Source organism: Peromyscus maniculatus, chromosome 9, assembly GCF_049852395.1.
Source record: "Peromyscus maniculatus bairdii isolate BWxNUB_F1_BW_parent chromosome 9, HU_Pman_BW_mat_3.1, whole genome shotgun sequence".
Classification (NCBI taxonomy): domain Eukaryota; kingdom Metazoa; phylum Chordata; class Mammalia; order Rodentia; family Cricetidae; genus Peromyscus; species Peromyscus maniculatus.
In genome coordinates, this window is record NC_134860.1 from 43,115,298 (window position 1) to 43,259,476 (window position 144,179).

General features: G+C 45.4%; 1 protein-coding gene across 7 annotated transcripts; it reads right to left on the reverse strand.

The window, feature by feature from the left end:
• Nucleotides 1-41,616: 41,616 nt before the first annotated feature.
• On the reverse strand, nt 41,617-117,166 carry Fermt2 (FERM domain containing kindlin 2). Of its 7 annotated transcripts, none has more exons than XM_076544834.1 (18): nt 117,085-117,107; nt 116,359-116,524; nt 89,771-90,004; nt 68,039-68,173; nt 59,803-59,835; nt 59,292-59,517; nt 58,916-59,018; nt 56,378-56,485; nt 52,531-52,668; nt 51,787-51,836; nt 50,406-50,530; nt 48,375-48,481; nt 48,025-48,246; nt 46,441-46,464; nt 45,586-45,606; nt 44,784-44,908; nt 44,380-44,521; nt 41,617-42,865 (listed from the first exon to the last, which is right to left on the reverse strand). In XM_076544834.1, exons 2-18 carry the CDS (start codon nt 116,513-116,515, stop codon nt 42,692-42,694), a joined length of 2,124 nt encoding a protein of 707 aa, XP_076400949.1. In that variant the 5' UTR covers nt 116,516-116,524; nt 117,085-117,107; the 3' UTR covers nt 41,617-42,691. The 7 variants fall into 7 exon arrangements, with proteins under 7 accessions (XP_076400949.1, XP_076400948.1, XP_076400950.1 ...); XM_076544833.1 differs by lacking the exon at nt 117,085-117,107 and adding an exon at nt 116,896-117,018; XM_076544835.1 differs by lacking the exons at nt 59,803-59,835; nt 117,085-117,107 and adding an exon at nt 116,896-117,018.
• Nucleotides 117,167-144,179: the final 27,013 nt, after the last annotated feature.

Consider the following 144,179-nt stretch of genomic DNA (forward strand, 5'->3'; position numbering starts at 1 on the left):
TGCCAGTGCTGGGGAGCTGGGGGGGAGGATGGCTCCCAGCCTCAGGCCAGCCTGGCTGCACAGTGAGACCCTGGTTCAGATAAAACAAAGCAGAATGTACCAAGGTACCAAGGAGCCGGCTCAGCCAGCAAGAGCGCTGATCGTTGCAAACACGAGGCCCTCTTTCAGATCTCCAGAACTGACATAAAAGGCCAGGTGCGGTGGTGTTGGTTGTTTTTGCTCTTTGGCATTTGGTCTTTGGGGGCCCACCAACCAGCTCCCAAATAAATCACACGGAGGCTTATTCTTAATTATAAATGCCTGGCCTTAGCTTGGCTGGTTTCTAGCCAGCTTTGCTTTTCTCTTTTCTTTTCTTTTCTTTTCTTTTCTTTTCTTTTCTTTTCTTTTCTTTTCTTTTCTTTTCTTTTCTGTTCTCTCCTCTCCTCTCCTCTCCTCTCCTCTCCTCTCCTCTCCTTTCCTCTCCTTTCCTTTCCTTTTCTTTCTTTTTGAGACAGAACTTCTCTGTGTAGCTTTGGTGCCTGTCCTGGAACTCGCTCTGTGGACCAGGCTGGCCTCAAACTCACAGAGATCCTCCTGCTTCTGCCTCCCGAGTGCTGGGATTAAAGTCATGTGGCACCGCCACCGCCCGACATCAGTATTTTCTTTAGGGCTTAGTAAAATGCAGACCGAGGTACTCAATCCCAGAGTTCAGAAGGATGAAGTCTAGGAATCTGCATTCCTGATCAATTTCTACACAAAGCTGAGAGTGTTCCAGGACAGGTTTGAGAAACACTGTTCAGATCTCAGTAGCTTCTGACGTCTCACTGTAGGAGGGGCGGGGGTAGTACAGCAACATACAGGAGCAATTGGAAATGGAAATCCACTAGTTTTTTTGAGGAGAGGGGGTTGGGGGTGGAGACAGGGTCTCACACAGCCCAGGCTAGCTTCAAAGTTGCTATGGCTGAGGATGACCTAGGTGACCTCCTGATCTTCTTGACTCCTCCTCTCAAGTGCTGAGGTTAATGGCACAGATAAATATTAATAGAGGGTTTTATAATACAAGCTTAGAGAGAATGTTTCTCATCATTTGTTCACTGGGGTTTTGGTTTATCTTTTGAGACAGGGTTTCATGCAGATCAGACTGACTTCAAACTCAGTATGCAATTCAGGCCGGTCGTGAACGGGTCCCAGCCATCCTCCTGTCTCAAGCGCCCCAATTGAGATTGTAGGTACGTGCCACCACAAACAGCAGGATTTTTTTTTTTTTTTTTTTTTTTTTTTTTTTTGGTTTTTCGAGACAGGGTTTCTCTGTGTAGCTTTGCGCCTTTCCTGGAACTCACTTGGTAGCCCAGGCTGGCCTCGAACTCACAGAGATCCGCCTGGCTCTGCCTCCCGAGTGCTGGGATTAAAGGCGTGCGCCACCAACGCCCGGCTAGGATTTTTTTTTTTTAACATAATCACATCCAGAAGGTTTTTAAGCACTTGGATACTTTCTGGGGCTTTTGACCTAAAATCTATCCTTTAGTGGGAGATGTCTCATTTACATTTCTTAAGAGTATTTTTATTTATATGCTCACATATGTGTCTGTGTGAGTGTATGCCATGTATGTGTGGAGGCCTGCAGAGACTAGAAGAGGGTGTCAGGCCCCCTGGAGCTGGAGTTACTGGCAGTTGTGAGCTGCCTGATCTGGGGGTGCGAGGAACTGAACTGGGGTCCTCTGGAAGGGCAGCTCTGAGTCACCTCTATAGCTCATCATTTAAAACTTAAAACAAGGAGGATCACAACACATCTTCATGTCCCTTTCCCAATTCAAGCATAAAATACACTTTGGGTCCACTTACTTTTCTACATCATCAATGCCTCATATTGTCTTGAACCAGGTGTCATTTCTTATTTGATGGCATTAGTACTAATGGTGAGCCAACATGGAAAAGGAATATAACTATATAGTTGAGCATTATATCTTACATATTATTAAATATTAAGAACACATGACTTTAGCCAGATATGGGGGCTCACAGTTACACTCTCAATGCTCAGAAGGTGGAGGGGGAGACTTAGGAACTCAAGGTCATCCTCAGTTACATGTCAAGTTTGAGGACAGCCTGTGCTACGTGAGACCCTGTCTCAAATAAAGAAAAAGTATATGCTTACGTATACACACCCATAAACACATGTGTGTGTATACACACACACACACACACACACACACGTTTGCATATATATATAATTTTAAGGTCTTTTTATAGTTCTAGTAGTTTTGTGCTAGATAGTCGACCTTATAAGGGTTATACTGTTTGTTGAATATTTTTATTTTGTTTTCTCATGGAATTTTGAAGGCTTTTTTTTTTTTTAACATACAGGTTAGTAGTTAGGTTAGTTGTGGGTCATCTAGACAATTTTCAAGATTGTTTTTTATTTACTGTTTCTTAACTGAGCAGGATATTGCTGTGTAGCTCAGACTGCCCTAAAACGTGCGATCTCCCCACTTGAGCCTCTGTGTGTTGTGACTACAGGCATGTGCTACTATGTTTTGGCCACAAAGTTGCTGTTTAAGCTCTGTTGCGGACAGCTGGAATTGCCTTTCCTGAACAGAGCTGGATTGCTTCGATGAACTTTCTCCTGAAGGCTCTATGGCTCCATGCAGCCCCTCCTCCGGCTGGATGGAGTCTGAACCCCTCGTGGCCCTCCGTGTGCTCTCCTCCAATATCTGTCCGCTTTCCGTGCTCAAGCTCACAGAATTTCACTTGAGGACTGCAAAGATTGCTATTTAGTCAGAGACTAAGAAGTCTCCATATAGACTTGGGAGCTCTTTCTCTGCGTAGCTTTATCCTCTCCAGTCCTCTGCGTCAGCACGAGGGAAGACAAAAAGCTCTAGGTGTAGATGTGTGACAGCCGAACAACCATGTAATGACTGAATGCCACTGAACTTTACAACCACGTAATGACTGAATGCCACTGAACTTTACATTGTGGTGAATCAAACCTGGGTCCATTGCAAGGACAGCTTTGCTCTTAACCGTCTCTCCGGCTCTCTTCCTTATTTTTGGAGTGTGTCCCCTGTTTCCCAGGCTGGCTTCAAATTGGCCTTTCTTCAAACCTAGGTGGCTAGTCTCTGGCTTTTAACACCTGGAACAGGCCCATGGCCCTCGGACCCTAGTGCTCTCTTCCTTGGGGTTTGTAAGCCTAGCTCACAAGCTCCTGGCACCCAGTGTGAAGCCTGGAACACTAAGTAACATGTTCTTCACCTGTTTGTGATTTCTACCTGAATAGAGGAAAAGAATCCTTAGCCAGCTGCTTGTGACACCTCCACTCAGGAAGCTTGGGTTTTTGTTTTTTTTTTTCCTCCCTTACCTCAGCCTTTGGTCATAGACACGTCCCCTAGACCCATAGCTGAAGGTAGAATGGGGAGCAGCAGGGTGGCAGAGTATGCCAGTGAGAATGTGAACTCCTTGCTTTTCTCTTTCTTCCTCTCTCTCCCTCTTCCTCTCCTTCTCTCTCCCTCCCTCCCCCTCTCTCTGTTTCTCTCTCTTTCTTAAACCTTATTTATGCCTTCAAGTATTGCCGGGTTCATATTCTGACTGAGTCTCTGATTGCTAGCGCTATCTTAGGTCATAGCTGTGTGAATCCAACAGTACTTGTGTCGAGGCACTGTGTGGTCTGTTGGTGACCCCTTCTCTCTCCAGAGAGGAACAGCTGTCTGAAGAGTTAAATCATTCAGTAAACATATATGGAATGCTACTACACAGTCTCGCTGTGACTACAGTCGTGGCAGGAACAGACAAAGGGCTGATTGTCCTGACATTTGTAGTCTACTCTAGAAGTATTTAAAATATTTTGAAGACATGTGCATTAGTCAGTTTTCATGAGTTTCATAAAGCACACTAGGCAGGGTAACTGATGAGGAAAAAGAAGTTTATTTAACTCACAATTTGGGATGCTCAAAGTTTAGACAGTAGAGGTGTCCTGCATATAGAAAGAAGAAATAATGTTGCTAAATATAAGCCAGAGAAAGCTGGGGAGCCTGGCTCACTCCTCTCCTAACTCTCAGGAAGGACCACCAAAGAATCCCCTGAGAGCTAGTCTAGACTCCTCCGATCTACATTCCTTAGACCCGGGGACCTTGTGCTAGGAGGCCTTCCTTCTTCCTCCTCCTCATTTCTTCTGAAGCTTGAGGGGAATTTTGTTAGTGTTTAAAAGAAACAAAACAAAATAAAACCAAGCAAAAACAGCAACAACAAACAAACAAACAAAAAACCGGGGCAGGCAGGCTGTAAATCTCGGCAGCTGCTGGGGAAAGACTGGAGGTGAGGAAAAGAGCCATGTCATGGAGGTGATAGATGGTAGATGAGTAGTCATGTGGTGGGGAGCTTTAGAGAGACAGTGAGGCTGAAAATGTTGAGGAAGCCCAGAGTCTAGTTAGGAAAAGCGTGTGAGAACATAGATAGAGAAGTCAAGTGGGCACTCTTAGGCCAGCTGCACTCGGTGAAGCTGAGCTGGAGGTGGGAATCCAGGGAAGCACAGTGTCTTATTAAAGGGATAATTATTTCGCCCATCTCTTTAGCTTGACTTAAGGTGAACCTGCCTTCCTAAGGGTGGTCCTTTGCCCAGGTGATTGACCTGGCCCAAATGGAAATCTTAGGCCCCCACCCAGGCCTGGTACTTTATTATCTTGAACAAGAATTTTTTTTCATTTCTTTCTTGATTTTTTTGAGAGGGAGTTTCTCTGTGTAGCCCTGGCTGTCCCAGAACTAGATCTGTAGACCAGGCTGGCCTTGAACTCACAGAGATCCGCCTGGCTCTGCCTCCCAGTGCTGGCATTAAAGGCCTGTGCTACCACTGTCCGGCATGAGTCATGTTTTTAAAGGGACTTAAAAAGGCAAAGCCATGGGGTTACCATATTTCCCTTCAGGTCTGATCAGGGGCAAGCTGGCATAGTTCCTGCCTGTGTGCATCCCACTACATCAATCAGGGGCAAGCACACATCCTGACGCATTTCCTGCCCATGTACCTCCCACCCACATGATTGAGCACATCTGTGCAGATGAGTCAAACAAACACAAGACAAGCAGGAGCTCATTCTTGATTATCTTAATTGCAAACCCTTAACCTGCATGATATGTTTTCCCTGTTTTGGTCTCACACAAACTTTGAGCCAAGAAGAAAACTGGTTGCTTCTCTTTGGGGTCTTTTCTACCCAAAATGCCTAACCAGGTTCTACTTCCTGTTTTCACCATTCCCCTCTCTGATGAGGAGGACCGGCTTCTTAAAGCTTGTCACCATCAAGCTGGGGACTGAGCCTTCTGCGTATGGATCTGAGGAAGAACATGATTAAACTTCTGAGCCATAGTACATGCTAATCTGAAAACACGCTTCATTGTTTGGGTCAAAAACTTCAGCAAAAGTGAAATATTTTGTTGTTTGGTTTTGTTTTAGTGGACTGAACCCAGGGCCTTACGTTTGCTGGATAACCACTGTGCTATAATCCTAGACCAAGTTAGTGTTTTAGGTAGTGACCACATCATGGTCCAGAGGGAAAAGTACTTGGGTAACAGAGGCCAGATTCTGACAGGAACAAATGATGCTCTTACCGAAGCCTTATCCAACCTGCATCCCAGTCTACCTCACCCAAGAGAATTGACCTTTTTTTTTTCCCCACACAGGGTTTTTTTATGTAGTTCTAGCTGTCCTGGATCTCACTCTGTAGCCCAGGCTGGCCTCGAACTCACAGAGATCCACCTGCCTCTACCTCCCCAGTGCTGGGATCGAAGGTGTGCACCACCACCACTCACTGGCCTCTTTACTTCCTGTGTATGTGATTAAATAAAGAAAAGGAGAAAGATTTGGTGCTATCAAGTTTGGGGTTCATTTGTTCATTTGCCACAGGCAAGTGACAAGCCCAGGTATCTGTTATCATTTGCTTGTTTTTAAAAAGTTCTGGCCATTTTGTACAATCAGTAACACTCTCTTTTGGGCAGTGACTGCTCTTTCTGGTAGATGTGTACTAGCTTAGGAGAAGATGCTCGAAGTCACTTCTTTGAATTCAGGTTTACCTCCATAAAGAACAACAACAAAACCCCACGATGAATTATAAAAAAGTATGAATATGGTGAGTGACTTCATTGTTTACCTTAAAGCCTGACTGTGGTTATTTGAATGAGACTGGCCCCCACAGGCTCATATGTTAGAATACTAGGCCCCCAGTTGGTGGAACTGTTTGGAAAGGATTAGGAGGGGTGGCCTTGTTGGAGGAGGGGTGTTACTTTGTGGGGGGCTTTGAGGTTTCAAAAGCCTATGCCACTCCCAATTCTCTCTCTCTCTCTCTCTCTCTCTCTCTCTCTCTCTCTCTCTCTCTCTCTCTCTCTCTCTCTCTGCCTCATGGTTGTCTCAAAGCGTCAGCTCTGAGCTGCCGATCCAGTGCCAAGCCTGCCTGCCTGCTGCCAAGCTTCCCGTCATGGTGGTCATGGACTCACTCTCTGGAATCGTCAGCTCCAAATCAAATGCTTTCTTTAAGAAGTTGCCTTGGCCATGGTGTTTTGTCACAGCAGTAGAAAGGTAACTCAGACACTGGCAGATTACAGCAAGGCTGGGTGAATATTGGAGCATTTGAGCTAAGAGTTGGACGGCAGCCCTGTGAACGTAATCAGGGTTTAGCATGGAAACTGCTGTAATCAGGGTTTACCATGGAAACTCCGAGCTGAGATTCTCCTCTTATGTGTCATGGAAATCATATTTGTTATTTAAAAATCATTTTCCTTAATCATCTGTCTCTTCTAAAATACAAATGTGTTTCTTATAATCCACAGAAAACTGACCAAAAAAAAAAAAAAAAAAAAAAGTCGGAAACACTTCAGGCCAGTAAATGACATGAGAGACTACATTCCCACCAGAGTATAACCTAAGAATCAAATTTTGGTGAAAGTGTGGATCTGTTCACCCCCAAAGGAATATTCACTTGTGACATCTTGTTAGAGATTGATAAGGTTCAAATATAATTGCTGTTTATATTTATATCTTTATGTGGTTCTAGGCTCTTAAAATTCTGTGACCCAAGAAAAGACAAGAGAAATTGTCTAGATACTAAATCCAGGGTTTGGTGCTGGTACCACTAGTTTGGTGTCCAAAGTTAATATATCCCGTAGCCAAACAAGACAGTTAGGAGACGCTTTTTCCCTCGACGGTAAGAGCCATGTAAGATGCTGGAACAAAATGTTGGACCAGAGTGATGACTAGGGCAGTCACGTTCCTGAGTTCCCATCTGTAATAACCTCATAAAGCTGGGTGTAGCGGGGTGAGCCTGCAATCCCAGTACCAGGGAGGCACTAAGGTGGGTCCCAGGGCTTGCAGCTACCAATCTATCTCTAGGACCAATGGGAGACTCTTTCTCAAAACCTCAACAAATAATAAACAAATAAATAAAATGCCACCATAAGGTGGAGCGTGATGGAGGAAGATATCTGGCCCAACGTCAACTCATGGTCTACATACTTACAGTCAAGAGCATGCTTACTGTACACACATGCATACATACGTGCACTCACACACACATGTACAATGAACACAATACGTGTGTACGATCAACATAAACTGGGTTTGCTATCCTGCACCCTTAGCTTTAGAAAGCTAATGCTGGACTTTTTAAACTTACCCACTCGAATGTCTGGAGAAGTCAGTGAGGCTATTTTGGCACATTGTCCCATAACTCAGGGACCTTCCCATCACACTTCCTATAGCTTCTCCCCCAGGTGGGAAAAACATACCCTCTCAAGGCTTTGTGACCGTAATGGCAGATCATTAAGAAACATCAAAGTATTCAGAGGTGAACACTTCACTTTACCAGCGTTTTATATTACAACAAGACACGTCTCCAATCTTCTCATGACAAACAGGTTAGCCATTAGCCATGCGCTTTGGAACATTCTAGTGCCCAATACCTGAGAGCTTCAATGACAGCTTAATCAACTATAGTGTGTGAATATAAATATTGAATAGATCATGATTTTTAAAACATCTCTAATACACACCCTTGGGACAATTATAGACATTTGTGTTCGAGCTGGAAATTAAGGTGTTGTTCATTTTCTTAGGTATAACAATGAGGCTTTGAAGGAGAATACACCTGTTCTTTTTGTTTTGTTTTTTGTTTTTTGAGACAGGGTTTCTCTGTGTAGTTTTGGAGCCTGTCCTGGATCTTTCTCTGTAGACCAGGCTGGCCTCGAACTCACAAAGATCCGCCTGGCTCTGCCTCGGGAGTGCTGGGATTAAAAGTGTGTGCCACCATGGCCTGGCACACCTGTTCTTAAAGGAAGATGGAGGAAGTTTTTAGAGGCAAGATGTCATGACAACCTACAACTTATTTACAGTGGTTCAGAAACATGGTTAGAGTCAGGCATGGTAGCACATGCCTTTAGTCCCAACACTCAGGAGGCAGAGGCAGGCCGGTCTCTGTGGGTTTGAAAGCAGCCTGATCTACAGAGTGAGTTCCAGGACAGGCAGGGCTATGTAGAGACACCTTGTTTCAAGTGAACAAACAAAAAGAAATGTGGTTAGATGAAGGAGAATGTTAATAATAGCTAATAAGAGTTATAATGGGAATATCGTTAAATGTAGGTGGCCGCTGAGTGCTATTCACTGTAGTATGTCAATAATGGCTAGTAATAGTTATAAAGATTAGTAGCAGTTCAATGCATTGGTTTACAGTACTTGGGACTGAATCCAGGATCTCAGGCATGCTTGGCAGGCACTAGACCTACATCCCCAGTTTGCTCTCCTCCTTTAAAATTTTCTGGGAATAAAATTTCATTAGTTTTGTTTCTCTCTGTCAAAAACAAGTTATGATTATGTAATTCCCCAAAGGGAATCCCTTCCCAAAATATGAATTAGAAATTGGAGAGCATACAAATTTGAGGATTTTCAAAGCAGATTGTGTGTGTGTGTGTGTGTGTGTGTGTGTGTTTCTTTTAAATCATTGCTCAAGGGTAAACACAGATCTGAGGCAACAGTTTCTTGACCTTTGCCATAACAATCATCAAAAGTTACTTACCCAGACTCCACTGCACTTTGTACATTCGAGTTTGCCAGGGACACTGGGTCTCTGTGGTCAGTCACCAGCAAGCTCCACCATACGGTTCACACACATGCTCATAATATGACACTCTTGGGGGGTCTGTGACAACAGATCCGAGATGCAGTTTCCCTTGAAGAGTTCCCAGTTCCGTTGGAAAGCAAACGAAGATGAAATTGAGATCCAGAAAGACTTAGGCGTATAAACTAAAACAATGCAGTTCCAAAAGGGATCGTGGGGAGAAAACTATCGCCTGCACAAGTGAGACGAAGCTGTACGAATAAGCTGTGTGCTCACGGCGACATCCACAGGTCTCATGTGCGTACATAGAATAGATTCAGGACACCGCAACTGTGATTTTCTGTTGCTGTTCTCCACGTTCCTAATTCAAGCATTCTTTTCCCGATTCAAAGCCGGGAACAACACTGACTATCTAAGCAAAGGGAACGAATCGCGGCTGGAGGAGCTGGAGAGAGGTTCAGAGGTTACAAGTGCTTGTTGCTCTGTTGGAGGTCTTGAGCTTGGTTCCCAGCGTCCGAGTCTGGTTGCTCACAGCTGCCTGTAACTCCAGCGCCCGCAGATCCGCGGCCCTCTTTTGTCCTCCGTGGGTACCTGTACATATGTGATGTGAACGTGCGTGTGTGCAGACACACAAACCAGAGCCTACGGTTTCATCCTGCCTGCCCACAAACCTCTGGATAAAGAGTGTGTCCCAGTACTGGGTAATGGTGACACCTGTGGTCCTCGGTGCCTTAGGGATGCTTTTATTCTAGAGTTAAATAAGGCGGGGGGGGGGGGGGGAGAGAAAAGACTGAGAGTCACACGGGAGTCAAGAGTTTTTGTAGCTGTTATGACCGAGTCACTTTAAGTGTTTTAGCTACAGCCAGGCAATAATGGTGCACATCTTTAATCCCAGCAGTCGGGAAGCAGAGGCAGGCGTATCTCTGAGTTCGAGGCCAGGCTGGTCTCTAGAGGGAATTCCAGGACAGCCATAGTGAGACCCCGTCTGGAGGGGTGGGGGTGGGAAGCTTTATCCTTGGCTCTGTGTGTGTGTGTGTGTGTGTGTGTGTGTGTGTGTGTGTGTGTGTGTGTGTGTGTGTGTGTGTGTTGAGAGAAAGGGACAACACAAATTCTAGCCTAGTAGTCTACCAAGCAAGTTTCAGGCTAGCCACAGCTACATAGTGAGACCTTGTATCAAAAAACAAAACCAAGATACAGCCTGTATGAGCTGGGAACACAGCCTAGTGGGAGAGTGCTTGCCTAGCATGCAGAAAGCCCTAAATTCAATCCCAGTACCACACATATTCACACACATTTTATCTCACATGACAGCCCATTAAAACGCTGACGTTTTTCCCAGGTAGTTTTTTTTTTTTTTTTTGTGAATATAAAATATATTGACATGACAATTTGGTTTTAAAACTAAAAACATTATTTTTCAATATTTATTTATTTGTGTGTGTGTGTGTGTGTGTGTGTGTGTGTGTGTGTGCGTGTGTGTGTCACATAGAGTAATGTGGTTGTGAAGCACCTGATAAGGGAATTGAACTTGGGTCCTCTGGAAGAGCAGTGTATGCTCTAACCCCCAAGCCATTTCTCCAACCCCTAATAATAATAATAATAATAATAATAATAATAATAATAATAATAATAATAATAATAAATAATAACAATAGTAGTAGTAGTAAATTATTATTGTTATTATTAATTTCTGACAGAGTTTTGTGTATCCCATGCTATTACCACATTTGTATGTGGCTGAAGATAGTTTTGAACTTCTGATTCTCCATCCTCTGCCTCTCAGGTGCTGGGATTGCAGGTGTGTGCCAGGATGCTTGGTTCATGTGGTGCTGGGCATTGAGCCCAGGGTTTCATGCATATTAGCCAAGCCCTTTACCAACTGAGCAGTTCTAAAAAAAATTTTTTAATGAGTGAAAAATATGGCCAAGTGTTTCTTGTTACCTCTAGATGGCGCTATGTGCTGCTTTTTTTGTTTTGTTTTGTTTTGTTTTGTTTTTTAAATAAGCACAAACCACCTCCTTAAGAACAAGCTTTTGACAATTGTTAAAGTAAAAAGTTAGGGTTAGGAGCTGGGCATGATGGGCATGCCTGTCATACCACCGCTCAGCAGGCAAAGGCAGTGGGAAAGAGAATTGAGTCTATATTTATTTAGTCTCTGTCTCAAACAGCCAACAGAGGAAAAATTATGGTTTGGAGATAACATACTAGTATTAATATATTATTTATTTGGCAAAAGTTGGTCATTCTATAATTATTTAAAACACCATTTTTACTGTTTTTAAATGTGTGTGTGTGTGTGTGTGCGCGCGCGCGCGCGCGCACGCGAGCATGCATTCAGGTTCCCTCATATAGTACTGAGATCCTCTAGGAGCTGGAGTCGCAGGTGGTTGTGAGCTGCCAGAATAAGAAATGACCTTACGTTCCCTACGAGAACAGTGCACGAACTTAATCACTGAGCCATCTCTCAGCTCCAAACAGCATTGCTCTATTTGTGACAGGTTTAAGATTTTATCTTATAGATTCATAACATTTTCCTTAGGAAATTCTTTTTTTTTTTTTTTTTTTTTTTTTTTTGGTTTTTCGAGACAGGGTTTCTCTGTGTAGCTTTGCGCCTTTCCTGGAACTCACTTGGTAGCCCAGGCTGGCCTCGAACTCACAGAGATCCGCCTGGCTCTGCCTCCCGAGTGCTGGGATTAAAGGCGTGCGCCACCACCGCCCGGCTTTTTTTTTAATTTTTTTTTTTTTTTTTTTTTTTTTTGGTTTTTTCGAGACAGGGTTTCTCTGTGTAGCTTTGCGCCTTTCCTGGAGCTCACTTGGTAGACCAGGCTGGCCTCGAACTCACAGAGATCCGCCTGCCTCTGCCTCCCGAGTGCTGGGATTAAAGGCGTGCGCCACCACCGCCCGGCTTCCTTAGGAAATTCTAAAAGAAAATGCTTCTTTGGACTTAGGACATCACGTCCTGGATACCTAAACTACTTTACCAGAAACTCCTAATGAAGAAAGGACTCAAAGATGATTTACTAAAGGAGACACACACTTTCAGGTGACTGTATGGAAACACACACAAGCTCGCTAACAAATCAACACCAAAGCGAGGGAGAGGTCTTGTAAAGCAGTGAGGGGCACTTTGTGCTTGTAGTTACAGAATGGGGACTATAGGGCAGGACCCCATCGAGAGAGAGAGAGAGAGAGGGAGAGAGAGAGAGAGAGAGAGAGAGAGAGAGAGAGAAACGGAATAAACACTGCCCAGTTATTTTTATCACCTGGTTACCCTGGTAACTAACTCACATAAAGACCCAACAAAGAAAGAAAATTATAGATCAATTTCCCTTATGAACATAGATGGAAAAATTATCAGTACTTACAAACCAAATCCAAGCACACATCCAAAAGATCATCCATCATGATCAACTAGGCTTCTTCCCAGATATGCAGGGATCATGCAACATAGGTGTAAACCTACACATGTGATCTGCCACATAAGCAGACTGAGAGGGTCTCAGCATCGAGAGAGCAAGGAGACAGGAGGCCCCATCCCTAACCCAGGAGCTATCGCCAGCTGATGAGCACTTACAAAGAAAAAATTAGTTTTCTCCAATGGAGTCTCACTGTGTATACAAACCACACCTAAGGGCAGGCAGGCCTCATGCCCAGCAGTAGATGACAATACAAAATGAACAGCTGGGTATGATGGTGCCTGTCTTTAATGCCAGCACTGGGGAGGCAGAGCAGGTGGATTTCTGTGAGTCTGAGACCAGCCTGGTCTACAGAGTGAGTTCCAGGACAGTCAGAGCTACTTAGTGAGACCCAGTCTCCAAACAAACAAACAAACAAACAAACAAACAAACGTACAGCCAGGCGATATGGTGCACGCCTTTAATCCCAGCATTCGGGAGGCAGAGCCAGGCGGATCTCTGTGAGTTCGAGGCCAGCCTGGTCTGCAGAGTGAGATCCAGGATAGGCACCAAAACTACACAAGAGAAACCCTGTCTTAAAAAAACCAAACCAAACAAACTCAATGGTATTTTTGCGAGATTTTTTTGGTCACATAATGCTTTGTTTGGGCTTTTTTCTCTTCTTTTACTTATATATTATGGTTCCTTATTTTGTGTCTTATGGGCTTTGTGTGTGTGTCTGTGTCTGTATATGCTTTTGGTTGTTTTGTTTTATTCTGGTTTGTTTATTATTATTTTATTTTATTTTGCCTGTTTGTTTTCTAAAGTGAGCGAGCCAGAGATAGATAGATAGATAGATAGATAGATAGATAGATAGATAGATAGATAGATAGAAGACACAGAGTTGGATGGGTGGGGAGGATCCAGGAGATTAGGGAGGGGAACCATGATCAGAATACATTGTACAAAAAAAAAAAATTATTAAAAAAAGTCAAGCCAGGCAGTGGTGGTGCACGCCTTAAATCCCAGCTCTCAGGAGGCAGAGGCAGGTGAATCTCTGAGTTTTAGGCCAGCCAGGTCTACAGAGTGAGTTCCAGGACAGCCAGGGTGACACAGAGAAACCCTGTCTCAAAAAGCAAACAAACAAACAAAGGGTTGAGGGTGGGGTGAGAAGGTGCAGAGAGATGGCTTAGAGGTTAAGAGCACTGGCTGCTCTTCCAGAGGACCCAGGTTCAAGTCCCAGCACCCACAAGGCAACTCATAACTGCTTGAAACCCAGCTTCAGGGTATCCAACACCCTTACACAGACATACATGTAGGCAAAATATGAATGCACATGAAATAAAAACAAGTTATAAAGGAAAATCAAGAAACAGGCAAAAGGTGGACATGATGATGCTCTAATCCCAGCACTCAGGAGGTGGAGGCAGGAGGATTGCCACTTTGAGCCAACCTGGGATTCATTACTAATTGCTGTTTCACAATACAAACCAATAGCAATAACAACTAACCAAAAGGCTGATGCTTGTAGGCATGGTTTTACTTCCATTAGATAGACAACGTGAGCATCTAGAGAGAGAGAATGAAAACCACACCCATATATTAATGAAGGTTATTCCTTCATGAAGCATGTCGGTGCCTTACCCTTTACATTTTTGACAAAATATAAGTAGTTCTTTCATAAACAGAAACATAGAATTATTTTTTTTTAAATGAAATAAGTGGGGTCTGAAGTGACTTTGAAGCTGTCACTCTGCCTGTCTCCTGAAGCTGAGACTTTGGAGCCTTCCTCTTTTCCTGATGGTAAAAAGGACAGAATGCTACCAGGGTGACTTCCGAGGCAGGAGTCTTGCTTTGCCTGTCCACTCTTTCCTGTCCACCAACACTGAGAAATTGTGTGTGTGTGTGTGTGTGTGTGTGTGTGTTCATGTTCATGTGCACGGGTGTGCAGAGGCCAGAGGACAACCTCAGGATGCTGTCTTTCATGGTCCTGGAGCACACTGAGCAGGCAACACTGGATGACCAGCAAGCCCCGGGGTCCTTCTGTCTGCCTCCTTAGCTCAAGGATTTCAAGAGCAGGTCACCATGCCCAGCATTTTTGCGTGGGTTCTGGGGTCAAACTCAGATCCTTATATTTGAGGGCAAACACTTGGCTTGCTCAACCATCCTCACTTGCAGTCCTACACAGAGATGTTTAAAAACCTCAAGTTCAAAGTTTATGTTACTTTTGAGACAGTCTCATTATTCAGCCTTGGCCGGCCTGGGGCTTGCCGTGTAGTTGAGGCTGGCCTTGAACTCACAGAGATCTGCTTGCTTCTGACTCCCAAGTGCTGGAACTAGATGTAAGAGTGGTAACACATGGCCAAAGTTTATTTTAAATAGTAGGCAATTGAGGATAATCACATTTAAACATATGTTATCGAGTCTATGTTATCCATTTATCTTCTTCAAAATTTCTCTTCATTTTATTTGATGGCTTTTGTTGACTCTACTTTAAAATTTAGTTCACATTTTTGTTTTGTTTTGTTTTTTGAAACAGAGTAATTAACCCAGGCAACTCTCAAATTTATGATTCTCCTGCCTCAGTCTCTTTAGGGCTGGGGTTACAGACATGTGGCACATGCATCTTTGAACTTTAATTTTCTGTACTATAATTCACATCAAGTTTTCTCTTCTTTTCTTTTTTATTTTTTATTTGTTTTCTTTTCTTTTTTGTTTTTTGTTTTGTTTTTTTCAAGACAGGGTTTCTCTGTGTAGCAGTCCTGGCTATCCTGGAACTGGATCTGTAGACCAGACTGGCCTCAAACTCACTGAGATCCACCTGCCTCTACCTCCTGAGCACTGGGATTAAAGGTGTGAGCTACCATGTCTAGCATCATACCATGTTTTCTAATTACTACACATCCATGAACTCTGTTGCTCCTCAGTTCATTGCAAAAGTAGTTACTGAAAATGTCCTCGGTTTAAGCAAAGTCACTTCAAGAATTTTTGAGCAGAAATGTTAGCTCCTCTGAAGCTCCCTCTTTAATCCAGGTTGTCTGTTTAGTGGTTCGACTCATAAACACAGTCAGTGTCTGCGCTAAACATCTGGGATTGGGCTGCAGTAGACCTTGCCTCGTCCTGTTGACTGGTCAGAAGGACAGTTAGGAATTAACAGGGTGGCATTCCATCTGGCAATGATTCTTGCGTGGTGTTTGGTAAATGATTAATCCCGTTTCTTTGCCTATAAAATCAAGCTGGTAGCCCAGATGGCCTGTGACTCACGCACTGATGGAGCAGCAGAGTGTTGAAATGAGGCTGGCCTGTAAACATCCGGGTGACGGAACTCTTGCAATGCTGCAATGCTCAGGGTCTCTTCAGAGCAGTGTCTACAGGACGCTCTTCCTGGGTCTGTCACTCAACCTTTCTCCCAGCACTGTGGTTTAAAGGCCAGTGTTGACTTCTACTTCCTTAGTGCTATGGTCTGGATGCTTGTGTCCCTACCAAACGATGCTGAAATCCTACTCTGCAAGGTGATGGGTATTAAGAAGTAGACCTGTGAGCCGGGCGGTGGTGGCGCACGCCTTTAATCCCAGCACTCTGGAGGCAGAGCCAGGTGGATCTCTGTGATTTTGAGGCCAGCTTGGTCTCCAAAGTGAGTTCTAGGAAAGGCGCAAAGCTACACAGAGAAATCCTGTCTCAAAAAACCAAAAATTAAAAAAAAAAAAAAAAAAAGAAAAGAAAAGAAGAAGAAGTAGACCTGTGGATGATGAGTAAGAAATGGAATCAAAGCTCTCACAAATAGGGCCCAGAGAACTCACCTGCCTCTGGATAGATGTCAGGATGTAGCTAGAAGGTGCTGCCATTGAAGGAGAAAGGGGGCCTCCAATGGAGCCAGCACTTTGATCTGGGGTTCCCAGCCTCTGGAACTGTGAGGTCTAAATATTGATTTATAAGCTACCAGCTGGTGGGTTGGTTTGTTTTGTTTTGAGAGAGGTTGTTTTAGTCAGGGTTCTCTAGAAGAAACAGAACTGGTAGGACTAATCTATACACACATAGGAAGGGGGTTTACTAGCATGGCTTATAGGCTGTGGTCTAGTTAATCCAATCATGGCTCTCTTCTGATGGAAAGTCCAAGAATCCAGGAGTTGTTCAGTCCATGAGGTGGGACATCGCAGCTGGTCTTCAGCATACCCTGGATCCCAAAGAAGTGGGTTCAAATGCCAGTGAGGGAATGATCGTGCCAGCCAGAGTGAGGGCGAGCAGGCAAAGAGCAAGGGCTTTCTGCTTGCATGGCCTTTATTCAGACTGCCACCAGAATTCAAGGCGGATCTTCCCACCTCAAAAGATCTGGGGGGGCTGGAGAGATGGCTCAGAGGTTAAGAGCACTGACTGCTCTTCCAGAGATCCTGAGTTCAATTCCCAGCAACCACATGGTGGCTCACAACCATCTGTAATGAGATCTGGTGCCCTCTTCTGGCCTGCAGTCATACATGTTGTATACATAATAAATAAATCTTAAAAAAAAAAAAAAAATCCAGAATGAGGCTGGGTCATCCCATGTCAAATGATTCAGTCAAGAAAAACCCCTCACAGGTGTATGGCATTGGGTTTTAGTTAATTCCATATGTAGTCAAGTTGACAGCCAAGAATGGTCGTCACCGAGATTCTCACGCTGTTGTGCAGACTGGTCTCAAGTCCTGGTAGCCGTTCTGCTTCAGCCTCCCAAGTGCTGTATTACAGCTGTGCACATCAGGTCCTGCCTTGAAGTAGACAGAACACACTTTCAGGATGTGTTTGAAAGGACCCCAGACAGGGTACTTTATCCCAAACACCTACCCCACCCCCTGCCAATCCAACATTATTGCATTTAATTTTGGCTCCTGAAAATGTCACAAATTCTTTATAAAGACATTTTTCAAAACATCGAGAGAAATATAAACTGTAAAGAACAGAAATGTTTGCAGAGCATATCAAGCTCAAATAAAAACTGTGGTGAGATTTTAATAGACTTCGGGGGGGGGGGGGGGAGCTGGAGAAATGGCTCACAAGCCAAGAGTGATTGTTGCTTTTGCTGGGACCTGGGTTTGGTTCCTAGCATCCACATGGTAGCTCACAACTGCCTGTAACAGGAATCCAATGCCTTCTGCACGTTCTGTTTCTGGTGTGCCATGCTTAAATACCCAGCACAGTCACTATGCAGCCACAAGTAGGTCAAGATTTACTTTGTATTTGTTTTCAAAACAATTTCCTTCCATTTTTGGTCATCAAGAAAAATCTTTATGCCCAGAAGATTAATTTTAGTAATTGCATTTACATATATTAATAGTGAGACTAATTTTTTTACATAATATTTGTATTAATTACTTGGAAATTTCACATCATGAACCCTGATCACCAACTCACCTCCCAGTCCTCCCAGGTCTACACACACACCCTGGTGAGCCATTCCCACCCACCCCCAAAAAAATGAAAAGGAAGGGGGAAAAAAAAGTCCAATTTGTGTTGCCCATATACTTACTGGAGTCAAACTCCCAATGGGCAGCCCCTTAAAGAAAACAGTCCTTCTCCACCTGCATCCCAGCCAGAAGCCACCAATCATAGAGAGCTACACTTCAGCATCCTTATCACAATTTTTTTTTTTTTTTTTTTTTTTTTTTTTGGTTTTTCATGACAGAGTTTTCCTGTGTAGCTTTGTTCCTTTCCTGCAGCTCGCTTTGTAGACCAGGCTGGCCTCGAACTCACAGAGATCCGCCTGGCTCTGCCTCCTGAGTGCTGGGATTAAAGGCATGCGCCACCAAACTTCTAGAGTCTGATACTGGGCAGTTTGTTTTAGGCATATTTAAGCGCAGTGTAATTTGGGAAAAAAAGTTTTCTGATGATCAGTCCCATAACTCAGTCCCATGTGTACAACAAAGCTTAAGACATGGCTACATTGAACTCTTTTCAAAGTACATGTGACCTCTTCCGTAAAGATGGGTCCATTGACTGAGAAGAAACTGCTCAAGATAAGGGTCTAGGAAGGTTGACTGAGATGAACATGAGTCTAGGGTGGGCGACACACAGAGTGCGGTCACCAGGCTATTCACCACCTCTGCTCCCATGTGCAAAGTACACGTGACATCTCCCGTAAGGATGGGTTCTACTGGCTGAGAAACAGTGCTCAAAATAAGGGTCTAGGGAGGAAGGGAATGGGGTCAACATAAGAGTCTGCAGAGCCAGGTGTGGCCTGGGCCCTACAGATAGCACAGGTCACCAGGCTGTGAACTACATCCATTCCCAGCCTTCTGGTGGAAAACAGGTAATGTATCTCTTCCTTTAAAAAAGACAGCCCTGCCTGTTTAACACGTCTGTTTTCCCTAGTGCTTATCTGTGAACTCAAGGACCTTGTGCTCTCTACACAGAAGTCACAGCTGTGACTCCTAAGACTAGGTGGCAAAAGACATTGGGGCCTTCTTGTCTCCTCTCTAGTGTGGAAGCTGCAGGCCTTACCTGGAAACACCAACGCAACATCCTGGAGTGATTCCCACCGTAGGAAAGACACCTTTCTGCTAAGGCCATTTTGGAACTGCAGCCTCCATCTTAAGAGCAGCTACTTTGGAAAGGTCTTCTAACCTCAGTGTTGCCGTCAAATGACTGGACTCCCAGGTTCCTGACCCAAATGAACTTCAAAGACAGTGAATGTTAGCCATTTTAAGCACCAAGTTTTGTGGTAATTTATCATGAAGTGCTTGATAACCAACACATACGTCGTGTTCCCAAGCTCACATGACTCGTATGTTATGTTAGATTTCTGAGGTATCGTAAGAGTCTGAGGGGATTGTGTTTACTAATGCACACAGCAAGGGGCAGCCTCTCTCCCAAGGACAATTGAGTCTGCCAAGGAAAAAGCTGCCTGGGACCCTTTAGAGAAGCAGGTAAAGGGCTTGGGAATGAGGGAGTTGTTGCAGCTGCAGGGGGTACACGTCTCTCTTACAGTCTCTACTTGCTGAAATCGTTTGCCCAAGGTGAGACAGACCATCCCTTCTGAGGTGACTGTAATCTCAAGAATCCTGTTCCATAGCCAAGGCACTCTAGCAAGCTGTAAACTTGAAATGCGAATCCAGGCCTTCAAATTCCAGTGTTTGCACATCTGAACTTCATGTCATCTTACCTGGAAAGACACTCTGCTCCCTCCCACTGAGGAAGTCGTGAGTGTAGTGTGCATATATCTGCATGCACCCCACATGCATGTGTCTTGCACGCACATGTTAGAACCTAAACCTGACACTGACTGGGAACCTGTGAAAGCCATTACACTTCAGAAAAGGCCCAGCTGGAAGAGGCTACAGCGTAGCAATGTCAGATGATGGGAATAATCCAGACGGCACAGAGAGGTCTTGAACTAAGGGTTAGACAAGCTCAGGAAATGTTTAGAAAGAGGATTTAAAGGGTTTTGTGGCCACATAAGTGTCTGTGGTATTGGCTATGACAGTGAAGGAGGGTCACTGCCAGCACTTCCAGAACTGTGGGGACTGTACCCATCAGGGTGGGATGGTGGGTTGTGTTCACCGCTGTGGGGAGAGAGGGAGGGTCAAAACATTCCACTCTGCGGTGGTGCAGCTGAGGTGCCTTTTGAGTCAGGACACAGCTGGACATGGGATCCCAGCTTCGCTGAGCAGCTTGCAGAGGCGGAGCCGAGATGGGATTGGAGAGATAACTGTCGGTCTCTAATGGGTGGTGATGTCAGGACACTGACTCTTATTCTAGGAGAGATGTGTGCCAGGAGAGATGGGGATGTCTCTCAAAGGAGGCCCCGGAAATCCTGACCTTGAGGTGTGGTGGGCAGAGAGAAGCCAGAGAGGAGAAGGCCGGGTGAAATGGTACCCGAAAACCTGAATGTTCCCGAAGAATCAGAAGAGGTCTGAACCGCTGAACAATTCCATGAAGTCTGCCTGTTGTGATTCCTGACCCGACACTTGAAAGACACTCAGTGAAAACCGTTCTCTGCTGCCCACAGAGGCAGCCAGCCCCAAAGCCCCATCTCAGCAGACCTAATTGTTTGAATCCAAGACGCACTTAACAGTTAGCAACTGGCTGGCAAGATGGCTCAGCAGGTGAGGGTGCTTGCCACCAAGGCTGAGGACCCGGGTTCAATCCCTGGAACTCACATGGAGCAAAGAGAGAACCAACTCCTGAAAGGCATCCTCTGACCTCTTCACTTGCGCGCCTGCGCCCCATACACACAATCAACAGGAAGTTTAGCAATGACTGGGCAGGTACTCGGTGATTATTGAATGAGCAGATACTTTCAGTAAGTCCTGGGATAGCTCAGCCCTTGCTTTGGTTATGCATCGCACACACAAGTCACATGACTGCTCAGGGAGTGAGGCCCGGACTCAGTCAAGACTCGGTACACTGCCTCAGATTTTAAAGGAGATTTGATGTCTCCAATGGTGCCACACACGTTTGCCTCTCCGGTGGAAGAGGTGTGAGTGTTGGCAAAGTAGAATTCAAGGGCCTATGATTCCAGAATGTTTCCTATCACTCTAAGATTGAGTTTAAAAATTACAATGTGAGGTGCACCTCGTTGTTCTGGGCTCCAGCAGCCTCCTTCGATGGCACACGCTTCTTCCAGTCCAGCTCTTCCAGCGGCAGTTTCCTGTCCATCTGGGAGTCATTATTTTCAAAACTTGTATTTAGGGGAAATGGAGTCATGTCAGCACTTACCTTTCTTGCTAATTAGCTGTGGTGATTAGAACCCCTTCTTAAATTATGCTTAACTTGTCGATCAAGAAAGCCATGGCAAAACCATAAAAGAATAGGTCACCAATAAAGTTTCAAAGGTCTGAAAACTTTTACTCAGAAAAAAAATATTAACAAAATTGAATTAATGTGGCAATCCTCTTCAAGGCAAAATATTCCCCACATATTTAAATAATTAAGACAATTAGACAACTGTAAACCGGGCTTTCAATTCCGTGGTCTTTTATAGTAGGAAGGTTCTGTTGTAAACTGGATTTATTAGACAAGGATGATCACTTGAGAAGGGCGTAAAGCCAATGCTGCCTGCTGAGGCTTCCTTTAGGCCCTCTTTTTAAACTTTCAGAAAGGTTTTTTTTTTTTTTTAATTGAAAAAGAATTAATTAATTACATCTGGAAGAACCTTGCTCCCCCACTCTTCAGGGAAACCTTATCCTTAAATCCCACCTCCTCCTTGTCTCCCAGGCCGGCTCTTTGCTGACTCTTCTCACCTGTCGGGCCCCCGACTCTAGTCAGCCCCTTGGTGAGGAGGGTTCCATTCTGGCATTTTAGGAGGCTCTGTGGTAATTTCCTGGGTGCCTCACACAGGCTTTGTCTACGGAGTTTGCTTGAGGCAGAATGGAAGGTTAGCTCCCTTTCCCATACCACCTTCACTCCCACCCTGTGTCCAGGCCCCTGCTGGTTAACTTTCTCCATCCATTCAGCTCTGCTAAGGTGCCCAACTGGTTAAACACTAGTCATGGTGTTGCTTTGAAGATATTTTTAAGTTGTAACATTTAATTCAGGAGAAATTGAGGAAAGCCTTTGCGACAGGGGGGGCCTCATCCAGTGAAAGCCAGAACTGGAGAACTGAGGGTCTCCACGGCGGAAGGAATCCCACTTGAAACCACAGCAGACACCCTGGGCTGGGGACCATCAGCTCTTCCTTGAGTTTCCAGCCTGCTGGCGAGGCAGGTTCAGAGTTCAGACCAGTCAACTCTCACTATCACCTGAGTTAAGCTCCTAAATTAAGCAAGAGAGAGAGAGAGAGAGAGAGAGAGAGAGAGAGAGAGAGAGAGAGAGAGAGAGAGAGAGAGAGAGAGAGAGAGAGAGACTGAGAGACACACACAGAGACAGAGAGAGAGTTTGTGTGTGTTTGGCTTCTCTGAAGAACTGTGACTAATAAAACTATCGAAAACCTATCTAAGGAGAGAGCCGAGAGAGTCGGCTGAGCCACCTGGATTGGACCTTTGAGGAAGCCACCATGTCGTTACTCTGTTGCAAACATGACCAGATTGAGGGTGTGTGATGTCTCACAGCTGTTAGTCCCAGCCCGGCAGAGACTGAAGTAGGGCTGCGGGTGCGGGCTGGCAGGCTCCCTTGTTCTCTCCAGCCTCAGAAAGATCAACCTCCCGGGAAGCAGACAGGTACACTCTGCCTCCTCCAATAAGAACACGGCCAACGACCACCAGACTAAGTGTAGGCGTCGCTGATTTTAGCTTTGTATTTGGTTGCAACTTCAAGCTTACGTAAAATCTGCAGGAGTAAGAATAGTGCCCGTGGGTGTGCTTGTGCACGTGGGTGTGCTTGGGCACACACACACACATCTTGTAACCTTCACCCAGCTTTAACTAGTTTTCCCCTTCACTTTATTATCTCTTTCTTACTTGCAAACTCTCTTCTCCCCTCTTTCTCATTTCTCGCCGTTCCTTCTTTCTCCATTTATTTATTTATTTATTTATTATTTATTTATTTATTGGTTTGTTTCTCTGTGCTTTGGATTAACCCAGGGTTTCACAAATGCTACTTAAGTGCTCTACAATGGAGACACACTCCCCACACCTTTCTCTTTCCATGGGGCTGGAGTCTTAGCTCAATGGTAGAGGGTTGGCCTACCATATACAAGTCCCTGAGCTTGATTCCCAGCACCGCCACACACACACACACACACACACACACACACACACACACACACGCACGCACGCACGCACGCACGTGCTCACACATGCACACATACACATTTTCAGAACCATTTGAAAGTCAACAGCATACGCTATAATCATTCCTCTTCAGATGCTGCAGTCGGTATTTCTCAAGGATGGAAATAGTCTAGTCCTTCTTAGACAGAATTTAACATCCACTAAACACATCTATTCCAGAATCCATGCTCCAATGGCATCTATTAGTGTGATATTTTCTTTTAAAGCATTTTATTTTTCTTTAATAAAGCATTAAGTCGCCCTGCCTTCTTAGTCTGGAAATGTCATTTATGATATGTACTGTGAGCTATGATATAAATGCTAAGCTTAAAGCTTGCTTTCACAAAACTTAGATTTGTAGATAATCCAGTATGGGCTCTAGTTTTCCTCCTAGGAAGGCCCCCTTCAGGTCCATTCACAGTCCTGGGCAGGAAGCATGCTCTTGGGACGTTTCGCTTGGCCAGCTGTCAGGCCATCCTGGTCCTCATGTGCTCCTGACCCAAGCTGTCCTCTCTGCCCTGGGCACAGTCAGTAGGTACCTCAGCCTCTTGTCTGAAATTCCGTGACAAACAGCTTACTCCGAATTAGAGATGGTCTTGGAAATTAGGACCAGATCTGTTTTTCTCCTAATTAATTCATAACATAAAATCTAAGAGCATGAGTTAAAAAATAGTTAATAAGAAAACACTGAAGTCACTAGGCCCAGGCTTTCCCAACATATGTTCTCTTAGGATTTATTTAATATATTATATTAATAATATCATATTAATATTATATGTAATAATATTATATATTATTTAATATATTTTGCAGAAAAAAATAATAATGCAATCAGCCCGTATCAAGTTCTGGCTCTATTTTTCTAGAAGGGGGATCATTTGATTGTAGCTAGAGTTTTCCTGCCTGGCCCACAGTCAGGACAAATCTTTCTCACCCGCCAGTCCCACAGCCGCTCAGACCCACCGAGTAAACACACAGTGACTTATATTGCTTACAAACTGTATGGCCGCAGCAGGCTTCTGGTTATCTAGTTCTTCTATCTTAAATTAACCCATTTCTATAAATCTATACCTTGCCACATGGCTCGTGGCTTACCGGCATCTTAGCATCTGCTTCTCATCGTGGTGGCGGCTGGCAGCGTCTCACTGCCTCAGCCTTCCACTTCCCAGAATTCTCCTCTCTCCTTGTCTTGCCTATACTTCCTGCCTGGCTGCTGGCCAATCAGTGTTTTATTTATTAACCAATCAGAACAACACATTTAACATACAGAACATCCCACAGCAATTTGATTAAATTACTTTTCATCTGAAAATAACATTGGAGGAGGAAGTCCCATTAGGTGTACAAAGTTGGATATGCTGAGTAGTTAATTGGGACCAAAGACTCACATGGTGTCACAGACATAACCAAGGAGAAAATGTCTTCATTTTGAAATACTTTGTTATGCCTGTCAGACAGTTAAATGTTAAAAGTTAAAATGACTTATCAGAGAATTTTTTTCTTTTTGGTCCAAAAATGGAAGTCATAAACTGGGCGGTGGTGGCGCATTCCTTTAATCCCAGCACTCGGGAGGCAGAGCCAGGCAGATCTCTGTGAGTTCGAGGCCAACCTGGACTACTGGCCTCCCAAGTGAGTTCCAGGAAAGGTGCAAAGCTACACAGAGAAACCCTGTCTCGAAAAACAAAACAAACAAACAAACAAACAAAAATGGAAGTCATGTAGTGAGTGTACGTGGAGCATGGTCATTTTGGCTGACTCACATGGCATGGGTTTCCTGCAGATGAGATTGGAGAGTGTCCACCACACTGAGGAAATTACGGGGATTTCTACACTAAGATTTGCATGTGTCAGTGTGTATGAGTGTGTGTGTGTGTAAATGAGTATATGTGTATGGTGTGTGTCAGTTTATGTGAATGTGTGTGTGTCAGTATATGTGTGTGGTGTCTATCAGTATATGTGAGTGTGTGTTGTGTATGAATGTGTGTCAGTATATGTGAGTATGTGTTATGTATGAGTGTGTATGGTGTGTGTGTACGTGGTGTGTGTGCGTAAATGAGTATGTGTGTGTGGTATGTGTCAGTATATGTGAGTGTGTGGTGTGTATGAGTATGTGTGTCAGTATATGTGAGTGTGTGTGTTGTGTATGAGTGTGTCAGTGTATGTGAGTGTGTGTGTAGAGTATGTGTGTGTGATGTGTGTGTGAGTGTGAATGTTTGTGAGTGAGTATGTGTGTGTGGTATGTGTATGAGTGTGAGAGAGTATGTATGTATGTGTGAATATATGTGAGTGGATGTGGTATATGAGTGTTTGAGTGTGAGGGTGTATGAGAGAGAGAGGAAGAGAAAGAGAGAGGGGTGTGTGTATGTGTGTGTTGGGGATCAATGCAAGGCTTTGCTTAGTCTAAGCAAGTTCTCCCCCACTGAGTTACTGAGCCCACCCCCAGCCTGAGTCACTTAAATGCATTTTCTTGGGCACCATGAAAAGAACTTAGTTCTTTAAAAAAGAAAAGGAGTTTGTGTAAGTTCAGATCTGACAGGGAGGGTGTACATGTTCAGTGTTTAGTAATCGGAAATCTCCAGAAGCCAGTTCTCTCTTTGTGGGAAGAAGATTTGTTTATCAGAGTGGGTGTTCCTTAGAAAACTTGACCAATAAAATAATTGCCTCTTAGAACCTGGACGTGGTGTCACATGTCTAATTCAGCACTCAGGAAAGAGAGGCAGGAGGATGAGGGGGTCAAGGCTAGCCTCGACTACGTAAGACCCTGTCTTAGAAAACAAAACAAAATGAGGAAAAGGCCACTTGAGAAACTAAAGCCATTCTTACTTTAGAAACAAACTAACAGAGGCCTAATCAAAGCCAGGAAGTTCCTAATAAAGTTTATGAAGATAAATGGCAGAGTTACCCCCATCCAGTCAACACCGCCTTGTTCTGGAAACCCAGACGGCTTTGAGCCAACGGGAGGCCTGCTGGCTACGTGTGACACATCTCTGATGAACCAAGGGTCCCCAGGCACATCTCCAGGCACTTGCCGTGATCCACCACCCTGGAGGTCAGGTGAGATGCTCTGCTCCGCAGCTCATTTCCGCTGCTAGTGAGAGCCACTCAGCTTCCTTAGACACCCCCCCCCCCCTTCTCATGGCCTGAAGGGAATAAACTAGTTCCTTTTGACTGAGGCTATAGTCAAGTGCCCAGGGGGAGGTCCTGGCTTTTTGGTTTTCTACTCCTCGGTCTACCTGGAATGAGAAAGACTGTTCCTCACTTCCTTCCACGGAGGCAGCCTCTGCAGTGAGTCATGCAGACACATGCTCCAGCCGCCTGGGCGTTTTCTACGCTAAGCACAGAAGGGTTGCTTAGCATCCGCGTCCTGTGTCATCTACAACATCAGCAGCCTCCTCCAGTTTCCAGTCTAGACTACGCCCGGTGCTGTGGTCCCCCAGCTTCGGCACAGTGTCCCGCGGAGTGGGAGGAGTGAGGACAATTCTGTCTGATACGTTTATTTCCTAAGAGTAGCAGGGTTGTGAGTGTGCGTGGTGTCGTTCAAGACTGCATTGCCAACCCATCATCCCTAAGCTTTGGACCTGTGTTTCCTTCCCAAGAGTTTTAGAGTTAGCTCTCACACTGAAGCCTTCAATCTGTTTTGAGTTAATAATTTATATATGGTAAAAGGGCAGAGTCTGGGGTCATCCTACTGTATGTGAATATCCAGTTTTCCAGCACCGTTTGTGGAAAAGGTTGTCTTTCTCGGTGTTGGACTTCGGTGGGCATTGTTTTATTTTTACCTTGAGAAAAGGAAACGCTATCAGTTAGAATTTACATGTCACCTTCTAAATTACCATTCATGTTTCGGTAGATTTTTAAAATCTACGCATTCATCACCGTTTTTTTTTTTCTCAAAGGACAATGTGAACAGTAGGTTTATCCAGCGTAAAGGTTACCGGCCCTAGTCCTGTGAAGGGGTCTGCCAGACTTGGGTGTGCCTCCGCGTGTGTCTGTGCTGTGGGCCTGTCCTGAGTGTCGAGTGTCCAGGCAGTGGGACATTTAAGAGGTGGAGTCTGGCAGGGGGCTACTGTCTTTCGGGCCTGCCTGAGAAGGGATCAACAGAGTCCTCACGGAGAGGGGTTGTTTTCGGCATCTCCCACACCCACGTGATCTCTCTCACCTGGACTCCCCCATTGTGATGGCACCCACCGTTGAGGACCTCACCACGGCTCAGCTCAACCTCCAGAAGTGTGAGCTCAATAAACCTCTTTTTCAGTAAAGCTGCCCGGCCTCAGCTGTTTAGTTATGAGTAGAAAACTAACCCATTCTTTTTTCCTTCTTAGGTTATTATTCTACAATTGGAGGGTCTTCCCATGTGAGCCACACATCCCTCTAGAATGCCAATCCGAGAAATAAAAAAGCATTAGTTACTCACATGCCTGTGTGAGTTCATTCACAACACTGCTTTCCCTCAGTTAATCAGATAAAAGGGAAATTTTACCTTTAACTCTGTCCCCTGCCTCCACCTTCCTCCTTTTTATTTATCTATTTATTTATTTGTTTGTTTGTTTGTTTGTTTTTTTGAGGCAGGGTCTTATGTATCTCTAGCTGGGTTCAAACTTATTATGTAGCCAACAGTGGTCTTGAACTTCTGGATCCTCCTACCTTCACCTCCCAAGCCGTAAGCCACCAGACTGGTTTTATGTGCTGTTCAGGTTTGAATTCAGGACCCAGAGAGTGCTCAGGAAGTGCCCTGGAAATGCTCCACATCCCTACAATCTTATTTCTTAGAACGGCTCTCACAATTGTTACCCAGGCTGATTCATCTTCTCTCTGCCTTGGCCTCTGTCTCTGTCCTGCCTGTTTTTGTCTTTACCTTTATTGAGTCCTGGGGAGAAGTTCACAGATGGGAAGACATTCTGCTTTAGGAACAAGTTCATATTCCTTTGAGGGCAGGCCTGGGTGTGGGGCCACCCTGGTCACCATGCGGCAGTGAGGACCCCTGACAGGCCCAGGAGAGAGGACCAAGCCCCAGAAGGGGAAGTAGGGAGCCTAAAGATAGACTCTGCACACAGCTGTACCAGGGAGAGGCACCAGGAGTGGGTGTAATAATCCCGAGATGGGCTGGACCCGCCCTTCATGTTTATTTTTGAGCTGGTCAGGCATCAGCACTTGCTTTTCCAGGCCAAGAAACACTGCCGTTAGGTACCATCCGAGCAGCTGACTTTGAAGGGCAACATGAAAACTCCGTAATGCTAAAAACCTCTAGTTTTTTCCTCCTGTGCCCCTCACATCTACCTCTAACACGTGCGTGCACAAGACAACTCTGTTTTAGGGAAGGGTGAGTTGGCATGATTTTACGATCTAATTGAATTAATTCATCGTACTTAGAAAAAAATGAAAGAAAATAAAAGAAAGGAGGTGAGGAGGAGTTGATATGAGCTTTTGCTATGTGGCCTCTACTTTGGGACCCACTTTGCAGTTCAGGCTGGCTTACAATTTACAGATCTTCCTGTGAAAGCCTCCCACGTTCTGTGACTTCAGTTGTCTGGTAAATAGCATATGTTTGTTTGTTTGTTTGTTTACTTGAGACAGTGTTTCTCTACATAGCCCTGGCTGTTCTGGAATTCATTATGTAGACCAGGCTAGCCTAGAACTCACAGAGCTCCACCTGCCTCTGCCTCCTACGTGCTAGGATTAAAAGCATAGGCCACCATGCCCAGCTAAGTAACAGATATCTAAAATGTAGGCGAGTTGCCAATTGTCTGTCTATAGCTTTCAAGAATGGGATGTCCTGAGAGTGCCAGAGGCCCGAATTTTGTCTTGGAAGCATCTCTACAACATAGAAGAACAAAGAAGAACTAGGCAGTTCCAAATTTTGCTCTAGAGTCCATTGTGGTGGTACACACCAGCAGGCCCAGCCTTGAGAAGTAGAGACAGATGGATCAGGAGTTCAAGGGCATCCTTAGCTATGTAGTGAGTTCCAGGCCAGCCTTGGCTATGTAATTTGGCTGCCTAAATCAACAATAACAACAACAACAAACAAACAAACAAAAAAACCGAAGAGCTTTGTTTGTCTCTGAAGCTCCTTGCACTTGGGATTTTACATTCAGGATTTGCATGTCATTCATATCTCATTGGTCATTAATTTGGCCAGGAGGGGCTCAGCTATTATGACGTCAGTCTCAGACCACTGAGGCCAAAAGGACTCCCTTTGTTATGTTCCTGCTGAGAGCTGCCTCTATACTCACAGCTAGCCACGCCCCTTCTTGGTGTCCATGCTGTTAGAAAAGTTGACTTGAGGGCTGGAGAGATGGCTCAGAGGTTAAGAGCACTGACTGCTCTTCCAGAGGTTCTGAATTCAGTTCCCAGAAACCACATGGTGGCTCACAACCATCTGTAATGAGATCTGGCGCCCTCTTCTGGCCTGCATGCTGTATACATAATAAATAAATAAATCTTTAAAAAAAAAAAAGAAAGAAAGAAAAGAAAAGTTGACTTGAGACTCAGATGCAAGGCACCAGAAACTGCGATAGCTAATGCTTGGTCTCTAGCAAGTCACATGACTGTTTCTGTGACCATTAGGAAGCTGGGGTTTCCTCTTTCCAGTGTCGTCCATTCAGTATCTACCCTTTTGTTTGTTTGTTTTTTGAAACAGGGTTTCTCTGCATAGTTTTGGTGCCTGTCCTGGATCTCACTCTGTAGACCAGGCTGACCTTGAACTCACAGAGATCCGCCTGGCTCTGCCTCCTGAGTGCTGGGACTAAAGGCGTGCGCCACCACCGCCTGGCAGTATCTACCCTTTTTATGTTATCCAGTGCTCCATGAACTCAAATCTTGTGAAATGTCCTCCCTCTTGACAAGATGGTTTTGAAATATACTGGTCTGGGGCTGGAGAGATAGCTCAGAGGTTAAGAGCACTGGCTGCTCTTCCAGAAGTCCTGAGTTCGATTCTCAGCAACCACAAGGTGGCTCACAACCATCTGTAATGAGATCTGGTGCCCTTTTCTGGATGGAGGCAGAACACTGCATACATATAAATAAATAAATCTTTAAAAAGAAAAGAAAATATACTGGTCTGGGGAGATGGCTCTGTGGTTAAAAGCACTTGCCATATAAGTGTGAGGACTGGATTTTGGGTGCCCAGAACCTCATGTAAATGCTGGATGGGCACAGAGGTCTGCATGGAATTCCAGCCTTGGAAAGTGAAGATAGAATCATTGCAGTAAGCTGGCTGACCCAGATGCACTGGTGATCTCCGAGAGGGACAGAGAGACCCTGCCTCATAGACTAAGGTGGAATGGTGATTGAGGAGGATTCTTGATATCAGCCCCAAGCCTCCATATGCACAGTGTATAAATACACACACACACACACACACACACACACACACACACACACCTCAGTCCCATGTACAGAATCTGTGAAAAACCTGCAGTATTCTGGGTGGTGGTGACACACCTCTTTAATTCTGGCATTCAGGAGGCAGAGGTGGGTGGATCTCTGTGAGTTCGAGGCCAGCCTGGTCTACAAGTGAGTTCCAGGATAGGTGCCAAAGTTATACAGAGAAACCCTGTCTCGAAAAACCAAAAAAAAAAAAAAAAAGAAAGAAAGAAAGAAAGAAAGAAAGAAAGAAAGAAAGAAAGAAAGAAAAGATAACAACATCAACAAACCCATTTCAAAACAACAGCAACACATTTGACCAAGTCCTTCTATCAATGGACAAAGATTAACTTAAAATAGGCGAGGACTCAAATGAGAGAAAGAGAACTGTGATCTCTCTTCCTTCCTTCCTTCCTTCCTTCCTTCCTTCCTTCCTTCCTTCCTTCCTTCCTTCCTTCCTTCCTTCCTTCCCTCCTTCCTTCCTTCTTTTTCTTTCTTTTTTTTTTTTATCTGTGTAGCCCCTAGTGTGTGCCCAGCCCTGTCATACTGAGGGATCCTTAGAGAAATGAGGTGACGCCTCTGACTTGAGTGCAGCTGCATAGAAACCAAATCACGGGAGGCCTGATGAAAGCCCAGCTTCATCGTGCACTGGACAAAATAGTGTTGTGTTTATGTTGAAGCTCCCGGGGTTTTAACACGCTTGCTCAGGATTCACATTTGGGGCAAATCTGTTTCCCTTTTCCCGTTTCCTCTCCATTCTTTGTCTTCTGGTGTTGACTTTCCTTTCCCTTCTGAAAAATGAAGTTGAGCAGCGCAACGATTTTATTCAAGTGGCCAAGGAGTGGAGAAACAGCCGCAGGGCCCACAAATGCCTTCTGCAGCTCTTTCAGGAAAGGACGATATAGATACAAAGTAGAAGTGTGGAGGGTGGGCCGATGGGAGGGAGCCCAGGTCCTTCTTTCCTTAGGTGGTGGGGACACCTGGAACTCCTTTTATGGTCTGGTGCCTCCGGTCCTGGCAGCTGGTAGCTAGAATGATGTAATATGGAAATTAGATTATAATGAGGCTGGAAGTTATTTGGCGGCCACTCTGGTCTCATCTTACATCCAATTGGTTTTGGCTTAGGCTACCGGAAGAGGAACTTCTGCCCTGCAGACAGCTTCTGACTGGGATATTTTAAAAGAGCTGTCTTCCAGTTCAGTCTAATGCTTGATCTGACCGACTGTAGAGACCTTCACCTGTGTGTTTCTAATTTGAATATGGAAAGCCTCGCCTCCATGACTTCTGTTTGAGTCCCTTTCGAAACCACTGTCTCTTTGCTGAGTTTCCCAATCGTACCCAGCATCCTCACCATCTCATCAAACTGCTAGTCTGTGTTCTCTCGTACATTGTTGAGCTGTTCTGCCATCGTGGATAGTTATGCAGATGGTAGATGAGCGCTGTCTACAGCTTTTATGGGGAAGCCATCTTAGTAAGTAGCTTTCCGATGATGGCGTGTCTTGGAGCATCAGTTCATTAGGCAGTGTTGGCTTTCTCACAGCTTTCGGGGTTGTTGTATTAGTGATTTTGGACACAGCACAGATGTAATGTGTTGCCAGTGAGACTTCCTGAGCAGTCCAGGCAGGTCTGGTGTAGACAGCGGTGGGTGTTGGGTCATCACGGGGTGGATACTCGTGCAATGCCAATGGTGGCCTCTCGCGGGTGAGGAGGATGTCCTCGGGTACTGTTTAGGCTGCTCTGGTATTAAGGAGGCCCTCTGCTAGTGTGTCTCTGGCATTAGTGGGGAACCAGCAGCACTTGATCTCTGAAGGGTTGGTAGTGCAGGCCCAAATGCTGCCAGGGCAGGGCGTGGGGGAGCTGGAGGTGCTTCCTTTCGGAGCTCACGCTCTCCTGACAGCAGTGTTTAGTTAGACCCGATACCTGGATGGGGAAGTTGGAACCCCAGAGGCAGGGGGGCAACAGGAACTGGCGTCCCTCGCTCCCGACTATGACTAACGCCTGGTGAAGCTCCTGATGGGGGCCAGGCTTCTTCTTGGCTCTGCCTCATCCATCAGCGATTGTGCCTTCCGAGGGGGGAGTAGGCACCGAGTACAGGCTGGGCAAAGTTTTTTTCTGTGCCCTCTAGCTGTGTGCATGTTCCGGGGTAGCTGCTCAAGGCCTCCAAGTGTGCCCCCTGCAAGCAGGCTGTCCGTGGGAACAGTCATGTTCCCTCTGCTTCCTGCCGGTAATACATGGGTGGTGCATGCATGTGGTCCACTAGAACACCTGCTCTCAGTCCTGACACTGGTGCAGGGACACATGCCTTATTCTAAGAGGGCAAGTACCCAGACCTCTTGGTTCTCAAAGAAGGTGTCCTCCACAAGGTAGCGCACATAGTGGGCTTAGGTCTCAGTCTTTCTCCCGGGCCAAGTTAGGTTCATAAAGCCGAGGTCCCTCCCCCGAGCTGATGCCTGGGAAGCTGCGCTGACCCCACATGTGGAAATATCCAGGGGTTTCTGGCCAGGAGAGATGCCCAGGCTCAGATCGTAGCTCGGTTCTCCATATACTTTCTGGCTACAGCTCCTGCTGGGACGGTGGAGTTCCCTGGGAGATGATGGGTCCTTTCCAGTGACCAGGCTGGTGCACGGAGGTCAGGGTACTTACCCAGGTACACTGACTTCGAGTCCAGGAGGACTGGGCAGTTTTCCAGAAACTAGAGTTGCCAGTGGCTGAACTGAGATTCCTGGGACTCTCCCGGCCCCTGCCCCCTCCCCGGGCTGTGGAGCCTGGTGGCAGATGTCGGAGTGTTTTGTCTTTCTGTGCTCTTTCTCTGGCTCTAATCAGGCTCCGGTCTGTCTTGCTGAATTGTGTTCATCTCAGAATGGAGCCATATATGTGAGTTTGGTTCCTCCTTGTGAATTTGGAGATGAGTGTTAGACACCATCTGTAATTAAAAAAAAAAAAAAAAGTATTCCTAAATGCCTGCAGGAAATCCTTTGGCGTAGTTAAGGCGTGGTTTTCTGATGCTTGTGAAATGAGTGTGATACAGTCCCGTGGAAGCTTTAGCTGGGAGGAAATTAGAAAACAGTTTGTATTGGGCTCCTCTTTGGGACTTTAACTTAAGAATAAATGCCTCCATCCGATGAAAGTGTCTTTTTGTTTTCGTTCCTTCCTTCGTTCCTTCCTTCGTTCCTTCCTTCGTTCCTTCTTCCCTTCCTTCCTCCCTCCCTCCCTCCCTCCCTCCCTCCCTCCCTCCCTCCCTCCCTCCCTCCCTCCCTCCCTCCCTCCCTCTCTCTCTCTCTCTCTCTCTCTCTCTCTCTCTCTCTCTCTCTCTCTTTCTGAGACAGGGTTTCTTTGTTTAGCCTTAGCTGTCCTGGAACTCACTCTGTAGATCAGACTGGCCTCAAACTCATAGATCTACCCGCCTCTGCCTCCCGAGTGCTGGGATTCAAGGTGTGTGCCACCATGCCCGGCTGAGAATGCCTTTTTGCATAAAACACATAACAGCATAACCCAGATGGTCCCTGTTTTTTTTTCTTTTTTTTTTTTTCCTTGTTTGGTTTTGAAAACTTAACATTTTCTGTTGGAAGCACCTGCCTCCAAAGAGCTCTGATCGGCCCATTATTTAAATTGGCTCAGTTTCCTGACTTCAAAACATCTAGTAGCAGGGAGAGAAAGCTAAGATTTTTTTTTTTTTTAATCTAAAAATAACAGGAAAAAAAAATCCCTCTTTGGCTAACAAAAAAACGAAGTAGAAAGCTGTGTTCAAACTCAGGCCTGAATGCAGTTTCCTCTGAACCCTCCGACCGTGGCTAGTTCTGGGATCGAACCCAGGGCCTTGCACATGCTAGGTTCTCAGGATGCTTTCATAAAGCCAGTGCTCTCCTTTGAATCTGGATCCTGCCCTTCCTTCACTCCAGCAGTGTGTGCCCAGTCACTTCTGCATGCCAGGCTCTGTCAGGCGCTGGGCATGTGTGGCCCGGAGGTCTACTTTCTACCTCCCGGGTGGAGATACTCTGAGTCGATGGTAATGCCTTTGTGGGACACCTCATGGTGGTTATCAGTGCCGGTCTCCTAAGAAGTCATGAGCACAGCGCCTGTCTGGTGATCAAGAGCCCTTTTTTCCTAGGTTTGATTCTTTAGAGTCAACATGGAATGTGCCAGAAAGAGCTGGCTTTGAAGACTTGTTTATGGCAGTGGTCTTTCTCAGTCACTTCAGAAGTTGCCCTGAGCAAAAGAGGACACGACTTACTTTAGAAGGGCAATTAGGCACAGCTGCCCCGGGTCTAAGGTCCCTGCACGCTCCTCGGGTTGGGAGATTCTCACGAGGCACTGTCTCCCCGCGGGGCTGGGATCCCTTCCCCTCTGCCCTCTGCGCTCTGGGTGTGATGTCCTTCATCCTCAATGGACAGCATCTCTGAAAAATGCAAGCTGGCTTTCCCACGGGTCTCCTGCGGCATCTTGCTTAGGGAGCTTCCGTTCTAGGCTCCTGTATCTCAGTTGTAAAAACCTCCCTGACTGCTTTCTCTCCAATGTTCCTCTACAGCCTCATAAAACCACAGGCATTTATTTAAGTTGACTTGGGTTATAGCTGATGTTCACATGGACATATGATTGATTGGCCTTGTTTCTCCAGGATGATTTTATTAATGGCTCCACTCCCTGGAATTCTGGTCTTCCCATCTGCACTTCAGAAACAGCTAAATTTAGCTGCATTTCAATAACTCAGACATCCCTCCTTCGTCCCCGTAATTTTTCCTCTTTCTTTTCTCAGGCGTTCATTGAGGTTTTGAGGGCTAGTTCTTGAGTCTCCCTTTCCTGGGGGATGGGCTCTGGGTTTTCTTATTTCCTGCCAGCTGCTCTCCACACCCTCCCCGCACGGCTTCCCTGGGGCCCTTGGTCACCAGTGTCCCCTCGGTCCCACAGTTTTCCCAGGGCTGTGCCTCGTGAGCATTTATCGCCTCCATCACAGCTCTAGTTAGTCATTAATGGCTGTGAGCTGTGACCGGAGTCATACTGCGACCTTTCTTATACTCAGTCTTTTCGTCTCTGAGCCCTACAGGCTTTCAGAGTTTCTTCTTCTCCTGAGGACACACAAACATTTATCAGAAAAAACTCCTCGATTCTTACCCCACCTTCGGCGGCAGCGACATATTTGGGTCTGAATGCAAAGATCTTTGGGAGTATGAGCTGAGATCTCTGGGAACAAAATGAGCTAGCTGGCTTCTTTAGTGACCCGTGACCTTCCTTAGAGATGGCACCCAATTAACTAGGTTCCAAACAGTTATTTTGTCCCCCCTCATTCAGACAAGAGGTGGCCTAACCAACTGCCACAGACCGTGCCCTCAGGCTTTGCTGGGATGCAGCTTCTCAGCCCAGTTGCTCAAAATATCAAAGAGGGGGGTTCTAACCACACTTGCTAGGTTTAGAAAGCACTTTTGTTCAGAGATCAGCACGATTTGACCTGTAGCAGTTCTTAGAGTTGGAGGAATGGCTGCCGGATCCATGTTGTCTGCCTTGGTCGTCCGTCCGTCCGTCTGTTCCACCACGTTGTCTTAGTAGTGAAGATGAGAGGAGACATCTGTCCAGTTCCCTTTTTAAAGGTCTTCACGGGGAGAATTTGGGGCATGTGAAAGAGGTCAGGCTTCCAGGCTGGGCCCCATCCACCCACCATACAGCAAGCATGGCAGGAAATTCAGTTCCATTTTCCAGCTCAGGTCCCCCAGTTTGTGTTAAGAGGCTGCAAGAAGAGAAGATATCAGCAGTTTTAGTGATTTCTCAGCTATGGCTTAGGGGGGTTGGGCAGGTTTGTGTTGATTTCCCCAAGCGCTTGGGAAGAAGGCCACTGTTTGTAAGCCGAGGCAAGCTTTGAGCTTTGATTTCCCAATGAAGTCGGCGGCACTGTTCCGCCTCTCCTGCTGGTCTATGGCTTTCGTGGGCTCTTGGTATAGCCTGTGAGCATGAAGCGAGGTCAACTGGACCTTGGGAACTGAACCCACAGTCCCGGGCCTGTTAGCTTGCTCTCTTCTTGCCCTCAGCAGTTGGGTAGCCCATCGGTGAGAGATTCACTTGGCAACAGAAGCCAGAACTGGAAAAGGCATCCCGGAGGGAGCAGAGTGGCTGCTCCCTCCCCCCGCCCCCCCCTCCCCCCCCCCCTCCCCGCCCCCGGGCCTTTGGTGACTCATACCACTCTGTTTCATATGGGACATCAGAACTAAAATGTCTTTCAGTACAGTTTGGAGGCTGTCAAGACGGTGTAGTGGGGTGATGGGCTTGTCACCCGAGTCAAAGAACCTTAGATTCTGGAATCCACACAAGGGTAGAAGGGGAGGACCTTGTGTGCTTGTCCCCTTCTCAACAGTATTGGAAATTGAAAAGCACATTGTCCTCAATGACAAACATCTGCCACTTTCCATTTGTTTCAAACTTTGAAATCCTGCATGTTTAAAAGCTAACCATATTGTTTTCTGCAGGCTGGCACATGTAATTCCTCATTCTGCTGTTACGTATCTTTGTTTCCAAGTTGTTGCTGCTTTATATAGTGAGATCCAGGTTTTTTTGTTTTTTCTTCAGGGTTAGACACTGAACACAGGACTCTGCATGTTAAGCAAGCACTCTGCCACTGAGCTACATTGCCAGTTTGCTCTTTGTCCTTCCTTCCTTCCTTCCTTCCTTCCTTCCTTCCTTCCTTCCTTCCTTCCTTCCTTCCTTCCTTCCTTCCTTCCTTCCTTTTTTTTTGGGGGGGGGGGATGGGGAAGAGACTCCTAGGTAGCCCAGGCTGGTCGTGAACTCCTGATCCCTATGTCTTTGCATCCCAGGTGCTAGTTACACACTTACACACAGGTTCCCAGGCCTCCTTTGACTTCTCAACATGAGGTCTGACTAATTGTTCAGGCTGGCATTGTGATTCTCCTGCCTCAGCTTCAAGAGCAGATGGAATTACAGACTTGTGCCACCATACAGCTCTGCATGTCCTGGAGCGTGGTTCCTGGCGGGCGTGAGTATGCAGTTTGTTTCTCCAGATGCATACACTCCTAATAATGGAGTTTTGAGATCCTCGGATGCATGGGCGATTTTACTAGATGACGACATACGCCTCTGGTGATGCTGTGATTTATAATTGCACCAATAAATATCTTTGTTATCCCAGCAATGCTTGACACTGTTAGCTATAACTATGCTAATGATAGGCAGGAGGCTCCCACCGGTGGCACTGGGCATGGAGTTGGGTGGTAGAGCATGTGTCTGATACACAAGATCCTCTGGGTTGGCTCAGTCCTCCACACTTCACAAAGTGCCCATTTTCCAGGATACGATGAAGTTGGGCGGTTTTTCATTTTAGGCTTCTACTGTTGTGAAGTGACTATCTTAGGATTTTGTCCATTTCCTTTTGTATTGGTCTGTGTGAGCACAGACATGTGTACTTACATGTTTATAGCCTGGGTACTCGTCCTTTGTGTTATAATACCTTCCCCACATTTTATTTCATTTTGAGACAAGGTTTTCCTATGTAGCCCAAGCTGGCTTCAAACCCATCATTCCCCCCCCCCCACTTTTTTTTTTTTGTCTTTTACTCAATAGTTCAGTGCACCTCACAATGTAGTTATCTTGCACTGTGTACTGTCTCATGGCATCTTTATACCAATATTCTTTCAGTCAGACCATGAGATCATTTTGCTGGTTGAATTCAGTCCTCAATCCACCTGGAATTGATCGGTATAACTGAGTAACAAGATGAGGTCGTGGTCCAAACTGTTTGGGGACTTCTTTTGTGATGGTCTCAGAAAATAAGTAGTCCCTCTGCACGTTTCCAAGTCTTGACTCTTCAGTGTGTCAATCATCTCTGGGCCAACACCATGCTCTTGGCTGTTGTTTGAGTCAGGTTCTCACTGTGTAGCCCTGGAACTCACTATGGTAGATCAGGCTGGCCTCTGAGAGCTGGGGTGCTGGGGTCAAAAGTCGTGCAAGAAGCCAGGTGGCAGTGGCGCACGCCTTTAATCCCAGCACTGGGAGGCAGAGGCAGGCGGATCTCTGTGAGTTCGAGGCCAGTCTGGTCTACAGAACGAGATCCAGGACAGGCACCAAAACTACATGAAGAAACCCTGTCTCCGGGGGGTGGGGTGGGGGAAGTCATGTAAGATGTGCACCAGCTTTGTTTTTTAAACTTCTAATTTTTTAATTTAGATACAACTTATTGAATCTGGGGGTGTCATTATGGTGCGTTCGTACCCATGTTCTGTGCTTTGTTCTCATTTAGTCCTTTCCCCCACAGGGTTTCATGTGACTTGCTATTTGGCAAACCTGGTCCCCTCTGCCATGATTTCTCAGGAGCGTTTTGGCTCTTCCAAGTGTTCTGAGCGCTGTTTGTAACTAGGCAAGCAGCTGAGAGCCTGGCTGTGTAGCTGTGAGTAGGATTCAGCGTGGACGTGTTCCCCTAATTTGACTCGGAAGCTCAGGAACCCGAGGTCAGAATTCTCTGCTCCATGTTTTCTTTCCGTGGCATCTGCCACATTGATTGGGACATGGCTTTCAACTTGTTTGGTTCACTGTGCCGTCCGTAATCACAAATCTAATTAACATTGAACTTGGACAGGTTCCCGGCGCAGTAATATGAATAATGCCTGACCGGTGAAGCCACAGGAGACTATAATTAGATCTCATGAAATAACGGTCTCAAATTATTTTTAAGTGCTTGTAATTTTTAGTAATACTTAGGCCCAGGCACAAACAACAAAAGGCAAACTCAATGGGAGGGAATCTGCTATGAGAACAACGGGCACTTGACGTGCGCGAGCCCAGCCTGGGAAACTGCATTGTTTAATGAAGCAGAGCAGCGGCCTCTTCTTCACAGTGGGAAATAAGGCCACTAGATAAGCTCCTGGCGTCTGTTTCCTGTTCTGGGTGGCTCTGCAATCCACTGAGAATTTCACTGCCCTCACCCCACTGTCCCATTTCCTGTTGGTTTTCTCTCCCTCCTCCCCCGCTTCTTGGGCTGCCAAACCAAATCAGTTCAAACAGATAAAGACTCAGTTAATTCACTGAGCAGCTTGGAGCTCCCGGGAAGGAACAGCTTCCTGAATCGCTGTGTAAAGGGCACTGGCTGTTCTTCTGCAGAATAAAAACGGGGTCCGTTTCTCTTACACCAGCTTTTTAGGTCTCTACCCACAAAGCAGGCCAGCTCTCCTTGTCTTGGTGCTGCGGCTACAGAGGAGCCGGCAGCGGCCAGTGTGGGTGGTGGTTGCGCAGGTCACGCGCTCTGGACAGGCAGTCCTGATATGTGAGGACGGGGAGCAAAGGGATGGATTCAGAAAGCTCTCTCCTGCTAAGGATGTTCCCATGTTTCAAGGGACTTGATAGAGCACTTGAGAAGTTGGAAAAAAAAAGCTTCACTATTGTGTTCACTATTGATAGTGTTGACTCTAAAACACTGAACCTTGTCTTTTAGCTAAGGGTCAGGAACCCAGGCTGGCCGCATCCTTCTTTATCACTGCTAATTTTTAAACTCTTTTTTTGTTTGTTTGTTTTTTTGTTTCTTTTTGTTTTTTTGAGGCAGGGTTTCCCTATGAAGCCCTGGCTGTCCTGGAACTTGCTCTGTAGCCCAGGCTGGCCTCAAACTCAGAGATCCATCTGCCTCTGCCTCCAAGTGCTGGGACAAAAGGTGTGCGTCACTACTGCCTGGCTTAAAACCTTTTAAGAAGACATAAATCACAACTAAACAACTCGGAAAAGGTCTGCCTTGTCTTTGTCTTTGGGAAGTGTGTGACATCAGAGAGTTAAGAATTGCGCAAGTCTTTCTTTTAAGACTTCTACAAGGAATAGTGCAGAGCTGACATTACCTCATCAGGAGTGTCTAACAGGCCCCTAGCACGTTGACTGAGAACAAGATTCGGATAGAGCTTGGCTAGTCCCTGTTCCTGTGCCCTAGTGAACTTGAATCACGGGGAACAGAAAATCACTTGTAGGTTTCGGGGGTCCTAGCCAGTGTTCTTGCAAGGCTCCTCTCTTGTGTGAGGCTGCCGCCCACAGGCTTCTCTGGGGCTCAAAATGGCTTGCTTTCCACATAACGAGCCAGGGATAGGAGCCTGGGCCGGGCTATAGCTTTGCCTTGGTGTCCACTGACTACAGCCGGCAGGTCATGGAGCCAACATGCTTGGCTCCAAGGCAACTTAGAAGGATTTATGGAAGGAAAGCCACAAACTACAAAATTTCCAGATGCAGATACAGATTCAGACAGGCGAAGAGCAGGTGAGGGCTGGGGGACAATATGGCCCATGGGGTGAAGTGTCTAGAGCAGCAGTCCGTTCTCAACCTGTGGGTCAGGACCCATTTGGGAGTCGAATGATCCTTTCACAGGGGTCGCCTAAGACCATCAGAAAACAGATATTTACACTACGATTCATAACCGTCACAAAACTACAGTTATGAAGTAGCAACAAAAGTCATCTTATGGTTGGGGGTCAGCACGTGAGGAACTGTATTAAAGGGCCGCAGTGTTAGGAAGGTTGAGAACCACTGGTCTAGAGAATGAGGCTGCCCAGACTGCTTAACGATGAAAGGGCACCTGGGAGATCCCCCACCTCAGAATACCTGGAGGAGACTGGTGGGGACTTGTGCTTTTGTCCCACAGGTCACAGTCCTTAGAATGGAGAGCGGGCGGGGCGTCGGTACAGGTGCTCTCTGTGTGAGCAGTGACGTGAGGAAGGACTCCAGTGCAGCCCCAACGTAAGTCTATCTGAAGGCTTTTAGTAAGTGACTACATACGGATTATCTTATTTTTAAAAATGGGAAAGGGCTCTTGTATTCTGAAATAGGCCTACCAAGGTGCAGGGGTGGGGGGTGGGGGTGGGGGTGGGGGTGGGGGTGGGGGTGGGGGTAAGAGGTCAGGACGGGGGTATCGCAGCCTCACCAGCACAGTGAGGAGAAAGCTGTAAGGCTGCCTAAGGAGCAAGCAGCGGGAGGACAGCGCTCCGGGAAGGCACACAATTCAAAGTCTGGAGTCTAACTGAAGGACGACAACAAAGAATGTACCTCAGAGAACAGAAGCTCTCCATCTGGGTCACGGCCCAGCACCAGGGGCTGTTCTAACAACACAAGATGTACGTGGTGTTGAGAGATCAGAAGTACGAAGAGAAAACGTTAAATAAAAGGTTTTGCTTTTATTTAAAATAAAATGCATTTATACAGTCTTTAAATCATGGATTATTGGACAATACTGTTAAGTCCATCCCTCCCTGGCGCCCCCTGGGCTCGTGAGCTAGGAGTTTCCTAACTAGCACCAATACAGATTGTAACAGCGCGGCAGACCAGACACAGCCAGTCCAGGCGTTAGAGTTAAGGACATCATGGCAAGTCATGACCATCACGAAGGCATTCTTAATTTAGCAGATACCGAAACTGCATATTAATTATACACTTTAAAAGCATTTAATTAATGCAAGAATGCTACATTTAAGCCATTTCCTAGTTGTGAATAGTTTTTAAAAAAAACTGTACAATTTTATAAAATTTGTGTTTGTACATTAGTTACACAAAATGCATACTTCATAGAACTTTACTTCATATTGTAACACAAAGGTTGCATATTTTAGGCAGATAGTGAATATGCTGGTGAATACTAAAGAGTGTTGTAATACAGTATGGTGTAAAAATAAACACACAACAATGTACAACATGCTTATTCAAGGACAAACCCAACCAGGCACAAGAGATCAACAGCGCTTCCTTCAAGGTCAATGACGTCACTGAATACCAGGCATCTGCTGCAGACCTGATTTTACATTGGGAGAGGGAGCTAACTGAACCAGAAGTGGGTATTTCAAAGAGGGCATCAAATTAAACATACATTAAACACGTGCATTACACATGATAAATAGACTCACAGAGGTTATGCCCTGGGTAACTTGGTAGTAGATGGCTTCTTAGTTTGGCTAGTGTCAATCAGCGACAGTTGGTTCCTGATTCGCCCACTACTTCAGATTTCAATCCGTGGCCCTGAGGAACCTTCGGGGTCCCACAGAGCACATATTGCATCACGGTAGCAGAGTAATAACCGTGCTTGTTAGTGCACACATTAGCCGGTCTGATAAGGCAGAGAGTTTTCATGATAAAATGGTACATTTCAAGCGTACTTTATTAAGCAGCATGTAAGAAACAACAGCTTTAAAGTTAAATAGTGTTATGGCCGTGGAGTTCCATCACATCCTCCTTCTATTCACACCCAACCGCTGGTGAGTTTGTAGAACATCTCCTCATCTAAACTCTCATTCTGGTCTTTCGCACGAGTGGAGAGAAATATGTAACCACCGATGAATTCATGGACCACCTTGCAGTCTACTTCAGTACAGATGAAGGACAGCCGGACCTCATCTGCAAACTCCACCGTGACCTGCAACAGAGGCAAGGAATCGTCAGCATCCCCGGGAGCTTCTGGAAGTTCACTTCCCAGGCTGCCACTCCCCGGACTGTTAGACAGGACAGCAATGGTGTCTGCGCCACAGCAGTAAGAAAGGCGTAGCATCCCCTCCCCCATTCCTTTAGTTCCGTTCTCGGGGGATTTAAGCCATCAAGTTCCCAAGTGGTCTCTGGTAATGCAATTAATGAGAACGCCTCTCTCTTCAGGTCCTGGGAGAAAATCTACTTCCTGTGTTTTCTTTAACATTTGCTCCAGTATTTAACCTTTAGGTATCATGTTGAAATATTTCAGAAAGATGGGTTTTTCTGATAGCAACTGATACAACAACATATCCAATGTGCCAAGCTAAACAGTAGGACTGTTTTATACGATGTCCATGTAACAGGGAAAAGGGCACCGCAGTGGCTACACAGTGGTGCACGCACCAGGTCTTAGAGACCAGAAACAACCGTTTGAATGCTGAGCCAGTCACTAAGTGGATAATAACCACACCTGAGGCAATCTGCCGGCTTTAGAAGGCTGTGACGAGGCTCGAGAGGAGTCTAAATGCAAACATCTAGTGTCATGCCTGGCCCAAAGAGGCACAGGACCCAAACTCTGACTGCTACTATGAGAAGAAAAATTAGCTATTACAGAGAGATTATGAAATAGGTAAGTTTAAGTGAAAAATGAGTAACAACCATATGGTCTATACTCTAATCCCAAAGATTCTTTCTTTTACAATTCAGTCTCCCATAGCCTAGGCTGGCCTCTAACTTGCCATGTAGCTGGAGATGACCTTGCACCTTCTTCCAAGTGTCCAGATGACAGGTGTGCTCCCCACCCAGGGCTTCAGGAATGCCAGGCAAGCACTTTCCCTCTACCTGAGCTATCCCTAGGCTCTATTTTTTTTTTTTTAAGTTTTATGTGTACAGGTGTTTTGTCTGCATATATATCTGTGAGGCCAGATGAGGGCATCAGATCCCCTGGAACTGGAATCATAGGTGGTTGTGAACCTCCATATGGGTGCTGGAAATTGAACCCAGGTCCTTTGGAAGAGAACAGAAAGTGCTCTTAGCTGCTGAGCCATCTCTCGACTCCTATTCATCTGTGAACAAATGGAGGCACCCTGTGCAGGGCCTCATTTGGACGAGGCTGGAGTCTTGGAAGCTTGGCTACCTACCCAATGGTGGCCTTTGAAAGCTTGTGTGAAGGCTCTAGCATGGGAGCATATATACTTGTATACCCTTGGCAGAAGGAAGGCCGTCTTCTCCCGCCAAGAAGTATGAGAGGCAAAGGGCGCCACTAGAACTTACTAGCCAGACAAGCCAAGTCGGCCCTAGTAGTTAATGGGGGTATCAAATACCAGAGCCAAATCACCTCACATAACTCAGTCTCCATAACTTACAAGGCTCTCCCTCTTTGTTCTTCTTGAGTGCTGGGAACCAAATCCCGGCCCACTGAACTATGACACACCCTCAGCTGTTTTAGGGCGAGCGCTCGCTTACCATTTTGATCTCCCAGTTGACATTCCACTGCTTCATGTTGCTGAACCGCCATGTTTTGATGGCGTCTCCCGTGCTGGCGTCCATCCGAATCAACCTGTTGTATGCAATCCCAATAAGTTCTTCTCTCTTGCCGCCTTGAAATCTGTAATATTGAAGAAAAACTCCTCAGAAGGGGTGGGGGTGAGGGGTGGATTTTCTCCAACCCTCAAAACTGAACTATTGTAAGGAAAAATAAACATGCAATAGTGTGAGCTGTTAATGAGAAAATGGAAAGCCTAGAAAAGACCGCTTTAAGTTCTGGTGTAGAAGAAAGAGGTTAGTGTGTCTAAGCAGTTTTCCTCTCAGAGTTTAAGCCCTAAGTACATGAAGCAGACAACATCCGCAGATCACGGCGGCACACCGACCTTGCGATGAAGTGTGTGATGCCGAACTCAGGCAGAGACTGCCACGCTTGAATGAATCTCATCTTGGCTTCAATCAGACTCATCTGGGCTACATTCTGATGGGCCTCCAAGATTCTTGCTGTTATCTAAACATGATTAAGCATTAATTAAATAATTCTATCTTTTGTGATTGGACCAAGATTCCCGCCCCCCCCCCCCACAAGGTTTCCCTGTGTAGTTTTGGTGCCTGTCCTGGATCTCGCTCTGTAGACCAGGCTGGACTCGAACTCACAGAGATCCGCCTGCCTCTGCCTCCCAAGTGCTGGGATTAAGGGCGGTGCGCCACTGCTGCCCAGCTTGGACCAAGATTTTAACAAGATAAAAATTTAATTATGTGCCCCATAAAATCATATTGAATTTTAATTAAAAATTATCTAAAGCTTTATTTGGGAATTTCAAGAAAGTAACATTGATAATTTCGGTTTTTATGTATCACATAAGAAGCATTATTAGGATTCTAGTGTATGACTGCCAGGGCTGAGAAATGTTCCAAGTGAGCAGACGCGGGTGAGCAATGACAGGATAATACATTCAGATCCATATACAGATGCTGGCTGAAGTTCAGAAACAATATGCTAGGGCTCAGTCTCCAGACCTGAACACGGAGAAATAGTGTCTTCCACGTTTCCATGGCAATCAAACAGAACGGAAATCATTCACCTACACTCACTCTAGGGTGAACTGTCCCGTGGCGGGGGTAAGGGGGTGGGCAGGAGCTCTACACTGCTGAATTTCTCTCTCGTTGTAGATGTGGAGAACTTACCAAATCTCTTACATAGCCTGGCTGCAGATGGCAATGCGAGGAAAGAAAAAGGGAGCAGAAAGAAAGAAAAAAAAACAAAAAACAAGAGGAGATCAGGAAAACAGCAATGAAGCAAAGAAAAGGCTGCGGTACCTGCAACCCAAAACTGCAGCAGAAGACATGCAGAGGAGGAGCACTCGGGTGCAACCCAAAACTCCAGCAGAGGACATGCAGAGGAGGAGCACTCGGGTGCAACCCAAAACTGCAGCAGAAGACATGCAGAGGAGCAGCACTCGGGTGCAACCCAAAACTGCAGCTGAAGACATGCAGAGGAGGAGCACTCGGGTGCAACCCAAAACTGCAGCAGAGGACATGCAGAGGAGGAGCACTCGGGTGCAACCCAAAACTGCAGCAGAAGACATGCAGAGGAGCAGCACTCGGGTGCAACCCAAAACTGCAGCAGAAGACACGCAGAGGAGGAGCACTCGGGTGGAAACCAAGCCAACGAAGGAATGAGGATGAGGAAGGACATGGAGGCGGCAGCGGTAATGGAGGCGGTGCGGTACTGGCCACACAGTACAGAGACGGCCACACTGCACACGTGAGCGCCACTCAGATTAAAGGTGGAGGCTCGCAGAAGAAAGCGCCAAGGGGCAAATCTCTTCACCCCTCATGCGCTGGTTCTGATGGTGAGGGCAAAGCTAATTATTTTAGCAGCAAACTAAAAATCACTACTCAAGGGCCATGACAGCTTTCTCAGATTTAGTCAGACGGCAGGATGCATGCACCACTCCTCAGCAGGGCGCCAAGGGCGCACGTGAGCGCGCGGCCACACTTTCCTAAATTTGCACTGAAGGACAGCAGCCCCTCAATTACCATCTGCCTTTTGCATCCTTTGTCCTGGAAGGAGAAATAGAAGTTTGGCACACAGGGCCCTGGGAGCTGTGGCCACACGTGTAGTATGTCTTTTCAGTTTGGGACGACAGGATAATGCTTCTATTTACGGTTAAAACCTCACACTCAAAAGAATCCTGGAAAGTTTAGCTAAAATATGCATAATCTGGGGAAGAAAAGCAGATGAAGTGTCGAGGCTATGCTGCTGAGTCCCGTGCCGTGGCAGGGTCTGTGCCTGGCAGCACTTGGTAGGGTAGGGCCGGACCTTCGGGGACGAGGCTGAGGGCCTATTGAGAGGAGGAGGGGTGAAAAGATCTGTGTGTCTGACTCAGTGAGACCATAGCTCCGGACAGTCCTTAACCACAGCCACACACTGCCTTCCTGACACTGGACACAGAACGGAGGATTTGAGGTCACGTTTTTGTCTACAACTCAAGACAGAAAACGATCACCGCTGGACACCTGGCATTAGTAAAACCACCAAGGTCTGAAATCATTTGAAGAAACCATCTACAGAAACCAGCCTCTGGGCACCCAGCTCTCCAGTGAGTAAGAGGCCAGCCAGTGGCTCCTTCCTCCCCCCTCCCTGACTTAACTGCATTCCACAGGGCTCCCGGCCGGCACTTCCGCCATTCCCCGCCACTCACTCCCACAGCCAGGGATAAACAAGGTCCCTGTGGCTGGCACAGCCTCTGCACCGCAGAGACAGACCATTCCTGACCAAAGCTCTGAACGTTTCTGTGGAAAGTGAAACTGTTTCGGTTTCATTTAATAAAGCTATGCTTAAATTTAAGGAAGGTAATGTTCTGTTTAATTTGGATTTTAATGTTTTAAAGTGATCCCTCAAAGATAAAAACAGAAGTCGATAAAAAGGATTTGTTTATTTTAGAGGTCTTCTCTGCTCCCTCATCCAATCTGAAGCCTGTCCTTTTATGGTGTGTTGTTTAGTGTAGAGAATCCTGGGGGCTCTCAGGTCAAATTCCCCTTCAAAGGACCTTTCGTGATGTACCAAAGTGCCATTTTCCTGAATAGCGAACCTTTTATGGAATTAATTTCCAGGACAGGAATTCCAAAGAGAGTGGACAAAGGCCATGAATTTTAAGTTAAAATTCATCAAACTTGTAACTCTGTGTAAGATTTTGTTAGATTCTGTTAGTGTGAAGACAGTGATGGAGGACAAACTATCCTTACCACATAACATTGTATTTCTAAAAGCTGGTTAATCTACCTCAGCAAACACAAGTTTCAAAGACACTTTGGGAAGTGCTGACTGGGCTTTCTTGTCCTGTTTCCATAGGGAACCAAAGAATCAGGCCATTTCAGTTCTTGAAGGTCCTTGGAGAGCTCTCCGTGGGTTGTGTAGAGTAAACAAGCTCTCTCTCACACTGCTCCCCAGCGTCTACCCTATTAACTTTATACAAGATTAACAACCAGTTTAAACTGACCTACGCCCCCATTTCCTGTTTTATATTCTACCAAAGCTGGCAGCGTTCATTTAAGAGGAGAAACCGCATTTAAAGCATGTGCACACAATTAGAGTCCCAGCAAATTAAGCACAAGGAATACCTGTTTGTTCTTATACTTTTTTAGGTAGCGAGGGGACACCAGACACTCGGGGTTGATGTCGGTTGTGATCTGCTCTGGGATCAGCTGGGGATCTGGGTTCAGATGCTGCATCTTCAGGAAGGAGAGGATGTTCTGAACCTCTAAGTTGTAAGAGCTGTCTGCCATGGTCTTGCCTTTGGAAGCTAATCTGCAGGCCGCCATCCAGTGCGCATACTGCTTCTCCTGTTGAAAAGAAACGCTGAGGAATGAAGCCACACAGTGCTCGGGACCTAGGTACAGAATGTAGGGCAGCTGGCCAACTCACATGGGAGCCAACTCAGAGAAAAGTGAGGTTTAATTGGAAAACTTACACTATCACAACGGAGCCAAATTTCGTTCATGCCCTCTGCAACCGGAATTAGGAGTTTGATGTTAAATTTTTGGCCTGAAATGTTTACATCTGGGGTAACTTCACATCCTGTAATAATAAGTTTAATTGTAAAAGTGCACAAAGGAAGTCCTGAGCCAATAAAATAGCCTCATTTTGTGATGTCTTACTATGGTGAATTCTGCCACAACATTTTAAGAGCACCTCCACAGGGTAGAAGGTCACTTGATGTAGCTTTGGTGCTCAAATGACAACCTAGAGCCAAGGATTCAGAAATACAGACATTCACGAACGATAAGAACCCAAACAGTCGCCTTGGCCTCCAAGTAATGTTTAAATTAGTACAGGAAAGGGTACTTTATGTAAAGAGTTCTCTCTTCTTTCCAGGAACACTACTACATACAACAGTCCTTTTGTAGAACTTTTCAAACAAGGGGGAAGTTGTATAATGAAATTAAAACAGACACACGATCTGACTGGGTTCTCAAGGTGATTTAGAGTTAGTAACTCTGTAACTAGCCCTTAAAAAAATATCAAAAGCTGAACCAGGCAGTCTTTCCTTCTCATCTTACAGCTAACCATGCTAAGTGCTTGCATTTACCATTCATGCAGCCATGACATGAGTATTTAGCACAGATTTCCCTTGACCCATTCTTGACATTTCAACTATTCTCTCCCTAAACGCTGTTCTATTCCAAGCTCCATATCGCCTTTTCTGCCCAACCACATCAGCGTGGAGTGTCTGCTTGGAAGGCTCTTCCCGCCAGCCAGCCAGCACACCGCACACTGTCTTTGCTCTGCAGGCCTCCTGCAGATTTATTTTATTTACTTTGGTGTTCAGATAAAACCCAGGGCCTCCCGCACATTCCCAGCACATGCTTTACAAGTGAACTCTACTAGGATCCCTCCTTGCATCTTGAGCCAGACCCCATTTACACCATGACACTCACATCTTCAAGGAAGGACAGAAAGCAGCAACTTTGTATCACTACCTCCTTCCCACGCTCCCTTCTAAACTGTCACTGCCCAAACTGGCAGTGACTTCCAAAAGGTGCTGGAGACGGAACCCAGGGTCTCGGACATACCAGACACACACTCTACCACTGGACGCCACTCCTGGTCCCCAGATGGAGAGTAAGTCTCCTTCCACCTGAGCCAGGAGAAAGAAACGAAGAAGCAGAAGTGACAGAGGCCACCAAAATGGTAAACAAAGCTCTAGCTCCAGCCGTAAGCCTGAATGAATAAAAGATGCAGCTAGCGGTGGAGGAGGCCTGGCTCAGCAGTTAAGGAAGGACAGGAGTTCAGGTCCCGACTCACAACTGCCTCTTATTCCAGCTCCGGTGGAGTTGATACCCTCTTCTAGACTACTCAGGCCACTGTATACACACACGCACACTTAAAAATGGGATGAAGCTTTAAAAACAATCAATAAAGAAGCAGAGCTACCAGCTGAGCCCGCACTGAAGAGTGGCCCAGGCTGCAGTGCTCAGTGAGGAGGCCCATGCCTCTAGTTCCAGCTCCTACTTCTCAGCCCGCTTGCAACAGGACAAGGCAACAGGAAACCCCAGCTGGCAGCTAGACACCTAACAGGGCCATCCTGGGCTTGCCCTCAGGAGCTGGGCAGAGCAAAGTAAAGAGAGAAGAACTGGAGGAGGAGGAGGGAGACTGGGGAAACAGGTGTGAAGAGCAAGCAGGAGGCCTGCCAGTGATGATGGGTGAGACAAGAAACACAGACATGAGACCCACGAGGCTGCCTGTGAGGGACCCGAACGTTCCTGATGCTCAAGGTGAGAAAAAAAGACATCACAAAGGTACTTGCTGGGTGAGGTAAACGTGGTGTACTTGAGCTCGGGTCTGCCCAGAACAAATTATCCACATGCAACTGAATACACAAACTGGAGAATCAAAATCACTGCAAAGACCCCAAAGGCGTAAAGAGAACTCGAAGTGCCCCCCCTCTCCCCAGTGAAGTTTATTGAGTACCAGACTGACGGGTCACACGAGGCCCCCCTACCTTTGAGGTTCATCTGGTGAGCAGGTGTACCACTGGACTCTTCTCGGCTCTTATAGCAGGAGATGGACGTGTCTTTGAATGTGCACCAGTACTGCTTGTACCCTTTCAAAGTCAGCTTTTTAGGCCTGGAGAGCAAACAGCATTGAGACAAAAACCACTCTGAAGTACCTGTGTCAGGACTGTTTTAGCAGTTAAACTTCTCAGTGCTGAAAAACATGAGGCTAATTTTACAGAGCTGACATCATCTGCCTTTGGCCAGTTTTTTCCTGGTGTACCCTCCTCCTCCTCAGTCTACTCCAGTAGACCGGGAGTCCAAACAGGGGGAAGGCAGAGGGCCCACAGCCCCACACTTCTCACTTAAAGGTGTCCGTGTGGAAAGGTCCACGTCCGCCCACACTCTGCAGAGGCAGTGGTGTCCACAGCATTACTGCAGCTGAGCTGAGGCCTCTGCATCTGTGATGTACTCGGCATGACTGCAGTGAGAGAGGAGTCAGCCTGACATGTGCACACACACCACACCAGAGCCACACACAGAACAAGACACAGGCAGCCGGAAAGCGTGGAAAAGGGAAGAGGGTGGATACAGAGACTTGAAATCTTGCCCTTACCGCAGAAGCGTTCCAGACTGTGAGCTACAGTATTTTCAGCCTTGGGAAACTCTAGACTGCAATAATTTCCCAGAGCATACAGTAGGAAAGCGGACAGTCAGCACCACATATCTATCTCAACTGCCTTACTGCTCAGTTCTCAATTTTGAGGATTACAAGTAGACTGTTTAAAAGTCTAGAAAAATTTACTGAGACCTTACAGGAAAGGGTCCTGCAGTACATGAACATAAGCCAATGGAGTCTGGAGCTCTGAGCAAGGACATAACACTGGCAGTCACAGGACACCGTTTGTCACTTTTCACAAAGCACAGTGGGGCCAGCCGCTATCACCAACTATGATACAATCAGCCTGAATGATTTTTTTTAAATATTTTTTTTTAAGATTTATTTATTATGTATACAGCATTCTGCCTGCATGTACACCTGCAGGCCAGAAGAGGGCACCAGATCTCATTACAGGTGGTTGTGAGCCACCATGTGGTTGCTGGGAATTGAACTCAGGACCTTTGGAAGAGCAGTCAGTGCTCTTAACAACTGAGCCATCTCTCCAGCCCCCAAGCCTCGATGATTTTAAGATCAAATAAAACAATGATTATTGTGGTTTTAGTTTAGTGAACATGAATATCTTAATTTTAAGTGTTCATCTAATTGGTAAATCTTACAGATTCATTTTACAAATAATTGACCAAGTTAGTGTAAATTTAAATGTGAACATGACTATAAAACTGACAGCTCTTACTGATATTTGAAATCTCTCCCACTTTCGTACTTACTTGAAAACTTTAATATAGTCAGCGAGTTCTGGAATTGAAGTAATGTCACCCTAGGTAAAGAATTAAAATAATATTTTTCTTAATCTTTTAAATTTAGTTTGGTATCTGATTTTAAAAACTGCTTATTTAGTATTCAAAATACAGCTGCTAAAGACATAAATGATATGATCATATAACATGGTCTTGTTACAAAGGCATTTTCAAATATTATACAAAGTTAATAAGAATTTGAACAAAATGACATCTGTACAACTCCCAAGAATGTATTCTTGCTTCTAAATACAGCCAACATGGTTTACAGCAACACATGGAAATACTGTAAATCATGATGCTCTAAGAAAAATGTTTCTTCAGCAAGATCTCACTCCTTAGCTTTAAAAATAAGCAGCTTTTAAGCTATTGTGAGGCTCCTTTCTCCTTCTTTGGGTGTCAATTAAGCAGACTACCTTATCACAACTTGATGTTGCTATACCTGCAGAACTCACTGCCTTCCCCCCACTTGCAGGACAAGTGTTTAGAGACAGCTTCAGTGTGGGAGGCCCGAGGAGCTGGTAACAATGTTTCCTCAGGAATGGGGTGGAGTCAGGCCCTGGGTGGATCCTCCCACCACAAAAACCTTCTCTGAAAACCCATGACCGACTCTGAACACTTTTCTCCCCGTTCCGAGGCCTTCTCTGGCAATGGAAACCCCACAAACAGGCAAGCCTCAACTGAAGTCACTTGTGAGCTAGAGATCCACCTCACCACCAGAACGGTTGACGCTTTCCCGCCTTCCAAAGTGATCTCCAGGTCAGAAAGGGCAGCGCCAACTTCATCAACGTCTCTGTCACTGTTGTTTAAATGGTTTTCTGACGTCATGATTGACAGCTTATTGATATGATACTGAAACCACAAAAACATGTTGTTGAAATGACTGTTGAGCGGCAGAACTTTAAGATGAAATTACTACCTGACTCTACTTTAGATGTTCTTTAATCTGATTTGCAAAGATAAATTGTCAGGGAAGGAGGGTGGAGAGCTGAAGGCCCAGTGCCTAACAGCACTGGCTGCTGGTACAGTGAACTTGGGTTTGATTTCTAGCACCCACGGGGCGGCCCACAGCCTTCTGCAACTGCAGGTCTAGGGGATCCAGCGCCCTCTTCTGGTGCCCACAGACACTGCATGCACACGAGCACAGACAAAATGCAAAACTCCTGAACACATCCAAGTAAGCAAAGTGTCCTGAAACCCGAAGGATGAAAAGCAAGGGCCATGGCACCTGGGATCCATGTGACAGCCCTGCTCGGAAAGACTTATCCAAAATGAGCGCAGTACGTGTAGACACAATGTGTTCTGTTTCTGCCTCCCTTGGTGTGAAGGGCATTTATAGGTCTGCTACTACATTGACATGAGTGAGTTTTGGTTGTTTTGTTGTTGGGTGGTTGATTTCCTTGTGCCTAGAACAGGGCCTTGTACAGATGCACATCCCATGAGGACTCAGGCCAGGCACTTCTGTAGGGATGAACTCACTGCTTGTATTCTAGCACTGGAGAAAACGAACCCTCGCTGGCTCACAGTCCTGACCACTCAGGAGAAAAGTACTGCCATTGTAACCTCGGGAGAAGCGGAAGCTAGCTCCACTTTCCCAGTTCTGTTTTCAGGGCGGCATGGTCTCTCTCAGCTATCTAGAAATAAGAAACTCTGTTCATATATGTGAACAGAGTGTGTGAGTGCAATCAGCCAGCAGGAAACGGTCTTGGGTATAGAATTTTCTAAAGTATTACATAGTTGTTTTTAAACGCACTTGGTGACTCAGGATATTAAAAATCTATTAGGTTTTGATGTCAAACCTGGGAGATTTTGTGGAGAGATCAACAGAATCTGGTGTAACTCTCATTAGCTGCCTCTCACAGCGTAAGAGGCTCTGAACTTCTGAAGGATCCATTTACTTGTAAAGTCTATCTGTGGGAACACTCAATGCTTAGACTCAGTAGTAAATGGTTACACCTTCAAGTTGGGCAAACATGAGATCTTTGTGGTGACAGAAACTTCTGTGATAACCACTGAGAACAAGACAGGCAGAGACTGCCAGGCATGGCCTCAATGTTGACAGACTATTAAGAATCACGTGGAGAGTTGGTTAAAAACACAGGCCCCTCCCTCCGTTCCCTCCCCCATCACCCCAGAGGTCGTGGCTCAGAACTCCATGGCTTAGCTTGAAATCTGCCATTTGTCAAAGCACTTTGACTGATACTGATGCAAACGGCCTGTGACTATCTTATTAACTTTGCAACTTTATTTTTTTATCCAGTTTATTCCAAATTATTTTCTTTCTTTTTGCTATAGAGAGAGACTGCTTTTGATCTGGGTGCCCCAGAGACAGAGCAGTTCAATGTGTGGGCCAAAGGCTCCTCACCATACTTTCTTCTCAATGGTGATGAGCAGAAACATGAGCTCCAGTCAGTGTGGTCATATGGGGAAGGACAAGAGTCTGTCTTCTTACTAAGATGGCTCCAACAGTCTGTATGTCAGTCTTCTCTGTCTGTCTCTCTCTCTGTCTGTCTCTTCCTCCCTCCCTCCTTATCTATCTATTAAAATGGTCCAAGAGGGCTATGCTTTGAGGCCCTTCGATTACTGGAATAGAATCTAAGGCTTGCTGGGATATAACTCAGTGGCACACGCTGGGTTAGCATGTGCAAGGCTTTGGGCTCAGTCCCTAGCACAATACCAAAAGAACAACAAAATGATAAACTAACACTGTTATAAAATTAAAACCTATGGTTTTTCAGATATATTTTACATGACTTGTACTTGCTTTTGGCAAAACTTCTACCAGAAGATGCCAGAGTCTGTGTCCAGAGGGTGAAAGATATATTTAAAGAGTCACTCAAGTGGGAGACTCCCAGGAAACTGTACTGAGATTTAGTTCAGGAAATTCTCCAGACAGTCGAAATGACCCAGAAACTGTAAGAATCTTAACCAGATGCTTAGTCAATTCTCTGAAATAGCTGATGAATTCACCCGCCTGCCCACCAGCAAGGACTTGCCACCTGCCCTCAGCTTTCCAACAGTGACCGTGGGTTGTAACTGAGCTTTCTGGTGCTTTGGTGCATTTGGAAATCTGAGAGCATTTTTTTTTGTCTGAGAAAAGAAGTAAAAATCTTCATAGTGAGAGCTTCTTCACTGAGGGCCAGTCTTTCTTCTCCTGCTTCTATTTAAAGATTGTCAATTGCACTGGGACCTTAGGGAAGACTAGAATCCCAGCCCAGCCCAGGAATACTTGCCAAAGCCCCACCCAGACACACTGAACTCTGAAAGATTTCATCTGGTGACAATAGACCTCACTGCTTCTAAGAACACTGACTAGTCTAAAGCCATTTCAGTAATGGGAGTGGGTAATTAATTTTTTAATAAGTACCACTATAATTCTGAAGCATGTGGTATTCAAGGTCCACATTTGTAAAAATACTAGTTAAAGAAAGATTAGCTTTATACTTAATAATTAATGTTGTAAAAACATTTATGTTTATTCTAGTCTCTTGAACTCGCATTATTTAAAGGTGTTATTTCTGACACAACCATCATGCAATGTGTCTTATCATCAATTTCATATCATTAGTACTTACTTCTAAAAGAAAATTGAGTTAACTTCAAGTTACTATTCACTGGGAGGGAAAAGACTAATTTTTCCACAAGATACAGGAAAGTAACCAAAGTATCACTGATTCTTCAATACATATATATGTATATTTAAGATTTATTTATTTATTATGTATACAGTATTCTGCCTGCATGTATGCTGCACACCAGAAGAGGGCACGGGATCTCACTAAAGATGGTTGTGAGCCACCATGTGGTTGCTGGGAATTGAACCCAGGTCCTCTGGAAGAGCAGCCAGTGCTCTTACCCCCTGAGCCATCTCTCTAGCCCCAATTCTTAAATATTTTAACACAACAACAAAAATAATCACTAGCCGGGCGGTGGTGGCGCATGCCTTTAATCCCAGCACTCGGGAGGCAGAGCAGGCGGATCTCTGTGAGTTTGTGGCCAGCCTGGGCTACAGAGTGAGTTCCAGGGCAGCCAGGGCTACACAGAGAAACCCTGTCAAGAAAAACCAAAAGAAGAAAGAACTAATCCTAATCATGTTTGTTTCACTTTTGTAAATGTCTACTTTCAATGTCTAAAAATGTTCATTTATTGAGTGTGTGTGCATACACACACACACACACACACACACACACACACACACACACGCCATGTGTGTGCACATGCGGTGAGAGGTCAACACTGAAAAGCAAATCTCACTCTGCAGCCCTAGCTGCCCCAGACTCACAGACAACCACCTGCCTCTGCCTCCCCAGGGCTGGGACTAAAGGTGTGCGCCAATGTGCCCAGCCTCAGAGGATTTTTGGGAGTTGGTTCTCTCCTTCTACCAAGTAGGTCCTGAATACCAAACGTGGGTACCATGGTTGGCAGAAAGCATCCGCTTGCTGGGCCATCCTGCCAGCCCCACATGCCACTGTCTACATAGCAAAGAACACTATCAACAGCCTGTATAACATCGACACCACTCTCCTCTTTCCCAGTGAGGATCATCCACTGTCTTCATTACCTGCAAGGCTGCAAACATCATCATCTCTTCTTCAGTGCATTCAATCTCTTCCAGCAGAAGAGCCCACTTGGCCTGCTCGTAAAGCTGATTGATTCTGATAGCATCGTACTGCAGAATGAAGGAAATACGGGCTTTAATACACAGACTTCAATACTGCAAAGTTCTCAATGTTCAATCTCCACTTTTGAGGCTGGAGAGATGGCTCAGCAGTTAGAGTCCTTACTGCTATTGCAGAGGAACGGAGTTCAGTTCCTAGCACCCATGTAAGATGGCTCAGAATTGCCCGTAATTCCAGACCCCAGGGAGTTCTGACACCTCTGGCCTCTATGGGTACCTGCGCTCATATACGCCTAAATTTTAAAATAGTAAGTCTTAAAATAGCCTCTCTTTTTAAATAAAATTATATATTTTATGAGGGTTTTGACAAGAAAATTACCCAGGGATGTAGCCCAGTAGGTAGAAGGGGTTGCCTAGCATGAGAGAGGACTTGATCTCTAGTACTGAAGGGAAAAAAGGGGGTCCATATAACAACTGTTGCAGTTTCAATGGAAATCTAACCTGAAGAAGGATGTGGTAGCCTATGACTGCTCTGCTGGCCCTTGGAAAGCTAAAGGAGGAGGATCCTTGGTTTCTAGGCCAGCCCAGGCTGCAGAGCAAGGTCTGGTTTCAAAAACAAAGATGATAAACGCCACAAAAATGGGTACTGTGCCGGGCGGTGGTGGCGCACGCCTTTAATCCCAGCACTAGGGAGGCAGAGGCAGGTGGATCTCTGTGAGTTCGAGGCCAGCCTGGTCTACAGCGCCAGATCCAGTAAAGGTGCAAAGCTACACAGAGAAACCCTGTTTCGAAAAACAAAAACAAAACAAAACAAAAAATGGGTACTGATATATGTTTGTAACCAGCACCCAGAGTCCGAGGGATCACAAGTTTGAGGCCAGCCCCCCAGGGTTTCATATTAAGTCTGAGCAGCCTATGCAGAATGGCTGGATTCTGCCTCAAAAAGCGAACACCGGATAAAGAGAGGGAAGAAGGGGGGAAAAAGAGAAATCTAGTTGGAAAGAATTAAAACAAGATACAAATACAGATTGCTTTTAACACTGTTATTCTGAGTTGCCACAAAAGAACCCAGTGAGCAAATTAATTTGGGAAATACCTTGCTCACAGAAGAGGAACACCCAAAGAGGTAGACCCTTGGGAGGAAGAGCTATTTTAAATATCCAAAACAGACAGTACAGACACACTTTTGGAAAATATGTGTATCTGTGTCTTTAGACTGTCCATTTAATTATATTGGCAAAAAGAAACACTCTCTTAAAATGTTAACCAAACATTCCACTCCCCAACCTACAACCAAAAGTAGATACGTTGCCTGAAAATACAATTTTTAGTGTTTTATTGCTACAATTTGCTGTATATATGTTATGTAAAGAATTATGACCGGGTGGTGGTGGCACACGCCTTTAATGCCAGCACTTGGGAGGCAGAGCCAGGGGATCTCTGTGAGTTCGAGGCCAGCCTGGTCTACAGAGCAAGATCCAGGACAAGCACCAAAACTACACAGAGAAACTCTGTCTCGGAAAAAACAAAAACAAAAATAAATAAATAAATAATTATGTGCACACATAATGAATAAAAGATAAGACACTAGATTAGTGGTTCTCAACCTGTAGGTCCTGACCCCTTTCACAAGGGTGGCCTACGACCATTGGAAAACCAGTATTTACATTATGATTCACAACAGTAGTAAAATTACAGTTATGAAGTAGTAACAAAATGATTTTATGGCTGGGGGTCAGCACACCATGAGGACCTGTATTAGAGGGTCACAGCATTAGGAAGGTTGAGAACCACTGCTCTAGACAGAGTACAATTCAGACATGAAGGAGATACAGGGGGCCTGGACAGGCTCTGTCCCCTAAAGACTGTGTCCCTGTTCTTGGGGAAAAACAACTACAGATTTTCACAGTGAAGTTAGAGCACAGGAGACTCCCCAGCACAGAAATCAAGTAACAATGGTTAGCTATTAGGATAATAAGGAGACGATAAAACAATACAAAGCCTAGCTTGGTGGCACACACCTTTAATCCCAGTACTCGGGAGGCAGAGGCAGGCAGATCTCTGAGTTCCAGGCCAGCCTGGTCTACAGAGCAAATTTCAGGACAGCCAGGACTACACAGAGGAACCCTGTCTCAAAAAACCAAAAATAAAATAATAAAAATAAACAAACAACAACCCCCACCCCAAATTATACAAAGAGTAATTTTTCAGAAACTATTCTTTACCTTGAAATATAATTGCAGATGTTAAATTTTTTTAAAAAAACAACTAGTACCTTTGAAACACATTAAAGAAAATGTGATTGCCTTATCAAAAGAAATTCAACCATGCTTCCAACCTAGGAAAATACCAGATTTACTAAGAATACAAACATCTTTGCCTTCAGGTCTGGGTTTTTAAATATTCAAAACTTGCTACAGTTTCTTAATGCTCAAATGAGAAGGGAAAGAGGCAGAAAAGACCCCTCTAGATCCTTGGTACCTTTGGGTTCAAATCAAAAAAGCTGTAGTACTTGAATCGGAGCAGCAAGGCCTCATTCTCCTTCACATCTTGCTCCATCAGCGATCTCGAGGAATCCAGCCACCTGGAGGGACGCATTGGAGAAGAGCACTGAGCAAGGCCGACACCGTCAGCCAAACGCTTCCCCGCCCAGGTACATCTGTGCTGGTGCCTGGCCTTTTAGAACTTACCCTTGGCCAGGCCTGGTGATGTACGCCTTTTTAAAAATCCCAGCCCTCGGGAGGCAGAGACAGGCAGATCTCTGTGAGTTTGGGGTCAGCCTGGTCCACACAAAGAGTTCCAGGACAGCCAGGGCTACATACAGACACCCTGTCTCGAAAAAAATAAAAACACTTACCCTTGGTTGGTTTTTGCTTTATCAAGAAGAGCTTGAGGCTTGAACATCTTTGCCAGTATTTCTGGTGACGTTACCGGCTGACTGACGGCAAGTATCCCGGGATTGCCTTCCGACAGGGCACTGTCACCAAACCAGGCAGAAGTCGGTGACAAGGGGCTTCCGTCATGAGCGTCGTAAGTGGGGGTCATTGTTTTACTGTAAAGTCCGGGGCTTGAGTATATGCTTCCTAGTGAGTGAGAAGAGGCGGCCGTGAGGGGGGCTTGGACTTTAGCTCAAGAAGGACACACACCACGCAGGAAGCACAGTGAGCCACAAGCTTCAATCTGGAAGGAGAGCTCAGCACATTAGCTACCTGCCTCAGAACACAAAATAACTCCGCTCGTACAACAGAACACGTAGTACCGAAGCCGTGATGTGATTAAATTGGCAGAAACTCTGAGGAACTAGGAAATAAGGCTGTAGCTGAAGCGCACAGACTGACACTTGTGTGTGTGGCTGTGGTGAGGCTCACCTTTCAGAGGGCCAATGTAAAGAACATCGATGCCTATAGGAAAGGAAAGAAAGGAATTGAGAAGGCAAAGGAAAGTCAACAACAGAAGACAAAGAATGGAGAGGAAACGGGAAAAGGGAAACAGATTTGCCCCAAATGTGAATCCTGAGTAAGCGTGTTAAAACCCCGGGAGCTTCAACTTAAACACAACACTATTTTGTCCAGTGCACGATGAAGCTGGGCTTTCACCAGGCCTCCCGTGATTTGGTTTCTATGCAGCTGCACTCAAGGCAGAGGCTCACCTCATTTATCTAAGGATCCCTCAGTATGACGGGGCTGGGCACACACTAGGGGCTACACAGATAAAACACACTGGCTAATGATACCACACATGCTCTTCCACTAGAAAAGCAGAATTAAGGGCATCAAAAACATGTCTTAACTCTGTTATATTATATTTGGTCCTGTCCTGTTTTCTGAGTCAGGGTCTCACATGGTGGTCCAGGCTGGCCTCCAACTTAGGGCGATCCTCCTGACTCATCCTCTGGCTATGAAAGAGAATGTGCAATTGCTGTTACATTGTTACTGGATGTGGAAAGAAGAGGGTTAACCCACTCTCCCCAGCTAACTAAGACTGTGCTTGGGAATCCTCCTCCTCCCGCTCCTGTGGGCACACAGAAGCCATAAGAAGACACAGTGTAACAGAAGGACTTTCACTGAACGGAAGTGGATACTGTCAGCCAGCCATATCTGACCTGATATCCCTGTGTCCTGGGTTGTGCTTAAACAACCTGTCGATCGGATGCTGTGAGGCACAGAGAGGAGGTATGAACTCTGTTTCAGCCTTTAAAGGAGACACTGGACATAGTCAGTCCTGAGGCACTGTTGTCTATGGGAGTCACTGTCAATCTTAAAACCATGGCACTGTGGACGGGTACGGTGTCCATACTTACCAAAGGCAGAAATCACTTCTCCAGCTCACCTGGGCAGACAGTGATTCTGCTAAGGGAGTACATATAAACGCAGTATGGGATATTAACTAATAGGCAGAAACCTGTTTACTTAAAACAAAACAAAACAAAACCCATTTGAACCGGGTATTGGCGGCACACACCTTTAATCCCAGCACTTGAGAGGCAGAGGCAAGTGAAGTTCGAGGCTAGCCTGGTCTACAAATCGAGTTCCAGGACAGTCAGGGTTGTTACACAGAGAAACTCTGGAAAAATCAAAAATAAAAACAAAACCATTTGTTGAATAAACCTTTCATAAAAATGTCAGAATACTGACATTTTTTCCTATTATGATGTACTAGAATTATTTAGAGCTGAGTAAAGTTAAAATCGACGACTCTACAAATTTTCCAATACAGAAAGTAAGTTAACAGAGCCCACTCTCAATCGCCTACAGTCTGCATTTTACATATCACAGTTCCTATCCATCATACGGATACCACGGGGTAACAACTCATCTAGTGTCCCAACAAATCTATTTTCACCCTGAAGAACAAAACTGGGGCCCAAAGGCTCAAAGACTTGTTCGCGGTCAAGAGCCAGCAAGCTGCGGGCCATGCCGGGAACTAGCCGGTCTTGGTTGCCTGAACACTGCCTTCACGAAAGTACAACTCAAACCACTCCCAACCCATGTATGTCCGACTGCTTAGAGTCTCGGTGGCGAGGCAAGAGAAGCTTCAGTAAACAGCTTTGGACTTATTTCCCAATTCTAGTTGCGCTGCTGGGTCAGAGGGTGGGCATAGTTTAAATTCCTTCAGGGCCAGCTCAAAGGCTAACCCCAACTTGTTTTCCTATTTGCCTGCTTTTATATCTATTTCAGGCAGGAATCAGAGTAAGATGAAGTAACAAATTTAGTCAGCAACAAAATATGGAGAGAGAACTTAAAAACTAAACCAAGAGTTCAAAAGGAAAATCGTCCAGAGAGCACTATATTCTGGGCTACTGCGCATAACTGGCCAGATAATAAAAGCCGCGCGTGGCTCTTGGGAGGGCTGCTGTATTAGGACACAGGAAAATGACCACAGACAGAATGCTGATGTGCAGTGAGACTCTCCAACATAAGGGTAGTACCACTAACGGCCAAAACGCAAATAAGAAGGAACAGTCTAGGCGTGTGAAAAATCAATAGACTAAGGAGAGATAATGGCTAATACATCAAATCCAATCTACCATCCCAGTGTTTATAGCATCTATCCAGGAAATGAGAAATAAAGTAACTCTGAGATACTATTGGTCAAAACGGTAAAAAATGTATAATGACTGACAATACTCAACACTGGGAAGAATGGATGAAAAGGGTGTCTTCATATACTATCGATGGGAATGTGAACTCCAGCTACTATGTGGTAAAACACCACACAGGTAGAGAACCGATGAATACAGTTTTTGTGTACAGAAACTTTTGAGAGCATTCACAAGGGCTTGGCGGAACTCTCTGCTTTGCCACAGAAAAAGCACCAAATTATTAGTCAGTGAAAAAAAAATCAATGCAGTATAGATTAGAGTCCTTCTCTGGGAGCTTGAGGGCTACACAGGAGTCCCAGGCTAGCTAGGGCTGTATAGTGAGGCCTCGTCACAATAGAAAAGAAAGAGGAGGGGGGGGGGAGAGGGAGGAACGGGCACCGTCAAGCTGTAGTCCAAACTGTTACAATAGAGTCATCAAGAAATGGCTAATTCTTGGGGCTGCAGAGATGGCTCAGTGCCCGGGAACATCTGCTGCTCTTCAGAGGACCCGAGTTCAGTTCCAGCACCCGTCAGGTGGCTCACAACCGCCTGTAACATCAGCTCCAGGGATCCAACACCTTCTTCTGGTTTCCATGGCGTGTGTGCCGCACGCACGCACGCACGCACGCACGCACGCACGCACGCACATAAACATTGGATAAAAAAAAAATATGAGGGAACAGCAAAAGAATAAGTTTAAAAGGAACTTTCACCACTGCCTTCGCTTATTTTCTGTATTGTTTGAGTTTATTATAATGAAATTAATATTCAGAGTATGACTTCTGTAATAGAAAATACGAGGTTCATTAGATCATATTACTGATGGAAGGAAACACAATATATATAATCCCACTTTAGTTGGAAAAAACAAATTGAAGAAAATTTGAGCCTTTAATATTTGAATATTTAGTGTGTGTGTGTGTGTGTGTGTGTGTGTGTGTGTAGATATAGATATAGATAGCTTTTGTTCTTTAAAGAATAGGTTTAAAATATTTTGATATTTAAAATGGTCAAGATCCAGTTAGGAAAAAAAAATTGCATCCTATGCAGATAATTTTCCTAATGAAGTGAAATAGAATATTTATTATATTCTATATTAATGTAGATCCTAGACTTTTTTCTTTTCCTAGATGCCTTCTCATTTTATTTTCAAGAAGAATTTGTTTGTTTGTTTGAGACAAGATTCCTCTGTGTAGCCCTGGCTATCCTGAAACTCACTCTGTACACCAGGCTGGCCTCGAATTTACAAAGATCCACCCATTTCCGCCTCCCGACTGCTGGGATTAAAGGCATGCATCACCACTGCTCTCAAGAAGTTTCACCAGGGCGGTGGTGGCGCATGCCTTTAATCCCAGCACCTGGGAGGCAGAGCCAGGAGGATCTCTGTGAGTTTGAGGCCAGCCTGGACTACCAAATGAGTTCTAGGAAAGGCGCAAAGCTACACATAGAAAAAAGAAGTTTTTAGTAAGATAATTTCCACTTGTATAATGCATTCTGATATGAAGTTTCTTTGGAAATCATGACCACACTGCAGAAAGTGTTCTTCCTTTGAAAAACTGCAGTCAGTCCGGTGTGGTGGTGCAGAGTTGCTCATCCGAGCACTTGGGGTCCAAGGCAAAGGATGGTCCGGAGTTTGAGGTGAACTCTGGCAACATGCTGAATTCATGACAAGCAGGACAGTGGAGCTGTTAGAATTTATAGTGTGTTGGCCAGGCAGAGTGGAAATGACCTAGTTGCATTGATTATACATGGCTACATGTTAGCTGTTACACACCAGACATCTAGGTGGAGGAAAATCCTGGAGGGCTTCTTTATGATTTCGCTTACCACCCTTCTCTACCAGAGCATCTTCTAACAGGGGAGTATCAGTCTAAATTACCATGGTTCAATCATAACCCAAAGCCTAAGAATCAGTAAAAAAATGAGCTGTTTTGCATCAGTTCGGCCAGCTTTCTTACAGTCTGTCACTATTAGCATAATTGGGGAGAAGTACAGAAAAAAGAGCCTAAGTAATAATCCACAGTAACATTACCCTGTGCTTCCAATTCTGCTACTAACTACACAAACAGGGTTTTCTTGTCTTTCTCACACTCAGAAGCTATTTCTAGCAACTTCTGGATAACTGAAACAGTCGTGTGTCTTAGAATTCCTAGGACCCTTGCACTCACTGTTGGTTTCTGGGCTAGAAAGCTCACTCGGCTCACCCAGACGGACAAGATCTTCCACGCTGCAGTTTCTACGTGGATGACCTCAAACTGTTCTGATTAATACATACAGTGAACAGTGTAGATTCCTTAAGGAAATGAAATTTATTTCTTTTTCTTTCAAGTAATCAAAGTTTAAGAAATAATCTGTAAAAGCTAGATTCTGGCCTTTGGCTACTGGAACACTGCTGAAATTCAGGGTCTCTGTGTCCTAGTAAGGGTGGGGGAGGGGCATGTGGCTAGATAGTCAGAGCTTAGGATGCCTCCAACAAACCGCGGCTCTCCCTTTCCTCGGTTGTCTGAGCCCAGGCAAGTGACTCAGCCTGAATTTGTCATGCTACCTGTTAATCAGAACCGAGGCTGGAGGTAAACATTAGCATTGCATGTCCTGTTTGGGAAAGTGAGTTGCTCAAGGAACGTGGCCCTCAACAGCAGCAACCTTTCAACATAACTCTGGTTTTTCCTTTCTTTTTTTTTTTGGATTTGGGTTTTTCTGTGTAGCCTTGACTGTTCTGGAACTCAGGCTGGCCTTGAACTCACAGAGATCCACCTGCCTCTGCCTCCCGAGTGCTGGGATTAAAGGTGTGCATCACCACTGACCGGCTTGGTTTTCCTTTCTTAAAAAAGATCTCCTGAACAGTCCACAGAGAGGGCTCAGTGGGTAAGACTGCTCTTCCAGAGGACCCAGGTAGATCCCCAGCATACACATGGCAGCTCACAACGGCCTCTAACACCAGTTCTAGAGGCTCTGACAGCCTCTTCAGGCCTCTGTGAGTCCTGCACACACATACATGCAGGTAAAACACCCACACACATAAAATTAAATAAATAAATAAATTTCAAAATGAAAAACAAAACAAAAAAAAACTTCTTAAAAAGGTCTCTCGTAAAGCTGTCCAGTAGTGTTCTTAGGACACTCATCTGTCTGAAAGTCAGGCCTGAGGGAAGAACTGAAGAATGACACACAGTCCAAAAATAAAGAGCAGACGCAGTTGGGGTGGACAGGAACTAGCCAGAAGTGAGCCGGGAGGAGCAGACCGTGAGTTCTAAGCTAGAGTGAAACCCCACAGCTCCCCCAAGAAAACCAACAAAACAAACGACCCTGTACACCCACCGAGCTACTCAAGCCAGTTTACTTGTTGGAATAAAGCTGGAAACATACAAATGCAGAAGGTGCAGGGCCTAGGATAGCTAAGTTAACAGTTCTGGGGATACGATTTTTTAAAAAAGCTAAAAGAACTTCCTAGCTGGTGCGGTGGCTCAGGCCTGCAGGCTGCTGTATGTGTGAGACCAGAACAGTCTACACAGCAAGGCTCCACTCAACTGAAAAACAAAGCCAGCTTGCTGAATTAACCGAATCAGCATTACAAAGGAGCGTGAAGAAAGAGATGTACAAATTTGGACTTTGGCGACTGGGGAGATATCTCAGCGCTTCCGAACTCTTACTGCTCTGCTCTTTCAGAGCACCAGGGTTCTGTTCCTGGCACCCACGCAGGGTGGCTCACAACCAGCAGAAACCCCAGGTTCAGGAGATCTGACAGTGTTCTAGCATCTTTGGGCACTGCACACATGCCCCCCCACCCACTTATATAAAAGGATTCAGAACTCTGGCCAGCAGACACACACTAAAGGGCTTTTAGTCCCACATAAGAAAAGTGGAAAAGTATGTATGTATTTGTTTGGAAGACATTACATGGCCCAAAAGTATCCCTCCTTTTGGTTGGAAGAGATCTTCCACTGTTACCTGTTAACACTGGCTGACTTCCGGGGCCACGTGTAGTCCATGTGCTCACCTGAGTTCCTCTCTTGGTCCTGGCTCTAGATCAGATGCCTACATCCATCTTCATCATTTGCTAGAGTGGCTAACAACTCGGAAACTCTTGCTACATCACTAATTCCTAACGAAAGGAGTCTATTCAGGCACAGGCAGAAGGAAGAGGCGTATCACATCACGTGGCATCTACGCCTTATCTCTGGAACACTCTTCACAGCACCTGAGTAAGTTCTGACCTGGAAGCTCCACCTCCCTTTCCTTTGGGTTTTGATGGTTTGGTTGTGATCTTGTGACTGTTCTCCAGGGACAAAAGGGGTCAAGTTTGATTCCCAATGTGGCAGCATTACGAAGCAGCAAGATGCTTCAGAGACAGGGTCTAGTACTGCTACTCAGGTCACTGGATCACCGCCTTCAGAAGGACCTGAGATGGTCCTTGTAGAATTCTGAGACGGTCCTTTGAGGGGGTTGTTTCAAAAGTCTAACCCCTGAGTCCTACTCTGGCACCTTTTCCCTCATGCATGACAACGTACGTCATCAGCCACAAGATCTTTACCCATGTTTGCATCACGATTTAAACCACTACACTACCGGCTGAATAAATGTGTTTTATGAGCTACCAGCCACAGGAATTTCCTTACTGTAACAATGCTAACTCAACCTCCAGCCCCCTCCCTTCCACAAGACGCCTGGGAGGTGTGGGTGGCACAAGCCTCTAATCATACAGTTGGTTTCTCTGATAACCAGTCCCGTCCTTGGGGGCTTTCCAAAAGCTCCCTCATTAGCGTAGACTCAGGTATGGTTAGAAGGTGCCTGTTGTACCAATCTCCTTCGTGGCTTTTAATACAGGAGTTTTAGGGCCTCCATCAGAAACACTGAAGGAGAACCAAAATGTCTTTTTAAAAACTGAATATTCCCTAATTGAGATGTGTAATACTGGTCTCTGAATTCCTATCATGTTTTTAAATTCATTTAACATTTATGTATAACTTCTTTAAATATAAAAACTGTTGTCCAAATAGCCTGCCTATAAGCAACTTAAGAGCAGTAAGTACATTGTTTTGTTTGTATTTCTCAAAATACAGCCAATGTATGAATATTAACAGAAAAAATACTCTCCTAACTTTCTTGTGCCATAATTCCACCCTCCTTAAAATGTAGGTAGTTATACATCTACCTCAAAGGGCTGGGGTGGGAATCCAGTTTCCTTACGTTAAGCCCATCACATAGATGCATGGTTTGTACCTCATAATTGTTGGCTTCCATCATCACTCTGTTAGAATTTAAATGGCCAGGAATGAATCACATCAGTAAACTGAGTTCAGTCATCTGCAGCAGGGAGAGACCCATCCTAAGTAATGGATAGTCAGTGGAAATGTGGCAGCCATGATACTGAGATATGTCTGTGTTCAGACTAAAGAACTATGTGACCTCTGTCTTCCAGTGACAAGTCATTGCCTTCTTGCCTGATGTATGCCATATGCTGAGCAGGTCACAACAACAACAACAACACTCACAAAAAACAGTGAGAGACCCCCTTTGTGCAGGGAATGCACAATTATTAGGGGACACAACACAGAAAAGTCTTAAGATAGGAGAATACCTAATTCAGCTTGGGGAAGGAATGGGTGGGAATGTGAGGACACTTCTCAAAGGAATGACTTCTAAAGAAAAAGGGATGCAAAGAGACCAGGATATGCAAACCACAGAAAAGGTCTTAAGTAATTAAGTAAGGTTTTTAGGTACTAACATATCAACAAAATCTACCTATCAAAAAGCTTTCAATTTCTGCCAACAAAGAACTAAGTCCAAATATGGAACTGTCCTCTTCAGACCTGGGCAAAGAGCCAGGTTTCTTCTTCACTGACTCGATTATTGACAGCTGATAACCGGCACACCAGAGGACCTTGGTGGCACTAAGGTGACTGAGCAAAGAGGCTGAAGGGACCTGGACCACACTCCCAACCTATAGGACCCACGTGCCCTGAAGAAAACACACCCAGTTCGGGGGTCCTGACGTGAGTCCTTTGCGCAGTCAGGGGTCTCACCTGATCCAGGAGTGATGAGCGGCCCTTCCAACTCAAGTGCCTCATCTTCAGACTGGTCGTCTAGCTTCTTCTTTTTTTTCTTTGTGGGATCTCTGGGTTTTTTTAGGAGGGAAAGTTCTTCAGGGTGTCTTATATCTGTTAAGGAATGGATTAAAGGAAAAGTTAGCACAGGAAGTTTACTTCATCTATTTCCTCTGTGTATGTGGGTGTCAGCATTCTGCCCAACACATGAGAGGGTGATAGATGACATGCTAAAAATCCCCAAAAACTACAGCAAGAGAATGCTTGGCTAGCCCACACAGAGCCCTGGCTTCCATTCCAGCACTGGAGATTTAAAAAAAAAAAAAAAAAAAAAAAAAAAACCTACCCAAAGCACTCTTAATTCATTATTAGCTAGCAAACAGAATGACCTCAAAGCAGACAGAGAATGTCCACTAGGACACATAATGAAACCCCACCGGAGTGGCGGTTCATGACTTTAATCTGAGGAAGGTGCATGTAAGTGACTTCAAGGCCAGCCTGGTTTACATAGCAAGTTCCAGGAAGGCCAGGACATGTCTAAAAAACACTATCCAAAAACCAGAAAGAAAATTCTAGAACTTTTATTCATATACTCATTTTTATCTAAGAATTTACATTATCTGTTATCAACCATTTTCTATGTTATAAGGTACATATGGTGCACGAAGCATATGTAATAGATTATCTTAATAAACAGGCATTTTATTTTAACTTTATGCGTATGGGTATTTTGCCTGCATGTGTGTCTGTGAGCTCCTTAAGGGTGTGAGCCACCTTGTGGGTGCTGGGAATTGAACCCTGGTCCTCTGGAAGAGCAACCAGTGCTCTTAGCCTCTGAGCCATCTCTCCCGACTCAAGCTGGTATTTCTTCCATATTAGATACAGTATACACACCATGTTCCTGAGTCGTAAGACTCAACATTATCCCTCCCCTCAAACTAGGGGGACCTCAGTCAACTCTCCCCACAGTTGATAAGAAGGTTGAAAATTGTGTAAGTGTGCACACACACGCCCTTGAGGGCATGTGTGAAGATCAGCAGTCAGTCAAGATCAGGTACCTTCCTCAATCATTTTCTAACTTTTTCCAATGTAATATTTTTACTGACTATTTGAGAATTTCACATCATGCACCCCATCACACTCACTGCCCAACCCTCCCAGATTGGCACACTCCACCCGTGACCTACTCCACCAAAAAAAGTCCCATTTGCGTTGCCCATACACTCACTGGAGCATGCTCAAACTCCCAGTAGCCAGTCCCTTAAAAAAATAAAACTGAGTCCTTCCCCACCTGCCCTCACGCCAGAAGCCCTCAACTGTGGACAGTTACACTTCAGCATCCTCATCCCACTTTTTAAGAGTTCTCTTCCATGGCATTCTATTACTTTTTGGGAGGTGGGGTGGGGCTGGGTTAGGGGTTGTCACAGAAACGTTCTACGCCTCTTTCTCAACTGTGAGCCTGCAGTTATCGACGCCACTGCAAAAGTAGCTTTCTTGCCCTTTACAGTCAGTAGGAACACGGATCATGGACTTCCACATGGTTTCTGGCAACAGTACGAACCACGGACATCCACAGGGTCTCCATCATCAGCATGTGCCACAGACCTCAGCATGGTCTCAGGTGGCAGAACAGACCACGGACATCAACATGGCCTCTAGTGCTCGACCTTATTATTATTATTTTCTTTTTCGAGACAGGGTTTCTCTGTGTAGCTTTGGAGCCTGTCCTGGATCTCTCACTCTGTAGCCCAGGCTGGCCTCCAACTCACAGAGATCCTCCTGCCTCTGCCTCCTGAGTGCTGGGATCAAAGGTGTGTGCCACCGCCACTAGGCCCTTATTTTTTTTAAGACAAGTCTCCCACTGAACTCAGGGCTTACTGACTGGCTAGGCTGGCTGGCAGTGAATTCTTGTGATCTCCCATCTCCAACTCCCAAACACTGACTTTAAAAGTTCATGCCATCATGCCTGGCTTTTCACATGCACGTCAGGAATCCAAATTCAGGTCCCTGTGCTTCTACAGCAAGCATTTTATCTACTAAGCCAACTTCCCACCCCCACAGATGATAAATTTATATGAAAATGAAAACAATCCTAGAAGAGACAAAGCCTTCTCTGAAAAGGGTAAAGTTGGTGAACTTAGAGGCATTAATTTCAAGTCATCACAAAGCTATAGCAATAAAGAGGTGGTCAGAAAACTGATGACGTGGGAAGGCAATCCTAATGGAAAGAAACACCTTCAACAAGTTACTGCTAAACAGTAAAAGATTCATAGCTTTTGTTTTTTTGTTTTCTCAAGACAGGGTTTCTCTGTGTGCCTGTCCTGGATCTCCCTCTGTAGACCAGGCTGGCCTCTAACTCAGAGATCCACCTGGCTCTGCCTTCCGAGTGCTGGGATTAAAGGCATGAGCCACCACCGCCTGGCTGAGATTCACAGTTTTTAACGAGAACATTAACATTCACCTAACTCAATGTGTTAAAAATTAATTCTTAACGAATTGTGGATCTATATCCAACAGTGAAACTAAAAGACCCAGATTACTTAGAAAGGGTGGCAGAAGTGTGAATGAGATCGTCCCCGACAAGATCACTTGGGTCCCAGAGGGGGATGCTGTTGGCCGAGATTGTGGAACTTTGATGCTATGGAGCCTTGACGAAGGACTGTATCACTCTGAGTCCACGCTCACAGAGGGCTTTGAGGGTTTATACATAGCCTTGCCCACTTCCTGTTCACCCTCTGCTTCACGTGTGCATAATGATGCTCGCACCACCAGGCCTGCGGCTTGCTGCCAGGCCTCCCTGCATGATGGACTGATCCCTCCGGAATCACAAACCAAAATAAATGCTTTGGGTCATGGTATTGTGTCACAGAAACAGAAAAGTAACTAATACAGTCACATACCCTCCTACCCCCACCCCGAGAATTGCCTTTGGGGCTGGAGAAATGGCTCAGCAGTTAAGAGCTCTTGCTGTCCTCCCAGAAGACCCACATTTTGTTCCCAGCACCATACTAGGTGGTTCACAACCACCTGTAACTCTAGTTCCAGGAGATCCGATGCCCTCTTGTGGCCTCTGCTGGCACCGGCACACATGTGATACATATACACACATGCAAGCAGGCACTCACACATAAAATAAAAATGCATAAACCTTCCTCTGTAATTATGATTCCAGGGGACCTAATACCCTCTTCTGTCTTCTGAGGGCACATGCATTTGGTACATATACATATGTGTACCAAAACACACATACAAATAAAGTAAAAATAAATAAATTTTAAAAATTAACCAGCCTGCTCTTTGAAAGGCACTGTTCAGAAAATAAGGAGAAAAGCAATATATTGGTATAAATCTGCAAGACTTGTATTCAAAATATGTGAGGAATACACAGTTCCAAATAAGGCCACTGGGCTAAAGACTGAGACAAGTACATGAAAAGATAATGAGTTACCATCCATCAAAGAAATGTGAATTAAACTATACCCATCAGAACAAAGCATCTTCAAAAACACACAGGGGGGACTATGACGTATGAGGAGAAGGCCACCCGCAGCTCTCACACCCAGCTAGCTGGAATGGGAAATGAGAGAATATGTGGGAATGGTTCTTCGGTTTCTTATAAACATGCAGCTAACACACAACTTGGATATCCCCTATTTACCCAAGAAAGTGGAAAGCACATTCACAGCAGCTTTATTCAAAGTCCAAACTGGGAGTAACTCAAATGGTGAAATCTGCCTATCACTGGAAGCAACGCTCATACAATGGAGTCCATTCATCAGCAGAAAGAAACAAGTTACTGACACATACGATAAAGTGAATGAATCTAAATTAAGTGGAAGAAGAAAATCCGAAAGGAGAAAATTCGTGATTAAAATCTATGATTCCACCAACAAGATTCCACAGAATGCCAAAAACCTCAGTGACGCGGTATCAGATGGGAAATCAGAGAAGATAGAAATACGTTGAAGGAGGAGGATGACGAGTTTAGGGGAGCCTGGGCTTCAGAGTGAGTTCTTGAATAAGACCCTCTCAAAAAACCAAACACTTCAAAGTTCTACACTTTAAATGGGTGCAGACAGTTGTGTGCTGGTTGCACCACAATTTACTTAATTAAAAAATAAATAAATAAAGGGTCAGGGATGCAGGGTGAGGGCCTTTAATCTCAGCATTGAGGAAACAGAACTTTCTGAGTTCAAGACCAGCATAGTTTACATGGTGTGTTCCAGGCCATTCAGAGTCACCTAGTGAGACCCTACCTTAAGAAAGAACAGGAGGCCGGGCGGTGGTGGTGCACGCCTTTGATCCCAGCACTCGGGAGGCAGAGCCAGGAGGATCTCTGTGAGTTCGAGGTCAGCCTGGTCTACAGAGCGAGTTCTAGGACAGGCACCAAAACTACACAGAGAAACCCTGACTTGAAAACCAAAAAAGAAAAGAAAAGAAGAGAGAGAGAGAGAGAGAGAGAGAGAGAGAGAGAGAGAGAGAGAGAGATAGAGAGAGAGATTGATTGATTGATTGATTCACATTCATTTAACCAGGAACTCAAAAGAAACATTTTCTTTAAAGAAAATCTGAAATTATTTCCCTCAAACACCCTTCAGTATACTCATTTCTTAGTTCTTCTATCCCTGGGTCCCTATAGTTCTATATATGTATGCATATATACACATGTATGTGATACACATGCACACAGTATTATCGTTCAGTGAGATAGTATGTTTTATGTCTGATGTTTTCATGTCTCATAGTGCTGTACTGTTCACTAGTGTGTGTGTGTGTATATACATATGTATATATATATATGTGAATACATGTAAACATATACAAACATACGTGTGGTGAACATGAAAGCAGAGGGAATGAGAAGGACAAAGTCCACGGCACAGGCTCTTCCTGGTACTGAGCTATGACCCCCCCTGCTCCACCACGTGCTCCCTGCCACAACGACTGAAATCTCTAAAGCTGATGTCAGACCTTTCCTCTCTTTAAGCTGTTTCTCTTGGGTGTGTGTCACGGTCACGGGGACTTTAACACACACAAGTATTTATGAACTGCACTTTTAATTCTCAGTGCACCTCGGATTTAAATGCCATCACTGCTGTGTCTAGAGAAAAGAAAATCCCAAGCTGGGCTGGAGAGATGGTTCAGCAGGTAAGATCATACATTGTTCCTGCAGAGGACCCAAGTTCAGTTCCCGGCACCCATATCAGGCAGCACAATCACCCTTAACTCCAGTTCCAGGGGGCTCAGTCACCTCTGGCCTCGGAGGGAACCTGTACTCATGTGTACACACCCCAAACAGACAATATATATAATTAAAAGTAATAACTCTTTGAAACAAGAAACTTCAAGCTTCTGCCATGCTTCAGTACTGGGGGCAGGTTGGTGGTGGCGGCAAACTCTCTCCCCCACGGTTGTTTCCCCTTAGAGAAATTACACTCGTGTACGGTAAAAAAGTCAAAATACTGGAGGACACAAAATGAGTCACGGCTGAGCTGTGACACACTTCCACCACCTCTCTGTGTCACTCACTGTCCAGCTGGGCGGGGGAAATCAAGCATGCCATCTAAAGTCTTCTCAAGTGTTTCTGGAATGTTTTCTGGGGCCTGAGAATTTCTGCGCTGCACAAGTCATACATTGAGAATTTTGTTCCTAAGTCATTTCCTGTCCGGCTCATAAGCTAGCTATGAATGTAACTAACACAACAGCAAAAAAATACTAGCAACTAACTTTTCAGCCTGTCATGAGCAGACAAGGAGTCCTAACCAGCTGGGCCAATGCAAACTGCTTGTCATGTCAAAATATTAAACTGTATGCTTGGGGACCTCCCTCTCCAGTATTCTCAGGTCTCAGCACTCCCCGCAGCTCGTTCTCTGTGTAGCCTTAGTTGCTCTTGGCTGTCCTGGCTCTCACTCTGTGGACCAGGCTGGCCTCGAACTCACAGAGATCCTCCCACCTCTGCCTCCCGAATGCTGGGATTACAGGTGTGCACCACCACCGCCCGGCTTATTCCCACTTCTTATGAGGTAACTAGAAGCTTAGAGGAGAGCCTCTCATTCTCTTTGCGATTGATAGACCCATCCTTGGTCTGCATCAGCCATTGGCGGCACATGAATACGACTGTGTGACTTTCATTTTATGATACTGATGACAAAAAGTAAGCCTAATCATTCATGGAGGAGACTATTTTACTAATGAATGAATTTAGAATTTACTGATTGATGAACTGGAGAGAGAACTCGGGGATTAAGAGCTCACGCTGTTCTTGCAGAGGACCCAAGTTCGTTTCCCAGCACAGAGCTAGCTGCCTTTATCTCCAGTTTCAAGGGATCCAACACCCTCTTCTGACCTCCATGTGCACTGCACTCACAGGCATACACCCACACACAAACCCACGCCTATACATTATATCTTCTTTATATAAAAATATCATCTACTGACTTTACTTTGTGCCTTTTATCAGGAACTAGTAAATTTAAAAATCTAAATTAACGGCTGGAGAGATGGCCCAGAGGTTAAAAGCACTGGCTGCTCTTCCAGAGGACCTGGGTTCAATTCCTAGCACCCACATAGTGACTCATAACTGTCTGGAACTCCAGTTCCAGGGGATCTGGCATCCTCACACAAATATACATGTAGGCAAAACACCAATGCACATAAAATAAAAATAAATCATTAAAAAAAGAATCTAAATTAAGTATAAGAGTGGGACTAGTGAACAGTACAGCACTATGAGACATGAAAACGTCAGACATAAAACATACTATCTCACTGAACAATAATACTGTGTGCATGTGTATCATAGGGACCCAGGGATAGAAGAACTAAGAAATGAGTATACTCAAGGGTGTCTTTTGAGTTCCTGGTTAAATGATTGTGCATTTGTTTTTACTTTTCCAAAGTGACACACAAAGAAATATCTGCCTGTAAAGAGTTTTCCAAAGGGGTGCAGGGGTGTGTGTGTGGGGGGTGGTGGTGGTGGTGGGTGGGGAGAGACAGAATGTCAGGAGGTAGAAATGATGGACACACATAATCTCAGCACTCAAGAAGCTGAGGCAGCAGGCTGTCTACAAGTTCAAAGCCAGCCTGGGCCACAAAGCAAGGTTTTGTCTCAAAGAAACAACACTACAAACAAATACAAAGCAAATAATAAGAAATGCCCACCAGTACCAATGGTCAAACAAAGGGAGAAGAATTAGTAGGAAACATTTCACACAAGAAACAGGCCTGGGAGGAGTCTCCAGAACGACGGATGGAAATAAACCCCTAACCAGGCACATTGCTATGAAACTTCAGAGTGGAGGAGGAAAGACCTTCCAAGTTTCCAGAGAGAAAAAGCAGTCCACAAAGAGAGGAAAATGAAAACTCACAGCATCGCTGCCACGCCTTAACAACAACGTGGAACCTTCCAGACAAGTGAGCAGTGACTTCCAACTCAGAGGGGAAAATAACTCTCACTCCAATAACTCTATTAAGAACCACAATAAAGTCAGTTTCAAATTAACATTTTAAAATTACTTATCCTGTTCCCCTTTTCCTTACTACAGGGATGATCTTATTTCCTACCCTAGGGAAACAAAAGAGGAAAACATAGGATCAAATGTGACAGAAGACATTTCAACCGTGTGTTCCTGTGTGTGCCCGCATGAGTTTATATGCAGAGGCTAGCGGGTGACCAATCCCTGGGGCCGGAATTAGAGGCGGTTGTGAACCACCTAATGCGTATGCTGGAAACCAAGCCCAGGTCCTCTGTAAGAGCAGTAAGCGTTCTCAGTCACTGAATCATCCCTCCAGCCCCTTAAGAAAATAATTTTTTAAATGTTTCTGCTTAAGGAGTGTACCACAAGGAACAAGAATGAATAAAAAGGAACATTTAAAGAGGCTGTTTAGAATAGCCCACAAGGAGACAGTGGCAAATGGGTTATCATCACAGTGCAGATGACAGGGAAGATTCACACAGATCTGGAGGCAAGATCAGTATTTACATGTAATGAGTCACTTTCTCATTCTGCAACAAAATACTTCACAAGAGCAAAAACGGAATGGTTTGTTTTGGCTCACGGTTTGAGGACACGGTCCACCATGACAGAAAGGCATGGGAGAAAGAGCCTGAAGCAACTACTCACGCTGTAGCCACCGTCAACAGGAAGCGAGTGGAACCGCTTCCTGCTTGGTCCCGGACCTCAGCCTATGGGAAGGGACTGTCCACAGTGAGGGTGGATCGAGACAACTCCGCACAGACACGCCTACAGATCTGTTTCCATGGTGACTCTAAGGCCCAGCGAGCTGACGAGATTAGCAGTGCCCGGGATGACCACCCCGCTCCTGGTCTATGTACCTGGGTGGTTGACGGGGCCTTTTACTCTCGTGGGGCGGGGTGGGGCGAAGACCAGATCTGGACGGAACACCATGAGCATGCCCTAGAACATGTTAGATTCAATGGAAGAAATGAATTTGTACCTAAAAAATGCTTTAATGAACAATGACGGCTCTCTGAAAAATAAACAAAGCTGAGCGAATTTTATGATAAATTACAATAAATTAGGATGGAGGATCTAATGAAGATGAAGTGGCAAGAACTTAGACCGACTATCCTTGATTTAAACAATAATAAGGAAAAGCCAAGCGGATGAATATGGCTTTACCTGTACCAATTTACTAGCTAAAGGCAGCTGGGCCAGGAGGGGCAGAGAGAACCAGCTCTTGCCGAGTTGAGACACTGGAGATGGAGGTCAGGGAGACCAAGATGGCTGAGACAGAAGTGAGCTCTGTTTACAGAGAGGCCTCCCAAGGTCTCAGAGATGCTCCCGAGAGTCTGGCTCACTGTGATCTGCGTCTGTGAGCAGAAACCACTCAAGACTAGGAAACAGAAAAGGACCCATGACTGAAACCAGCTTGCCACCAGGAAAAGTGAAAAATTCCCGAGAGACAACACCTTAGGAGTTGGGCAAAACTGGTCCCATAACTAACTAATGATGGCTCTGGATCTACCCTGACAAAGCTAAAAACAAAACCTAAAAAACAAACAAAAAATCGATTTCCTTACGATCTGACTGGTGAACAGAAAAAAGCTGGCACCACTTAAAAGGAATTAGGAAAAGAAAAACCCAGCTTCCAACCACACTAAATTAATAAAGCCTCTTACACAAGCAAGTATGATGAGGGATGGGGCAGGGAAAATACAATCCGTAACCATGAGTGAAGGAGGGGCATGGGGAGGAAGAAGGAAGGGGGCAGAATGCCCCAGATGGACAACAGGGGCTGCCCTGTGCAGAGTCTGCATGTTTAAATGGAGGAAATGCAAACACAATGAAGGCAAAAATGAAAGACTCAAATAAAAATAATGAAGTCAAACCTCTAGTGCTGAAGGGGTACCTGGCATGGTAAATACACTGGGTAGGAGAATCAGAGGATTAGCAGAGGCCAGACCAAGGAACTCAAAGATATAACAAGAGACCCTGCTGGAAATGAAGCACACTTGGGCATCACTAAGAGGCAAACAGAGAGCACACAGAGGAACGACGGACTTCTGTGAAATCATGCTGGCCAGAAAACAAAACATCAATTACTGGAGTGAGGAAGATCCAGAATGCAAATAAATAAATAAATAAATAAATAAATAAATAAATAAATAAATAAATAATCAAGTTTTTTTTTTTTAAATACATAAAGAACAAGTGAGAACCCGCATGCGCCAGTTTCATTTTCGTTGCTGTGGTGAAACAACCCAACCAAGAACAACTTACAGAGAAAGGATTTACTTGGGTGACACTTCCAGGTGACAGTCCGTAACTGCAGAGATGTGAGAGGCAGGAACAAGACAACTGGTCCCGTCAGACACACAGAGAAATGAATGCACCCACACCGCCTGCTTGCTAACTAGCTTTCTTCACTCTTAAAGCTCAGAGCTCAGCTCAGGGAATGATGCTGCCCACAGTAGGCCTGGGTCCTCCTACATCAATAACAATCAAGACAATCTTCTATAGCCCTGCTGACCTCGGTGACATCGCTGTCACCAGAAAATTCTTGCTCAAGAGCTGCACAATCCAGTTACAAAAAAAGTAAAAAAAAAATTTTAAAACTAATGTTTTAAGTAAGGTGATGATTTTGCCAGTGTTCAGGGCCATCCCGAAATCAGGCACATGCTCAAGGGTGGTCACCCCTGCAGTTACTATGAAGACAAAATAGCTCCTAAGTCAGGGGTGGAGATAACTACAAAAAGGACAACTAAAAACCCTTTCCTAGAAAGCAAGGAAGGAAACAGGAGGAGAAAATAGAGATCACAAACTGTTTTTCACAAACATTAAAAACTTTTCTGTTTCAATAACACTTCACAAAAAGTTAGCCACACACTGAGAAACACTTTCAAGACATGTCCAATAAAGTTTCTACATCCAGGATATTCAAAGAATGCTTGCAGTTCAACCAGATGGCCCACTTATAAGGGAGGGAAAGAATTCAAACATATCTCACTTGTAGTTCCCTTTGTGTAGCTTTGGCTGCAGCAGCAGAAAGAAATAACGCCCAGGAGGAAAGACTGTCCTCTGCTCACAGCTTCCCTCCACCAGCGTGGGGATGCATGGTGGCAGGAGCCTGTGTGGGGTCTATGCGAATGGTGTCAGGTTTGAAGGCAGAAAGGGCCCTGGAATCAGGCTTGCTCCTAGTGACCTACTTCCATCAGCTAAAAGGTTCCAAAGGTTCCACAGCCTCTTAAAATAGTATCACAAGCTGGGGAACAAGCTTCACAACGGGAGCTGTGGGAAACACTTCAGACTCAAATCATAACATCGCCCAAGGAGCTAGACACGGGCATCTAATCACTGGACTCTCATCTACCAGAACGCTCAAATAAAATGCTTCAAGTACACAGGGCGGACACAGGGCATCTCAGTCACTGTTCTATTGCTGTGAAGAGACACAGTGACCAAGGGGACTCATGAAAGAAAGCACTGAATGGGGGCTTGCTTGGTTTCAGAGGTTTGGCCCGTTACATCATGGCGGCATACAGGCAGGTGCTGGAGCAATACCTGAGAGCTACATCCTGATCCATAAGCAGAGAGAGCCTGCCCTGAGCTTTTGAAACCTCAAAGCGCATCCCCAGTGACAGACTCCTAATCTTCCAATAAGGCTATACCTTCTTGGCTTTTGAGACAGGGTTTCTCTGTTGTAGCTTTGGAGCCTGTCCTGGAACTCATTAAATAGACCAGAATGGCCTCGAACTCACGGAGATCCCCCCGCCTCTGCCTCCCAAGTGCTGGAGTTAAAGGTGGTATGCCAGGGCTGGAGAGATGGCTCAGCGGTTAAGAGCACTGGCTGCTCTTCCAGAGGTCCTGAGTTCAATTCCCAGCAACCACATGGTGGCTCACAACCACCTATAATGAGATCTGTTGCCCTCTTCTGGCCTGCAGGGACACATGCAAGCAGAACATTATATAGATAATAAATAAATAAATCTTAAAAAAAAAAAAAAAAAAAAAAAAAAAGGTGGTCCGCCACCACGGCCCAGCAAGGCTACACCTTCTTATCCTTTCCAACAGTGCTACTCCTTGGTGACCAAGCACCAAGCACCAAGCACTACAGGGGCCGTTCTTATTCAAACCACCACATTCCACTTCCCAGTCCCCACAGGCTTATAGCCATAACATAATGCAACAATTCATTCAAGCCAACTTAAAAAGTCCCCACAGTCTTTCACAGTCTCAACACTGTTTAAAAGTCCAAAGTTCAAAGTCTCTTCTGAGATTCAAGGCAATCTCTTATCTGTAATCCCCTATAAAGTCAAAATCAAAAAGCATATTGAACTGGGCAGTGGTGGCACATGCCTTTAATCTCAGCACTCGAAAGGCACAGGCAGGCGGATCTCTCAGATGAGGCCAGCCTGGTCCACAGGATAGCAAAGGTTACACACAGAAACCCTGTCTTGAAAAAAAAAAGAAAAAGAAAAAGAAAAAGAAAAAGAAAAAAGCAGATCACATACTTCCAACACTCAATGGCACAGGATATCCATCACCATTCCAAAAGGGAGGAAAGGGAGTATAGTGAGGAAATACTAGACCAAAGCCAAGCTCAAGGCCAGCTGGGCAAACTCCAAATTCTGCAATTCCATGTCTGATGTCAAAGCACTCTTCAGATCTCCAACTCCTCTTCAGTTTGTTGACTGCAATACTTTGCTCTCTTGGGCGGGTTCCAGACCTGGTCTGCAGCTTTTCCTGGCAGGTATCCCACAGCTCTGGCATCTCCAACATCTTGGGGTCTCCAGTGAAATCCAGGCTTCACCTTCACAGCTTCACACAATGGCCTCTCTAGGCCTCCATGCAGACACCCTTGGCCCACACCTGGTCTTAGTGACTTTCCTTAGCCACAGAGGGAGACTCTACAACCCCTTTATTGTATCCTTGACTCTAAAGCCACCATGTGGCTGAAGCAGCCAAGTTCTGCTGCTTGGCACAGCTGGAACATGGCCCCCTGTTCATTACATCTGCATCAGCTTTGCTGTGTATGGTTTCCTTCCTGGCTTAAGCTTTCCTTTAGTTCCTTTTCATAAGTTGGAAGCTTAGCTGGGTGGGGTCTGCCCTGAGGCCACCACTCCCTTTATTCCACTTAGCAACAGGCTTTTCTTTAATCTGTTTATCTCCTTGAGCCCTGGATTTAGCTCCATTACACTTCCTGGTGCTCCTTTTCTCCTCAAACTATACATTTTGCATTTTTCCTTGCTTAGCTTTCTCTTTTTCATTATAGATCTTCATAAAAGTGACCACTAATAACCATACAACACAATCAATACTAGACTGTCTTACAATCTCCTCTGCCAACACCATTGATTCAAAACTCTTCAATTTTGCTTCAGGCAGATCTTCAGGTCAAGGGCTAAAAACCAGTCACATTCTTCACCAAAATATCACAAGAATGGTCTCTAGGCCACTTACTAACATTCTTCCCCTCTGAAACTTGAGCTGGGCTGCTCTTAGCAAGACTGCCCTTGATCTTACTAGAGTGTCCCAGTATGCCCCACTTGAAGTGTTTAACTGCTTTTTTAGTCCAAAGTCCCAAAGTCTTCCATAATCCTCCAATAAACAGCACGGTCAGGCCTGTCACAGCAATACGCCAGTCCCTGGTACCAAGTTCTGTCTTAGTTACTGTTCTACTGCTGTGAAGAGACATCATGGCCAAGACAACTCTTATGAAAGAAGGCACTGAATTGGAGGCTTGCTTACAGTTTCAGAGGTATGGGTATGGTTCATGGTATGGTTCATCCTGGTAGGAATCACGGTGGCATATAGACAGGCACTGGAGTAATAGCTAAGCACTACATCATGATTCATAAGGAGAGAGCGAGAGCGACAGCGAGAGCGAGAGAGAGAAAGAGCCTAGCATGTGTTCTTGAAACCTCAAATCTCACCCCCAGGGACACTCTTCCTCCAACAAGGCCACATCTACTTCAACAAGGCTATACCTCTTAACCCTTCTAATCCTTTCAAATAGGACCACTCCCTGGTGACTAAGCATTCAAAAATATATGAGCCCATGGGAAATGATTCTTATTTAAACCACCACAGGGCAGGCAGCTGGAACTCTCAAGTACTGCTGGTCAGAATGCAAAATAGTATGTCCAGTTTGCAAATGGGGCTGGAAAATTTCACTCTTTTAAATTTCCTATGTTTGAAGACCCAGAATTCCTACAAGAACTACAAGTAGGTGGTCTTTGTATTTTTATTTAAAATTCTTATTCCATTTTATTTATTTTGCATGTGTACATATGTTTGTGTGGATGTTGGGGGAGGGGATCAGAGGACAACTTGTACTAATTAGTTTTCTCCTTGTACACTAAGGGTCCCAGAAATTGAACTCAGGTTTTCTGGTTAGGTGGCAAGTGCCTTTACCTGCTGAGCTATCTTATCATGTGTCCTTAGATTAGTGATGCATTATTATTTTTCTGTTGCTGTGATAAAACACCATGACCAAAAGCAACTAGTAGAAGTTTATTTTGGCTTATGGTTCCAAAGAGTTCAGAGTCTACAATGATGAGAAACCATGGCAACAGGCAGCAGGTAGGGCAGCAGGAATAGGAAGCAAGGAGATCACATCTTTTACCTCAAGCACAAAATAGACAGGGTGAACTGGAAGTAGGGTGAGGTTACATAATCTCAAAGCTCCACTTCCAGTGACATACTTTCTCCAATAAGATGGTGTGACCCAAACCTTCCCAAACAGCATCACCAACTGGGGATCAAATGTGCAGATACTGATGACCTGTGGGAACATTTCCCATTCAGACCACCAGCGGTAAATTATACACACAGGGCAGAAAGCATTATGCTAGGTGGGAAAAGCCATAGAAGGCTACATACTGTAGGTTATGCTTAAACGACAATGCAAAAAGGCAGCCCTTATAGTGATAAAAATAGACCAGTGGCTGGCGGGGTCAGAACAGCGAAGGGGACCGAGGAAACAACAGGGTGATGAAACCTGCCCTATCACTCTGCTCTAAATTTGCCAAAATGCACTCAGTATTGCCTAGAAGATTATATACCTCGATCAGACTGACCAGACAGTTAAGTGAGAAGCTGGAGAGATGCTCAGCTGCTAAAAGCACTGGCTGCTTTTCCAGAGGATCTGGGTTGGATTCCCGACATCCACACGGCAGCTTATAACCATCTGTAATTCCAGTTCCAGGGGATCTGATGCCCTCTTTTGGCCTCCCTGGGCACCAAGTACACACACGGTACACAGACATACATGCAGACAAAGCACCCACACACAAAATAAATCTTTTTTGTTGTTGTTGTTGTTTTTCAAGACAGGGTTTTTTCTCTGTGTAGTTTTGGTGCCTGTGCTGACCAAGTGCTGGGATTAAAGGCATGCGCCACCACTGCCCAGCTCACAAAATAAATCTTTAAAGTTAAGTGAAATCACAGCACTTGGGAGGCAGAGGCAGGCAGATCTCTGTGAGTTCAAGGCCATCCTGGTCTACAAAGCAAGTTCCAGGACAGCCAGGGCTGTTACACAAAGAAACCCTGTCTCTAAATAAATAAATAAATAAATAAATAAAAAAAACAAAGACAAAAAAGAGTTAAATCAAATTAAAGAGTTTTCATATAGTCACTCTAATCAAAATATTATTTGAACTTTATGTTTTGCTCAGTTTGGTTCCTTAAGGGCTTAAGAAAGGAGCATGTCACAGACCTGCTTATGGGTGAATTCACAGACCATTTCTCAGCCCTTTTCTCTGCTTGTCTCTAATATAAGGAAACTGCAAACCTTAGCATCTTTCTATGTTTCTCTATAGTCTCTCTTGCAGCTAACACTGGCCACATGATCCAGGTGGACAATGAGATGTGAAGGAAGATTCTGGAGGTTTCTGCTTCATTTATCAGCCAAGTCGGGAAGAGAGCTCAACAGACCACACCCTGAAGGGGGCCTGTCTTGATTGGTTTTTAAATCAACTTGATATAAGCTAGAGTCATCTGAGAAAAGGAACTCAAGAGAGAAAATGCCTCCACCAGACTGGCCTGTAAGCAAGTCTGTGGGGGCATTTTCTTGATTAACAATTGATGTGGACAGGCCAAGTCCTTTGTGGTGATAGCGACCCTGGGCTGGTGGTCCATAGTTGTATACGAAAGCAGGCTGGGTGAGCCATAGGAAGGAAGTCAGTAAGCAGCACTCCCCCATGGCTCCCACATCAGCTCCTGCCTCGAGTTCCAGCCCTGGCTTCCCTTAGTGATGGAGTGGGACCTGAGAGCTGCGAGCTGAATCACCCCTTTCCCTAAGTTGCTTTTGGTCATGGTGTGTATCACAGCAACAGAAACCCTTACTAATGCAGGGCCTTACGAACAGGAGGCCAACCCACATCTGAAGGGTGGAAGGGCCTGTCCTTGGAGACACGTTTACTAATCACTTCAGTTTACTCATTTAACTTCTCATGATGGGAAAATGTAAACCATTATGTGGAACACAGCTGAGTTTAGATTTCTAGTACTTACAGCCAAAATAAACTTAAAAAAGAACAAAATATATGAGAAAAATAATTTGAAAACAAACAAACAAGAATGAGAAAAATAATTTGAATATCAAGTAACAAGGAGCACTAAATAATTTTTAGACTGAAAAAACAAAAACAAAAACAAAACCCAAACTCTTTGTGGGTAGAAACACACATAAAGGGCTGCTGGAGAGATGGCTCAGCAGTTAAGAGCACTGACTGCTCATTCAGGGGACCTGGGTTCAATCCCCAGCACCCACATGGCAGCTCACAACTGTCTGTAACTCAAGTTCCAGGGGTTCTGACATCCTCACACAGATAAAACACCAATGTACATAAAATAAAAATAAATTATTTTAAAAAAGAAAGAAGCATAAAGCATAGAACAATAATCTGACTGATGCTTCATTTCCTTTTCATCTTTACAGGAGTCGTGCCGCCCCCCCCCCTCCCCGCAATCTTCTCTATGAGATGACACTGGTGTCTCTACAAAGTCCCCTCCGCCCTGCCCTGGGAAGGGCAGGGGGGGACAAGGCCAGCACGTGCCTAACGAATATCACTAGTGGGAAGAAGACCTGGACCCCCGTCTACTAACACCAACCTAACACACTGTGAGCACAGAACTCTATCAGCCTGGGGCGCACACTGGTGACGTCACCACACCAGCGTGCAGGTTAGAACCCGACAGCCTCTGCCGACGATGCTCGTTTAAAATAGGAAGAGGCAAGTCAGTCTCATTTAACCACCACACGGCATTTTGTGAGAGTTAAATTGCAAAGAAATCATTTTTTACCAATTTTAAAAACAAAGCAAGAAGCCCCGGAAAGGCTGTCGTCAGTGTTGAGCAAAATTAGGTCATTTCCCGTTGGGTTTGGTGTCGGTCTGTACCGCTGACCCCACAGGAGCTGGTGTCCTTCACGAGACTCTGGGCTCTGGTGGCACTGCATTTGGTGACACTGGCCATGTCGTTTTTCTCCTTTTTGATGTCACTTCTCTTATAGTCGTCAAGAGCCAGAAGAGTTCAACTAATGAAACCACAGTGACCAGCACTTAAGTGAAGTCATTTAATTTGAGGAAAATTACTCGGCTTGAATATTAAATGACTAACAGGAGAAAATCATTCCCGGGAGCAGTTATGAAGTGACTTCAGTGTTTGGTGTCCAGTGGTGGAAAGGTGAACAGTGCCTCCAAGCTTTCCCTACACAAGGCTGACAGAAAGTATCTCACCCTGGCGCAGATCTCTTCAACTGCCTTGTAATACCGAGGCAACCAGACAACAGCTAAGCAAGGAGTCTGACTATGCTGAATACAAGTTACTTATGGACACGGGATTTAGACTTCTGTAATTTTCATCTATTTCAAATATATAGTTTTTCAAAACCATTAAAACATACAAAAGCCTATTACATCACTCATAAATGACACAAATGTAGACAGGCACACTGCTAACTGGATTTAACAACTATCTATCAAATACGCACACTTTCCTTCCAGTTCACACACTCACATTTTATGGTATTTATAAGGAATATTTTTCAGCAAGAACAATCTTCAATTACTACTAATAAATAAGTTAAACATGTAGTTATTGAATTACTTAAGGCCAAGTAGCTGCCTTAGTTATTTCTATAACCAACTCTCAACTCCAGAGTGATTTAATTACATCTTTAGGTCCCAGCTTCCTCTGGGCTCCTGCAAGCCTGCAGACGCTATGGCTTGAATACAGGATGTCCTCCACACCCAGTCTCCAGGTGGTAGTGTTAAACACAGGTTGTGGAGCCTCTGGGGCTGGGGCCAGGCTGGTGTCACATCTCATCCCAGAACTCTAAAGATAAGAAATTCTAGATGCACACATGGCTGAAAATGGCACAGTATCAGCAGTAGTAAAGGCTGCAACAACAACAAAGACAAGCATGCCCACAGCTGTATTTAGGAAGGTGGAGAAATGTAAGTACAGACACTTAAATACCACCTACATTTACCACCACTCACAAGAGAACGTGGCAGGAAGGATGAATGCTGTGCAATAATCCTTTTGTACACTGTGAAGATTTGTCGCTGTGGCTGGTTTAATAAGGCAGTTGACTGGCCAATAAATAGCTGGACATGATAAAGTTAGACAGGAAAGCCAAACTGAGAACGATGGGAAGAAGGATGGCAGAGGCTGGAGTCACCAGCCAGACACAGAGAACAGATGAATGTGCCACGCTAATAAAGGTACAGCCATGTGGCAGTGTGTAAATAAAGAATATGGGTTAACTTAAAATGTAAGAGCTAGTTAGTAATAAGCCTGAGCTATTGGCTGAGCATTTATAATTAATATAAGTCTCTGTGTGGTAATTTGGAAGCTGTTCCAGGAATGGGAAAACTCCACCTACAGATGAATGCCTAATACATTTACAGGGTAAGATTCAGTGACAGTATGTGGATGATAAAGAGGGGAATACGAGCCAAGCTAAGGTATGAAGAGTTCTAAAGTTAATCAGGGCATGGAGGTCCTTCCTATTGTTCTACTATGACCTCCATTTAATTACATTTTATGTGTTTTCTTTTTTTTTCTTTTTTTTTTGTTTTGTTTTGTTTTGTTTTTCAAGACAGGGTTTCTCTGTGTAGCTTTGCGCCTTTCCTGGAGCTCACTTGGTAGCCCAGGCTGGCCTCGAACTCTTCCTGGAGCTCACTTGGTAGCCCAGGCTGGCCTCGAACTCACAGAGATCCACCTGCCTCTGCCTCCCGAGTGCTGGGATTAAAGGCGTGCGCCACCAACGCCCGGCTTTTATGTGTTTTCATGAGTCAAGGAATTAGGAATAAAACATAGGTGAAAAGTTCCTAGACACACACAACAAAATGTAAGCTCTATGTAAAATATCAGGGACAGTTTAACAATACTGCCACTGCTGTTACTCAACACGACTAAAAGTCTAATTCGTCACAGTAAGACACAGTGAGAGACGAGACGTACAAATAAAAGAGAGTAAATTATAAGAGGTGTGATTATTTATATAGAAGTGAAGTATAAATTGTTAAGATTTAAGACAGAGCCCAACAAAGATATTAGATAGATTACAAGAAAAAAGAAACCGATGGCATTTCTAACAGCGGAGACTGATGAAGAAGAAAAAAATGGCTGGGAAATGGTCAGCAGGTACAGCGTGGAACACTCACCGGAGCTTAGCCTCAGCAAAGATCGTTCAGACAAGATGCAGCAAACACGAAGCATCGACATGAAAGGTCTGGGCTAGAAACGGCTCTGAAGAAAGGAAGAGGACTTGGGGTCAAGCCTCAGACCCCACGTGGTAGGAGGTGGGAACCATCTCCAGAAGCTTGTCCTCTGCCCTCCACATGGACATCATCATGACATTTGCTCCGCGGCCACACAAGCAATACGTACATCAATTAAAAAATGTTTGCGCCATGTGTGGTAGCACACACCTTTAATCACAGTAACAACAGTGCAAACTAGGCCACATGTGCTTTGTGAAGGAAGTTAGGAGGACGTCACTTAAGAATTTTACCTGTATTACCATGACTTAAAAATAAAGTATCAATAATTCTAAATAACCTAAGTAATGGGAATTAAGTAACTGTTACGCAGTTCTTTGTACTTTTTGGCGTTTTAATTTGTATTATCCCATTAAACATTAATGAGTAATCCCAGAAGCATTAGATAAAAACAGTGATATTAATCTGACTGTATGCCCTAAGTTCCTAGAAACGACAGCAAAAGATGCCTAAAAACTGGAGAGAAAGGATGAACATTCCTAAGACTGCTTGTAAACAAGAACAACACACATTTAAGAAGGTTCAATAATAATAATAATAATAATAATAATAATAATAATAATGAGCTGGGCAGTGGTGACGCACACCTTTAATTCCAGCACTCGGGAGGCAGAGGCAGGCGGATCTCTTGAGTTTGAGGCCAGCCTGGGCTACAGGGTGAGTTCCAGGACAGCTACACAGAGAGACCCTGTCTGGGGGTGTGTGTGTGGAGGGTTGGGGGGAAGGGGTGGGGGTGGTGGGGTCCTAAAGTAGATATTGACTTGGTCAAGAGCCCCTATCAGAACCACAAACAAGAAATGGAGACCACACGGCAAACCCAGAGACTCAACTAAGGAGCAAGGAGCGCTGTGCTAAGGATCGGCAGCCCCACCCCGGCCTTGCTTCCAGGTGCCGGAGACAGCCCAGGAGCATCTGCCAGTGGCTCTAGTAGTTAATAAGGACCGGGTGTCCTGAAGCTATCCCAACCAAAAACTTGTCAACAATATGCTACACAAAAACAAAACCTCATCGCGGTATTTGCTCTAAAACTGAAACAACCTAAATGTCCACGAACAGGGAACGCTGGAAATGGGGAATTAATACTAGTGCAACTATACACGATTACTGTAAAACAGTGAATTGTATTAAAAAAATACATGTAGCCGGGCGGTGGTGGCGCACGCCTTTAATCCCAGCACTCGGGAGGCAGAGCCAGGCGGATCTCCGTGAGTTCGAGGCCAGCCTGGGCTACCAAGTGAGTTCCAGGAAAAGGCGCAAAGCTACACAGAGAAACCCTGTCTCAAAAAACCAAAAAAAAAAAAATACATGTAACTGGGGTCAGGGAGACGGCTCAGTGGTCAAGAGCACTTGCCGTGCAAGCGTGAGGACGTGAGTTCAGATCCCCGGACCCACCTCAACAGCTGGCAGTGCCTGTAATCTCAGTGCTGGGCAGGGCACACGGAGGACAGCTGGGGCTTGCTGGCTGCCAGCCTAGCTCCAGGTTCAGAGAGACACTGTTTCAAGGAAACAGGGCAGAAAAAGTAGGACAGACAACCAACATCCTCCTATCGTCTTTACATCTGTGAAGACTTCCAAATCTTCACGTACATGTGTGCACAAACCATACGCCACACATAAACACACTGCACAGAAAACGGCCCGGACAAGCGAATGTGCAGCAAATCAAACGACAGACTGAAGTTACTCTTGGGAAGGGGCCATTACTGTCCATGTCTACAATCTTGAGTCTTTTGAAAGAAAGTGTGTTCATGAATTATTAGTGTCACCTGAAAATGCAACATATGTATGAAAGAGTTCTAGTTCAAGTTGGAACTAAAATCTGGAGAGTCATTAACTATATCTAAAAATTATGTGCTAGCGGTAATGACGAAACGTCACGTTTTCTCTGATGGCTAACTGCTCCCCGCCATACATCATAACCAGGAACGCCTTGCTTCTGAAAGCGCAGAGTGTTCACAGCAGGTGAGGGAGAGTCCTCACGGTTTCCTTAGGAACTGGCAAGCCTTTGTCAAAGGAAGTGACGCCATCTCTCGGAATTGCTACAATCACAGTGACTTATGTGAAGGAAATACCGGAGCGCCACAGCCCTCTGAAAACAATGCCTGCTCCCTTCCCCTCCCTCTGACGGACAAAGATGCTGGGGCTGACAGTGCAGCTCAGTGGAAAGCGCCTGCGTTGCATGCCCTGAGGTCCAAGGTTCAATCCCCACTACTGTCAAATAATAAAGCTATCAGGAAAAAAAAAAACTTTCATATAATAAGAAACATGATCTGATTCTAATCAGGGGGAAAAAATCTGATTCTTCCTGTTCCTTCTTAACCCAATACTTCTTTATCTAAAATTAAGATTAAAAACTATCTAAACAATAATTTCATCCGAACCCACACCCCGAGGATAAGCTCGATGCCATGTGAGGCCCACGCGTACTGCACTTGAGTGGAGGGCTGGACACTTACTGAAAGTCTTGCAGATGTCAGACACGGCCTTGAAGACGCGGTCAGAGAAATTCACTTTCACCTTCACATACTTCATGTTGGGGAGCTGCAGTCGCAGCAGCTTGTGCTGGGGGGTGAACTGAAGCTTGGCGTCCGCCTGGATACCGTACTTATCCAAGGTCCAGTGTGTCTTAAGCAGCCAAGTCCTCTTCTTTTCCCACCAGAGAGCATGGTCAGACCAGTCCTTTTTCACATCTATAAACAACAAACAGTAAACAAGAAAAACGCTTTAAAAAAAAAAAAATCACACAGTATAGCTGGAGAGAAATCAAAGACAGAAAACCAAACCTGGGTACTTAAGGTAAACAACAGATACTAGAAAACAAAACTGGATACTGAAGAAAACAAGACTGTTTGTGATAGGTGCAAAATGTACAAATGGCTCTGCCCTCAAAACCCAGTGCACACCGAGCCCAGGAAAAACACCCAGGGTCCATCACACAGACCTGGGCCTTGGAAGACAAACAACCCTGGGACTGGAATAGGAAGGAATTAAAATTGAGTGGATTCGGAATTCAGCTCAGAAGAAGAGACAACAGGATCCCCATAATATACACAGAGAGGCTCAGGTCTGAGGCTATCCACCTGTGTGAAGGCGGGGGCTGGAGAGGCGGCTCAGTGGTTAACCACACTTGCTGCTCTGGCACACTGGCTCCAGGGGAATCTGATGCCTCTGGCTTCTGTGGGCACCAGCACTCACGTGTACAAACACCCCCACATAATTAAAGTAAGATAAAAGTCTCAAGAAGAAGAAATACAAATAATGTGTTAAGGTAGTAAGGGTAGAAAGTGAATGAGGGTGACATTCTAAAATGTGAACAGCCTGTAGCCCGAACATGCTTCCCAAAACATCCCGAGGAAGGTAACTCAGAGCACTGTCAGAGTTAGCGACTCTATCGCCGTGATGGAGTAAACATCATGACCAGGAGTGCTCAGGGAAGGAAGGGTTTATTTCCGCTGGCAACTCGCAGGTCGCACTCCATCCCTGAGGGAGGTCAGGGCAGGAACCTGGAGGCAGGAGACAATGGAGGGTGCTGCTTACTGGCTTGCTCCCCATGGCTTGCTCACTCTGCTTTCTTGTACAAGTCAGGACCACCTGCTCAAGGGTGGGCAATCTGGAAACACATTTTCTCAATTAAGATTCCCTACTCCCAGATATGTCTAGGTTTGTGTCAAGTTGACAAGAACAAACCAGGATAAGACTCACACAGCCCAAGTTTTTTTTCTTTCAACATATTTCACTATAAATATATAGAAAACATTAATATTTACTAAACGTTTTAGTAGCTTTAGAAACCAAATACACAAGATTTGGTTATAATCAGGTAAGGAATACAGAAACAATAAACTTGTAACAGGAAGACATACAACCTAACTTCAGCTAGTATTTATAGTAGTATTTAAAGAAAAACCTTTTTGGATCAACTGTATATTAAGCTTACTAAGTGGTTAAAAAGGGGAGAAGTGACTTCAAGAAAACAAGAAAACAACCAAACAAGTACTCCAGAGGAAGAACGGACCAAACCAGAGAGAGCTCACCACCACCAACAGCATAGAAACTGACATGAACATCCTTGAAAATAAAAATGGCTGAGACACTCGGAGAAGCTCTTGCTAGCAACCAGCAGGACAGACATAAAAGGAAGGACACCACAGCACTGTGGCCAGCTCCTAACTCCTTGCTAAGAACCCAGCCACAGTTTATAGTCATGGCGACGTGGTCTCCGTTTATAAGACAGTTGATAAATGTTATCTTATTCTAAGCAGAGATGATTCTCCAAGCTATTTTCCCACCAAACTATAAATTACATTTTTATTTATCTATTTTCTTTTTTTCACACCCTAACCAAAGCTTTCCCCCCCTCTTTCTTGTTCCCCTCCCCATAAATTACATTGAATAAAAACAGTTTTTTCAACATTTGCCTTGCACTGGGATATAGTCCAGTCAATCGCGGTGTTGGGAGCTCGCCTGCAAACATACATGAACTGCTATTTTGCAGCCGCCCTGTTATACATGCATGGTTCACGGCTTAAGTTATTCTCCAGCACAGAATCTGACAACTTTTAGAAGTACCAAGTTCTGAATTAGCTTAGTGCAGACAGCTGAAGCTGGGGCTTTCTACATTTAAAGAGTTCTGGTCACACATGCTACTGTTCTCTTGAGGAATAGAGATTAAGACCATAGAGATGACCTGGTTTATCTGTAGGTAGATACAAGCCTTCCCATCCACCTCTACCTAGGCATTTCTGTAAACTCTTGTGACAACATCACCATTAAGAAAATGACGTCACGGATTTCCAGCAAGCAAAAGAAAGGAGGGATGGGCTGGAGAGATGGTTCAGTGGTTAAGAGCACTAACTGCTCTTCCAGGGGACCCGAGTTCAATTCCCAGCACCCACATGGCAGCTCACAACTGTCTGTAACTCCAAGGTCTGACACCCTCACACAAAAACATGCAGGCAAAAACACCAATGTACATAAAATAAATAATTTATTTTTTTAAAAAAAAGAAAGGAAGGAATGAGGGAGGGGAAGGCTTGTAATAAGAGTCACCCCGGGACTAAAGCAATGGCTCAAAGCACTTGCTGCTCTTGCAGAGGACACACGTGAATTTCATTCCCAGCACCTACACGGCAGCTCCCAGAGATCTGGAACTCCAATTCCAGGGGTCCACTGCCCTCGCCTGGCCTCCTTGTGTACCAGGAATGCCCGTGGTGTACACACATACACATGTGGGCAAAACATCCATACACATAAGAAAAATACAAACAAATCTTTTTTAAAAAGTTACTGAGCCAGGTGGTAGTGGTGTATGCCTTTAATCCCAGCACTCAGGAGACAGAGGCAAATGGATCTTGATGAGTTCAAAGACAGCCTGGTCTAAAGCATGCATTCCGAGACAGCCAGGGCTACACAGAGAAACCCTGTATTCAAACCCCAAAAATAAATAAATTAATTAACTATTAATTAATTTTTAAGAAATCACTGTAATTTCAAAAATCCTGAAGATGTGGGCAACTTTGAGAAAAATGACCTATTTATGGAATGGGGGTGGGAGGTCCCAGGAAGAGCACTGTAGGGGGGGAGGGAGGCAGTTCTGAATGGCCGGGAGCTCACTAACCCTTGTGGAACACTGCCATCCATTCCTTCTGAGAAGAAAAGGCTGGGGCTTGGTATTTATCCTCTTCCTGGGTTAAACATTGTTCTGGGGTCATTTAATGCCCAGAACTTCCGGGCTACCTCTCTAGTGGCCTAGGACCATGCACTCCACAGGCATACTGCAAATCTAGAAATCTCCATGCTTTAGCAAAAGAAGCCGCCGCCGGCATGTCAGGAATCTGTCCACACAGCTGCCGGTGAAGCGGAGTGGGGGCAGTTCCTCAGCACCTGCTTCCAGCCTGAAATAAACGCTGACTGATGGGAAGTGCAGCTGCTGGACAGGGCTAGCAAGGCAGAGGCGTGCTTTCAGCCATAACAAAGGGCAGACTCAAACAATGTCAAATGTGGTCCAGAGTGAGTGCTTAACAGAGAGGCCGGACGGGGAGCGATCTGAAACAGAGGCTACACTACACATACATTCTGACAGAGAGGCAACTTGTTCCAGACCACAAAAGTTACGAGTGGTCAAAAATTGCACTTCTGAAGACCTCAAGTAAGATGTGAAGCTAGAGGTGGTGACCTATGGATGGCTGAGGGACCAAAGGCACCATCTCCTGGCTTTCTGGTGTCCCCAGGAGCTAAAAATGGGTTTCAGAGTCCCTAAGTAGCTGTGTGGCACAAGGCCACACTCATCTGTTCAGATACTATGACTGTATCTGCCTTCAACATCAATGTCATCCTGACGGGCAAGCTGTGGCCCTCAGTCCTGATATACAACATTGTGAGCGCTCTCCACATAAGCAGTGTTAGAGTAAACTTCATCAGAGGAGGACACAGTGAAGTCTCATCTGTCCCCTCCCCATGATGAACTGTACCCTGAAAGCGAGAGTCAGAATAAAAAGAAAAGAAAGAAACCCACCACCACAAAACCCTCAACGCTCTATCAACCAGTCTTCAGACTGGGCCTAGGGCACAAACCTTCCCCAAAGCCCATTTTCCTTCTTTTCCATTTCCCATCAGACACCGTGTCAAGGTCTGTAAGAGGCACAGCTCACACAGTAGCACAGAAACAGCCTATTTATAAACCACAAGTGCATCGCTGTTCTTCTCTTTAAAGCCTGCTCTCCGAGCCAAAGCCAATTCTACCTGGCTCTTCCATGAAGGAGCAGCCTGCCTGCAGCCAGCAGGGATAAACAGGGACAACACGAGATACAAGGACCAGAAATCCTGTGTGGGCTTCACCCACTGTACAATAGAAGCTCTTACCAAGGGCAATGCAAGCGAGACCTGATGTGTTTTATCCACAAGAAAAGGACCTGGGCTTAATTCCCCGGCCCTACAGAGAGGAGGGCTAATGGAGCACCTGATCTCGGCACCACCGGGGGAGAACAGATGTATCGGCTGGAGCTCCGTGGTCAGCTTGTCTTGCTGGTGTCAGTGAACTTCCGGCTCAGCAAGAGACTGTCCAGAAGAACAAGGTGAAGAGTGATGGAGGGCAAGAGTGGTGGTGCACACCTTTCATCCGGGGACTTGGGAGGCACAGACAGGGAGTCTACACAGTGAATTTCATTCCAGGATAGCTAGGGCTACTTAGAGAGACTATCTCAGTTTGGATTACTATTGCTGTGATGAAACACCATGACCAGAATCAAGCTGGGGAGGAAAGGACTTATTTGGCTTGTGCTTCCACATCCACAGTCCATCACCAAAGGAACGCAGGGCAGGAACTAAAAAAGGTGGGACCCTGGAGACAGGAGCTGATGCAGAGGCCATGGAGGGGTGCTCTTACAAGGTTTAACAAAAGGCACTGTTCCAGGACTAGAGATGGTTGGTGCTGGGTGACAAAGCTGTGGTATCTGAAGGAGACTGATGACCAGAGGGCTGCTGTCAGCAGGTGAGGACTCCAGGCAGCAGGACCCTTGTTTGCTGTACAAAGTTGTCCAGGTTTTACTGTGAGTGTGACATAAGCCACTTAGTGACTTTCCGTCTGCTCAGCACTGGAAATGCCTGAGCAGCATTAAAAAAATTTTTTTTTAAGTCTAAGCAATTTTTTAAAAATATTGATGCCTGGACCTATCTGCACACCAGAGCTATTTTGCTTGTGGACAGATGTCTATGTTTGCTTTGGGTTTTAGTTGGGGGTGGGCAGATAAAGGTGACTGTCTCCTACCACCACCTTAGATCAACTATGTCAAGATAGGTCTGGAAGTGCTCTGAAGCAGGCTGACCTGTGCTTCATAATAGTGTGTTCACTGAGAAGAGTGCAAAGTGAACAAGAGCTGGGTGAGAACACAGCAACGAGGGAGACATGGTGGCTCTGATATTCTCCTATGGTGAGGGGCAGGCCAGCAGGGGACAGATGGTCAGAAAAGGGATGGCAGGCCCAAGGAGTCCTTTAGTTTGGGTTTTCGGAAGGGAAAGACATCATAGCATTATTGTAACAATGACTGGGATGACGGTGGAGCAGTCTCCACGGAGCATCCCATAACCAGCTCCTTATGGCAGCAGCCGAACACATCCTCTCTATTCATGAAGACAAAACAAGGTTTCACATCCGTAGAGGGCCTGAGAAGGGCACACTACTTTACAAGCAACTCCAAAGACAAGCCCCAAAGCCAATCAATGCAGGTCAGAAGAACAACTCAGGAGAGGCAGGTTTACCGTGCTGACAGGCTTCCCGCTGAGAGAGGGAGACTCACAAACAGGCTTCAATGGAAGAGAAGTCAAGCTACTACGCTGCTGTTACTGACTGAAAATTTACTTTTTACTGTTGCTTTAGTTAAAAGAACTGGCTTTTCAATGATTGCTCTCATGGTAAATGACTGGATGTTTCCATATGGAAGAAAGTAGGTTTATGGAAGTTGTAAAGGTCTAAGGAAGTGATTTAAGGTGTGTAAAAAACATTAAGACTTCAAAATTAAAAGTTTAACATTAATCAATTGAGTTCTGGTAGACTGTTAATCTGGTCTTGGTAACAAAAGCACTGGCTGCTATTATAGTCACAGGCTCCAAGTTTTACATTTTCTTGGGTTGTTTACAAAATAGGTGCTGAAAACACCTCTCTCTGCTCTCTCTATACCCAGCCCTCAGGACAGAGGACGCGCCCTTATCCCAGGACGTCTTCAGGTCCTCAAGCTCTTCTCCTGTGTCTTCTTCCCTGCTGAGAAATTTCTTACTACAAATCCATGTTTATGCTTCTATTACACGGGTAACTTTTCAGGCTTTGTTTTGCTATGGCTCAAAGATGTGGGCCTACTTCAGCTGTTAACTGCTTATACTACAAAGAGGATTTCAGTGCAGATTACAGACAGCGATCATGCTAATACCTTCTGTACACACACACACACACACATGTATGTATGTATGTATGTATGTATGTATGTATGTATGTATGTATATGTGTATGTATGTATGTATGAGAAGACTCCCACTCAGTTGACAGACAACATCCAGCAATCAACTGCAGAGCCCACCAGGGAGCCCTAATCATGATGAAAACCAGTGTGAATCAGTCCGGCCAACGCAACTGCACCTTGTTTCCTCAGGCTTGGTCTGCAAGCCAGATGCTTCTGATGGAATTTCCAGGTCTCCTGCCATTACCTGACTCCCCTCCCCCTCCCCACCTCTGACCAGCATTCCAGCCTTTCTGGGCCCTCCCCAGCTGTGAAGCGGCCAGAGTTTACCCTCTTTGTCAACAAAAGGCTGGAATGTCAGGTCTAAAGGAAACTCCAATTTCCCAAACTCCAAGTCCTGGTGAGTAGGGACTGAGGGAGCCTGGTGGCTAGCATTGACTTTGATATGCTGATAGGCATCACAGGTATATGTCAAGGAAGAGCCATATGTGTCCCTCTGCCAGAGGTAAGGGAAATGACTCCTTTGGGGAACCTGTTTCACAAGTTCCTGAGGAATGCTGGCTTTTCTCTGGCCACCAGAAATCCTTCTAGAGCACAGTTTGAATTGGGCCAAGACTGACATTTCTGGACATATGCACTGCCTTTGGAGCTTGGAGAATTGGGGTTTACTTGGGGCCTGACAACCAGTCTCACTGACATTTACTACAGATTAGAGAGGGCAGATAGAAGGGGTGGAGGAGAACCACGAGGCTCTCAGGTTGAGTGACGCACCTGAACATTTCCAACAGAAAACAAGGACCATTCAGGAGTGAGAAAGAAGACAGGCGGGACTTCACAGAAGAGTTACTAAATAAAGTCTGCAACTAAGAGCAGCAAACTGTCCGTAAGACATACTGGTGCTAGCCAGGCATGATGGCACATGCCTTTAATCCCAGCACTTAGGAAGCCGGGGCAGCCTGGTCTACATAGTGAGTTCTAGGACAGCCAGGGCTACATAGTGAGACACTCAAGACAACACAACCAAAACCCCCCCCAAAACCCCCCAAAACAAAACAAACAAAAAGACATACTGGTGTAACAGTGGCACAGATATCATGGGAGTAACCAACTACCTCTTGATTGGATTTCAGGCCTACTCCTTTAGACGGAACACATATCTGACACTGATAAAGTGGCCAAGAACGTGAGAAAAATAGGTCACAGGCTTAGAGGAAGTAAACATACTACTGTTCTGCTTAAGGAACACAGCCATGAAATGACACCCAATGACGTCCTGCTGTACCCACAGACTGGGGTTTGCTCAGCCCTCTTACTGTGGATGGGGCCAACACAGAGACCCACAACTGACAATGTGCAGAGGCAAGAGACTTGGAGCACCAAGTCCTAAACAGGAGGTTTTCATCAAAGCCCTCCTCTCAGGGCTCAGGGATCCATGCAGAGGAGGAGGGGGGAAGAGTTTTAGGAGTCCGAGGAAACGGTGTCTTCCAGATACAACAGGACTGATGTACATATGAACTCTCAGATTGTGTCAGCACTGTACAGATTCAAGACAAATGGGGTCCCAGCACTGGGACGGGAGTGAACAATCAACCCTCCCAGCTTCGCCTTCCAGGTAGCTGTGGTAGGGACTGGTACATACCCTCACACATGGCCAGGTACAGCCACTTCTGCCTTTAATATCAGAAATTGGATTTCGTGTGGGTGTGTGTGTAAGTGTAGCACAAGCTATCTGACCAGCCTCCCGAAGGACTCCCGGTCCCTGTTTTAAGTGTGGTAGAGAAGGCCACTGGGCTCGTGCCTGCCCTGCCCCAAGAGGGCCACCATCTATCTGGACTTTGTCCAAAATGCCACCAAGAGGGACGGTGGTCAGTTGACTGCCCCCGTACATCTCGTGGCATGGGGACATCGAATGATGACCACCCTCCAGCCGATCTCCTAGGCTTGGCAATGGACGAGGACTGAAGGAGCCCTGTACCTGGCCCCGACCACAGCCATCTCTCACAGGGAACCTAGGGTAGCCATTACAATATCAGGGTGATCCATTTCCTTCCTTTTGGACATTGGAGCCACTTACTCAATCCTGAGGGAGTTTGGGGTCCCACCTCTCCTCATTCCCCTATTGTCAGGGTAGGGGGACAGCCTTCCCCACCTCACTAGACCCCACCACTTAATTGTTTTTTCAAGGGGTATCCCTCTCACCCACACATTTTCAGTTGTGCTAACCTGCCCTGTGCCCCTGATGGGAAGAGATTTTCTAGCTAAGGTAGGAGCTTTTATTTCATTTGCTCCCCCATGTGCCTTCCTCCAGAGTCACCAGAAGCGCCTCTCCTCCTCCTACCCACCTAGTTTACTAGCTCTAACATTTCATTTCCCTTGCCAGCCTCTCAGGTGGACCCCAAAGTCCAGGACACCCAGAACCCTTCTATTGCTAGGCACTATCCCCCTATTAATTATTATCCAGTTGCAGGACCCTACCAGGTACATTACCCAAGCTCAGTACCCTCTCTCCCTCCAGAGCCTTAGAAGACTTAAGCATATCATTTCCTCAGGAAAAAGCTGCTCGGCCCAACCTCTTCACCTTTTAACACCCCCATACTTGCAGTTAAAAAGTATAATAGCAGAGAACTAAACATTATAATAGATTTTAAATTCCCCGTGGCTGCTTCTTAATATGTTTAAAAATTCTTCCAAGCTCCAGAGCTAGCTTGAATCCATCTGGACAGGTCAGACCCACTTCAGCTTGTCAGACCCAAACAATCACCAAGCCCAAAGCAGCAGAAGGCGATGGATGAGTCCCAAAGCAGTGGAGGACAATCCACTACCTCAGAACATCCGGCTACTTCAAAAGCCCCCTTCCCTACCTCAAAAGTTAATTGATGCCCACCGAGTCAGCTGGAAGCAGTTTCGGAGGCCATGGAGCCCTCATTCCCGTCCACCTGCCATTTTTTATAAAAAACAAAGAGTCTGGAATGTTAGAATTCCTGGCCACTCCCCCAGCTACACGACTGCACATGTGCTGTCCAGTATCAATGCTCAGTCATCCTAGGGCCTTACATCCTCCATAATCTGTGCATTGCACGATCATGTAATCTGCACAGTGTGGTCACGCAATCTATGCGCATGCATGGTGTAGCTATGTAGGCTCATATGTGCATGTGCTGCGGGGGGGCTTATAAAAGCGGGTCCCACCTATTCCTTCCCTCTCTTCCTGAACGGTCATTCCACAGGCCTATGCACATCCTCTGTATTCCCTTCCCTTAATAAACTCTTAGAGTGGGTTTTGTTGTGCCTCGTGGTTTCTCACATGGTAAACAGTGCTGCTTAATAAATAACATTGTGCTACTTAATAAATAACAATACCCACAGCCCCTTTTACTGCTCAAAAAGGATCTCTGTAGGTTGCTCCAGTTGGCCTTAAACTCACCCTATAGCTTTGGCGGTCCTTGGACTTCTGAGTATTCAAACAACATTCCAGCGGCTAGGATAACAAGTTTGTACCACACCAAGGCGCAGTTTGGAAACCTATTTTTACAATCTCCCTTAGATAACTTTTATAATGCAAATTCATCATTTTACTTCTAATGAAAAACTTGAAAGTCTCGGCCGGCAATGTCTAAACTCCTCAATGAGTTACACAAATCTTTCGGTGTGAGGGTTCTTCCATCCCAAGTCCTCTGACCCAGTTACAGAACAAGGTGTTTTTGGTCTGCCTGACTTGATACCTTTCCCTTCATCTCTATCCCCAAACTGGTCAACACCGTTTTCCCTTGACCCACTTTGTCAATGCAGCCGAGATTAGCTTAGGGTCCTGAACTCTTCAAGTGTGCTTGTGTGTAGATGTTTGTATGGGTGTAAACGCATGTGATGTCAGAGTTTGATACTTGAGGGCGTCTTCCTTAACTGCTTTCCTGGTGTGTGTGTGCGTGTGCGCGCGCACTCACGCTCACGCTATACGGAAATCAAATGACAATTTTCAAGAGTGGGTTTTTTTCCCTACCACAGGTTTTAGGGATTAACTGAGGTCTTCAGTCTAAAACACACAGTTCACGGTTTCAGCTAGACTGCCTGTCCAAGTCCTGACTGCCTCCCCAGCACTGGGATTATAGGCATGCCCTCAACTGGGCCCAACTCTCTGTGGGTTCTGGAGAATCGAACTTGGGTTTTCATGTTTGCACAGCAAACACTCCCTGAGCCATCTCCCCAGCCTGGAACGCACACTCAAGGCACGGAAACAGCATCTTTCATGCTACGCTAAAGTCATTCTATTTTCTAAATGTGTATCAACATTTTACTCTTTATATTCTTGTTGCTGTTGTTGGTGTTTTGTTGTTGTTGTTTGTTTTTGTTTTTCCCTTGAGACAGGGTTTCATTGTGTAGCCCTGGCAGGACTAGAACTCACTATGTATGTAGATTAGGCTGGCCCTGAACTCAGCAGTCTGCCTGCCTCTGCTTCCCAAGAACTACTCTTTGTATTTTCAAAGTCACTCTGAGCTGGTGGCACAGGCCTGCACTCACAGCTACTTGGAGGCTGAGGCAGAAGGATCACAAATTCAAGGCCAGCCTGCACAACTTAGTGACAACCTGTTAAAATACAAACATTTTTAAAGAACTGCAGCTCAGTGGAGGAGTTCTTGCTCAGCAGTGACAGGTCCTGGGTTCAAGCCCCAGTAGCCAGGCCAAGGCAAGGGGGATCAGTACCATCAAGGATTTCTGAGATCATCCTTTATACACATGCACTTTTGTTTGTGGGGGCATGGGGACATCTGTTACACTGTCTTCTCTTTATGCCGTAAGTTCTGTCTTTACCAAGTTCCACTGGCTGCATCTGAGTCTCCGGAGCGGCAAGAGCACCCAGGTGCCCAGGGTGAGCCACCTGTGCAGCAGCTCTGTTTGCACGGTTCGAACCTCACACCCTGTGCCTCCCCACCGCGGCGGGCTGTGCTTTTATCTTCACTAATCAGTTTCCTCTTTCGATTATCCGTTCTTATACAACAACACAGAAATGTATCACCTGGAGACAAGAGGCCACACCAGGACACCTTTTGCCGTCTCGAGAGCCAATCGCGGACAGAATATGAAGAGGTGTCGTGACTGACGTCACTCACTTATCACCACTGAAGAGCCAGTGGCACAAACTGCCCTTCCCACAATCAGTCACAGTTCAAGTTCAAGGAAGCAAAATGTGAGTTGTGTTGCTGGGTAACCAGTGCAGTGTAAGTTACAGTGGCAAGGGTGTACTGATGGAAGAGCACTGTTTTGAAAAGTCCATGTCCTATTTTAAAATGTTAACTTATAGTCTACACGCCACTCAAGCCGCCAACGATTTCCATGGAAGCCTGGCAGTATTAGCTGACAAGAAGGTTTCTGAGGTTAACTATGGGGTCACAGAAGCTGCTATGGAATGAGGACTTGGATCTCTTCACTCTCGCGGTAGAAACCCTACTCCCCAGGGTGACAGCACCGGAAATGGGGCTTCAGAGAAGAAAGCAGGGCAGAGGGCAGGGCTCTGCTGGTGGCCTCGGTAACTCCAGAAGTCAGGACAAAGCTGGGTGCCCCTCCCTCCAGAGGAAAGACACCAGGCTGGCTGGGAACTCTCCGTCACCGGAACTGTGAGGACTACATCTTGCTAAAGACAAACAATTCCGGATATTTGTTATGATTAACAGAAAAATAAACTTCTAATAAACAAACACTGACTATTATTTCTTCTACATAACTAACAAAATAAAAGTTAGGAATGTACTTGTGGTCTATACTTGTAATCCCAGCACTCTGAATTAAAAGTTGGAGGTTAGGTTGTCACTGTATGCCATTTCAAAACCATTCCCCCCCCACCATGACCCAAACTTAACACAAGCTAGAGTTATCTAAGAGGAAACCACAATTGAGAAAATGTCTTCATAAGACAGCCTGTGGGCAAGTCTGTGGCGCATTTTCTTAATTACTGGTTAATGTGGGAGGGCAAAGCCCACGGGTAGGTAGTGCCACCCCTGGACTGGTGGTCCTCTGTGTTATAAGTAGACTAAAATACCAGCACTCAGGAGACAGAGGCAGGTGGATCTCTGTGAGTTCAAGGCCAGCCTCATAGTGAGTTCCAGGACTGCCAAGGCTACATAGTGAGACCCTGATTCAAAATACCAAAAAAGAAAAAGAAAGAGGAAAAGAAAAAGAAAGAAAGAAAAGTATTCTATGAGGCTGGAGAGATGGCTGTGATTAAGAGCACTCACTGGCTGCTCTTCCAGAGGACCGGAGTTCAATTTTTAGCACCCATGTGGCAGCTCACAACTGTCCGTAACTCCAGTTTGAGGAGATTGAATGCCCTTATACAGATATACATGCAGGCAAAATACCAACGCCCAGAAAATTAAAAAGGAGGCTGAGTAAGCCATGGGGAGCGTGGAGGTCTCTGCTTCAGCTCCTGACTTCAGGTTCACCTTGAGTTCCTGCCCTGACTTCCCTCAGTGATGGACTGTGATGTGGAACTGTAACCTGAAATAAACCCTCTCTTCCTCAGGCTGTTTTTGGTCATGGTGGTTTATCATTCAACAAAAACTTAACTAAAACACCAGCCTGGGCAATATAGGCAATTCTAGGCCAGCCCTATATATGACAAAACCCTGTCCAAAAGCAAACAAAGCCAACCAACAAAAATCAAGACTCAGAGAACCTTTTGAAGTACAAATACAAAATTAGGTCTATTGATTTCTATTTATCTGACTTCTCTATTTCTATTTGTTATTATACACTAGCTCTAAGTGGCTGAGAAGTTTCTCAGATCAAAAGAACCATGCAACTATAGAGTGCACACTGTAGACACTACACATTTATCATTTCCAGAGGGTGGCTAACTTTCTATCCAACACAGAAGGCTTACTGCTAATTTGTTCAACCTGCCTTAGTTCCCAGAAGTCCGGGCTCACAATACATGCCCTGCAAATACTCAAAGGGTATCACTAGAGTATATAAACTAGGTAATATTCAACTCACAGAAGAATTAGTGGCATTTGTCCTAAGTGGTCAAAGGCATTAACTAGTTCAAAAGGTAATTTAGTAAGAATACATGGCTTTGACATTCTAAATTTCTCTCAGAAGAAAATACTAACAAATTCTAATACATTGAGATCTGAGCTCATTGTCCTCTACAAACCCTTTCCTATATTCTGGGCCAGGGTCTCCAGCACACACTCCTCTATTTTATCTACACTAACTTTTGCTACATTTTAGTGATTACTATGAAGAACATCTTTCTTCATGACAGAAAGTGGAAGGATAGTAAGATGTGAGCTAATTTCATTTACTCCATTATTAAGTAGAGAAGAAATGGAGTGTAAGATAGCACTTTGTGTTCCATCAGGTTTTCTTCTGAGAAGCCTACACCCTACTCCTCTAGGATAATCTATAATACACCATGATGCTGCACTCTCCCACCCAAGAGTCTTTCTAACTTTTCAATGGACCCTCCTCAACTACAGCCAGCCATTAGTTATGCTTCTAAGGCCCCATCAACTTCCTGTACCAGGGCACAAGTCATCTGGCATTTATTTCTTAGCCAGTCTACCAACTCAAAGTAATCTATCTCATTTTGTTATCAAAAAGCAGCTCCCGGTGACAACAGGAAGGACTTATTAAAACAGCGCTTACCCCTCCATATTTACTACTGTTCCTGGGAAAGATGGATTCATGTACTTCTTCACCCCACACAAGTTTCATACTCCCTACCTCTGTAACATGATGCAGCATGAACATACAGAACGTATACATGACTGTCCATCTCACCCTAACATCCCTGTTTTGCAATCAGCATCATCATATAAGGCATTTCTTCCCCAAACCCATATGGTGAGAAACATAACAATGAATTTCAAGAGGAGACCCGAGACAATGATAACCGTCACTGATGGACCCCAAGACAATGATGACCGTCACTGATGGACCCCAAGACAATGATGACCGTCCCTGATGGACCCCAAGACAATGATGACCGCCACTGATGGACCCCAAGACAATGATGACCGCCACTGATGGACCCCAAGACAATGATGACCGCCACTGATGGACCCCAAGACAATGGTGACCGCCACTGATGGACCCCAAGACAATGATGACCGCCACTGATGGACCCCAAGACAATGATGACCGTCACTGTTGGACCCCAAGACAATGATGACTGTCACTGATGGACCCCAAGACAATGACAGCTGTCACTGATGGACCCCAAGACAATGATAGCCGTCACTGATGGACCCCAAGACAATGATGACCGCCACTGATGGACTCCAAGACAATGGTGACCGCCACTGATGGACTGCTTTACCCTAGGAGGTCAAGTATAGCAGGATCCCCATTTCACTTACATGACAGTTAAGGCACAGGGACCCTAAGAAACTGTGCACAAGACCATAAAACATACATTATCAAGCTAGTATTCAAACACACATGGTCTCACTTTAGGGACGTAATCAGACATCACACTATTAAACAGAATTGGTGAAAAAAAAATCTTCCAAAGTAGTTTTGACAAATAACTACATCAAAGATTTCTGATTAAGCACTACAATTAGAATATTTTAAATTATTTCTCACATTCATGAGTTTGGTTTGCACAGTACTTGAAATACCGCACAGTATTTTTCTGAGACGGGGTCTTACTGTGTAGCCCTGGCTGACTTTGAACTTGCTACATAGAGCAGGCTGACCAAGAACTCAGGTTATCTGTGGGCCTCTGCCGCCCAAATGCAGGACTAGAGCTATGTGCCACATAATTGGCTAAAGGATGTTTTTACTGACTACCAGAGATATTTAGTCAAAATACTAACTTTAAGTAAGTGAGGAATCTAAGTTAAGTGAGACTAAATAAACCTAGTCTACAGTACACACAGCTCTGGCCATGTCTTTAAAAAAAGTTCTTAACTGCTAGAGGGGAAAAAAAAAGACATTTTTAACCAGAATACTAAGTTTACAGAAATAGCCTCTATGATGGTTCAGTACATACTGTAACATAAAATTTACTAGTTGTAAAACTTCATATTTAACTCTTCATAATATTACTAACATTAATACAAGGTAGTTCAGTAAAGCTCCATGTATTTCTCATATTGGTAGAGAATAAATGAGTACTAGTTGGCTTAACTTCATAAAAGACATTTTTAATCTGTTACAAAATACTGTTATTTCTCTAGTTCAGCTTGAGAGAAAGCTGCACAGACCACTGACGGTCTGTCCTGTGATGATGCACATCACCGTTACAGATGTTCTCACACTGCACCTGTGTTAAGCTGATGTAGTTCTTCTCATCACTAAACTAGTAAGGCTGTAGATCACCCCCATTCCACAGAGGAGGGGTGCAGTCCAATGGCACACAGCTCGTCTGTGGCAGTCGGGACTCTGGCTTAGGAGGCTTTCATAGCCACAGACTTTATCCCCACACCGTCTAAAACGTTTGAAAACTGATATAGCAATCACTCGCCCTTTTCAAGTTATTTTTAAATTTAAAACTTATAAAATTTTTAAGTCAGAACCCCAGAATTACATTAAGGAACATCTCACCACCAACAGAGAACTACAATCGATAACCCTGGCACTTTATTGGTGTGTTACTCATAACTCCAGGTGTTCTATTATGAAAAAGAAGATATCAAAAACATCATTATATTGATGCTTTAAAAGACCAACCTTTAAAAGACCTGATATATTTTTAAATTACATTATAAGATACAGAGCTGGTATGTAGTGGGTAGCTGTTCCCACCATGCCCTGAAGCACCACCCCTAGTGAGGTAGCGGGTAGCCGTTGTGGCCGCTCAGGGGACCCTTAAGACCTGAGCAAGTGCCCTCCTTCTTGAGGGTGCTATCTTGTGGTTTTGGACGCTGGGATGAACCAGGGTAGATCTTGCCAGAGAACAGCTTTGGACTGTTCCTCACCCTTCCAGGATCCTGCGACAAAATCCTTTATTCTGTCTTGTGAGTTAACCCCCAAATAAATTCCTTTGTTCATTAAGGGGACTCCGTGGATTGCTAGCGATATAATCCCATTGCTGGTGTTTTTCAGATGGGTAACCTAGACAAGTGTTAAGGTCATCCAGGGCTGGTCCTCGTGTACCTAGACAGGAGACAAGTCTCAATCCTGAATCCTCTGCAGGGTATGACCCTGTATGACCCTGTAAACATCTGTAAACCCAACCCTCTTTAAAAGCAAGGCAGGAGGGTTTCCCTGAATTCAAAACCAACGTGAGCTACATTGTGAGTGCCAGGTCAGCCTGGGTTACAGAGTGAAATACTGACGTAAAATATTCTCACTTAAGGAAGCTGGAGAGATGGCTCCGAGTGTAAGGGCAACCGCTGCTCTTCCAGGGGTCCAGGGTTTGATCTTCAGCACTCACATGGTAGCTCCTGCAGAGAACCCAAGTGCCATTCCCAGTGCCCATGCCAGGGGACTCACAAGTGCCTACAAATCCAAGCCAGGCGTCTCTTCAGGCCTCTGCAGGGACCTGCACTTACACACGCACGTATTCACACACAGAGATATACATATATGCTTAAGATAAAGGAAAGCTTTAAGAAAGAAATAAAAACACAATCAAGGTAAAAACGGGCTGGGGAGACGGCTCAATCAGTAAAACGCCTGCAATACAAGCACTCAATTAAAAAGCCAGCGTAGTGTGTGCTTAGCATCCTAGCACTGTGTGTGTGTGTGTGTGTGTGTGTGTGTGTGTGTGTGTGTGTGTGTGTGTGTGTGTGTGTAGTTCAGGGATCTCTGGCCCAGCAAGGCCAGTTAGCTTCATTTACAAACACATACACACTACAGCAAATGAGCACTTTGAAAAGTACACCAATGCCATCACTCATTCCAGACACTCTACCCAACAGCAAAATCAGTTCTCAGAACAGCTAACATGAGAACAAATTCAACAACGAACCCTGACTACTGTGCTGAGGTGGACTAGAACCAACCAGAACTCTTATACGCTACTGACAGGTGTGCAAAAATGACTCTGGACAAGCTTCGTGGTTTCTTCTAACGTTAGGTGTATATTTTAGCCCATCCATTCCATTCCTCACCAAAGAGAAATGAGAAACTATGTCCACACATATGTTTGTGGCAACTCTCTTCACAATCTCCCAAAACTGCAAACAACTCACATGTCTTCAATGACTGATAAAACCATAAAGCACATCCAAGCTGGGTGGTGGTGGCACACACCTTTAATCCCAGCAGTCGGCAGGCAGAAGCTGGTGGTTCTCTGAGTTTGAGGTTGGCCTGAGACCAGTCTGGTCTACAGAGTTCTAGGACAGCCAAGGCTACACAGAGAAACCCTGTCTCTAACCACCCCCTACACACACACACACACACACACACACACACACACACACACCACTATAGTACACATCCATTCCACAGACTACCATTCCACAATAAAAGCTATTGACATGTTCAAATTCACCAAAGGGCCAAACTGTATCAAGAAACCAGGTTCAAAGAGTTACATCAGTATGTTCCACGCACAAGGCTCCCCAGAAAAGGCAAACCAGCAATGGTTTAAGGACCTCAGGCTGGGGAGGTAGGTTAACTATGGAGGAATACCAAGAAACTTGGGGCTTATTTCTATTTATTGATTATGGTAGCTTAACATGACTGATTTTTTTTTTAAACCCAGAACATTATATTGAAGGACTATTTTTGCTTTGTGTAAATTATACCTGAAAAGGCTTGCACATGTTAAGAAAATTAGTAGGGCTAGAACTGTAACTGAGTTGGCCGAGTGACTGCCTCCCATGCAGAAGCCCTGGGTTTGATCGCTAGCTCTACATTCACTGGGCACACAGATGCACACGTGGAATCCCAGACCTGGGAGACGGAGGAAGTAGGATCACATGTCCAAGGTCATCCTCAGCTACCTAAGAGTTCTAGGCCAGTCTCTGCTGCATGAGACACTACCCAAAACAAACAGCAGGGGTATAAAAAGTGCTGGTGTGTGCAGTGGTTACAGTCTAATACAGTAATGTTGATAACAAACAACAAACTATGTGTCTCAAAATGAAGTACAACAAATAGTAATTTGTAATCATGAATCCAAGTGCAAAATGTCACATCTAAGAACAAAATGCTGGAGAGATGGCCCAGCGGTTAAGATGTCTGCTCTTCCAGAGGACCAGGGCACACACATGGTAGTTCACAACCATCCCTAACTCCAGTTCTAGGAGATCCAAGGCATGTACATGGTGCACATACATACATAAAGTCAAAACATTCATATGCAATAAATTTTAAAAAATCTTTTAAAAAGATAATAGTTATTTTAAAACATCTTGCAGAATATTTACTTCATATAAGGCATTAATACTTGGATGTTAATATTTGTATAAAATTATTAAATAAAAATCCTGTACCCATGACTGAAGGTCTAGCTCAGTGGCAGAGTACTTGCTTAGTTAGCATCTGTGAGGCCATGGTTTTGAGTCTCAGCATCAAGAATAAACAAGGAACCTGAATACATTAGCTTTTTCTCAAAGTACTTTCATGACTTTCTGAATAGGCTGTTTTCATGTGCCAAGAAATAATTTTACTTCATTCCTTTATTACAAATGAATATAAAACACCACTCTTATAAAATGGATTAAGTAAGGAATTAATTGACCGCTGGCTATAAATTTTTCAAATCCCTGAAATACCATCATCCACTTACTGGTCAATTGCATTTCAGAATCTCAGGAAAATGGCCGTTAAAAAGCTCTTTGTTACATTACAGAGGCAGGTGTGTGTTTCAAAGTGAGGCAAAGAACAGAATGACAGCTATTTTTCTTGTAGTCTAGGAGATGGGAACTCACAGTAATCCCAAACTAAATTCCTTTGAGGTGTACAACTCTCCTCTCACAAATAGGAAACACCCTTCCTCCACTGGCAGTGTATACCCAGAGACTTACAGTGCAAAGTGTACTCGCTGTATTTGTATAGCACTAATAGTTTTTATAAAGCACCTCAATGTAGTAACCCAATTAAGTCTCAACAAAACCTACGAGAATCTGTTTTCAATTTTTTTTATTACATCTATTCTCAAGCATGTGCACATGTGTGTGTTCTGAGTATGTGTGAGTGAGTGAGTGAGTGAGTGAGTATGTGTGTGAGTTTGTGTGTATGCGCACACATGTAAGTCAGAGGACAGTTTTTTTTTTTTTTTTTGGTTTTTCGAGACAGGGTTTCTCTGTGTAGCTTTGCACCTTTCCTGGGACTCACTTGGTAGCCCAGGCCGGCCTCGAAGTCACAGAGATCCGCCTGGCTCTGCCTCCCGAGTGCTGGGATTAAAGGCGTGCGCCACCACTGCCCTGCTAGAGGACAGTTTTTAAGAGTCAGTTCTCTCCTACCATATAAGTCCTGGGAAGTGAACCCAGGCCATCAAGTTAGGCAGCAGGTCTTTACCTGCTCAAGTGTGTCATTGGCCCTGCTTACTTTTTTGAGACAGGGTCTCATCGAGCCTAAACTGGCTTGCAGTTCATTATGTAGCCAACCCTAGACCATCTCCTGGGACTACAGGCATGCACCACCATCCTGGCTTAAGAACTTTCATTTTTCCATTTTATAGAAGTCAAGACCCACTCTCAAGGTTAGACTCGTTGCCCACAGATCACACAAATCAGAAAGTGGCAAGGCCAGGAGCTGAAATCAGATCTGCTGGCAAATAGACAAGCATCTTACTGATTGATCTTTGTATACACTAGCACCTAAAACATCTGAGAACAGCTGGTATAGGGGTAATCTACAGCCAATGATGGCTAGAATGCTATTAATAGTGCTGGGTGCAAGGTGAACACCCATAATAATCCCTATACTTGGGAAGTCAAGGCAAGATGATCATTTAAACCCAGGAATTCCAGGCCAGCCAGAGCAGAAAAAGGAGAACACATCACAAAAAGAAAATTAAAATTAAAACCTTTCCAACAGTCTAATCTGAGAGTTAAACTGAATTTAAAGACACAGTCTGTGAAAGAGTACCACACTATACCTTTGCATTGGAGGGTAAAGCCTGTCTTAAGGAAGGCTGTTTTACAGTGTGGCTATCATGTCTGGAAATGGACACTGTTACTTTACATGTATCTTAACTGCACAGTCTTTCAACTCTGCACTTAGATATTTTGTATAGGAGGCCAGTCTGGTTACAATCAACTCTACTGGGACAAGTAAAATCTGAATGTATTTGAATATGGGCTTATAACAGATGAAAGTATTAAATCAATATTAAATTTCCTGAACTTGATAAAAATGTCCTCTAATCATTTTAAGAGAGAAGCCTTCCTTTTTTGGGGCAGAATGTGTTTGATTATTTAAAGTCAGGAGGCCATGATGATAACAACCCGCTCAACCAGCTCTAAAAGCTGTGTGATTTCCAGCCATGAAATCAAATGACAAAATGACCCAGTTGAAGATTAAACAGTACTCACTGAGCCCTTCTTGACTTAGTTTGAAGTTTTAAAGATGAGTTTTAGATTAAAGTTAAAACTTAAAGGTATTTTCTTTCAAATAATAAAAAGACTTTTCTAACAAGGTCTTTTGTAAATAACTGAATAAAAACAAACATAGCCTTTGCCCCTATAAATAAGTTCATTCTAGTTGGAATCTCACTTATTGGGGCATAAAACATAGCAGATGGAGAAAAAAAAACACCCAGCATCGAAGGCACCACCTTTAACCCCAGCAGGAAGGCAAAGGCAGGAGGATCTACCTAATGAGAACCTGTACTTTTTTTTTTTAAGGGAACAAACACCACATAATACACCCGACAAAATAGCTCATACTTTATTGAGGTTTATAAAGAGTACAGTAAAATTTATACTGTCCTCAGTTTTTTTTTAATGTATTTATTCCTATTTTATGTACATTGGTGTTTTTGCTATGGGTGTCAGGTCCCCTGAAACTGGAGTTAACAGACAGTTGTGAGCAGCCATGTGGGTGGTAGGAATTGAACCTGGGTCCTCTGGAAGAGCAGCCAGTGCTCTTAACCACTGCGCCATCTCTCTAGCCCCTGTCCTCTATTCTTAAAGAGCTTAAAATTAAAAAAAAAAAAAAATTAACATCTTGTTTGGGGGTGTGTGCATGCCACAGTACATGTGCAAAGGTCAAAGGACACCTTGTAGGAGTCAGTTATCCCGAGTTCCAGAAAGTGACCTCAGGTTGCTTGCGGTTGTCACACTTGGCACCAGGCACCTTTAACCTACTGTGAACCATCTCTCTTGCCCAAAGAGCTTGCACGTTTTTAAGAAACGGATAAAATTCAATACTGAATTCCTGTGGCTCAGTCACGGTATAGAAACACCGCATAAACGTGCTATCAAATTTAACTGGGATTCAGTTCACTTAGGATTCCCCAGCTGTTCCTGCCACCCACCCAAAGACTTGAAAACATGCCTTAGAGCCCTAATACACTTGGGCTGGGAGTCGGTGACCTGCATCACGCAGACATTTGCTCCTAAGCCTTTAAAGGGGGAAACAGGATTTTCCCAGCGTGGATACCATCTCCGTTCCTCAGGGAGCCATAAGCATGAGGACTGGAGGAGGGCTTTCCAGTCACATGGCCTCTCTCTCTCTCTTTCTCTCTCTCTCTCTCTCTCTCTCTCTCTCTCTCTCTCTCTCTCTCTCTCTCTGGACACCCAGTCAGTCTCTGATCTTAGTGTTTAAGTACTTTACATAACAAAGCTTCTAATATGAGCCAACTTTTTCAGCAGGCACTCAACTAAAACTTACTTTTAGAGTTCCTGGAGGAAAAGACTAGCTATTTGTATTTCTGGGAGGTGCAATAAATGCACACTTAGAAATCACTTTGAGTAATTTATAAATAACTTCACTAATACCTTTATTTAGTTTAGATCATGCATGCTAACTTCACAACCTAACTGGATTCCTCCTGTTCCCCCTTTTTGAGAGCAGGTCTCACTATGTAACCTTGGCTGGCCTGGAATCTCACTGTGTGGACCAGGCTGGCTTCAAACTCACAGAGACCCACTTGCCTCTGCCTCTCAAATGCCAGGATTAAGGGCATGCACCAACCAGGCCCGGCATTCTTCAGATTTTGTAAATCAACTCCATTCACTTCTTCTTTGTTATACCTGAATCCTGAAACGTGTATTTTTGATCTGTATTATCTGATGTGATTTAACCTCAGACTAAGGGGAAATTGGTCTGGTAAACTGACTCCTCCCTTCCAGCTCAGAGCTAGCTGCTGAGATGTCCATTCAGTGAGCTCCACAAAATTATAAATTCCTTACTCACCACTGAAAATGAGTATTTTTAGAAAGGTTCAAAGGTGTAATTGTAAGAATCATCTAGAAAGACTTTTGTAAAGTGACTCTAAAACTCAGCAAAGGTTAGTTAGCTCAGAGCACACTAGAGAAAAAGAAAAACCAAACATAACATCAATTAAGCATCTCTTTGGTCCTTAAGACTCCTCAGTGCTGACTGGAGTACTGAATCTCCCAGGTCTTAGTCTGTAATTGCTTTCCAGGATCTCCAGAGGAATCCCATCCAATTAAGCCTTTCAGAATTTATTTTTAGATATAATTATCTTAAATTATATCCTCTTTTATTTTTATAATCCTTATCCTTGATACAGTTTATTTTTTTTCTAACCCCCCATCCCCCCACCCCACCCCACCCCACCCCGGGGCAAAAAAAGCCAAGTGTGGTGATATGTGCCTTTAATCCTAGTACTTGAGAGGCAGAGGTAGGTGGACCTCTGAGAGTTCAAGGCTAGCCTGGTCTACAGAGCTAGTTCCAGGATAGCCAGGACTACACAAAGAAACCCTGTTCTGAAAAACCAAAACAAAACAAGAAACAAACAGAAAACCACCCTCTAGTGGGCCAGTCATGGCAGTGTATGCATGGATCCTAATACTTTGGAGGCTAAGTTCAAGGATAGCCTGGGCTATACAATGAATTCCAGACTAGCCTTGAGTACATAATGAGAAGCTGCTTCAAAACAAACCAACATAACACTTCAACACATGTCATATACCTGTATGAAAATGTCCTTATATATTGTAGCACAATTTATAACACACACAATGGAAAAAAATTAAACTACGCACATTTAAAAATTTAACAATAATTGTAGTAATAATTAAAGCATTCATTATGGCTTTTAAAAAGAAATTGATGAAAAAAATTTTTTTTCACATACACTGAGGTCTACAATAAGAAGACTGCCTAGGATCAGCCTACAAGGGGTCAATGATACAAGTTTCTGTCTTATCAAGACATAAGTCCCTAAAGCCCACATCATATTGACAGCATATACTCCTCGTTTTCTTTTAAATGTCTACTGCAGAATGACAAATGTACTCCACACTAGAGGCTTTTCAGATACTTGAAGTAATAAATCTAAGAATCAGGTTCCAGTAACATTCCCTGAAATGCAAATGCTCTTTATAAAACCCCGAAACCCAGTACAAAGGTTTCACTGAGACAGCCTAGGAAAGCATCATTTACCCTTTTGTCTTGGTCTGTTCTTGGCGGAACACTGTGGCTACACAGTAAGCCCTACTGTACGGCTGTTCCCCTTTCTGCTCACACGCATCTTTGAGGACCTCATGACAGCCAAAGAACTCTCTTTCCAGAGCTTCCACACTTAATACATCAAAGGGAGGGTTCATCCTGGGATCTACTAACTCCAGGGACTCATGGGGTACCATGAATACTGTATGGGGAAGATAGCTTTGAACCATAAAACCTCTGGTAACCATAGACCCTCCACGGAGGGTGAAAAGGGTATCAGACAGGCAGCAGGCACCTGGAGATACAGGTTAAGGCTCCTGCAGTGATGTCATTAACTGGTCAGGGCCACAGAGCCTGCTTTTGCTACATGTCCAGTACTGCTGTGCAACCTGAAGACAGCAGAGACTGTACCCTCTCATCCCTACAATGACCTCCGTCTCTTATCCAGACTCTGTAGAGTGCTTTGATCTAGCTGGCCACTGTCGACAAGTAGTCATCAAGTCTACCCTTTAATGCCTTCGGTGATAACGATGCAGGGCTTCAGAAGGCAGCGCATTCCAACTTTAAGACAAATCTGAAAAACGGCAAAATTCTTTCCTAATTTGACTGGCCTGATTTGTGGACGTTTTTTTAATGGCATCCAACTCTGTGTACCTGTCAAAAGTTTGCTGAAAAATGACTTTCTTTTTGGAACTTAAATCACAAGGGAATCAGTATCGGTTCAACTGAAGAAAGGTACAAAGTTCCCCAATACCCCTTTAGGCTTTTCTATGTAATTAATCTGATCAGCATTATTTATTAAGATTATAGTTACTCAAAAATAACCTCAATCCTGTCTACAAACAGCTCATTCCCTACAATTCTATTTATAATTGTGATTTCATAACACAGTCAATCAAAGTGATGTAAATATAGTAGAAATCATTATTTATTCATTAAAGCCTTTTTTTGAGAATTCCAACTTGTCTAAGTCACCTTTAACAGATCCTTTATTGCATGATCTTTAAAAAAATTACAATGTACAGCTGGGCTCTGAGCATCTTTAATCTCAGAACTCAGAGGCAGATCTCTGTGAGTTCCAGGCCAAGTCTAGTCTACACAGCAAGTTCCAGGCCAGCCTGAGCTACACAGTGAGACTCTGTCTCAAATAACAAAAACAAAAATTAACTAAATAATTAAAAACTACGATGTATTAGTAAGATCTACTTATCACACATAAGGAAATCTGATACAAACGACCGTTTTCTTGTCAAACAGGAACCATATTGGATAGTTTTCATCCTCGAGTGGAGCTGGACAGAAATGGTTGGTAAATATTTTGCCAACAGTGACTGATTTACTTGAATCAAATAAAAACTGTAAACTGACAGTTCCCTGGTTAAACCAGCAAAATTGAATTCTCAAAAGGCTCCTGGGGGCTCTTTCTTGGGCTGTCTCTAGAGGCAAACAATGGACCCTGTGGAGAAGGCCCCCCTGAGATGAGTGCTTCTTTGGTCCTTCAATAATTAAATTCCCTGCAGGGGCATAAAGCAGGTTCACCTAAATGAATTCAGTCTAATTTTCCAAATTGTTTCAGACTGCTATTTCATTTACGTTTATATGGCAAATATGCAGCTCCCCTCCCCTCCCCCCCCTTGATAAGAAATACATTTCCTGAGAAACGATTATTTCTTACTTTTCCAGGATGGCCTGAAGCATGGATACTGATGAAAACCAATCAACCTTGTCTAAAATGACACCCCCATACAAAACAATTTAGCATGACTTCATTAGATACAGCACCAAGCGCATTTACAGCCCAGGAAAGCAGTCCTCTGATAAAAGCTCTCCCGATAAAATCACCCATCTGATCTAGTCGGTTAATTCTGCCGGGTGAAAATGGTTTGACTGATCACAGAATGCGCAGTGCCAAGTTTTCTCGAATACCCTGTGGGATGTGATCGCCCTTTACTTCCAATCGGAGTCAGAATCAATCCATTGTGTGTACTCACAATAAATTCTGTCAACCTCAAATTAGTTTATTAAAAGCCCGATTTAAAAAGAAAAACCACGAAGTTCTTTCATCGGCTTCTTAACATAAAACTAAATGCTCGAAATAGCTTACTCCCAACTCAATATAGATACCAAGTTGGTCAAGCACTGCCCCACCCCTCGCAAGAGCGGATGAGTGGAACATTTCACTGCACTCCACCACGTAGTCCGGCCACAGAAACTTCATAACCGACGCCAGTCTCACATTCTCCCCACTAACCACCGTCACAACACCAGGTTCAATGAGGGTAGGACGTGGTAACACTGACCCGGAATGTCACATTCACAACTTTGACCTGCATACTCTCTCCTCGTTGTTTCAACAAGTCGTCCCGGGAATCCGCAGTTAAGTTATTTAGTAGGCTCGAATCACACTACCTTACGTGGATTCAAAAATAACAAAACAGGACGCAAAGGGGAGCTGGCCTATGCGCTCTAATATGAACAAATTTCGCATTTTCAGCGCAGCCCACGCCGGGTGCTAGGATCTCCCAATTCCACCCCTCCCCCCGCCGTCTTTCCTCCCCACCCCCTCCTCCCATTCTGGGAAGTCTTTATTGGAGGCATGGGGGGGGGGTGCTACTCACCGAGTTTCTCCACCAACTTCAGCATCACCCCTCCGATGTGCACCTCTCCGGTCACTCTCAGGGTGACATCCCGGTTGAGGTCGGTGACATGGACGCTCAGTTCCCACGTCCCGTCCGCGTAGCAGCCATCTGGCATCCTTATCCCGTCCAGAGCCATGGCTCCTTCCTGCGAGCGCGGAGGAAATGGCTCTCGTCAGCGTCACTCCCCCAAAGGAAGACAAACCCCACCGACTCCGCTGCGCCGGCCGCGGCCGGGGAGAAGGCGGAGGAGCCGCGTCTCCGCGCGCACCACCCACCCCCCGAAGGCGCGAGCGCGGCCGAGGCGGCACCCCACAGATCCCGGCCTCCGCCCGCTGGCAGCGCCCGCCTAGCGGACTCGGACGCCTTCACCTGCCGCCGCCGCAGCAGCAGCCGCTGCGCCCGGGCCCGCCCCGTGCTCCAGCCCGGGGTGACCGCGCGGCTGGGCTGTGCTGTGCTGCGCCCTCCCCGCGCCCCGCTCCGGCCGCCGCGCCCCGCTCCTCCCGCCGCGCCCCTCACCGTGCTCCTTCCGCCGGGCTCCCGCGGCAACAGGCGAGGCCGGCAGCGCCCGCGTCGCTGCTCTGGGGGAAGCGAAGCCTCCCGCCGCCGCTAATGGAGTCCCGGCGCCGCGGCCCCCGCCCCACCCCCTCTCCCCGCCCCGCAGCAGCACCGCCCGCAGCCGGCCTCCGCCCCCCCTCCCCTCCTCGCCTTCTCCTCCGGCCGCGCTCCCGCGGGGGAGGCCCGGCGCGCGCTCTGCTGGGGCCGGGGACGGCGCGCGCCTCGGGGGAGCGCCGCGGGGGGAGGCGGCGGCCGCAATCTCGGCCCTGCGGAGCGCTGCCCTTTTATGGAAATGAAGGACCAGGCGCAGGGATGGAATCCAACATCCGGGCTCCCGGGCTGCGGAGCTGGGGAGGGGGGCGGGCGGGCGGGCGGGCGGGGGCGCGCGCGGGGCCCAGGCGGCGCCCGCCGCGGGGTCTGGGCTTCGTGCGTGAGAAGCTGCGGCGGGAAGTTCCCAGGCCCGGGACGTGTGCGGGGGTGGGTGGGTGGGGAACCTGGGCCCGGCTGCGGGGACATCGCGCCGAGGAGCTGGGGAGAGGAGTTGGGATGCAGAAACTTTTACGATGTCTTGTCTTGAACATCCCCACGAAAGCACGAGAAAGGCCAGAGGGGCGAATGAGTCACCAAAGTTGCCTGGCAAGCGGGGTCCCGCACCAGTCCTCGGCTCCTGCTGGACCCCCACCCCACCCCACCCCCCGGGCGTGGGCGAGCATTCCTAACCCCTCCGACCCAAGCGCCCGCCAGATGCCAGAGCGCGCGCGGCCTCTGCGCTCCCGCTGGAAAAGGGGGGAAACATCCCCTGCGGGCAGTGGTTTGCCCAAGATCGCTTCTCTACTCTCGCCAACTCTTGGCGCGCACTTGCGACTTTTCATCCTCAACTGAGAATATTCAGTGGTCTGGATGCACGCACATTGTCTTCCTCACTCTCCGCCACATCTCGAAGAGATTTAAGGAGCTTTGAACCGGTGCTCACAAAGGGAAGACCTTTACCTGTTGAAAACTTGACTCGGGATGGAGAACGGCCCACTCCGGCGGCCCACTTTCACCTTCCCCACTAAGGTGCACTCTGTTGAAGGGAACTGTTCAGAATCCGCAAGCCCGGGAAAGTGCCTCGTCTAGCAAGCAAACCCATGGCTCAAAATTATTTAGGTCAGGAAGGCTCAGATAAGACGCACAGTAAAAGATCCCAGTTTAAAGTCGCTTGGACTTCTTGAACTGCCTTAGGCACTTCAAAAGGGAGTCCACTGGGCAACCTTTGTTTATCAACACGACCACAAAAGAAAAGGCACACCCTGCAGAAATGGGTGGACGCCCGCCCGAAAGGGAGTGAAAGCGGGGAAACTTAGTCAAATGCCAGAGGTTTGGGGGTGGGGGAAAAAAAAAAAGGGAAACCACTCTCCTTACACTAGCTATTCATCATGGAAGAAATGATGCCTCTGGCCAGGCTTGCCACTCTAGTTACGTCTACGCTTCAAGGAGTTCACTTGGAATCAGTGCTGTTCAGGGTGGGAAAGAGTTGATGGAAGTATGGTGTTGGAAAAACTAGAGGAGAATATTTTAATGATGTAGAGAATTACTTGAGTAAAAAAGTCTGTACAAGCAGGCATATAGGGCTCATGCCTTGAATTCCAGCACTCGGGAGGCAGAGGCAGGTGGATCTCTGTGAAGTGGAGGTCAGCCTGGTCTACAGTGAGTTCCAAGACAGCCAGGGCTATTAGATTCTTTCTAAAGCAAACAAAAATCTGTAGAAAACGGTACATGCAGCTATAAAATCACGAACTCACCCAGTTTGAAAAATTCGGACAAAAAAAAAAAAGACTAAAAGGAAATCCTCCAAGTGTTAGTGAGTGTTGGGGGGGCGGGTCATGAGGGGTTTGGAGGTTTCGTTTTGTTTGGTGCCTCATCATGGACATATCTGTCACCGCTAAGAACTACATTCAGTGTTACATTTCCTCTGTGTGATGGACGGACTGTCTAGGGCAGCTACCAGATTCTCAGATTTTTTTTTTTCAGAGAGAGAGAGAGAGAGAGAGAGAGAGGTGTGTGTGTGTGTGTGTGTGTGTGTGTGTGTTAGCCTCTCCAAATAAGAGTTATACCAATTCAAAACAAATATCAAAGAATCAGTGATCTATCCCATTGAGAAATCTCATTATTAAGGAAATCCCTGTGTGAACATTTTACACATCTGTTTGCTTCCTCACTTTATCCCCAAAAGATTTGTGACATGGGCTGGAGAGATGGCTCAGCGGTGAAGAGCACTGACTGCTCTTCCAGAGGACCTGGGTTCAATTCCCAGCATCCACACAGCAGCTCACAACTGCCTGTAACTCCAGGGTCTAATATCCTCACACAGACATACATGCAGGCAAAATATCAATGCACATAAAAATAAAAATAAATTATAAAAAAAAAAGATTTGCGGCAACGTATAAGGATTCACAAACTAGGAGGTAGAGGACATTAGAAATGGCGCACACACACACACACACACACAGGATGTGGAGGCTTTGAAGGGTAGGGTAGAGAATTAAAATGGAATCAGGAATGAGGCCCAGAATCATTCCTAATGACCTGTGCGTATGTTCCAGTAAGCCCAGAGTGAGTAGTTTCTCTAGCATGCCTTTAGAACCAAAAATATCCATGTCCTTTCTGACTATTCCTTTTCCCCAGACAAACTTGTTGAAGCCAAGTGCGGTGGTTCAGAGCCCTCTCATGCCTCAGCTTCCACATTTCAGCTGTCTCCCTGTGAGCTGTTTTCTGAACAACCTTCCACTCTAGTGCCTGCCACTTGGATGACCATGTTTCTTTAATTGACTTCAGTAAATATTCCCTACAATTATCGAGAGGGTGGGGGTGTGTTTAATATTGCAAATAACTGCGCCATTTAAATTATAGTTTTACAGGAGACTTTAGGCTACCTTAAAAAGCCAGCAGGAATGTTTGAATGGTGTAAAGCACCAGGAGGCAGAGACCCCTGGTTAAATTCCTTTGGAGGAATAATTAGGGTGGGTGCAGCCGATTCTTTCAGGACTGTGCTTTGAGTATTTCAAGCTGTTGCTGCTTTTGAAGACTAAAAAGGAGCCAAAACTCAAACCTTTGAAACTAGGATATTTTCCCCTTCTCGTTCATCAAGTGAGGTCTTCAAGTGCATTTCTTAAATAGTTACTTCTACCTAATGTTTTCTAACGTATTTAAATGTAGACTCTTAACTGAACACCCCCCCCCCACACACACACACACACACAAGAACCTCTAGGACAATGCAATACTTGTGGTACTTACATCATGCTGAAAAGTAGCCGAGAACTCCAGTGTTTGGAAGAACAGCTCAGGCTTTGAAAGCAGCAATATCCAAATAAGGTACCAAGCACTGGGCTTAGATTTAGACCAAATGATACCTCACAGATCTGTCCTCAGATGCAGCTCTGGGCTTGGTAATCCTCAGGTTGACTTCGGCTTTTTCTCTGGACCTACTTATGGCGTCCTTTAAAAGTTACTCTGAAGTATTGATACTACACACAGTCATGGGTTGAAAGGAGAGAGGGAGAGAGGGAGAGAGGGAGGTTTCAAGCCTGAACATATGAGATGGGGCTTGACATTTAATATGAGGCCAGCAAGATGAACGAAATATAATGGACTATTCCTATCGAATACCGGGTAAGCAGATTGCCAGGGACGAAAAGACGAAAAGCTCCCAAGAAGACAGAAACCAAGGAATGTAGGGTAGGGAGGAAGGTACCACAGCCGCTGTTTTGGTATAAGTGGTTAGGCCTTGTGGGGTGGGACAGGAGGTGGGGGAGGGGAAGATGAAAAAGACTGGTAAACTATGAAGAAAAGAAAACAGTATAAGCAAAAGCATAGGTCTGTTTTCACACAGACCAAAGGAAGGGCTCTGAGATAACAATGCAATCTCCTCTCCAAGGGAAAAGAAACACACATTCCTGGTATTTACTGTTCTCATTTCAGAACGGTTTTTTATTTCATTTATTTTTGTTTATTTATTTATTTCTAAAGAATCACGTGGGGTTTTACTTTTCCTGTCTCCCCCTCTGATTTAAGTTTGAGTGTTTGAACAGCAGGATAGGTCATGAGCTTTGACAAAATACCCAAGGTGCATAGACACTCATAACAGCATGGTCGTAGTTGTGTGGTTAGCAGTGTGGGGTACTGAAATAAACAGGCAGATGGGGATCACACCCCAGTCTCCTGAGGCAGCAGGCTCATATTTAAAACATCAGAAAGATTACCCATCCAGGAGTGAGGTTAGACCCGTCCCTCACACTACACACAAAAAGTGAACTGAAATGGATCGTAGACGTGAAATGTCAGTTCAAAAACTGCAGCACTCTTGGAGGAACCTCAATCCTGGCCCTCCAAAACCTGGGATAAGGCAGGGGCTTATGGAGTAAGACATAAAAACAGAAGTCACAAAGGAAATTAGGTGAATTGGGTTTTATCACAATAGGAGGGGCAGGGTCTGTAAGTCTGTGGCAGAATACCGGTTTAGCATGTGTTCTAACCAACACAGGTTCAGTACCAGCACCCAGTGCAGAGCGGCTCACAAATATCTGCAACTCTCGTTCCAGGGAATCTAACGCCCTCTTCTGACCTTTCTGGGCATCAGGCACATACATGGTACCCAGACATACATACAGGCAATATGCCCACCACACACATAATTTTTTTGTTTCTTGTTTGTTTGTCTTGTTTTTTTCGAGACAGGGTTTCTTTGTGTAACAGCCCTGGCTGGCTATCCTGTCATTTTGTAGACCAGGCTGGCCTCAAACTCACAGAAACCTGCCTGCTTCTGTCTCTCCAGTGTTGGGGTTAAAGGCATGTGCCACCAATACGAGGCCATAAAATAATTTTATTTTTTATTTATTTATTTATTTATTTTTGGTTTTTCGAGACAGGGTTTTTCTGTGTAGCTTTGCGCCTTTCCTGGGACTCACTTGGCAGTCCAGGCTGGCCTTGAACTCACAGAGACCTGCCTGCCTCTGCCTCCTGAGTGCTGGGATTAAAGGCGTGCGCCACCACCGCCCAGCGCATAAAATAATTTTTTAAATGTAGGGAACAAACTCTATAGAATAAGAAAAATACTTTAAAATAATCTCTTTTAAAGAGTGTATATCTAGAATATACAAAAACATGCTATAATATGAGATAAATAAATAAATTATCATCATCATTATTGTTTTGTTTTTTAGACAAGGTCTCACTATGTAGCCTTGGCTGGCCTGGAGCTCTCTATGTAGATCAGGCTGGACTTGAACTCACAGAGATCCACCAGCCTCTGGCTCCTGAGTGTTGGGATTAAAGGTATGTGCCCCCATGCCTGGCAAGAGATAATTTTTGTTGGGCAAAGGATACTAATAAACAGGAGATATACAAATGACTATAAGTATTTAAGAAGGTGTTTAGTGTCATTAGTTATTAGGGAAATGTAAACCAAAACTACAGGGACTTAATACTTCATACCTACTACAATAGTTACAATTTAAAAAGATGGTGTGGGGCTGGAAAGATGGCTCAGTGGTTGAGAGCACTGGCTACTCTTCCAGAGGACCCAGGTTCAATTCCCAGCACCCACATGGCATCTCACAACTATCTGTAACTCCAGTTCCAGGGTACTCGATACCATCATACAGACATGCATGCAGGCAAAACACCAATGCATATAAATAAAAAATTTTTTAAAAAGATGGTGTGGTGGTTTGAATAGGAATGGTCCTCATAGACTCATGTGTTTGAATGCTTGGCCCATAGGGAGTGGCACTATTAGGTGTGGCCTTGTTGGAGGAAGTGTGTCATTGTGGAGGCAGGCTTTGAGGTCTCATATGCTCAAGCTATACTCCATGTGGGACACAGGTCTCTTCTGCTGCCTGTGGATCAAGATGTAGAACTCTCAACTCCTTCTCCATCACCATGTCTGCCTGCATGTCACCATGTCCCACCATGATGATAATGGACTAAACCTCTGAAACTGTAAACTATCCCAATTAAATGTTTTCCTTTATAAGACTTGGTGTGGTCATGGCATCTCTTCACAGCAATAAAAACAGATGACAATAGAAGGTGCTGTCTAGAATCTGGAGAAATCACAATGCCTTTATTTGTTTGTTCACTTGTCTAACAATTGTTATTTATTCTTTGACAATGTGTATATAACATCCTTTGGCTATATTCATCCCTATTTCCTTTTCTTATCTCCCCCAACTCCCTCTGAAATTCTCCCTTTCCAACACATCCCCCTTCTACTCTTGAGTTCTTTAAAAACCTAAACCTATTGAATTTAATTAGGGCTGTTTGTATATGCATGAGTGTGGGATTATTTATTAGATCATGGGCAATTTACCAGTAGCTACACCCTGAAGAAAAATTAGTCTTCCTCCCCAGCAACTTCTACCTGCCAATAGCTCCTCAGCTAGGGGTAGGGCCTGATGTTCCTCCCCCCAATCAATGATGGGATATTGATGGCTCAATCTTATGCAGTCCTTTGCAGGGAACCATAACTGCTGGGATTTCATGAAAGCAGCATTCGAGTCATGTCCAGATGAGGGTTTCACAGCTCTCTACCCCACCCTCTGATTTCTGTAGAAGCGACAGTTCATATCTATTGCTGAAGAGAATGCATAATGGCCAGCTGCTTTGTAACAACTTGGCAGTTCCTCAAAAAGTTAAACATAGGTTTATTGTAAGCTAGCGACCAAATTCCTAAGTTGAAACCCTACCTCCAAGTAATAGTACTAAAAGGTGACCTTTGATTAGATCATAAGTTCTAATTAGACTTTGATTAGATCATTGGCTCCCATACATAGACAAGGCTAGAATATACCATCTGTGAAACAAAGGGGTTCTCACCAGACACAAATGGACTTCCCAGCATCCAGGACTTGAAAGATAAGTTCTTTTACTTATAAGCTGCCTCATTATAGTATTTTGTTGTCCAAATAGGCTAAGATAACATATAAGCCCAAAAGTCTATTCCTGGGTATATAACAAAAATGCTTAATACATAAACACTTGTATACTGTAGCTAGAGTTTTCCTGCCTTGCCCAGTCAGGACAAATCTCTCTCACCCGCCAGTCCCACAGCCGCTCAGACCCAACCAAGTAGACACAGAGACTTATATTGCTTACAAACTGTATGGCCGTGGCAGGCTTCTTGCTAACTGTTCTTATAGCTTAAATTAATCCATTTCCATAAATCTATACCTTGCCATGTGGCTGGTGGCTTACCGGTGTCTTCACATGCTGCTGGTCATGGCGGCGGCTGGCAGTGTCTCTCCGCCTCAGCCTTCTGCTTCCCAGAATTCTCCTCTCTCTTTGTCCCACATACTTCCTGCCTGGCCACTGGCCAATCAGTGTTTTATTTATTGACCAATCAGAGCAATTTGCCATACAGACCATCCCACAGCAGTGTACCCCAGCTGTGGGTACGTAGCTCAATAGCAGAGTGCTTGCTTTTGCAGTTTCTGAGCTTAAGCTCTGGATTCAATCCCCAGCACTGGGAAATAAAACAAAATGGGAAAAAAAAATATATCTTGAAAACTCTAAAAGGCGGCCGGGCAGTGGTGCTGTGTGCCTTTAATCCCAGCAAAGGTAGGCAGGTCTCTGTGAGTTTGAAGCCAGTCTGGTCTACAGAGCAAGTCCTGGCCATTGCATATATACATACACACAGAACACTGATGCATGCTAATTTGAAATCATGCCTAGCGAATGAAGTCAGATAACCACAGAAGATGATTGAGTGATTCCATTTACGTGAAATATCCAGAACAGGGGAAAACCATATAAAGAAAATTCTCAGTGGCTGTCAGGATGAGAACGAGGTATACAGAGAGAATGGGATGCACTGGCGGACCTAGTTCTTATATATTTACTTAATTTTATTTTTAGTTGTTGTCTTGTTTTGTTTTTTGAGATAGAGTTTCTCTATATAGCCCAGGCTGTCCTGGAACTCACTATCTAACCCAAGATGGCCTCGAACTCACTGTAATTCACTGCCTCCCAGGGCTGGGATTAAAGATGTGTGTCACCACACCTGGCTGCAGTTCCTTTTTAATGGCTGGAAGTTAATTGTGAGGTCTGCACACTTTTGTGCCCATGCTATGTCCTACTGAATTATACTCTTCAAAAGAGTAAAATTTAAAATGTGAGTTATATCTTACTAAAGTTATTATTTTTTTCAAAATGAGAAAGGAGAGGGAAAAAACCCTGAAGGGCATAGTTTGAAGGCAGTGACAGTGAAGATCTGGAATGAAGGCCAGTCAGCAGCGACAGGTCATCTTATGGAGACCTGCAGGCCTACACAGAGCTAGGTCTGTCCTGGCAAGGAGTGGACCGGTATAGGAGAGGGAGAAGTCAACTTCCGTGCCCCGGACCAGGAAGAGGAGCCTGAGGAAGTCTGGGGGAGAGTTAGTGGAGTGAGGGCATCTGACCACGAAGGAAGGTCACTGCCGGTCCCCAAATCATGAAAGCAGTGCTGAAATAAGACCGACCTAGTAAGAACATGCATGAGGGACTGAAAGGGGAAGGTCCTAGAATCCAAAGTGGATTGCACCTGTTCATAGCTTAGGTGTGGGAAGGGGCAACATAACAAAACGGTACAAGCATCTTTGACTTCGGCTGCTAAGTTTCGTAATAGGTAGTGGCGAATGCAGAAGATTGAAAAAGAATTGTTGTCAACCCCCACCTCCGATATTCTAAGCATTTCTGACACCCTAGGTGCTGGCTTAGGCCATTTGAAACGTTCCTCCAAATTACCTGATTTTTTTTTTCTTTCCTGTACTGAGGATTGAACTCAGAACTTTGAACATGCTATACCAGTGCTTTACCACTGAGCCCATGTCCAGCTCTCTTTTTGTTGTTACTGCTGTTTTTGTAACTTAGAGTCAGACTCTTACTAAATTCCCCGGGCTAGCCTTGAACTTGTTATGTAGCCCAGGCAGGCCTTGAGCTTGTGATCTTCCTAGTAGCTAGGATGAGAAGACTGTCCCCATACCCAGTGTGTGAGTATGTGCTTCTCTCTCTCTCTCTCTCTCTCTCTCTCTCCCTCTCTCTCTCTCTCTGTGTGTGTGTGTCTCTCTCTCTCTCTCTCTCTCTCTCTGTCTCTGTCTCTCTGTCACACACACACACACACACACACACACACGTACATACATACACATCTCTCCTTAATGGTTATAAACTGATGGCCAGATAGGTTACCGGATTACACAACTCATCCAGAACCACGCTGCTAGCAGGTGGAAGAACTGAGATTTGGATCTGAGTTTGGAAAAAGATAGAAATGCTTCCAAGTGTTTACCTGTGGGTGGTGGGAAGATCAAGGGAGTCCCTGGATGGGGAAAGAGATGCTGAGGGAAGACTTCTGGGTGCTGGGAAAGCTGAAGAGATTTTGTTAAAAAAAAAAAAAAATAGGGAGGATGGGCTCAAGCAATGGCTCAACAGGTAAGAACTCTTTGCAGAGGACTTGGGTTTGGGTTGCAACACTTGGGGCCTCTGCAGGCACCAGGCACATATCTGGTGCACGTCTTCGCACACAGGCAAGATACACACATACAATTATATGTATGAAATGCTGAACTTGGGGGTGAAAGCATTATATCCAGTGGGAAATTCTACAGGGCAATTTGGTAAGTATGCCTGGCAATCTTGAGAGAGGATCAGATCACGCAAGGAATTCATTAAGGTCGAGGTGAACCTTAATGGAGGGTTCAACCTTCCCAAATGACACTCCTCCTTGAATAGCAGTCTCCCAAGGGCAGAAGCAGGAAGAATAGAAGAGTCATCCAAGGTGACTGAGGACAGAGAAGAAAGGACCAAAGGGGTGGGGGGAAATGAGGTCAGTCTGATGCCAGGCATGGGGGTGGGGGCGGAAGAAAGTTGAAAACAAGCATCCATTTCAAGAAAGGAAAGTCCATCAGCGGTATCAGATGATGCGGCCAGGCTGGGAAGAAAGTGGTACAGTGCCCAGGACAACTCTAGAGCCGACCAAACAGAGGGAAGGATGTTAGAGGGAGATTTGTCTGGAAAAGCTGAGCAAGGAATAAATGGGGATTTGGGGGGAATGGGGAGAGCAGCAGTAAGGATTATTTTTTAAAAAACAAATGAAGCCTGGGTGTAAGTCGAGGATCGGGGATGTATAGGGGAGGTCCAGGCAAGCAAGGTGTAAGCCACAAAACTTCACCAATAAGACTGGGTGGCTGGAGGGCCCTGGACAACATATGCCAGTGGGAAGGTGCTGCCGGACAGAGCAAACCAGAGTATAAACACATTTAAACAGATACTGTGGCTATGAGCCAAGGGGAGGGTGGGGCTGCTTGGGTTATTGTGCGACTCCGATGGACTCCCTCCAGGAGGTCGGAGCTGGGCCGGGATGTAGGAAGGGAAGGATGTGATTGAAAGATTATTTCGGTACAAGTAGGACAGAGGCTTGTAAAGGAAAGGCAGCAGTGACCTCACACATGCAAATGTGCCTGCCCTACGGATGGACGGAAGCTGGTCTTGGGCCAGTGAGGAGGGCTCCTGCTTGTGAATGGTCAGGAGCTTCACGTTACAGGAACTCCACCTCAGTCCTCAAGCTTGCTAATAACTGGGCAAGGTTCCGCCCCGATCTCCAGCGTTATTCACTGTCCAGTCAGTTTCTCCTGGTTTGGGTGGCAGGCCCAACCCTCCATTCTGAGAAAATGTTCTCTAGCTTAGTCCTTTGTATCACAGTGTCCTCTGCAAACACATACACCCTTTGTTGGTCCTGAGGCAGGATTTTCAGGGCCACTGAAAGCCAAGCCAGAAAGTCACCTCAATTCCAATTGCCCCGAGGCCAACTTACAAGGACAAAAGTGTTCTGTTTTTTGTTTTTGTTTTTTTTAATCTGCCAGGTCATAAGGAGGCACTCTCAGGTGACAGAGAATGGCCCAGCAGCTGAACAGCACCCTCTGGTGCCCGGGAGGTGTCACTTTGAAGTTTTTCTCTGAACTAATCTCAATAAACCATTAAGGCTCACTACCAACTTGTAAGTCCAGTTTCTAGGGGATCCAATGCTCTCTTCTGGCTTCTGTGGGTGTCCAGCATGCACATAGTGCACAGACATACATGCAGGAAAAAAAATTCATGCACATGAAATAAAAATAAAAAACAAATACATTTAGCTGGAGCTGGGGTGTAGTGGCACCAGATTTTAACCCCAGCACTTGGGGTTGTGAATTTGAGGCCAGCCAGGGATACATAGTAAGACTATTTCTCAACATTTGCTTTTCAGCCAGGAACTGGTGAGTTGACTCAGCAGGTAAAGACACTGTGCCATTAAGTCTGATGACCTGACATGTACAGGACCCACATGATGGAACTGACAACCGCAAGTTGTCTCTGACCTCCATATGCATGCCGTGGGATGTGCAAACCCCCTCCCCACAATAAATAAATGCAGTAAAAAAAAACAGATAAGATGGAAGTTTTCATGTTACATGGATTTCATCATAATAAAGATCGGGGCAAGATGAGCTTCTCCAAGATGTCACCCTCTTTAGGATGCCCCACCCCCACATGATTGGCATTTCCTGATTCAGAGCTTCCTATTTGCTGTGCGTGCAGACTCCATTATCTGTACCTCAAAAGCAGAGAGAAAAAAGCACATCTTGATCACATGCCTGCTTCCGGTACCCATTCATAGATAATGGTCCCTTAAGCATGAAACCACTTGCACAGCATGCTTGAATGCAAAGTCTCTACTATCTCAAGACTTTTCAAAAATATTTATATTACATTTTATCCCCCTGCCCCACCCCTGGGTGTGCGTGCACATGTCCTCTGTACTTCCGACCGAGGACAACTTCTGGACGATGGTTCTCTCTTTCCCCCATGTGAGTCCCATCAATGGGACTGGGGTTGTCAGGCTTGGCAACAGGTGCCTTGCACCTTCTAAGCCATCCCAAGGGCCCTCCACATCAGTCACTTCTAAGTTACTTTCTACATCCAGTCCCAGATTGGCTCAGAAGAAACCGAACCGTCTCATCTTTGATTTGAAATTGGCTTTGAGCTGAAGGGAATGGAGAAGCAGCAAGCAGAAGAAAGGCCTGGTCTGTTCCCTCTTCTCCTGAGACAGGACATAAACAGGACAGAGATTCTCCTTCCCAGGTGACAGCTCTACATTGGAAACAGATTTATCCATTCATTTTCTTCCCTTCCTCCTCTTCCTCCTCCTCCTCTTTCCCAGTTTTTCAGGGTTTCTCTGTGTAACAGCTCTGGCTGTCCTGGAATTCTCTCTGTGTGTGCCACAGTTGTATAGCTTGGTCTGTTTGTGGGGCTCCCAGCAGTGAGATCGGGGCCTATCCCTGGTACTTGAGCTGGCTTTTGGGAACCTATTCCCCATGCTGGGTTGCCTCTCCCAGCCTTGATGCAGCGGGGAGGAGCTTGGTCCTGCCTCCACTTGGTGGTGCCATGCTTTGTTGGTGCCCATGGGAGGCCTGTCCCTTTCTGAATGAAGAAGTGGATGTGGGGGGGGGTAGATGGGAAGTGGGGGGAGGAGCGGAGGGGAAACTGATCGCTGTGTAAAATAAATGAAAAAAATTAATGAATGGAAAAAAAACCCTCAGTAAAAGAAACATGAAAATCAACCCACATGAAACAGATATCAAAAGTTCAAACAGGTTGGAAGCCTGTATGAGACCTGCTGGGTTTACACAGCAGAGAGACCGGCATGCCCACCTTTGTTCTGGTCAAACTCACTTTATCCCTCCACTCTTTATTCAGATCCTGAGTCTGAAGTCCATCATTCCCTAGCTCTGCTAGTGGAAAAGACAGGATTCCTTCATATTTACATTTGTAAAATTCAAGCAATGCTGTTGTATAAATTGAAAGACCCTAACCCTTCAGGCTTACACGAGCCCCCCAAGCCCCAGGAGAATAAGGAACTAAAAAGAAAACTAGTTCCAAGGGCAACCCGACTCAGCCATTATTCAACCATCCCTGCCACAATGTAACAAAGTAAAGAGATCTCTGTTAAGAGATGCGCTCAACTATGACTGGGATAGTTGCAGGTGTTCCAGGAAGGACCACTGTGACCTTTGTGTAAACTCCACTCCCACCCTGATACCCCCCTTGAGGTTTCGGGAAAAATGTGCATGCAGACGTGACTGTACCCACCCTGTGATCAGGCCATGATCTTATGAAATTAGCCTCTAGACATAAATCAATGGAAATGAAATTGTATGGGAATTGTAATCTTATGGTGTTTGTGGGTTTTTCCTTTAAAAGTACCCACGTGATTGCAATAGGTGCGACTCTTGCTCTCAGGACAAGAGTAACCTGCCTATACAGTCGCTTCAATAAACCTCTTGCTGTTGCATCAACTGGACCGGAGTCTGGGTTCTTGGGGTGCCCACCTGAGAAGGTAGTACCCTGGGTCTGGGGTCTATCAAAATAAGAGTTATGTATATTAAACGTAAGTGAAGGGCAAACAAAATAAAGTTTTTTGGGACAGGGTTTCTCTGTGTAACAGCTCTAGGTGTTCTGGAACTCAAACTGTAGACGGGGCTGGACTTGAACTCACAGAGAGCCACCTGGCTCTGCCTCCCAGTGCTGGGACCAAAGGCATGTGCCACCACCGCCCAGCACTATTTCTTTTTGCATTTGGCAGTGCTGGGGATTGAACCCAGGTGTTGTAAATGGTACCAAGTGTTCTACCACTGAGATGTCCTCCCAGCCACGGGACTTCTTGTTTTCTTTTATGTGTGTGTTTTGCCTACATGTATGTCTGTGCACCATGTGCGTAACTGGTGCCCATGAAAGTCAGAAGAGGGCATTGGGTCTCCTAAGACTAGAGTTATAGAAAGTTATGAGCCACCTGTGGGTGATGGAATTCAAACATGGGTCTTCTGGAAGAGCAGCCAGGGCTCTTAACAGCTGAACCATCTCTCCAGGCCCCCTCCTTTTTTTTTTTCCTTTAGAAAAGGTCTGACTATGTAGCCCAGGCTGGCTCTAACTCACAATCTTCCTGCCTCTGTCTCTTGAGTGGTACACATACCTACAGGCTGGGGTACAAGTATACGCCACCACCTGGCTCTCACTTCTTGTTCTTGCTTGAAGATGCTGTATTAGCCAGAGCTCTGGACCTCTGCTGTGTCTTCCACGAGGCTTCTTGTGTGATGCTCATCGAGTATGTTAATAGTGTTGCTTTTTGCTCCCTGATCATCTTTATTATTTGTGTCTCAGCTGAGAACAACAAGGGGTTATGAAAGAACTGTTTCACCTCTGACAACTGTTTCTCGACCATCCCACTCGAACTGTTTCTAACATCACCAATGACCTCCATGTTAGCAGGCAAGTGGTTCTCTTCAGCCTTCCTCGGCCGTTCTTTGGTGTCTTTCTCTTCTCTCTTCCAGAGCTCTCATTTTGTTCTCATTTTGCTGCCTTCCTCGAACGTAGGCTCCTCCTCCTTTAGCTCACTTAATTAACTTGCTGTGGCACTCTGTCCAGGATCCTTTTTCAACATCTTCTTTTTCACAGATCCTCTCAGTGACTTCTCTTGTTTTGAGGCTTGTGATCCCCATGCTGATGAGCCAGCCCCAAGTTTCTTGCCTAGACCTGGTCTTGAGGCTCCAGAATCACGGGCCCATGTGAAACACTACACTACACTCTGTGTGAGACTCGGGACTTTTTCCTCCAATGTCTGCATCATTCACATCACCAAATGGTACCACACACTCATCTGCGCAACTAAGAAATGAGGAGTCAAGCTTGGTCTTCTACTTCATTTACTGCCTTTCTCCAGTGACTAATGGGACACCAAGTTCCGCCAGTCTGCCTCTGGCATAGACCCCACGTTGAGCCTCCCTCTAGAGTCCACACTATAGTCATCTCACTGGGATCATGTGTTCAGTAGCCTCCTGTGTGCTCTCTCCAATCACTCTCACGGCAACTGCCTTCTACCACACTTCAAATGAAAGCCAGAGTTGAAAAGGACTCACGTGACCTGGCCTGAACTGACCTCCTGACCTCCTGACCTCTTGTTCTCTGTGTTCCTCTCACACACGCTTCCTTGTTTTTCTGTCCTGCCACACACCATTCCCCCTGCCTGCGGGCTTTCCCTGGCTCCTTTGTGGCTCTGTGTTGCTCAGCTCGGAAGGGCTGTCCTGACAGCACGCTCCATAGGAACCTCACTTCCTATCCGCTTGCCTTTTATTTCCCCATCTGCTTCTATTGTCCTGGAAGACACTCATAACAAAATATGCAATTATCGTATATTTGCGTATTTGCTTGCTCATCTCCATGCCTTTCAGGTTTCCCCTGAATGCAGAGTGTGAGCTCTTTAGGGGGAGGAATCTCCTGGCTCCACCCCACAGGCACCATGCTTGCCTTGTTCATAGCCACAGCCCACCCAAGTACCGTGCCTGCCACATGGCTAGTGCTCAATAAATATTTACTGTATGAATGAATAAAAGATGGAAAGAGATTAAGTAAAGAACCGTGGTTGTATGCCTTGCCTTGGTCCTATGCTTCCAAGAAACTTCAACTCTCTTGGAAGGCCATTAGCACCAGGAACATAAACATCACAAATAAATATTGATGAGTTTCTGCACATGAATATTGGATAGGGTGGTGCTTTGATGGCTGGGCTGTAAACAAGCCTGTCTGTGAACACAGACTTTGCCCCCATCTCCTCAGAGACACTGTCCTGTAATCCCCCCTACCGCCCTTCAATAGCCAGCCCTGTCCCCTGCCAACCTGGTCTTATTGTTCCTTCCCTCATGACTGCTGCGCCTCACTGAGACTGCAGCCTCCAGGGAGTGGCCCCCTTGCCTTCCCTCTCAACTCTCTTTCAAGCCCCTTGGCAGGATCACAACAAAGAGGAGTCCATATCGCCATCAAAGGCTAGTGCACCGATAGCTGGATCCCGTTCCCTCCTAGTTTCTATCCATGAATTCTGGACTGCTCTTCAGATTCTCCCCTTAACCTAGAGATCCCTCGCAGCATTGAACATGCTCAGATCTTCCCCCTTGTCGTGCTAGGTGGAGGAAAGGTCAGGATGCTCCGCCCTGCCCCATTTCCCACTCAGCTGTCCTTCAGAGTCAAATTTCTCAAAGACATCGATGAACTCACGTCTCTCTTTGCTTACCATTGTTCTCGTGCTACTGAATCAGTTTGTTCCTCACTCCAGGGACATCACTCATGTGGGGAACATGAATTGCCTAGAAGCCACTAATTGACATTTAAAGAAAGAAAAAAGGAAGGAAGGAAGGACAACTTTTATCACAGGCATGGAAGGGATCAGAGAAAAATAGCTTACCATTAAAATAAACTGATAAAATAGTCACCATTACGGAGGTGAGACACAGGGACTTACTTCCCATCTAAGGAAATGCGACACAGGCTTAAGCTTGTGAAACAATGTTTACGGCAGACCATTGTTTGGACTGACCAAACCAGAGTGGAGTTGCTGGAACTGGTGCCATGCAATCCACTTGAAATGGACCAGCTTCCTGAAAACAAGATGCTTACAGCAGTGATCACCCATTGACATAAGCTGGCATGAAAGTTCCCTGTGAACTAGCTCCATATAAACAACTGTGGGACTGAGTGGAACACTCATTGGTGGGACACCCTGGGTTCAGTCTTCAGCAATAATAATAATTAAATACTAATGATAATAGTTATTGAAGTATAACATTAAAAATTTTTAAATGATTCTAGAAAAAAGATTAGATCTTTGTGATGTCTATTCTTGGTTGTCAACTTGACTTCATCTGGAATGAACTGCAATCCAGAAATGGAGGGCACACCTGTGAGAGATAATTTGCTTGGTTTGAAGTGGATGAGTCTACTTCTAGTGTGGACCTTTGAGGTGAGAAGACACGCTTTTACTCTGGGCCTCACCTTCTGCTGGAAGCCTATGTGGACACAGAAGAAGGAAGCTTTTGCTCTTTGCCTGCTTGCTCTCGCCTTGCTAACAAGTCCATTCCTTCACTGGCAGTAGAGTCTACCTCTTCAGAATTCCAGTGTCTACTGAAGACCAGCTGAGACATCCAGCCTCGTGGACTGAGCAACTTCTAGATTCTTGGGCTTTCCATTCATAGCCAGCCATTGTTGGATTAGCTGGACCACACAGCCTTTACGTCATTCTAATACATCCCCATCTATATGGAGATTCATTCTGCTACTTAGAGAACCCTGACTAATACAATCTTTAAGCACTCTTTTCTCTAGTGGTGTCTTTAACAGGTTTCAAAGGAGTAGAAGCTATGGAAATGAGTGGATAAAAGAAGAGAAGGACTGTGTCCCACATTCATATCTTGATACACTCTTGTCTTCCTGGTAAAGGTGTCTGACTTTCAGATGGGCAACAAAAATGTAGAACATTCTTCCCAAATCTGTTGAGACTCAGTTGCCATTATTTCAAACAGTTCTGATGTCAGTGCCATACATTTTGGGGTGGCATATTCTGATCCCTCAGAATTCAGACATATCACAGCAGCAGTGAACCCCAAGTAAATAGCCAGCAATTTAAACAATATCAAAGTTTAATGGATGTTGTCCACTGCCCTTCAGTAGTCAGCCTGGGCCTCTGAGGACCCAGCCTCATTGCTCTGTCTGCAATGTGCTCCCATCCACTCAGTGGACATTTACTGACAGGGTCAGCATCAACCTCATGGTGGCTTTTCCTGGAGGACGTCAAATGGAATTTTCAACTTACATTTTTCTGGCTCTTTTGGCAACTTTTGGTAGGGAAAGCTATTTTTTCCCTCGAAGCAATCCTGTTGGCTCCAGCACCACGGTGTTCCCCTAGCCTTCCCTCAATTCGTCTCAGACCCTTTATCTCACTGTGACCAATTTGCAGGAGTCTGAAGCTTCCCTTCTCATGACCATCAAGGGTCTCTTTCTAGGGGTGCTATCCCATGGTGCCAAGCACCAGCTCCATGTTAACCATCCCCAGAAGGAAACCACTGGGCCAGATCAACCAGCTCATCCACTCGGTTCCTTACTGGAGTCTCTGCTTGACGTCCTACATGACCCTCAGACTCTACACACACCACTCAGCCCTGTCAGAGGCCAGACCACACACTTAGGAGTTGATCATGACACAATCTGCACCTCTTTCCCCTGTTCACGTCATTACTAAAGCCTGTTTCTTTTTTTCTCCTAATTACCAAATTTATCCGCCTCTCTTTCTCTCTACCACCCATTGATTTGCCCCGGAAGCCTGATGGGGTCCTCACACTTGCCCTGGTGCTTTCTAATGCTCTCAATACTGTAGCCCAATAAACATGTAAACAATGAATTTAAAGTCTTTCAGGAATAAGGTCAGAACTTAGCATGTACCCTGGGCCCCGACGAAGCTGACTCTACCAGCTACATCTTCTTCTCAGCTCCCTCCCTTCTTCAAACATCCTTAGTTTCTCTAATCAGACCCCTTCCTCCCTCAGGACCCCTGAGAGCCTTGACTGTCTGACATCTCTCTTTCTTCTGACCCTTTCTCTGTTTAAACCTCTTCTTCCTTCTCCTCCTTCTCTGGGGTTATTTATTATTTTATGTGTGAGTGTTCTGCCTTTGTGTGTGTGTGTGTGTGTGTGTGTGTGTGTGTGTGTGTGTGTGTGTGTGTGTGTATGTGTGTGTAATGCACCATGTATGCTTCTGGTGTCTACTGAAGCCGGAAGAGGTCGTGGATCCCCTGGAACTGGAGTTACAGATGGTTTGAACTGTCATGTGGGTGCTGGGCACTAAACCAGGTCCTCTGGAAGAGCAGCACATGCTCTTAACCTCTGAGCCATCTCTCCAGTCCCACAGAATTATCTTTTAAAATACTTCCTCTCCAATCCAAACATTTGCCTTCTTAATCTAACCATAATCAGGGCTCAGGATGCAGAGGCAGGGAGACTGTCACAAGTTCAAGGCCAGCCTGTCTACATGGGGATTTCCAGACCAGCCATATTATATATATATGGGGTGTGTGTGTGTGTGTACCTGCATGAATTTATGTGTACCACATGAATGCAGGAGCCCAAAGAGGGAGTTGGGTCTCCTGGAGCCAGTTACAGGTGGTTGTGAGCCACCATTGTGGTACTGGGAACCAAACCCCAGGTCCTCTGCAAGAGCACTGACTGAGCACTCTTAACCTCTGAGCCACCTCTCCAGCCCCTTATTCCTCTTTAATTTTCAAAATATATCTCAGATTTGTTGTTGTTGTTTTGCTTTTGGCTTTTTGAGACAGAGTTTCTCTGTGTGGCCCTGGCTGTCCTGGAACTCGCTCTGTAGACCAGGCTGGCCTCGAACTCACAGAGATCCACCTGCCTCTGCCTCCTGAGTGCTGGGATTAAAGGTGTGCGTCAGATGCCCAGCTTACATTTTTATTTTAAAAACCCCGATATTCCTTAATGTCCGTCCTCAGAGTGCAGGGATTCCTTTGTCAATCTGCTCACTTCTGAAGGAGGTGTCCGAGGGGAGGAACAGACGACGGTGTGAGTCTGGGAGGGACCGGAAGGAAGCTCAGGGAGTGAGCGGAGCTTTCCCGGGGCTCCAGTTCAACACACCAAGAACACAGCCCGAAGGGTGCTCACAGCCTCTCATAACCTGTCTCTTCAGGAGCAGCTTTGGAACTTCTGCCCTGTGGGTTTTGCTTCTTGGCAAAAATCTTTAAAATAAATAATAGAAAAGCCCCAGTAGGTTTCTCAGCCTCTCTCCCCAAAACCAGAACAGGACCATTTCCTACATTAGGCCCAGCTAATGTTTTATCTGATTTAATTTTTAATATTTTGGATAGTGACTCTCGCGATTTTCCCGAGGAGGCCATTTCATAATTCAATATTTCTCTCCCAGATAGGGAGTGTTTCCAGTAATCAACCCAAATGTTTAAATTTATTTTGTTCTCTTGGAGATGGAGTGCTTCCTCTCCACGAAAGGTAAAAATTTCCAAATATGGTATTAGGATAAAATAGCTTCCCAAGGGGCAACCTATTTCCTTAGTCTGCTCAAGGAAATTAATATGCCCAACCAATGGTTTTCTGCAAACCTATCATTTCCTCTAGTCTCTTATTATCTTCATAAACTTCCTACTTACTTAAAAAAAAAATGGCTATGGACCAGAAAGATGGTTTAGCAGGTAAAGGTGACTGCTCCCCTCCAAATTTAAAAAAAAAAAATACAAGAAAAGGAAAAGTTATACTTAAAAAAAAAATTGCCTTTTTTTTTTTTTTTTTTTTTTTTTTTTTTTTTTTTTTAAATAGTGGATTGGGACACACAAATGTGAAAGCATGAAAGAAGCCTGAAAGGCTGGATAGAAAGAGGCTGGAGGTGCAGAGCTAACGTGAGTGCACAGTGGCCCCGCTCATTGAAGAGCCCTGTGAGGTTGCCGAGGGAACCGGGCATTGCCAGCACCCACAGCTGACCTGTGGTGACAAACTATAGGAAACCCAGACGGACGCACATGCAGAGGAGACAAGAAGGTGTCAAGGGCAGGGGACCTAGGATCCTGGTGTAGCTGGACCCACACCCAGGCTAGCGTGTCAAAGCCAGGTGATGGAACCGATGAGGGCGGTAAGAAATGTGGAAATGGCATAAAAACACCCCAACTTTCAGCTGGGAAAGCTGGCTAAGTGGGAAGCCCCGTTAGTGGCATCAGGGCCTACACTAGATTTTGAGAAAGAAATGACTTGAATTCAGTTTTTGATATGTTGAATCTGGGGTGGTGACTTCGAAACACCCAGATCCCTCTGGGTTAAGATGGCCTTGAGGCTTTTTAGGCTCACACAGCCTAACCGCTAAGCCAGCCAGGTTTTCCGAGTTCTAACTCAAAAGGCATGACTTCTTTCTTTCTCACCTTTCTATGGCTTCTTAAGGTGCTGGCCCAAATCCTCAGTACCGTTGATCTCCTGGTTGAGGCTGAGATGGTCTCACTGACCCGGCTGGCCCATGCATCTGCTTGCTGACCTTCACTGCCAACCTGCCAGCTCTCTCGGGGCCCCTAACTCAGAGGCAAAGGTCTCAGGCTTTTCCTTACATCCATCCCTCCTCTCCGCGGCTTGCCTGACCCACAGTTAGTTCTCTCTAACCAAAGGAGGCATTGTCTTTGTAGGTCTGGAGTTAGAGGACACAGCAGGGACATCCCTGCACTTGTGAGTCACACACACACACACACACATCTATACAACCATCCGATATAGATATAGTCATTTGCAAAATAGTAATATTACGTATATCAGTGAAAGGCAAGGATGTTTTGAGATCTCCTAGGCAGGAAGAATAGCTACATGGAAAAGAGCCCTGGGGCTCCAGAACAAGTAAAGGTCAGATTAGGGTGTCCACCCAAGAAACGGTCGGAGAAACAGGGACCTATGAAGGAAACGGGAGCATGGACAGCCCAAGGAGCAAGGTCTCCAGAGTGTGTGTGGGCCTGAAGGTGCTACATTCTTCATTCATCCTGCTGTTTAAGCCTTTTAAATCCAGTCCTCAGGGCCTGCTCCGAGTTCTGCTTGCTCTCTGTGCTAGTGAATTCTGAGCGCATTACCAAAGCACCTTATACTGAATCATTTTAAGTGCAGGAGTTTATTTCCCACGCTTTGGGAAGCTGGGAATCCAAGATCAATGTACCAGCAGAACTGGTGTCTGGTCAGGTCCCATTCCTCACAGACGTGACAGTGACCTGGTTAAGACATAGCAAGAGAGCCCTTTGGGGCTTTATGTACAAGGCACTAGACTTACCCACGAAGATGGAGCTCTTAGGGCCTAGTCGATTCCTAAAGGCACTTTTGACACTGTGGACTGAATCTCAGCACACAGGTCAAAACCTTATCAAAAATGTCTGGGATGAGACATTTTCATGTTTTCCTCCTCCTCCTCCTTTTCTTCCTCCCCCTTCCTCCTTCCCTCCTTCTCCTCTCTCTTCCTCTTCCTCCTTCTCTGCCTCTCCTCCCTCCTCTTCCTGTAGATTTTGGGATATTTGTTTACCAGTTGAGTATCCCTACCACCCACCCCCCATGTAAGATCTAGAATACATTGTTTTGAGTTGAAATTTCAGGTTTCAGAGCGCTTTCCATTTCATGTTTTTAGACTGGGGACGCTAAGCCTGCGTGAATGGGAGCCTTACAGACATTCAGGCCACACAGCATTACCTGTGCTGGAAAATATTTTGCTCCACATTGTGTGTTCTCAGTGCTCACCGACGCCAAATTTAGGTAAAGGTCCTGGTGTTTATTTAGCGCAGCCTCCCACACTGTTGGAAAGTGTCCTGGTGAGCTTTTCTGTCTCTGTGATAAAACATTAACCAAAACAACTTGGGGAGGAGGGTTTATTTTAGCTAACAGGTTAGTCCATCATTTGAGAGCAGCCAGGGCAGGATCTCAGACAGGAACCTGGAGGCAACGGCTGAAGAGGAACACTGCCACTGACTGGCTGCTCTCCATCATGGCTTACTCTGCTCGCTTTCTTTTACAGTCCAGGAATGCTTCCCCAGGGGTGGCACTGTCCAAAGTGGGCGGGGCCTTCCCACTTAGAACATTCATTTAAAAAACAAAAACAACAACAAAAAAAAAAAAACACAAACAAACCTACAGCAGTGGTTCTCAGCCTGGGGGTCTTGACACCCCAAGGAGTTGCAGATCAGATATTTCCATTTCAATTCACAACAGTAGCAAAATTACAGTTATGAAGTAGCAATGAAATAATTTTATGGTTGGGGGCCAGCACGACGTGAGATGTCCCAGCATTAGGAAGGCTGAGAAGCACTGCCTTACACAGACATGCCCTACAGGCTAATCTGATGGAGGGAACTTTCCAAACGAGGTTCCTGCTTCCCAGCTGACTCTAGCTTGTGTCAAGCTGACAAAACAAGATGGCACAGAGAGCAAGATGAGGCTTTCCGGGCAGAGCTTCTCTAGGTAAATGACAGGCAGCAAACGTATCAAGCCTTAGCAACCTAACTCACCAGGAAAGGTAAAGGAAAACGGCTTGTGAATCTCTTCTGTTTTGCATTTAGTAGTTCACATCACATGATTAGGCCGGGCTACGTTTTAATTACAGCCCTGACTGGTACCGATAATCTATGGCTTGACCAGCAGAGGGAGCCAGCTGGGGGAAGGCCTGGGTCAAGAGTGTTGTGGTGTAACAGAGGCGAGGGGGTGGTGGGTAGCATGGCAGCCAATCACCCTTAGTATGTCCGAGTGACATTTGCTAGAAATAGGAACAAGAATTGGTCCAGCTCTTTAGCTACTTCCTTAGTCTCATGTAGCCAGGCTGGCCTCCCATTTGCTGTGTAGCTGAAGATGGCCTTGAACTGCTGAGCCTCCTGCCTCCACCTCCTAAATGCCGGGATTACTGGTGTGCACCACCACCACACCCGGTTTATGTGGTGCTGGGGGTGGACCTGGGGGCTTTCTGTGTGCTGGGCACTCACTCTACGAACTGAGCCACATCTCCTGCCCCCGTTTTTTGCTACTTTGGGGCCTAAGGTCTTTTGTTTGCTGAGATAGGGTCCTGTTATGTGGCCCGCGCTGCCTTAGAATTCGTGATCCTCCTTGAAATGAATGATAAGCGTCGCTGGTTGCAGCACTGGTTGCCCGTGGAAAGGTCACGGTCACGACAGAACCCAGTATTAGTTTTAGAGCTTTCTTAGGAGGAAGAGGGGTGGGGGAGAAGAACCAGGCCTGGGACAGAAGCACGTGCGGTGAGAAAGATGGTGGGGGAGAAAAAGAGCAGAGCAGAACAGAGAGAGAGGGTGGGGTCTGAGTCACGGCTCTTTAAGGTACAGATTGTGTGACCACGTGATCACCAGCGCACATTGATGACGTAAGACACAAGACCCTTTGCTTAACTCCTGAACTGTGCATGTGCGGTCATGTAGCTGGAGTGAGGGCAGAATTCTAACACTCCTGCCTCTGCCTCCCTGGGATTACAGGGATTAAAAGTGTCTGTCAGTCACCAATACTCTCTTTGTATTTACTTCCAGCTATTAAAGCAGGAAGTATAAAAACAAGGTCCCGGAAGCTTTTTGTTCACAGTACCTGGTGCAGGCAAGTAAGTGCTCAGCTTCATACCGGCCTGTCCTGAGATTTGAGTGGCTGTACTCAGCTCGAGACAATCACCATCAGGTATTCCACAGCCAGGGGAAGATGCTGTCCACTGAAAAGGGCCGCTGAAGTTGTCCTCCCAATCAGTAAACAAAATGTGCAATCAAACAAAGAGCCTGCAAATGCTTGCTGGCCCCTCCCCCTGCCTCCTGTGTGCCAGACACACACTAAATGCCAGTAAGAAGGCAAGGCTCACGCAGGAGAGCCCCTGCTGCACCGGCTGGCTTGGTGGTCAGGAAGTGCTTTCTCCTCACAGATCCGAGGACCACCAAAGCACTTGATGCCCTCATCAGGGCACCAGGTGAGGAAGCTGTCTTGCTGTCTCCTCCCAGGCTGCCTCTGAGGAGGAGTACCTGGATAAAGATCACTTCACACCTGTCAGAAGGAAGACAGGGGCTTGTGCGTTCTTAGACTTGATGTGCATTCTTAGCCTTGCAGAAATACCTTGAGGATGAGTCAGCCAGCACATACCGCACAAGGCAGTGCTTCAAAGTCGACGCTCCTTGTCTGACTTTTCTAATCTTCTCCGAGCAGACGCAGAAGCCTTCACAAAGGAAAAGGAGCAATAAATAAGACCTTTGCTAAAAACCTACCCCAAACTCCCATTTTGTCTTGTACTATAGTTTAAGATGAGAGGAACATATCGCAGGCAGATACATTGGCAGGATTATGTTCTAAGAGAAATCAGTGCCAATCACATGATAAACACTTTGAGGGTTCAAGCACAGCGCCATCTATCAGTAGCACCTTTCCTCGGGAGCATCCTCACTGGGCAGCATCTTTGTGGGACGGTTCCAGATACTCACAATACAACCCTGAGCAAAACCCCTGTACACTCAGCATTCTCAGGGAGCTTACCTCTAGAGCAGCGATCCTCCACCTTCCTAAAGCTGCCACCCTTTAATACAGCTCCTCATGCTGTGGGTGACCTCCAACCATAAAGTTATTTTGTGGCTACTTCGTAACTGTAATTTTGCTACTGTAAATATCTGTGTTTCTGATGATCTTAGGTGACCCCTGTGAAAGTGTTGATCAACACCCTCCCCCAAGGGGTCATGACCAAAGGTTATGAATCACTGCTCTAGAGAGAGAAAATGTTCATAAGAAACATTAGATAATGTTAAGTATGGAGAAGGAAAAAAGGTGGTGGTGGAGGGGTGGTGGTGGTTATAAAACATGGGGTGAGGGGTTATGATTCACACAGAGTGGCTTTAAGAAAGCTCTGTTAGAAGGTATAGAGACCTGAGTAAGCTAAGAGAGACAGACATGCAGATATTTGGGAAAGAGCATTTCTGTACCAGGCTTTTTCTTTTGGGCCACCAACCGGCTCCCAAATCATGACATGGAGACTTATTATTAGTTATGAAAGCTCGGCCTAGCTTAGGCTTGTTTCTGGCTAGCTCTTAGAACTTAAATTAACTTGTTTCTCATCTACCTTTTGCCTGGAGGCTTTTTACTTTTCTCTCCCTCTCCTGTGTTCTCTCTTCTTCTCTCATTCTTCCTTTCCTATGTATTCTCTCTGCCTGCCAGCTCTGGCTACCCTTCTCCTGCCTAGCTATTGGCCACCCATCTTTTTATTAGAACCATCAGGTGCCTTAGGCAGGCAAGGTGAAACAAATGCAACACATATTTGCAGAATTAAACACACATCCTTACATCATTAAACAGATGCAGCATAAACAAATGTAACACACCTTTACACGGTTAAAGTAATATTCCACAACACATTTCAGACAGTAAAATGGAACATGCAAACGTCCTGAGGGCTGAACACATTTGGTGTTTTGCATAGAGGCTGAAGCTGAGTGGGCAAGAGTTAAAGTCAGAGGTGTGGTAGGGGCCTGATGGTGACAATTATTTGGTTGGGACATTGACTGTGGGCTGCTCGGTACAGGCTAGCTCTTTGTATTTGGATGAAATATTTGTATTTGTATTCCATGTGCTGTGGAATAATCCTCTTTAAAGATTTGTCACTCGAATTGTTTAATAAAATGCTGATTGGCCAGTAGCTGGGCAGGAAGCATAGGTGGGGTGATCAAACTAAGGATGATGGGAAGGAGAAGATGGAGTCAGGGGCTGCCAGCCAGGTGCAGAGAAAGCAGGAAATGATCATTGTTGGGATTCCTGGTCACTCCCCTAGCTACATGACCACACATGCACTGTTCAGATGTTTAGTCATTCCAGGGCTTTACATCCTGCATAATCTGTGTGCTGTGTGGTCATATAATTCGCACACAGCGTGATCATACAATCTATGTGCATGTGTGGCAAAAGCTCCATAAGCCCGTATGCGTATGTGCTGGGGAATCCATAAAAAGCAGGTTACAGACTCCTCCCCCTTCTTCTTCCTCCTTCTCCTTCTTCCCCCTCTCTCTGCACAACCATTTCCATTGGCCTAAGAGCATATTCTCTTCCGCCCCCCCCCCAATAAACTCTTATAAGTGGGTTTTGTCATGCCTCATGGCTTTTCTTGCACGGTAACCACTTAATGAAAAATACAGCACTGCTGCATTAAAACCAACAATCACGCCATGCTAATAAAGGTACTGCCATGTGGCAGAGTGTAAATAAGAAATATGGGGTACTTAAAATGTAAGAGCTAGTTAGTAATAAGCCTGAACTATTGGCTGAATATTCATAATTTATATTAAGCCTTTGAGTCAATTATTTGGGAAGCAACTGCCAGATATTTGGGAACAGGTGGGCAGGAGAGAAATGTTCAATTACGCTCATGCATCCAATACACACACACACACACACACACACACACACACACACACACACACACACACAGAGGAAGGAAGAGGGAGAGGGAAGGGGGAGGAAAAGAGGGAGACAGAGATAGAGACATCTACCTGCTAAGGCCTTAATGTGTATCAGACATACACCTCTCTAGAATGGGATTCACTAGGGCTAGAAGCCAGGCAAGCACCAATAATAGGCTTATTTAACTTGTGTTTAACTATTGGTTACAGGAAGTTGCTCACCCTCACTCCATCCTTTCATACAGAAACTGGCAGAATCATAATTTTTTGGCTTTGTTCATGGCTCTGCTCCCACATTACGCAGTACTGGGTGTGTCTCTTATGTTAGTCCTAAAATTTGCCAGAAAAAACAGTTCCACCATTTTGGCCAAATTTAAGCAAACTTTTATTAAAAATATTAAATACTGACCAAGATAGAATATGG

Bases quoted from the DNA above. Each gene is read 5' to 3' on its own strand.
- Fermt2 (XM_076544834.1), bottom strand. From the start codon at position 116,515: ATGGCTCTGGACGGGATAAGGATGCCAGATGGCTGCTACGCGGACGGG. The intron at 59,836-68,038 runs GTGAGACCCCTG...CCTTTCCTATAG, and splicing joins GCTCATCACTCCTGGATCAG to GCATCGATGTTCTTTACATT. The intron at 51,837-52,530 runs GTGAGGTGGATC...TTCTTTACCTAG, and splicing joins AAGCGTCAACCGTTCTGGTG to GGTGACATTACTTCAATTCC.